At 35.0% G+C, this 126,066-nt stretch overlaps 3 protein-coding genes and 1 long non-coding RNA gene across 17 annotated transcripts; 3 read left to right on the top strand and 1 right to left on the bottom strand.

The window, feature by feature from the left end:
- The first annotated feature begins 22,420 nt into the window (after nucleotides 1-22,420).
- On the top strand, nucleotides 22,421-23,721 carry LOC127866834 (uncharacterized). Its single transcript, XR_008043125.1, has 3 exons — nucleotides 22,421-22,494; nucleotides 23,228-23,343; nucleotides 23,615-23,721. It is a non-coding gene; the product is annotated as an uncharacterized LOC127866834 (long non-coding RNA).
- Nucleotides 23,722-26,316: 2,595 nt separating this feature from the next.
- LOC127866823 (uncharacterized) lies at nucleotides 26,317-85,475 on the top strand. 13 transcript variants are annotated; one of them, XM_052407653.1, is made up of 15 exons: nucleotides 26,317-26,433; nucleotides 44,515-44,636; nucleotides 56,258-56,328; nucleotides 57,758-57,900; nucleotides 58,535-58,598; nucleotides 59,778-59,841; nucleotides 65,102-65,221; nucleotides 65,464-65,617; nucleotides 71,123-71,321; nucleotides 77,643-77,778; nucleotides 79,297-79,386; nucleotides 79,741-79,857; nucleotides 80,228-80,311; nucleotides 84,499-84,596; nucleotides 84,953-85,475. In XM_052407653.1, exons 2-15 carry the CDS (start codon nucleotides 44,522-44,524, stop codon nucleotides 84,989-84,991), a joined length of 1,494 nt encoding a protein of 497 aa, XP_052263613.1. In that variant the 5' UTR covers nucleotides 26,317-26,433; nucleotides 44,515-44,521; the 3' UTR covers nucleotides 84,992-85,475. The 13 variants fall into 13 exon arrangements, with proteins under 13 accessions (XP_052263613.1, XP_052263610.1, XP_052263611.1 ...); XM_052407650.1 differs by having other exon boundaries at nucleotides 57,746-57,900; XM_052407651.1 differs by lacking the exon at nucleotides 44,515-44,636 and adding an exon at nucleotides 52,078-52,199 and having other exon boundaries at nucleotides 26,325-26,433; nucleotides 57,746-57,900.
- Nucleotides 27,625-32,940, top strand: LOC127866827 (uncharacterized). 2 transcript variants are annotated; one of them, XM_052407664.1, is made up of 5 exons: nucleotides 27,625-27,889; nucleotides 29,421-29,573; nucleotides 29,971-30,089; nucleotides 30,681-30,756; nucleotides 31,437-32,940. In XM_052407664.1, the coding sequence occupies exons 2-5, from the start codon at nucleotides 29,555-29,557 to the stop codon at nucleotides 32,003-32,005; spliced, it is 783 nt and encodes a 260-aa protein (XP_052263624.1). In that variant the 5' UTR covers nucleotides 27,625-27,889; nucleotides 29,421-29,554; the 3' UTR covers nucleotides 32,006-32,940. The 2 variants fall into 2 exon arrangements, with proteins under 2 accessions (XP_052263624.1, XP_052263622.1); XM_052407662.1 differs by lacking the exon at nucleotides 27,625-27,889 and adding an exon at nucleotides 27,985-29,205.
- Nucleotides 85,476-112,371: 26,896 nt separating the features above from the next.
- Nucleotides 112,372-123,319, bottom strand: LOC127869693 (uncharacterized). Its single transcript, XM_052412350.1, has 6 exons — nucleotides 122,762-123,319; nucleotides 122,048-122,206; nucleotides 118,589-118,862; nucleotides 115,885-116,412; nucleotides 113,233-113,400; nucleotides 112,372-112,433 (listed from the first exon to the last, which is right to left on the bottom strand). The coding sequence occupies exons 1-6, from the start codon at nucleotides 123,317-123,319 to the stop codon at nucleotides 112,372-112,374; spliced, it is 1,749 nt and encodes a 582-aa protein (XP_052268310.1).
- Nucleotides 123,320-126,066: the final 2,747 nt, after the last annotated feature.

Below are 126,066 nucleotides of genomic sequence, written 5' to 3'. Positions count from 1 at the left end.
TTTGACATAATTATGGCCCCTTTAACACTTAGATAATTGAACATTTTGCTTAAATTGCCATAACTTCTTTATTTATGATCACATTTTATTATTACTTTGACAAAACAACACTTACCTGAATACCACAATGGATTCCACCCAAACAATACCCCACGCCCCTACCAGAATCCCTTCCCCCCCCAACCTCACCCCCCCCAATTTTTTTTAAATATCTAATTAATTACCACACCCCACATTATACCCCCCTTTCACCCCACCCCCCTACCTCCCCAACCCCACCCCCCCCCCAAAAAAAAAAAAAAAAAAAAATTTTTAACATCATCTAATAAATTACCACACCCCACATTATACCCCCCTCTCACTCCCCCCTATCCCCCCACCCCCCATTTTGTTTTAAACATCATCTAATAAATTACCACACCCCACATTATACCCCCCTCTCAACCCCCCCTACCCCCCCAAAAAAAATTAAAAAAAATCCTTTTTTTATTTTTGAAGCATCGTCTAATAAATTATTGAATATGAACAATTTCCACATGATGGCTTACGTTATACTGTCAAGCACTCGAATAGTCGAGCGCGCTGTCCTCTGACAGCTCTTGTTTGTTTTTATTATGCCCATGAAATATATGTGTGAGAGGGTGGGGGGAGGGTTCGTAAACACATTACAACTTTTACAGTGTTTTCATATCAATGAGTACTCAACCCCTATCGTAAATGAGCAACGTAAGAATAAGTTCAGAATCATCTCCCCTTGAAGTTGAGAAAAATATGAAATTACGCTTACAAGATGAAGCAGATTTTTTCGGCGTAAGCTGTATTAAGCCAGCTTTTCACCTTAGCCTGACCTTTGTTAGCGTCCAATAGAATTCAAATAAAACTTCCCGCGGCCATGTACACATGAATACACTTCATTGACTGCATTGGCTGATTTGAGAATACGACCAGAACATTGGAAACATGTCCGCTTCTTTGTAACACTGTTTTACTTCGTGTTCAGCATGAAACAATTTTATATCTAATGAAAAGGCTTAATAGATAGAACAGTTTTACACTCAATCTCGACATCAATACAGTTTGTGCGTCCACCTTTTATTTTCAGAAGATTTTCAGCGCGAGAACGTTTGCACTTAAAGGCTATTTTCTAATATTTATTACTAACTTCCATATTCCTGTCAACATGTTAAAGTATAGAGAGCAGTGGAAGCGAAGACTCACTTTAATGCATTGCATTTCAACTCGCGAGGTATATCGGGTCAATTTGCGGCCACTGTGTGTAAATGTCAGAGTTTACATACAGGTCATCGCTGCGTCTCTACCCTATGTGCTGATCGGAGTTCGCGGCCAGGAAAATAATCGTTACATAATAAAGACGCTATAGCGTGAACTAGGTGAACTGGAATTTTCTTTAGACCAGACAGATGTTAAATGAAGATATCCAGCGATATCATGTGGTATGTCTATAATAGATTCTTAATGTGTTTTACAACAATACCATGATAAATATTATTTTTAATTAATTTAACAAGAATTATGCCATCATATTGACTAATGAATTTAGCATGAGCGCAATGATTCTCGATACTGTTAAAAATCGAATCAAATAGCAACGCCAGACAAACCACTAAAACAGGTTTGTTCGAAGAACGCGCGTATAAATATTTAAAATATATTCGGATACTTCGCGTGTGGCCGGTTGACTCATATGTTTTAATTTCACTTCCATTCTTCTTTTGGTTTTCTGTTTTGTATCTATACGTTTATGACCAGCAATATGTAATAATGTAAAATAAGCCGCGAAAACTCCGCATATCATCCCGTACTGCGTTTGCTGCAGCTAGAACTGCACAGAAAAAGACATTCGCTATCTTTGATCTCATTCATTGAAGTCTTTACCTTTCATTAACTGCAACCACAATCAACGCCGTATATCTTTTTTAAATATATTTCTTGTTAAAACCTACACAGTTCTGTTCCATTAATGAAAACTGCACACGGATGCCAGTAAAATAAAGTGAGTGATACTGAAATTCCCGACGCCCTTTGATGCTTTGCATCTATCGTTATCTTGTAGTGTTAATGTAAAGTATTTTTACAATCCAGGTTGAATGATTATCTTTATTTCTTCCTGATTATTTACTATAAACAGCCTTTAAAACAACACCATCCATTTGTTGTTAATATAAGGAAAAACGCATTAAGGTATAACAACATAATGGTTTATGTATAATATGAGCTAGGTTCCTTAAGGATGGGGCAGATATTTTGAAAATTCCAATTCGTTTTATTGTTAACCTGTGTACATACAATAGGACTCTTTTTTAACGTCAAACAATATTTTTTATGAACATCAATCAGGATTTAAAAAATGATATTCTATCCGAGAGTTGTCATATTCAGCTTCTAGATTCTATTAAATTAAAAACCTCAAGAGGATTGTTTACTGGAATGATATGTTAGATCTACAAAAGGCCTTCGATACAGTTAATCACAATATTCATTTTGGAAAATTAGAACTTATGGGCATACGATCAATTCCCTGGTTTAAATCTTACCTATCAGATAGAAGTCAAATTGTTAGTATTGGTAAGTGTTCCTCTAATTCTAACCCTGTTTCGTGTGGTGTGCCACAAGGCAGTATTTTAGGGCCTCTTTCTTTGTTGCGTGAACGATATGATTATAGGCATAGACAAAGAATGCAAACTTATTTTATACACTGATGATAGTAAAATTTTATTTAGTCATAAAGATCCTGTTTTTATATCCCAAAAGCTTGGTCTTGTTTTAGAATGTTGTTCTGAATGGCTAGTGGATAACAAGTTGTCACTACATTTCGGCAAAACAGAGTATATTATGTGTGGGCCAATACAAAAAGTAAGCAAACTGAAAGTGTCTCCAATAAATTGTAATGGCCATACGATAAAAAATGTTAAGAAGGTTAAGTATTTGGGCCTTCAGATTGTTGATACTCTTTCTGGTGATAATATTGTAAATAACATCGTTTCTAAAGTAAATGCAAAAATTAAATTTTTATACAGACACAAAACTTGTTTAGATTTTAATTCTAGAAAACTTTTAAGTTCAGCTCTTTTACAATGTCATTTTGATTATTGTTTTCATCTTGGTTCCATAGTTTAAATAAAGCTCAAACGAAAAAAATACAAAATATGCAAACTAAAATTATCAGATTTATTAAAGATTACAAACCAAAAACCTCCATTACCAATGATGATTTTGTACAATTGAAAATGTTAAATGTGGAAAACAGAGTGAAACAAATTAAATTAAGTTATATGCATAAAATTTATTATAAAAAATGTCCTTCATATCTCAGCAAGAACTTTGAAAAATCATCAAGATCTGGCCAAAGTAATTTCATGATACCAACTGTGACAAATGCTTATTTAAAAAAAAAATCAAATGCTCTGGGTCTACAGACTGGTATTCCCTTCCAGAGGACATAAAAAAAAGTGGACAATTTTAAAAAATTTAAAAGGATAGTTAATAAACATCTACAAGACAAACAAACTGAGAGAAGCGAGAACATATATTTGTATTATTGATATAAGAATATGACTGTGATATAGAAACAATTGGAATCTGTGATATATACTATCTGAATTGAAATGTTTCCATATTAGCAATTATATTTGTTAACATTGGTTTAGTTGTCGGATTGAGACAAAACGCTAGGTAATTTACATGTTTTATCTCAATCAAACACCAAAGTGAATGTGTGTAAGTTAGATCATAAAACAACTTAATCTTTTTTTCTCGTACTTTTAATGGACCCCATTGGAAATAAGCTTTTAGCTTAATGGGTTGTCCATAGGTCAAATATAGCATTTCAATTGATAACTAATTTTTATAACTGTTGTAAGATATAGATTTGAATTTATTTAAATATTTATATATAATATGATAACTCCAACTAGCTGTCAGAATAACATTGGTGTAACTATGTTTTTATGCTTTTATGTATTGTGATACTGTTATATGCGTTTGACCTAGAATGTAAATAAATAAATAAATCATCATATACATGTTCTTACTTTGTACAGGCTATAGAATGCGTCCGCTTCTATATCCAGGAAGCTTTTCTATATAAAATCGAAAGGTTATTATTTGCATATATATTGCTTAATTCCTATCGCATACATGAGTTGAATAAATTCATTAATATTCCGAGAAAAATGAAGACTTTGATTGATGGGGCACAGTTGATTTACTCTAAAAAATTGACGATACTTAATGAAAGCATATAATTAATACAATTGTCATTATATATATATATATATATATATATATATATATATATGTATATAATTAATTTCTTCTTAATTTCAAAGGATAAAGGATCAAAAGCTGTTCACCTAAAACAAATGCTAAAGTTTTTTTTATCAAATGTGCTTTTCAACACAACATTTAGCTTAAGTTTTAGTTGGTATATAATAATGCAATCATTCATTTGTTATATGAAACTATTAATGTTGATACTTAGTGAGCCATACCTGTCCACACTGAGGCAAGTGAAAGGCCAGCAAGACCAGAAACTTTTACAAATCCTCAACGAAGATAAATAGAGAATACTAGGTTAGCGTTGAATAGAGAGAAGTTTATGTTGCGAGGCTTAGAACACCGGGAGCGCGATTTTTTTTCAACGTGACATTTAACATAAAAACATCTAATAACCTTAACAATAATTTTAATTCATTCTTAAAAGCGCTTAAAATCTATATCTAACGAATGTATCCATGCATATTGATATAGAATGTATTTGTTCTACTACGCAAAATAGTCTTAAAAATTCACACAAAAAGTGTAAAACGAGAAAAAATATCACCATATGCACCGATTCAATCTTACGCAGCATGCAAATTGTAACACATTACGACCGCGAAAAGAACGTTTGACTTTAATATAATTCATTTTATTTTCGAAAGAAAATGATCAAAATCCAATATGGCGGCGATTACTCCTGACAAAATGATGTCGATGTCAACATACATGTACATGTAGATTTACACACAGAGTCGTTCTAAACTTAAATTATCAAAAACTAAACTCGCCTAATTTTTCATGGACGCTGCAGATTTTGATGGCGTCTAGATCTAGCCTTCACATGCTGTGGTTTTTGACCCAAACACAAGATAATCCGTAATAATTATATTAAGCTTTTATACACATGTTGCAAACTGGTTATTCTTACTGAATAGACTTTCTTTGATATAATAACAAAGTTTATTCATCAAAGAAAATACCCGTACGTTTACTTACATCCAAAAGCAAATCAATTCGAATAGACGACTGAACCAAAATACACACCCATCAGTATGTTTTACACACACACAATGTCACATCCAAATAGGCACGCACATTCTGAAAATCAATAACACGAATAAGCTAGATCTACATGTAGATCTAAATCCTTCGTCTCACTTGGTTCCATCCGAGGTAAGTAGTCCATAGAATATGCACTTTTTCATAATTACATCCAGGATACATTAACACGAAAAAAATGCGCGTCTTCAATGTTATATTCCCAGACATCGCATACTAGTTTCGTGTACACCAAAAGATGACTTCACATATTATTGGAAAATGACGCAATAAGTATGTCATTTTATGACGCCGTCAATCAGCTGATTCATTATACGGATGGCGAAAAATTATGTCCCTTGACTTGATCCAAAGGTTGAAGGTCGTATAATGTTTAAGCTAAAGTTTTCTAGACTCTAGAGATTTCTTATGAAAAATCATTCAGTGGTAGAATAAATATAGGATCTAGCACGAGTTGTCATATAATACCATATTTTATTAAACGAGTTCAGGAATTTTGTAAGTAAGCGAGCCTTTGGCGAGCTTACTAACGAATGTCCTGGACGAGTTTAATAAAATATGGTATGAAATGACGAGTGTCAGATCTTTTTATATCACATGCTTTTAAATGAGCAAATTAAATAAATATTTACGCAAACAATGATAAATCCCGAATGCTGTTTGCATTTCGTGACGTCATTTGACGTTGCAACGTCATTTCAGTGAAATAACAAAATGCGATTGTTCAATCGAAAAAACAAATTGCAAATGAAAACGCTGAAAAAGAATATTACACATGTGTAAGATAAAAATATTCGTAATGGTTATATTACACGGGAAACAGGGTATGGCATGTGATAAAAAGTAGTCCGTGTACGCGACAGGTTTATTCAACAAGGTGGGATAAAGGTTTGTTTATTCTATGGGGTGTTTTACCGTCAATGTCCCAGTGAAGATGGTATAAACAGTAAGTTGTGTGCGCATGTGTTTCGTATTTATATTAGCAATAATGTTTATGATGCATTTTGTATTTTCGCATGTGTTTTGGTAAATGACGTGTTCTTCATTGAGATTTATTTTTAAAAAGGCTTTTATTAATAAATTTTTAACGAAGACACTCAGATTTGCACGTTAAGTCAAGGCCAGTATTCACAATGCTTTTTATGACAAATATAAGGGAAACCTAACTTAATTCCTTAAGTCTCTACTTCATGCTTATTTCTTGTGAATGTAAAATGTTTTAACAAATTTTTAGTTCTTACATGACTTATATTTTATACATTCAAAAGCAGAAAACAATGATTTTCACAAAGGAAAAGTAATCTTAAAATGTACCACTAGTTAAGACTTTTCTTTCTAGCTTTGTGAATACCGGCATATATTGTGTTTTTGCAGATCGATTCCATTAATGTTAAAAAAATCTTATTTTACATCACAAGTCTGGTGGGAGCCTACGTGGAACGCATGTCCTGGTACGCGAGGCTTTGGCAGCCATCTTAGTAGCCTTTACAGGGGACACCTATACTAATGCCAATGTTGAATGTTGCCCCGTTTTCCATCGTTCAGCGTCAAGAGCAATGCAAGCTGCCTGTGCGATTGGTACTTTTTTGGTTTATATTTTAAAACTGTCATATTCTAGTGAAAAAACAATTCTATCGAATCGATGAAAGTGCGTAACCGGTTGAACCAATTCTCCAGTTGAGTTTTTAGTGTCAGTTAACCTTAGAATCAAAAGTAAGTAAATCAAAATAAGCTTACAATAAAAATTGCGGCCCGTCATGTTTGTGTATCAAAAAAGGGGCGTTTTCATCGACCAGCGGCTTCTGCGGGAATATTTTTAAAGAAAGTCTGTTCATATCTTCATTTTAAATTCATTCTGTTTGCATTTAATAATATAAATAACAAATAATAATATTTCTAGATTAAACACGCATTTTACTTTGTCAGTTTTCTATAGAAATGGAAAATACCCCTAAATATTCCTAAATACCCTTTATGGCTGAAACAAAGGAGTAAAATACGCTTTAACAATAATATCAGGGGGTGAAATCCCTTTAGACTAAATCCTTATCTGGAGCTCTGGATACAAGAGGGTGCGAATATTAATCGAAATCTATATCATTGATAACGTTGCGTCAATACAAAAGTATGATTGTTTACTACGCGCTTAACGACAGAAGTAGAAAGATATGAACAAATGCTTAGATATATGCCTTAAATAAATTATTGTAACATATTAAGCATACCTCTACGGTATTGTAAATCATATTATGGAATACGAATACATAATCCATCACCATGCATGTATTGTAATGATAAAACCATTTGAGAAAACCAGATTTCGTATTTAATATATTTCTGTTAAATGTAACAGTATAATACATTAATAAATGCTTTGATGTTTTATTCTAGGTGCAGCAAAGAAGAATGACTTGTTCAACAGATATAACACCTTTCCGCGATATTTTAGGCGATGTGATATATATTTGTACATATTATACATTTTTAATATCGAGATGTGCGAGTTGAACCATAATGGTATGGTACTGGTTTGAAAAGATAAAAAAACACATTATTATGGTCACACATTTATTGTGCTTTTGATGTGTTTAACGATGTACACTTACCAATTTCAATAAATTTCTAAATAATGCCAAGTTGGTGTTTACATATACAATAATTCCTAAATTATTATATATTATGCTTTTTTTTAATGCGCGCGTTTTACATGTCACTTAAAAACATGTGAACATTGTATATTAATCTAATCGAAAAGGAAGTAATTTTGTAATTGAAAAAGGGAGACGACTCTTACTTGAGTCATACACATTATTTGACAGAGTTATACATCTCATTAAGCGAAATTAAAAAATGGTGTTATTATATTTTCATATATTAGTTTTCGCTCTAAGATGCTAAGGTCATAAATTGTTTTGTAAACGAAAAACGCGATGTAATTTTCCTTTATCATTTAGATTTGTTGTAAATAGTGAGCATATAACAATTCTGCTGTCTGATATTGATTTGCCTTTTGTGAATAGATTTGTACCGTCGTTTTTGGCAAAATGGACCGTTTCACGTTTTGGTTAATTGACGAAATTGATTTTTTTCAGATTTCCAAATTTTCGTTGTTTTTATTTTTGCGAGGAATCGGTGATACTGAACATTTACCAAGCTCTACAATATTACAGTATTTGCATCTTTTGACGATTTAAAAACCTGAAAATTGTTAAGCGTTACAAACGTGAAACAAAGGAATAATTTGGCGAGTTCTGTTGTTATCGTTATATTTTGTGACAGTACGAGGATTGCTTATTGGCGTCGCCCTGGAGGGCGGCGACTAGTATGTAATGCATTTTTTTTCGCGTATGAGAGGAGAAGTTATTTTACGGATCAATGTCTATGTTTTTTCTTTTAAGAATATCTTGCATAGTGGTGATTTTTTGTGTAAATTAGTGTAAATAATTACTGCATTTGTGCCTATTACATTTATTACAACATTTATTGCCAATAATGCAAAGCTAATTGTTTTAATTAATAACTGATCCACAACTGATCACAGGAGAAAGATCACATGGACTTGGCAAATACGCGAAACTTTCTGGTTTTGTATAAAAACAAATGATGTTTTGTATAAAAACAAAACATAATCAAAATATATTTATTTTTTGTGTTTTTTCTAATTTGCTTATTTAGTGGAGAATCAATGTAGTACGATATTTGACGACCTATCGCGCAAGCAAGTTTATTGGAAGGCGTAGTGGTACGAAAACGTACAATGTATTAGTTTATTAATAGACATATAATAACGATCGCTATACACAACTTCACCAAATAGCAGTACATAAGTGAATGTCAGCCGGAATAGCTCGGTTGGGAGAGCGTTAGACTGAAGTTGTTTACGCAACAGTCATCTAAAGGCCCCCCGGTTCAATCCCGGGTTCCGGCACGAACGGAACAGTTCGGCGGCTGCCAATTTTTTCACTCAGGTTTATAAATATAATAAAGCTTTATATGATGAAGACATTTTAAATCCATTTTACTACAATTGGACATTTTTATTAAAATTAATGGATGCAACGTGGTGACAACGTTAATTAAAATTTCTTACATCACTTAAATATCTTATAAAAAATGCACATGTTTTTATATTAACAAATAAATGCAAACAACACATCTATTGTCCATGTATTTTTATGGTTGTCTATCATAGGCCTATCCCTACCACATATAGAGCGCGAAGCGCGACACGTATTATTGACTGTAACAATGAGTTGCGATAAAGGAAGCAGCCACTTATCAAGGAGGAGCTGTGTCCCAGCAACCCGTTTCCCTAGAGTCAAGCACTCCTCGGAGTTTTTTTTAAGAACCATATATAGAGCGCGAAGCGCGACACGTATTACTATCCAGGTGGTATGGGCCCTTTAGCATTATCCGACCATTACGTCCATAGTTATCTTCCTTAGAATTTGAGAAATTTTGAAATCCTTGTTCGAAGTCCAAAATTTTCATCCGATTGTTCCCAAACTTTCACAGGGTTTTTTATCAATGAGGAACAAACCCAAACTCTATATGAGCAATAAGTCCAGAATGATGTCTCTTTGAATTTAAAAATAAAAGTGAAAAACTGCTTGGTTAGGTGATTATGTCAACATTTTTCATCAGATTCTTTCCAAACTTACAGTGTCTTCATATCAATGAGCATTTTTACCTCATTTAAAATGAGAAACATCGGGACAATAAGTCCAGAATTTTTGTTCTATTAAATTTTACAAAATATACAATTTCCACTTGTTTTAAAGATTTCACAACTTTCGTCTGAATCTTTCCAAACTAGTTAAGTGTTTTTATATCAGTATTACTCGAACCCTATTGAAAATGATGAATATCGGAGCAATAGATCTAATATGATCTTTTACTGAATTTCAAAGTTTTGTGAAATGCAGCTTCTTTATACAATTTACAGTTTTCATTCATTTGTTTTTCAAACTTTTACAGTGTTTTCATATCAATGAGTACTCAACCCCTATCGTAAATGAGCAACGTAAGAATAAGTTTAGAATCATCTCCCCATGAAGTTGAGAAAAATATTAAATTACGCTTACAAGATGAAGCAGATTTTTTAAAACCTACACAGTTCTGTTCCATTAATGAAAACTGCACAAGGATACCAGTAAAAAGAGGAAACCAATGTAAATAAAATGAACTATGAAATAGTTGGGGGTTACAACACAAAATCATAGATAATGGTTATTTGGGGGTTATAACACAACATCATAAATAATGGTTATTTGGGGGTTATAACACAAAATCATAGATAATGGTTATACCAGTATCTTTTTCTATTTTGTTTAAAATAATCGGCAAATATGTTAATATTTACAGTAGAAAAAAATCGTTCCATGTAACTTCATTGAGTGCCTTTAACACTGAAATTCCCGACGCCCTTTCATGCATTGCATCAATACTTATCATGTATAAAGTATAAAATACACCTATTACTATACGAGCACGGATGGTCGAGTGGTTTAATGTCTAGTCTTTTACTCCAATGGTCAGTTGTTTGAGTCCAGTTAAGGATTACTTTTTTATCTTTTTAATTTTATTAACCAGGTTTTTCGAAGGAAACAACTGGTTATTAGATTGGCGAATGTCGGCGGGCTGGCGGACTGGCGGGCTGGCGGGCGGAACAAGCTTGTCCGGGCCATAACTTTGTCGTTCATTGTGAGATGTTAAAATCTTTTGGCACATTTGTTCACCATCATTAGACGGTGTGTCGCGCAAAAGAATTATCTATCGATATCTCCAAGGTCAAGGTCACAATTTTAGTTCAAAAGTCAAAAATGACTATAAATGAGCTTGTTCGGGCCATAACTTTGTCGTTCATTGTCAGATTTTAAAATCATTTGGCACATTTGTTCACCATCATTGGACGGTGTGTCGCGCGAAATAATTACGTCGATATCTCCAAGGTCAAGGTCACACATTGAGTTCAAAGGTCAAAAATGGCCATAAATGAGCTTGTTCGGGCCATATCTATGTCATTCATTGTAAGATTTTAAAATCATTTAGCACATTTGTTCAACATCATTGGACGGTGTGTGGCACGAAAGAATTACGTCAATAATTCCAAGGTCAAGGACTAAAAAAATATTTATTTTGATACAAATGGGGTTAATTATAAACAATTATCAGATAAAGGGAGACAACTAAAACTGAACTGATTAAATCAGTTCAGTTTTAGTTGTCTCCCTTTATTTGCCTTTTTTTCACATTGAAAACCTCGTTTTGTGACAATTGTGTCCCTTGTTCTCGTTTAATTATGGAGCTATTTAATTCCCATGTTAACATTTATCTATTAAAATTATTGAATTTATTTGATCATTTTTATTTTTAAAACTTCAAAACATGCCAAAATCAGTGAAAATATCCATATACAGGTATGCCTCTATAATTGTTGGCATCATTAACATAAATTTCTTTAAACTATGACTTTTGTCATATCGCAACAAGACAATAATATGAATTGGTTAAACCAATGAGATTATTGTTTGCTGTTGAATGGCGTACTATCGAACATTTGATAATCTCATCCAGAGGTCGGTACTTTCCTGAGATTTTATTATTTTGTTAATTGAATAATTTTCTAATGTTTAGAAATGTAATGTTTTGCTAACATTTAGAAATGTATTTCTACTTTTATTCGCACTTTGTTCGTAGTAATTTCCACTTTGGCTTTCTTTCACATCAAACGAGTGTTTATTTTTTTATAAATATCATCTACGGTTAAGTGGTTCGATTTTACTTCTTTAATTTAAGATGCGTTCTGTAGAATACACCAAAAAAAAACACATCGGGTTTGATGAACCTACTTTATTTAATTGTGTGCCTTTCCTTTATTAATACGCTCTCCTTTTTAGCTTATCTATTTTTTGAAAAAAAAGAGCTATTGTCATCACCTGAGCGTCGGCGTCCGGTTAAGTTTTGTGTTTAGGTCCTTTTTTCTCATAAAGTATCGAAGCTATTGCATTCAAACTTGGTACACTTACTAACTATCATGAGGGGACTGGACAGGCAAAGTAAGATAACTCTGGCTGGCATTTTGACAGAATTATGTGCCCTTTTTATACTTAGACAGTTGAAAATTTGGTCAAGTTTTGTGTTTAGGTCCACTTTATTCCAAAAGTATCAAAGCTATTGCTTTCATACTTGCAACACTTACTAACTATCATAAGGGGACTGTGCAGGCAAAGTTATGTAACTCTGACAGGCATTTTGACAGAATTATGGCCCCTTTATACTTACAAAATTGAACAATTTGTTAAGTTTTGTGTTTTGGTCTACTTTACTCCTTAAGTATCATAGCTATTGCTTTCAGACGTGGAACACTCGCTAACTATCATAAGGGGACTGTACAGGAGAAGTTGCATAACTCTGGTTGGCATTTTGACGGAATTATGGCCCTTTGTTTTGACTTAGTAACTTTGGATATTTGGCTAAATTTTGTGTTTAGATCCACTTTACTTAAAAAATATCAAGGCTATAGCGTTAAAACTTCAAATACTTTCATACTATCATGAGGGTACTGTACCTGGCAAGTTGAATTTGACCTTGACCTTTGAATGACATTGACTCTCAAGGTCAAATTATTAAATTTTGCTTAAATTGCCATAACTTCTTAATTTATGATCAGATTTGATTCATGCTTTACTAAAACAATTCTTACCTTACATATCACAATAGACTCAACCCAAGCCATCCCCCACGCCCCACCCCAGAACTCCCCCCCCTCATTTTTTTTCTTATTTTTGAAAGATCATCTAATAAATGACCACACCCCCACACTATACCCCCCTCTCAACCCCTTACCCCCGACCAGACTCCCCCTTAACATTTTTTTTTTAAACATGGTTAAAAAACACAAATATTTATTTTTATTATTTTGTTTTTGAAAGTCTTTGAAGTATTGAGATAGGTCCCTTCACCTTTAAAACAATGAGCGGTCTGCATCCGCTAGGTGGTGCTCTTGTCTATATTTTGTAATTCTTCCGCAAAACAAAAGCGTTCATATTTTCGTCCCTTTTATTGCTAATTTATATTTTACGTTTTTATTAAAATTCGATGCATTTGTTTAGCATTTGCGTATTACCATAGTTAATTCGATGTTTTGGTATGATTTTCTTGAAACGAGATAGTTTGCCACAGACGTGCATGGCAGAAATGTATAGATTGTGTGTAAACCATTTTACCATTTTTCCCATTTCACCTTGTATTGTTAATTATAAAAGATGAATTACGTGTAAATAATGCGTTGTAAAAACGGAAACTTTATCTGCATTTTAGGAGACGTATATATGAATCAGTATGGTATGATTGATTGATTGTTCAAACCTGTAATTAATGAGTTATCGTGATATTAACTGTATATAGTTGTGAAATTAACCATATTCGTCGCTTTCCCATTAGTTATGGCGACACACTTTAAAGATGATCTTACAATACTTTAATTTGTAATTATTTTATATTTTATTCTAGTCCGGGTTTTCGCAACAAATAAATTTAACCAAACATAGGACTGCACTCAACAGCACTTGTGGCTAAGGATGGTTAAATCTCATAGATGTGTGCTTATTTTGAAATACCATATAAAGTTGTATATATTTATGTATGCATGTATGTATGTTTGTCATGATATACATATTAGATATATTTAGTTTTATTCCGTAACAATTGATACATTTGCATCACGCACATTAACTCATTGAACATTTACCAATAAGGTGTATATTATTTTTATTTTTGTTCATTTTTATCATGTTAATGTCATTAATTAAAAAAAAAGAAAAATCAGTATCAATATGTTCCTCCCCATACTGCAAATTCTTCTAATCGTATGTCTTGTAAGTAAATTAGTACATTTTAGATATGAAGTTGCAATATTAGATGAAATCATTTATTACCTTCATAACCATACCATGTTAATCAGTTCATAACACTATCGTACAACCTCTATCTTCTACCATCACTTATAAATTGTATAATCCATATATAATGTAAGCTTTGAGCTTCTATAAGCTATTGCTGAATAAATGTTGTTATTGTTCTAAGTATGTTTTGTTTCTAAAAAAATTAAGATGATAATATATCATTAGTACATTTACTTTAAATCCGCAATATTTTTTTCGCAGCAATAGATGATTTTAATTGAAAAAAAAAGGAATCGACTTGTTAACGTTATTTGTATATTAATCTCATAAAAAGCTATTTAAAATACCTCAATACTTTAAACTTCGTTTTATGTTCGAGTATAATAATTATATAGAGCTCTATTTATACATCGTTTATTAAAAACAAACATGTTGACATTGGCAAAAACATTCTTAATAAATAAGTTCTCCTGCCGCGAAATAAGAATCGAGGTCACCTCGTGGTAAATGCGAGTGCATACATTTTATAAAACGGATGTACTGTATTTCGTGTATTGAGAATTCGTTTTGATTTAACCGAATGTTCATAGTTTTAACGCAAATACTGGGAAAACGCTCAAAATAACTAATGTGTTCGGCGTAAGACGAGATTTCACAAAGTTCATTTCATGATTACATCCTTAAATCCTTTAAAGCACTATAGACTCTTATTCTCTGTTGTTTGAAACATACAAGCGTTTACCATTGCCTGATAGAAAACTCACTGATTTTTAGAATAAGGTAAATAACTCCTCGTTTTATCCATAGTGGTGATACGGGGCAACCGTTTCTTCGGCTTTGACTTTTTCGTTTATTTAAGTATGTCTCGGGCGTATTCACTATCCTTTGGAACGATCTTATCTTGTCCAGTATTTCAGCACACAGACGCTTCCATACCGTTTTAAACAATGTACCCGCAAGGAAGTTGACGGTAAAGTGGGTGTACAGTATGAACATCAGTACAGTTTCCACGAGATCCCTCCGAGCACGTGCCAAGGGAGTCGTAACGTCTATGTTAACCTTTACAGACATAAATAGCGTGTAAGGCAAAGTAGTGCAAATAAAAAAACAAAATGACCAACAAAAGCATTTTGGCCAACGGTTTCATCCTCTTTTCGTGGTATGTACTTGTTGGTTCGGTGTTCACGTGTATCTTTCTGAGCCTCCGTTTCTGTGCGAAAATCGCCATTACTATACCTGCATTACTCACCAAAATCGTTATCATAGGCACAGCGTTCAGTATCAGCAGTACGAGAATATGCCATTCGTGCCTTCTGAATTGATCGAACGCTAGAGAAACGGGGATGCACACAGCCGAGCTCTCGTTTGTATAGTTTGTATTATTATATCGCACTGTGTGTTCATTGAGAAACACGTGATGGATTGGAAAGGCCACACAGAAGATGAAGATAACTACAGCTATAATAACAGAGTTTCTTGGTGTCAGTTTTGACTTTGAGAAAGCGATCGACGTTGTCATCATTAGTCGCTCTACTGTCATCATTGCTACCAACATAGCTGAGTAGCCGCCAAATGTGTAATTCATCCAGCTCAACGTTTGGCAAAAGAATGGTTACTTCTGCCATAGATCTATATAATATACCTGTTGAAGCATCATTGCAAATGCCGAAGTCCATAGAAAAAATATGTCCGACACTGCCAAACAAATTATATAAACGCTTGTTGAATATTTTCTCATCCGTTTCCTCGATGAAACAACGATATTTATCACATTTCCGCATGTTCAAACAATTATCTGAATCGCTGGAATGATTGCCCACAACCAGAAATTCACGTAACATTCCGTATATTTGTATGGCGCACACTTTGGATTTAATTTCATTTTTTTACCGCAAGAATGTTCAAAAAGCAGGATCGATATTTTAAGAATATGCTACTAGTACCGTAGTGTCTGCACAAACAAGCCTCTGTGTTTATATAAAATATGCTGACCTTCTGGTTTCTAATTAAGAAGGTGTCGTTTGAATATCATCGAAACGCATGAAAAAACACACAAGCTGCAATCAGAATAAATGTTCATCTAGATCTTCGTTGTTACTGATTGTTCACAGCTTCTCACAAAATAAATGGTTTTCCTATTCCTCTGGGATAGGACATCAATACAATCGAGTTGGTCGTAACGGAGTCTCATTTCCCTATAACAATTATAATTTCTAATGTTCGCGATAAATTAAATGAATATTGATTTACAATAAACATAACGAGTATTTTGTACTGGTATTTGAATAAAATTTCAATGACAAAGAAAATGTCAGGTAATATTTAGTATGAACAGTTGATATTAAGTACCTGCTATAAACGACGAATATGACAAATATCTATATTTTGGTATTATATTCTCTCAATGAACATGTTATGTTGCAATGTGTATTCTTTTTGTTTATATCCTTGAAAATGTGTTAGTTACAAAATATTTATTAATTATGTTGTTATGGGTACGTCTAACTCCAATGAAATGTTATTATAATAACATACTTATCGCATAAAGACTATATATATATATATATATATATATATATATATATATATATATATATATATATATATATATATATACATATATATATATATATATATATATATATATATATATATATATATATATGCATACTTCTACAATATTGCTTAGCAATACATTCAACAATATACGGACGATAATATTCAATTGAATACAAAATACATGTATATTTTACTTCTAAAACAATACATGGAATTATTATTATCAAAGTAAATATATTTAATAAACAAGACTTCTAATATTTTTCGCAAGGTCTTAAAAGATAAACAAACCTGAAAGTCTTGTTAATGCATTTTTTTTTGCTGCACGTGTCTGTACTTATCTATGAACTGAAGTATCATCTTATATATCTTGTATATATTAAATCATGATCAGAACAAAACATGTAACAACAGCAATTCAGTACCACATACCTTTCGTTTGGGGTTTTAAAACAAATAAATAAACAATGAACACAAATTAAAAAACATCATATAGTAAAGGAGACCACAAACACTATAGCATGTGGCCATGTATGTAGGGCAACAGATCAACAGAATCAGATAGAAAATGAAATGAAGCACTAGACAAAGCGCAAAAATACACAACATACATAAAACATGTATAAAACCGCGATCGCTGCATTGGAACGGCCAATACTTTGTCTTGGGAGGGCCTATACATGATATTATGGGTAATTTTAACTAATTTTGGAATATACCGCAATGTGAATGTTGTAAGTTGATTCAGGAAAATTAATGATAACTTACGCAAGATATTTGCAAATGTGTTAATGGCGATGAGTATAATACAATTTGGTAAACGACACTGACTAATAACACAAAAAGTAAATCTGATATAATAATGAATTGATCACCACAAGCTCACGCGCGGGAACAATCAATTAATTTATAAGAAGGACATAAATTGACATCGCTAAAAATATCGTTTTTTACAATAATGTTTTGTAATTGTAGGTGTAGAAGAAAACCGGAACGTTTAAGCAATCCAAATATAAATTATAACTGTGTGTAATACTATTAAACAATCTCTTTTATTCGGCATACACCTGTCGTTCCTTTTTAAATCTTTACGATGAATGCATAATATATGCATTACGCATATTCATTAATAAAACAACACGTTTATTACTTTTTAGGCAACTCAATAGCATGCATGTTATATATATTATTCATAGCATTATTTGTTGCAGATAAAGAACACTTCGTAAGTAATAATACAAAAAAGTCATGTGACAATTTAGCCTTATTATAAATATTGCAAAGTTCTAAGTGAGTTAGGAATCTGTAACGTCTCGTCCTCTGCCAGACGCCATTGGAAAACTTTTATATTAGTCTATGTCATATTTCATTGTTGGATGTTGACAATTATTCTGTTTCTGTGTTGATGTTATTTTTCATAAATATATTTATGATTGTGTAGTGCGGATGTCTTCTACCATATAACAATTACAAGTGTAACACGTATACAAATATTTTATTTCCATTTTATTACTTTAGTGTCTAAGGAAGAGTGGAGTTTTAAACTGTTGGACTAAAGGTCGTTAGAAATAACTAAATCAGCGAAAGCTTTTTGAACTATATATCGGCATTACAATCTCAATTATTCTTTATAGTTTTGGAAAAACCTTTGCCTGTAAAATGGTGTAATAATTGTGTTTTCATATATTGGTCTGACTTTTCATGCATTATTCCCGTACCAATTATTGTTTTAATTGGAATTATTTTGGCTATTCAATATCAGTTGTTTGTTTTCATTAATGGGATCAAATAATATTAAAACTACACATAAAGTCACAACTTGTGTATAACATCTGTCAACCAACATCAATTATACATAACTTTATATTTATATGTATATCTACTAGTAAAACAACATCAATTCATATATTTGTATTTATATCTATATCTGCCTTAATGTGTAATAAATAAGGATAAAAGTAGTTTCACGGCAACTATGTAATTGTATATTGCTTGTGAATATTGTGTATTTTTTCGCCGTTTTATTCTCTTTAGTACTTTTGAAAGTAATAAAGGTTATAAAACGGCAAAAAATACTTGTATCGGCACGAACGTCACCATCTTGTTTGTCACGCAATTACCCCTCTGTTCTTGCCAGCAACATGGTTAAACTTCAAATTAAACTCACGTAAACTTAGATTTCTACACTTCCAGGTCAGGCGACTGCTGATACAACTGTTTATTTTTGTCAAGAAATGCCACCCCTAAATAAACAAAACGAAGTGCCCGTCCGAACCCGTAGAGTAATATACATAATACAAGATCATCTAATATTTGCGAAACAATAAGCTAAGAAATGAATAGAAATGTAACTTACCGGTATACCGGTATACTTAAACCTTTGCACTGGTTGACAGCTATGTTCTTTATTGTAATAAAAACCAACATTATTTTATAATGTAAAAAAACAACACTTCAATGGAATTTTCAATACTGTGTTTATGAGTGTAATTTAGTTTTTTGCAACATAGCTATGTTTCCCATATTGAGCCCCATCATAAGCTGCTCGTTCTTTTCTGGTGAATTTTTTTTCTTGTTTTACTAAAATTGTATAGTGAATATATTAATGAATACGACTCATGCATGTTGAAGATATTGCTGGTAGTATAAAAATGAACGTTTTGTTGCGCGGTCAGCTGCTCATTCAGTCGGTAACAATTGGGGCGCTCCAAATCGAAAAAAGACAAAAATAAACACTGAAACTTTAAAGAAAATCCTCTACATCTTAAGCACTCGACGCTAAACAATACATGCAACATTCTTCCACAGGGTCGTCCGCAAACCGTAATCATTCGTGATCATGAAGTAGCCACACTAATCGGATCGAATTAACCTTAAAAACGCAAACGATGGGTCAACAGCCGGACTCTTGCTGAAAGATTAGCATGTGAATGAGTATTAAATTGGTTATAAACGCGATTTTATACTTGTTCGTGTAATAATACTTTATCGTTGGATTCTGTGCTACATTCTTATTTCGAATCAACCCTGTGTACGTCTTTCTAACTTTATGGCGCCCAACAAAACTTCTACGTCTGTTTGTACCAAACAAATTTAAGCGATTTTAGTTAAATGTTAAAAGATCTTAAATCGCATGCATATTATAACGTAAGTATTCCATATTACAGAAAAAAAACAACGACACCGAACGCATACTTCGTCAACAAACATTCATGTTTTCATACAAAAGACATCACTCGCATTAATTTTAACACAGTCATGAATGTTGTTACATCGATATCGTCCTTGAAGAACTGTTTTGATTCGGTGGAAACTGTTAACCGTATTTAACTTACCAATGAAAAAGATCAATATATCGAACTTACCACATAATTTGAACAGTTCATTTGTTTTGAGAAAATCGTTGTATATTTTTCAGATGTAATCCATAAAATAATGTTAACAATTTTTCAGCCTAAAAGCGTGATTAAGTAAATGATCAGTGGTAAATAATAAATAGCTGCTTGTATCGCTTATGACACCTAATCATGCCCTATCACAATCTCCAAAAGATGAAACTAGAACCTAAAGTGTTAAACATGCCCTCGAGTAAACTATGATATTTTTTTCGGCACAGCTGTTTAACGTCACTTTTGACCTTGCCTGACCTGTGTAAGTGTCGCTCGAGTGGTCATTGTCGGCTCGGGTACTACTCACATGTACCCCGGGTACACTTAAGTATACTTACATGTACCCCGGGTACGGTAAATACACTAAAACGTACCCGGGAATTATAACGCTAAATCAGTCGTTGTCGGCTTAAAAAATCATGTTTATATTTATGTCAATTGTCTATTTAATTGCCTCTATATGATCGAAACTCATATTCAAAAAGCATGTTGGTGAAGTTTTTTTTTAAATAGAAGTTTGTTTCGTAATGACAGTTATCGGTAGCGCGTTTTACGACATCGGATTTTGGGCGGGAATTAAACTCGGGAACAGTCTAATATCGGCCGGGTACGTTTTAGTATATTTACCGTACCCGGGGTACATGTAAGTATACTTAAATGTACCCGGGGTACATGTTAGTAGTACCCGAGCCGACAAATGACCAATCATTAAATTAAATTAAATAGCAATGCCAGACAAATCACTAAAACAGGTTTGTTCGAAGAACGCGCGTGTAAATATTTAAAATATGTACGGATACTTCGCGTGTGGCCGGTTGACTCATATGTTTTAATTTCACTTTCATTCTTCTTTTGGTTTTCTGTTTTGTATCTATAGACGAGTTAACGCGTGACGTCACACGCACCTGCAAAGTTTAGACTCCGCCCACTAGTTGGCAAAAAGAGGTGGAATTCATATAAGCGCATATAAAGAAGTTGACATAATCATCGTTTTTATTGATAATCATGAACTGTATCAAATATAATTTTACTATTTATGTCTGAATAAAACATAAGCATGCGCGGAAATTCATTTTTGGAACGATTATATTGTTGTGATCATTTGTTTTTACTAAAAACGAGCTCTGGAGTGGAACACTATAGATTCGAGCTCGGTATGTGGTTACCACAAAAATCTCTACTAAACGCATCTTCGCGTCCATTTTAGATACAAAATTTCAGAAATGGAAATTCTTTTAGAATAAATTAAATTTAATGAAAGAACACAAATAAGGATGAAAACAAACAACAAATATGATACCTCCATGCCATCTCTTGGCATATTGAGTAGTCATATTGAGCAAGCCAAATATTAAAGCCAAAATACGTAACATTTGCTTAAATAAATAATATAACATATTAAAAAAGAAGATATTTGTCCGAAACGGATTAACAGGAACATGTGTATTTATATGTTAGCCAGTTTAATCATGTGCTTTATAACTTTAAATTTAAAATATTGTGCAATATTACTGCTACACAATTGGTGTATTTGGCGCGGGTACCGGCAAATGAGGTAGTTTTAAATAATATTTACTTTTAGTTTGTATTTACACTACAATTTGTTAACAAAACAAGCCAGAATAATCTGAAATACCGGGAAATGTCATTCTGAATTTGAAAACATTTGAGCACATGGTATGTTACTAAAAATAGAAATAACGTCATATGACCGTGAAATCTCGGAAGATTCGCATTTCAAGAAAGTATGTCACATCGCTGTTTTTCTCGATATACAGAGCAGAATAGATAAATGTTTAATGTTTAAGATAGTATTTTGTTAAAAATATATGAGTTAAATGTGAAAAATGTCAGACCCTTCAATCTATTAAATCTGCCACCGAAATTCGGCGGCAGTCCCCCACCTGAAAAGTATACTTTTTTCCCCTTTTGAGGGGAAAAATTTCCCCTATTTTTTTTTTTTAATAGAACGATGTGTCTCATGATGATTATATCTCAATTCTATTTCAATTTAATATTTGCAAACATACTAAATTATGAAAAATGCAATGAATATGGTGCAAACATGTACAAATGTAATAATGAGAGAGTAAGTAAAAAAATCCCCCAAAAAGGGAAATGCCGCGAAAATTCCCCCTCCTAAGGGCTGCGGACCCCTTCCCCCAAAGTAGTGTGAGGGCGCTGGTCAATCTTTCCGATCAAGTGGTTGATTTAGGCCAATAACTGCATCACGGTGCCTATACCACGTGACTTTTTAAGATCTGTGTGGGGAGTAAAATATCAACAAAAGCGCGACGAAGGTAAGATTTTTAAGGATAACTTTTTTAATATGTCACCATTTTTAATGGGATAAAGTGGAGAGCCCGCTAATTCATGAGAGTTTTCTATAGGTATCATGATTTTATAAAACAAATAAGTATTTTTTCAGTAAAGTGCAACCGCGCGTTTGAACGGTTAGAAAAGGGTAGGATCAGTGTGGGGACATTATTTTTTTTACACAAAAACATTGCCTCTGGTGAAATTAAGAAATAAATTTTATGGGCGGAGCTTACACTATATCATTTTGCATCCATTTTCAGGTTTCTTTTATTTATTTACGAAACAAAATTCAAGAAAACTATTCTTACAGTAATATGATCTGTGTGGTATACGTTTTTCAACGGATCTGTGTGGTATACTGTTTTTAAGTTTTTCAGTTCTATTTAGTTGTTTAAGAAAATGCTTGTCAACAATGTATTTGAAACGGGATTTTTAAATGCGCTAGCATGTAAAACACATAATGGCTATACACTACGCTTGCACCGCTTGTTAAACTAATACATAATTATGATTTACAGGCATGCTGTACAATCCCCATTATAATATTAAAATCTTACGCTGGAGCATCTTAATCGATGACAAGTCCATGCTTACCTTAAATAAGTGTATACTTTATGTTATTGTATCAAATTCCATTTTTATTTTGGCGCCAAACACTACTGTCAGGTGAAGAAATGTATCGTATATTATTTTTGATATTATATTTGCTTTAAGGTATGGCTCAATGCTCCGAACGCGGAAAAATGTCGAAGACCAGAGCTGGATTATTGCGCCACATTAGGGGACACGCTAACTCTGGAAACTATAACTGCTGTGGGAAAGCATTTCAGGTAAGATTAAATACCTTAAAAATAGTTACATTTTTTATACAGTTATGCTAACAAACAGATGAACGGATTTTCTTGAAACAACACAAATATACAATATATCTCATCTCTCAGGTTATCATATACATGTTGTATTTTGAAATAACTTAATAATCGTCAAATCGTTTGTAATTTAAAACTAACGAACGCGTGTCCTCAGATACTAACATTTTTTGAAATAGCGTGTTTACGCATTGAAATGTCACGTGAATAAAATATGTTGTTTTTTTCTCAGGATGCCTACAATCTTAGAAGGCTTCAACGAACAAAGGACCCCAATATCACGTGTGTGTACAGTGCGGCAGGAGCTTTGCGGGCAAGTACCTACTCGTGGCTAGAGAGAAAAGTGCAAAAAAAGAGGGATTGGTGAAATGTTACCAGTGTGGGTTGGCAGTTAGGAGTGAGAATGACCTCAGAGAGCACGCCAATACCCACATGCATGACAAGTGTTACAGTAGTGAGGAGTGTTTCAAAACGTACACACGCAAAACAAACTTTTCTCGATACGTGAGGACTTCACATAAATCCGTGAATACTGATTAAAAATCATAATAGTTTACAGTTTGTCTGTGTAACTTCATTATCGTTTTTCGTTATTTTATTCGTTGTTTTACTTTTACTTTACTTTTCAAAATGATTCTAAAGTTATCCGAATTTGATTAATTTTTAGGTTTCGTTTAGTTCGTTTGTGTGTTTGAAATCATCTCAAATAATTGTGCAATAATTTGGATTTACGTTATTCATTAATATATCGCATCTGTGATTTGTATTATCGAATCTGTGATTCTTTTTTAATTATAACTTGATTAAAGTTTTGCGATGTTTTTTCGTTGGTTTCAATTTTAAATACCGCTGTCACGAGCTAGTTCGATAATCATAAGCAGCCAGGGTTTCTAATACTAAGGATTTTCACGATTGCTTTACATAATTAACTGCCTGCTTATAATTACTCTAGGCCGTGGTAATTGACAGTAAACAATGTATGCAATGTGGTTGTGTATACAAAACAATACTCCTCAATTCGAAATACGTCTTGACATTCTTCAGAGCTGCATCCCTCACAACACAAGAGGAGAATCGTACATATATAATCATATTATATAATATTTATTCATTTACATTTTATATTCTCTTCAAAATAATTAACGCTAAAGATAAGCATACATTTGTTACACCGAATACAACGACATAATTTATAACATGAAATTATCACCAACACATGGCGAATGATTGTCAATATCTATACTATGTAATAAACTAATGCAGCAATATGAATTCCATATATGAAATAAAACACACAAACACACAAATATATATATGTTTCTACTATGACCAGTATTTTGTTTTTAATAAACATACCTTTTACCTTAAACTTTAAATAACAACAAAATGACAAGCCAATACGTCTGGTGGATTCTGTTTTATCAGTTTGTATTCCAAATTTGATTTTAAAACATACGTATTACTCCGGAAAGAACATGCCTTTGCTTTTTGTCAACCTGTGTAATATTTGACACAATTTCTATTGCAGAATTTGTGTCAGAATTAAAATCTCCATTGTGTGCGTCTATCCGCATTCTTATTGTTGGCAACAGTTTGCTATCGTTTCGTCTCGCCCGCTCCCACCTTACTCCTAGTGTCCCCTTCTGTATAGCATTCCTGTCTCGTGAAACTGTTTCCTCTGTTTTTTCTTCCCTTAACCCTTGTCCGCTCACTAGGGCCAAATAGGTGATTACTGAAATGAATTAATTTTTAAATAATAATAATAGATCTACTACTACTACTATTACTACTACTACTAGTAGTAGTAATAGTTGTAGTAGTAGTAGTAGTAGCAGTAGTAGTAGTAGTAGCAGTAGTAGTAGTAGTAGTAGTAGTAGTAGTAGTAGTAGTAGTAGTAGTAGTAGTAGTAGTAGTAGTAGTAGCAGTAGTATTAGTAGTAGTAGTAGTAGTAGCAGAAGTAGTAGTAATAGTAGTATTGGTAGTAGTAATTGTTGTATTGAAATAATTGAAATTAATCAAAAAATATATATATTGTCGTTATTATCTCAATTTATCCGTAAATTGTAGAAACATGGATACCACACAGATCCTTCTAAACACGTATACCACACAGATCAGATTACTGTTAGAATATTTTTCTTGATTTTGTTTTCATAAATATATGAAAGAAACCTGAAAAAAGAATGCAAAATGATATAGTGTAAGCTCCGCCCATAAAGTTTATTGCTTTATTTCACGAGAGGTGATGTTTCTGTGTCATAATAAAATAATGTCCCCACACTGATCCTACCTTTTTCTAACCGTTCAAACGCGCGGTTGCACTTTACTGAAAAAATATTCATTTGTTTTACAAAATCATGATACCTATAGAAAACTCTCATGAATGAGCGGGCTCTCCACTTTATCCCATTGAAAATGATGACATATTAAAAAAGTTATCCTTAAAAATCTTACCTTCGTCGTGCTTTTGTTGACATTTAACTCCCCACACAGATCTTAAAAAGTCACGTGGTATAGGCACCGTGTGCATTTGAAAGCTGTTTTGGACCGGTCTTTGTTAACTGTCAACTTTTCGGGAATTTCTGGTTGACTTTCCTAATGGGGTTGGTCCATAACTATAAAGTCGCGCCAGTCAAAAATCATAAAAAGCGACATTTAAAGTTATGTAGTCTCATTTATAAGACGCGCAAAGAATTTAGAGATACTTTTTATATGGGCTAAATTCTTTGGAAAGTAGCTTAATATTTAAGAGCGTCAAAAATTTGGACTAAAAGTTATGGTAACCAGAACTAATTCATTGAACTCTTTACCTTTCACAAACTCCAACCACAATCAACGCCGTATATCTTTTTTAAAGATATTTCTTGTTAAAGAATACAGCCCTTCATGACTCGATTATTTAGTATATTGTAACCACACAAAAAACTCGTGTTCCGGTTAAACTGAGGGACCAAAGAGGAAGAAGTAAAACCACGGAGCATATATTGTCATCTAGAGTCCGTGGAAAAAAACAAGCATTCATTCCGTATCCACACCAGCATATCTACACGGGTAAGTCATAAAGTGATAAAAGCACTACACTTACTTTTCTAGTGTATAGGTAACAACAACTTTATTTTAATTAAAATTAAATGGCTCATACCGGCAATTTCCATTGAACATTACTTAGACTTGTTATGCCACTAAGGCCTACTCGTACCATTAGGGCTAAGCAATACATGGTCTATATCCATCAGGAAATAGGCCTAGTGTGCAATCTAGTGAAAAGTAATGACCAGTGCTTCCAGACCATTCCAGCAATACCTGTCATCTTTAACAACTGTTAAAACTATCATGTTAATGGTGGTTAGCTCTGAGTGAGTTTGACTACAGCTACCAGAAATGACCCTTAATATTGGCATCAACTTGAATCCTCATCAGGATGGCACAAAGCGTTCTTGAGGGAAACCTATGTCTTCACTCTTCTGCAACAAGTCACAGAATTTCACAAATTATACAGTCGAGCGGGTAGTTCTGGATCTCGGGTATTTCCGAATCAACTCTATGATTAAATTAAAATATTAGTCTAAAAGATATTGACATAAACATATAACTGTGATTTTTGGAAAATGTGATCAATTTCAGGCAATATCAAAGTTTTGCATCTTATTTCAACTGTGTTTTCATTGAAAATCACGCTTTGGTAACTATCACATTCATGTCACTTTACCCTCGCACCGTCTATCTAGAACACGTGTCAACAATTGAAAGACGATTTAGAAGCACATTTCCTTGGTAAATGCTTGTACATTTGGTGTGAATTTGTTTATTAATTATTTTTTTTAATTCCTGTTAGTAATTTTAGTACAGTCGATTGGTGTATAACGGATAGCTAAGGACTTCGAGTCTCATTTCAACGTAAACATTATGCATTCAGTAATTAAACCATTAAACCTAGATAGACACATGTCTTTCCTATTGAAACATGCCATTGGTTTTAAATTTCCGAAAAAATATTATTTGTTTACAGCGCGAATTTCATGGTACACTGAGTTTAATAAGACCAAGTTCATGGAAATCGCTGCACAATTGATGAAGTAATGGCCGTTCAAAGCGATGCACCCTATACATTTTGAGTTAAATACCTTGTTATATATGTGAGAGGGAACGCGATTTTGACTATTCCGGCGCTAACGTCACAACGCGAAAAAACGCGTGACAAAAACATGTTTGAAATTACACTCATTTTTTCGTTCGTTTGCGTGCACAAAATAGACGAAAAACCTACATGAGAAACCTACATTGTTTCGAATATTGACAAATGAATCAAGAAAATCGTTTTTCTTCCGTTATATAGTATAAATTAACCGTAGATGTCTGCGGATTTTACATAAAGAGAGTTTTATCTGACTGGTTGCTACGATGTAAAATTTCCGGTTTTGTAATTGACACATTTGTTTGGTAAAACGCTTTTATTTCTGCTATTAAGTAAGCAACTGAGTGTTAATTGGATCGTTATTTGTACGAGGTAAGTGTTATCTATTGCTTTACATGTCTACCTAATTTTGATAATAAACTATTCGTTTGAATAGCTTTAATTTAATTGACCCGGAAGTAATTGTGGGTTGACAGTTTAACTTAGCAACTGAAAATGTCGGCAGGTTAATACAAATGTTTTTATGAAAATCATTAAAAATGAGCCAGTTTACATCATCCCAGGCATCAACTATTCCCTACATGCTAGATTCATCACAGAATGACCCTGAATTTATTAATGAACTAAAGGAAGTTGATCAACTGTATTTCCAGGAAAATGTTTCTTCACATTCCCCTCCCATTGTTGAAAGGTCCCTTCAAGCCACTCTTATTAATACTAAATAGTGATGAGTGTGACAGCTTTGATGGTGTATTTGATAACAATGAAATTGTTGGTGATGAATGTCCAACTAATTCTTTTGTTGAATGCATGCCCACACATGGAAGAAATGAGGACAATGAAGAGTTAGAAATTATCAATAGAATGCGCCAAGACTCTTGTCAATGTATGTCAATTAATCGCAAACCTTGTTCGATGGTGGTAGACTTTGACAGTTTAGTTTCTTACAGAAATTCATGTTTAGAAATGAGTAGAAGTGAGCGGGAATTAGTGATCAAGAGCAGCTTATTTGCACACCGGGTTAATACTTCACAGACCTTAACAAACAGAAAAAAGGAAAAACTACGTAAAAAGCCATCACAAACATATTTCTTTATGGGGCAGAAAATTTGCAAGAAAACGTTTGTGTTTGCACATGCCATTTCATGCAGTACATTGCAAAAAATTGCTATTTCTCTTGATAAAGATGGTATTTTGCCCAGGGTGCACGGAAACACTGAAAAACTTCCAGCAAATGCCTTATGCTTTGAAGATAGGCAAAATGTTAAAGATTTTATTCATGAATACGCTACTGAAAATGCACTCCCTCTACCAGGACGCCTGCCCAACTGCCCAGATCGCACAATGCTGCTCTTGCCTTCTGATAAATCAATTGCACAAGTGCATGATTTGTATAACCAAAGTGCTGAACTGTCCCATTACAGACAGATTTCATTAAAGACATTTAGATCACTTTGGAATGACCTATGTCCACAAATTGCGCTGGCAAAGCCAATGACTGACTTGTGTGACATGTCAAACATTTGGGTCTAAGTTAAGTCAAACAGGCCAATTTACTGATGAACAAAAAAAAGAAATTGTCATTAGTTATAAGTCCCACTTGGATCTGGCTCACAAGCAAAGAGAACAGTACAGAGAGATGACAGCGAGTAGCAAGCAATTTTTCTTAAATGAAAACTTACATGAAGGTGTGCATTACCATACAAAAATATGTTGGAGTAGCATATGGATAATAATAATAATAATACACTTTCACAAAATGCTGTTATAAAATAAATATGCCTTCTAACCTTATGAGCTTCAGATGTGCCAACAAATGCTTATTCAATTCTTGTAAAATATTTCTCCTGAAATTTATTGTCTCCTTTTTAAGTTTTCAAAACTCAGTTTTGTTTGTTTGCAGGGGCCGAGCCTTGTAGCAGAGACATCTGCTACCACTATTCATGGGACTTTGCACAGAATGTGCATTACCCCCATCATGCACAGCAAGTGGGCCCAATATACTTCTGCAGCCCCAGAAAATGCCATGTCTTTGGCATGTGTGCAGAAGGGTCAGGTAAAGGCATAATGTTATCTCATCTTCTCAGCAGAATTGACAAATTAACACCCCTTGGGATGAACTGAGTTATATTCCACATATTTGAATATAGCAAACACACACACTAAAATGCCATTATTTTTTATCCAGTTATTAATTTTTTAGTCACAGTAATTGTGTTAATTTGACTGAAAGCCTGAAAGGTTGAACCGGTTCCACTTCTGGTGTGAAATAATAAGAGAGTAAAATGCAATAGTTAAACAATAATAATTTATTAATTTATTGCTTATAAATATCATGATTTAATTGTTCTTTTGTTGCAGTACCATATTGATGTTTTTACAATCTTTTGTTGCAGTACCATATAAATTTTGTTACAACATCATTTCATTCTGTTTTTTTTTTTCTTTCACAGGAAAACAAGTGTTCTATCTAATCGATGAAGCAGATCTGCCAGAGAAGGGTGCTGAAAGTGTTGTCAGCTTGGCTCACCATCATTTCCAACACTTTGGTGTTGGAGAAAAGCATGCAGAGGTAATAATATAATAATAATAACCTATTTGATTTAAATACATGCCTTATGTTGCCTGCAGTATTTTGTTATTTCTTATTGTGTTTATGTTAGATATTTTATCTGTTGTCAAATTTAATTAATTTTGTTGGAACATATCATTCATTAGAGTTAACACGGTGTCTGGAGCCTACTTTTTATGCATCCTTCTTCGAAGAAGATGGGGTATATTGTTTTTGGCCTGTCTGTCCGTCATTGTTTCTTTCTGTGTGTATGTCTTAAAACTTTTACCTCTAGGGTAAAGTTTTGTCATAACTTTTGCATTATTGATGACAGCATCTTGATACTTGGCATGCATGTGTATCTCATGGAGCTGCACATTTTTAGTGGTGAAAGGTCAAGGTCATCCTTCTAGGTCAAAGGTCTAAGGTCAACAACAACAAAAATTCAAATTGGCGCATTTGGGTGCATTGTGTTTCTGACAAACACATCTCTTGTTCATTACTCTTTATACAATAAATATATCTCCTTTTGCATTGTGATAAATTTCCACAGATTTATGTTTTCTGGTTAAATATTTACTTCTATTTTGCTTAAGCAATTTGCAATTTCAGATCCACTTTGATAATGCAGTTGGACAAAACAAGAACCACACAGTGATTTGGTATGCCATGTGGCGGACTCTGACAGGTATGCGTTTTGAATTTTCTTACTGATGAGTTTGTTTAAGTATCCATAAACTCAAGAGTTTGGTGATTTTTATGTTTAATCTTTTGTATGCCCCCTTCTTCGAAGAAGAGGGGGTATATTGTTTTTGGCCTGTCTGTCTGTCATTCTGTCTGTCCCAAAAATTTAAGGTCAAAATATGGAACTTTAAGGTCAAAATATGGAACTTTAAGTCAAAATATGGACATTTTATTTCAAAGCGGTGCAGTAGGGGGCATTGTGTTTCTGACAAACACATCTCTTGTTTGTTTTTGTTTTATGCCCCCGGTAGGGGTGCATTTAGCAGTTGAACTGTCCGTCAGTCTGTCTGTCCGTCCGAAAACTAACATTGGTCATAACTTTTGCATTATTGAAGATAGAAACTTCATATTTGGCATGCATGTGTATCTCACAGAGCTGTACATTTTGAGTTGTGAAAGGTCAAGGTCATCCTTAAAGGTCAGAGGTAAAAAAAAAAAAAAAATCAAAGCGGCGCAGTAGGGGGCATTGTGTTTCTGACAAACACATCTCTTGTTTTAAGATTTTTTATAAGAAAGATAACATGATAAATTGTGATGACCTGTCAGAACCATATAAACATATCATTAAAAATGTGCATTAAATATCAGATTCATTGTTATGACAATGTCACCTTGCATTTGCAGGACTCCAGGAAACCATGAGCCTGAACTGCATGATTACTGGACACACCAAGTTTGCCCCAGACTACCACTTTGGCATCTGGAAGCTTAAGTGGAGGTCATCCAATGCAGAGACCATGGAGGAGATTGCTGGTAGTGTTACAGCTTCATCAAAGTCAGGCCACAATGTTCCACAGCTGGTCCAAGATGACAACAAACCGGTTGTCTTCTTCGCTTGGAAAACTTACCTGGAACAGTTTTTCAAGCCATTGAAAAACATAACCAAGTACCACCATTTTACTATGGATCGGTCGAAACCAGGTATTGTTACCTGTAAGGAGAACATGGATTCGGAAGAAATGTGTTTCAATATATTGAAGCCTTTGAGTCCGGCAGCTGGAGAACTCCCACCCACCAAACCAGCCCCGGGCCTTGACCTGCGCAGACAGTGGTATTTGTATGACTCAATTAGCCCATTCTTCAGAGCATACAATGCCAGGGATACTGTGTGTCCAAAACCATCAAAGCCAAAAGTTAAAAACCAAGGAATGGACAGTGACAGCCTACCTAGAAAAAGGAAGCACAGCCTTTAACCGTTATCTTAACACCATGGCAACTAAAGTGTTCCTTCAGCCTTGTAGTAATACATCAAGATTTATCAATGTATTTCATCCATTTAATGTGAGGTTTTACACATGTATGTATGACAGAGATAATATTAATTTAAATATCGGTAGTGTTACAGATGAAACACAAACATTGCTGTTATGTTCAATATAAAACTTGCTATGACATATTTTTGACAAAGTGCCATTAGGTTTGTGGTCTCATCTTTTTCTAAATGTAAATATTGTTTTAAATTTTCGTTTTAAAGATGTGCATACCAACCTATTTGAATGTGTGATCATACATGTGTTTATAATGTTTGCCATTTATTTGTTGAAAAGAGATAATGCCACCTTTATTCGATTATATAAGGCGGAAAGAATAACAATTCAAGTAGTGTTTCCATAGCAACAGGAAAATTATTAAGGTTATTTATTAATAGGTCCAGTTTACAACAACAAATAAAAAGTATATTTATATATATATTATACAGTTATAGGCTTTCACTCCATGGAATCTTTAAAAAGACTCATCTTAATTTGTATGTTATGGTGAAAAAAACTTAATATTTAACACATTATAACATACTTTAAAATGTCCAAATAATGCAACCCGGTTCAGTATTGTTACTCTATGTATCAAAATTAAGGCTTTTAAAGCAGGTTCAATGTATTTCTCTCCTAACATATTTGTTTAAATACTACAAAATGTTTAATTTTATCATTTCAACCATTTAAGGTATATTTTTACCACGGTTGCCATGGCAACCGTTTTAAGAGTTAATTTGAGATTGTTATGGAATCATCTTAAAGGAATAATATGTTCTGGGTTGCAGTAGATTTATTCCATTACTTGTTTGTTGGTTTGAAGTTGTTAACATTGAATGTTTACATTAACTTGTAAATAAATTATTTAAAAGTAACAGCTTGATGTTTCTCAGGTTTCCCATTTCTTCAGTTGCACCTTATGTAGGAAAGTCGTCATAACTTTTTTATTTTTTGGATTTGTACGCTCAAATTTTAGATTTAGGTTATTGAATAGTCCTTTTGTTTGAAACAATAAAAATCTCATTTTGTGATTCTTGAGCCAGAATAGTCATTTTCCCATTCCCTCTCACATATAGAGATTTGATAGTGAAAAATATGTTTTCAGAGAAATCGATTTTTCGTTATAATTTGATTATTTTTCATTTAAAAGGATGTTTTCACTAATTAATATCATAGCCACACGCTAACCATATGTGTATTGGACAGCTTCAATTGAGTTTATATTTATTTTGAGACAATCCCCACATTCCTGAATATGGGTCACTACATGTCCGTTATTCACTAAATCCCGAGTTGCAGCTTTCATGCTTATTTCATATGGTAAGCATCAATTTGGTTTCTGAGCATTCTTACTTTTGTAAAGGACACATAATACTAAAATATTACATCAATGAACATTATGTTTACCAAACAAAATCTGCAAAATTCAAGAAACCATTCGTATGCACTTTTCCTGTCGTCACAAAAACGGTGCGTACATAACGTGACTTTGGTTTTTTTTCTTTCGAAAAAAAGAAACAGTTGTAAACATTGACACACGTCAACAAAAACATGAATCGCTTAACAATGATAGGCTTTTTGTATTCAATTCATAGAAAACTATAAATCTTAACATAAATAAAAGTATTTTGCAAAAAACGTTTAACCTATCCGTTACTCACTAAAATCCGCTATACACCAATCGACTGTATAAAAGCATGAGAATTGCATCTCGTGCACATGTCAGTTCCGGATCAGCTGATTGGGGAAAATCTCAAAACAGTTTTTATGTCCCCCACCACTATAGTGGGGGACATATTGTTTTTTCCCTGTCTGTTGGTTGGTACATGTGTAGGTTGGTCTGTTGGTTTGCGCCAACTTTAACATTTGCAATAACTTATGCAATATTGAAGATAGCAACTTGATATTTGGCATGCATATGTATCTCATGGAGCTGCACATTTTGAGTGGGGAAAGGTCAAGGTCATCCTTCAAGGTCAAAGGTCAAATATATAGCTTCAAAGCGGCGCAAAAGGGGACATAGTGTTTCTGACAAACACATATCTTGTTTATTGTTTAAATACTGTGTTGCAATATTTTAAAGCTCTAGCTACCATAAAAAGTTTGTGTATATATATGAAATGAAAAGTGCATAGTTTCTCATAAATTTGATATATTGTTTCATTGGAATTATTTAATTATAATACTATTTTGTGACTTCAATGTCGAGAAATACAGAGAATAAGATTAAATTTTGTTTATTCTGTCTGTCTGTCTGCCCCAAAACTTTAGACTTGCTCATAAAATGAAACTTTATGGACCTGGTTCTCCAAACTGTACATGTTCATGCATCTGATTGAGATCTATTATGCAAACCAGTTATGAGGCATTAGGTCTAAGTCACAAGGGCGAGGCTAACACATACAGTAAGCATTTGTTACATGCATCTTGGTTTGTTTTATGTTTTTGTGTGCAGTAATAAGTTATAATATTTAAAGGTATAATAGCGGAGTAATACAAAACCAGCAGAGTTCTAAAAACTGTTCTATAGATAAATATATGGATAATTTAATAATGGTAAGATGTAGTGCGGGAAGGAGATTGGTAATACTTTAAATATTTATCCTTCGGGTCCTATTTAAATGTGTATTTATGCTGTGATTTTGCATTTCAGATAATTGTCAAGTTGGACTGATGGGTCCTAAAAAACACTGGTGCTCTGCACAGTCAATGGCAAAGAGGCTGAAGCGGATACTTTTATATATTTTTACATTATTGTGATCCTATTATTGTTAAATGTTGTCATAATAAGTTATTAACCAAAAATTAAATTGATATCTAATATTGTTTTCCATTTCTTTACCATTTTTAGCTCATCTATTTTTATTTTTTTTTTAAATGAGCTATTGTCATCACCTTGGCGTCGGCGTCCGGTTAAGTTTTGCATTTAGGTCCACTTTTCTCAGAAAGTATCAATGCTATTGCATTAAAACTTGGTACACTTACTTACTGTCATGAGGGGACTGGGCAGCCAAAGTTAGATAACTCTGGCGTGCATTTTGACAGAATTATGTGCCCTTTTTATACTTAGAAAATTGAAAATTTTGGTTAAGTTTTGTGTTTAGGTCCATTTTATTCCTTAAGTATCAAAGCTATTGCTTTCATACTTGCAACACTTACTAACTATCATAAGGGACTGTGCAGGCAAAGTTATGTAACTCTGACTGGCATTTTGACAGAATTATGTGCCCTTTTTATACTTAGAAAATTGAAAATTTGGTTAAGTTTTGTGTTTAGGTCCACTTTATTCCTACAGTATCAAAGCTATTGCTTTCATACTTGCAACACTTATTAACTATCATAAGGGGACTGTGCAGGCAAAGTTATGTAACTCTGACTGGCATTTGGATGGAATTATGGGCCCTTTATACTTAGAAAATTGAAAATTTGGTTAAGTTAGTATCTATGATACTTTAGGGGTAAAGTGGACCAAAACACAAAACTTAGTTTTGTGTTTTAGTCCACTTTACCCCTAAAGTATCATAGATACTGCTTTCATACTTGGAACACTCGCAAACTATCTTAAGGACAAGTTGCATAACTCTGGTTGTCATTTTTACGGAATTATGGCCCTTTTTTACTTAGTTACTTTGAATATATGGTTAAATTTTGTGTTTCGATCCACTTTACTTCTAAAGTATCAAGGCTATTGCTTTCAAACTTCAAATACTTTCATGCTTTCATGAGGTTACTGTACCTGGCAAGTTGAATTTTACCTTGACCTTTGAATGACCTTGACTCTCAAGGTCAAATTATAAAATTTTGCTAAAATTGCCATAACTTCTTTATTTATGATTAGATTTGATTGATACTTTGACAAAACTACTCTTACCTGACATACCACAATAGACGCCAACCAAACCATCCCCGGTGCCCTCCCCCCCCCCTCCCCCCGAATCTCCCCCCCCCCCCTATTTTTTTTTTTTTTAAAGATCATCTCACAAATGACCACCACACTCTCACACTATACCCCCCACCCAATTTTGTTTTTTTAAACGGTTAAAAACACAACTATTTATTTTTATCATTTTATGTTTGAAATACCGTTCAACCATCGTACCCAAGAATCACCCCCACCCCCCCTCCCCCCACCTGAATCCCACCCCCCCCTAATTTTTTTTTTTTTAAGATCATCTCACAAATTACCACCACACCCTCACACTATACCCCCCCCCCACCCCAATTTTTTTTTTGAAACGGTTAAAAACAAATATTTATTTTTATTATTTTATGTTTGAAATACCGTCCAACCATCGCACCCAAGAATCCCCCCCCCCCCCCGATTTTTTTTGCATTTTTGGAAGATAATGTAATAAATGTCCACACCCCCACACTATAATACACCCCTCTTCACTCCACCCCTCCCTCCTTTGTGATTGAAAATGAGAGTCCCTTCACCTTTAAAAAGAAAATAGATGAGCGGTCTGCACCCGCAAGGCGGTACTCTTGTTTACATTATTGTGATTCTATTGTTGTTAAATGTTATCATACAAATTAGTATGTTATTTCGCAAGAAGGTATCTTAAGTCTATCAATAAATTGCTTGTATTTAGTATTTGTGTTTGTTTTATATAAACAATAATACAGAGGAAACCATTTCAAATCAAAACATAAATACTTTCCAACAGATTTATTTGTCTTGTGTACAGACACACATCATATAATGTTTTTAAATTGTCAGACAGTTGTTAAACTGAAACGAACGAACCTATCTGATGTTCATTTCATACAGTGCCCCAGATAAGCTGCGTATCTGCGTTTTTCACCCTATTTAAATGTTTAAAAACGCAAAGAAATGCAATATCATGCGTATTGAAAACGCAACTAATTTGACTTTTACGCAAATTCATCAAATATGATGCGTACCATACAATAGCTTCAATAAAATCATTTGCTCATTTTCAGTATTTTTTCTTTGGAATTATTATCGTATCGCGGCAACACTTTCATTTAGCAAGCGCCCGGATGACAGAGCAGGAAAACAAAGTTATTCAAACGCTTTGCGGACTAGATTTCATAGTTTAATAAAGCGTCTGACCAAATTATTTACGGCGACATACATCATTTTCAATCTAACTGAATCCGTTGTTCATTGTGTATGTATTTGTAAAGCGTCTGTACTTTAAGTTTCTATTACGATGCCTAATAATAATGTCAAAGAGTGATCGAAAGACGTGCGCGATTGTTGCAACAAAATATCAGTCGATCGCAAACTTTTTCAAACCAAGATAGCAAGAGCCAATAAGTGCTGAATCATTCATGTTATCGATTTTTTTTTTAAGTTTTAAGTTTATATTATGGAAAGTTTCAATGTTTAAAGATATTATGAAACATCCGTTTATTAAAGTAAATTATAATAGTTTACAGTTTTACTGAATCAATGCAAGTGTGCAGCTTATACAGAAGTAAAGCAGAATTAATTTTAAGGTATGCATTTTGATAACTCGTTTCACCCTATTTCAAGAATGAAATCACCCTATTTTTCAAAATCAATGGGTGAAAACCCTATTTTCGAAATAATTATCTGGGGCACTGTCATACATGCATAATTTGTTTTGACAGTCAAAATAATTGTTGACAGTCAAAATAAGTTTTGAGATGCTCCCTGACCTACATCTTCCAAATGATCCGAAATTACCGCACTCGATTCAGAACTAGCCGACTTTATGCAAGTGAATAAGTTCAACAATCCAAGTATTTTGAAAGCAATTGCTTTGGTGTAAAAATATTAACACCATTATTTACGCTAATGATCCCGAACTACCCGACCGACTATATTCATGGGGAAACGCGTCCACACACACTAGTCCATATAAACATACTACCAGAGCCTTTGATAATTTTTGCTATGACCGCTCTGGGGTCCATTTGCACCCCATCATAAACACAATCGCAGTGATTTTATGTACATGCATCACTAAACAGACGTCGTTCTTACCATTTAAGGACAGTGATTAATAAACTTCAAAATCACATTAAATTTACCTGAATGGCAGTTTACAGACGTATCCTTTGCATGCAACGTAAAAAAACACGAAAGAATAATGGATAAAGTGTTTAATTATTGCAACTTCCACACACACAGGCTAATCCTTCAGGGCAACACATCCATCCACGTTCGCAAGCAGGACCGCAGCCAGTGCAAGAAGAGGTCAAGATAAGATACATAAGATTTATTTTGAGTCGGCAAGACATAAATAGACAACATAAGCCATTAAGGCTTTTGAACCGACTATATAAACATGTGAATAAATGTAACAAGTATAAAACAGCTACAATATGGAAATAAAATATAGCAAAATTAAGTTAATAGATATGATTTGCATGCTGAAAAGTTAAAGAAATCATAGTATTACATTCTACAAGTTTTCATACTATTTAAAGAAATATTGTGCAGGAGGCCGCTGATCTTGATCTATAAGTAGATCTCAAAAAACTGCCATAAAAATTTGCGAGCTTATAAACTAAGAAAACACAAAATGAGCTAAGAAAATGGGTAAAAGCAAAGTATCAGATCGAATCAGATTCGAAGTGAACTGGTCAGCAGCTTCCTCACAAATAAAAGGTTGCATGTACACATAAGCACTGCACATATAAAACTGATAAGCACAGCAAGTACACATAAGCACATATAAAACTGACAAGCAAAGCAAGTAAACATAAGCACATATAAAACTGACAAGCAAAGCAAGTACACATAAGCACATATAAAACTGACAAGCAAAGCAAGTAAACATAAGCACCCCTTGTCAAAAAATAACTCACTTTCATACCAAAACACACTTAAACCAACATAAAACTATGTTTTTTCTGAGTTTTTCTTGGTTTTTGATATTAAAAGCGAGTTTTATGTGCGCTTAACTGTGCTTAACTGAGTTTAAAGTTGGTTATTTTAAGATGTGTGTTTAAGCGAGTTTTTTTTCTGTAAGAAGTCGGTTTTTTGTGTGTCAAAAGTGAGCCTTTTTATTTATGAGTTGGTTTATGTGTGTTTAAGTGTGTCTTTTTGTTTTATAAGCGAGTCTTTTACAACAGAAGTTGGTCTTTTTTTAAACAGAAGTGGGTTTAAGCAAGTTTAAATTGGTCTTTTTGTAAATAAGATGAGAGCTGCAACGAGGCTTAAAGACTCACTTTAACACACTTTTCAATAAGTTGGTCTTTAAGTTGGTCTTTTTTTTATTAATATAACTCATCAATGAAACAATAATTCTTCAACTAGGTCTTTGTTTGATGTTTATAGCCATAAATAATACAAGTCAATTGTAAAGGGGCTTTTTTACAGCTTGTTTGCCATTGTCCCTATTGTACATTTGTGTGCTCCCCATAATTTTTAGGGAATATTGGATGAAAATGGCTCTTTCAAAACATCACAGGTTCACAGATGGACAACAAGTATCACTGACAGAAACTATAACAATGGTCAAGCTTAGTTTTATACATAATACATGAAAGAGTTTGTGTTTCACTTTGATTTTTTTCTTTATGTTTGTTTTTTATTATAAACAATATCTTATGACTGTTTAATGTCTTAAAATTATTTTATTTTTTAAAATTTTAAAATAATCTTATATGACTGTTTATATTTGTTTAAAAAAGTATTTACTTGTTAAATCTGCATATTTAAATAATTATGGTATTGGAAACATTATTTTGGAAATGATCTATTTATTTGTGTATATAAGTTATGCAAGATTTTGATATTTTCATATGACACCATCATGTCCATTTTCTTAATTTGCTATAAAATAATAAAATGCCAAACATGACCTGTGTTACATCAACTGTCATCAAAATAACAAGACAACACCTAAAAACACCCTTATTTCACACCACTAACAATAAACAGATAACAATCTGTCAGGCATTCAGAGCTAATCAGGGTACTGATTATCTAGGGGTAGATAAGGCTACTGATGGGGTTTGCTTAGAGATAAGGCTGTGTGGAATGAGATATAAGGCTTTTGATTGGCTATTGCACAAGGAGTTATCTTTTTGAAAACAACAACTTTTGAAAAACAAGCTGGTGTCAGCAATTGAATATTGAGCTAAATTTATTTCTGCAACATTAATATAAAGAAGTGAAATTCTTATAATGGTAGTGTAAAATGTCTTGAAATTCTGTCAGCATTAAGTATTGTGTGATGAAAACAATGTGTTTTTTACTACAATGTGGAAATCAACAATAAGTTGGTTGGAAAGGAGGTTGAACTGCCTGTTTTTTTTTTTTGGAATACTGAAGAACAGTTTTAACAGGTTTGTATTGTCATTTCTTCATCCCTTTTTTTTATTAAGTTTATTGAATTAATTATGATCATTATCATATTTATGTATTGTCACTGGGAAATGTAAATGGATAAGTTATTGTATTGCAATTTAAAGGAAAAACAACACAATTTGAAGCAAAAATAGATAACTTACACATGAAAAAGTGTAAATATTGTGTACAGTGAATAATTTTGATTGTGTTTCATGGTTATTGTCATCTTAAATTTTATTTATAGCTATTTCTGGTATTACTGAACGGATTCCTTTCCCTCATACTTAATTAGAACTTATATATTTTAATTTTGAAGGTTAAACTCTTTCCACGAGGCAAAATTTACATTGATGGGAAGATCCTTTGGAAAGAATGTGCATCATCGCCTGCCTGATGTATGGACTTTTATACCTGGTTTTTACCCTGCACGAGCTGGCAAACTTGAGGGGAACAAGAGTGGGAAAACCTCGCCCTGTCCTTGACCAAGAAAGCTGGATTTGTTGAGAGGTAAACTATACAGGTTATTGCATTTAAAATGCAACCAGTCCACACAGCAAAATGAGACCACGCATCTTGGTACATTTTCAAACTGCATTTTCTACCAAACGCAATTTCTTTTAATAATTGATGAAAAGTGCTAAGTCACATGTGATCACGGGATTAAAATTTCAAAAATAAACAAACAAAAACAACAAGCAAATAACTTGAATGTATTATTATGAAAGCAACAAGATTAGCATAACAGCAATATTTCATAGTTAAGTGGAACGAAAACATAACCAATTAACATGTTTGAAGAATGCCTTGCCCTTTTGAAAGTGTTTTGGTATTAATCCTTTGCAGATCAACTGGCGTAAGAGATCCTCAAGAGGAGAAGGACACAAGCAGCATCAATGGAACATGTCGCTCCAGCACCTGCTTTCCAGGTCTCTCTACCAGCTGCTTTCCAGGTCCCTCCACCCGCCAAGATCAGGTCTAGGTCCCTGCACTGGCTGCCGTCCAGGTCCCCTAGCGGTCAAGGTCTCTCCAGTGGCTGCTGTGCAGGTCCCTCCATACGCTGAAATCCAGGTTCCTCATTCCGCTGCGGTTCAGGTACCTCCAACAGCTGAGATCCAGGTCTCTGCAGCAGCTGCGGTCTAAATACTCCCCCCGCAGTGGTCCACTGCGGTTAACCTTTTGCTTTAAAATCTTCCATAAATGTCTATTATTGTATAATGTACTGTAAAAATAATATGTTTGTATTATTTTGCGGTGTACTATTTTTGTCATATAAACATAATATCGTACACATTGTCTTTTTTTTCTTTTAAACCACACGGGGCTTATAATGAACTGTTGTAATTGCTTCACAAAAACCATTTTTTCTAGAACATATCAGTCCAAAATTATTTTTTTTCACACTGCAAAATCCCACAAAAGGCTCACAAAAAACCTACTTTCTTAAAAAAAATCACTGTAAAAACCCACAAAAAACCAACTTACCCAAACCTACTAATGTTTTCTTCACAGATAAAATACTGTTAATAACTAGGTTTAAAGCGAGTTAAAAGCATGTTTTCACTGTGAAAAAAACTAAGAAAGGCTTGCTTTTAGCTCACTTTTTGCTCACTTTTTGCTCACTTAAAAACCGTGTTAAGCCTGCTTATAGCTCACATTTAAAACACACTATTTACCCACTTAAAACTTAAGATGGTTAAAAACCCACTATGTTGGTTTAAAGCGAGTTAAACCAAGATTTAACTCAGAAAAAACCAAGTCGGTAAGCTAAAAAACCAAGTCGGTAAGTAAAAAACCCAGTCGGTAAGCTAAAAGCGTGTCTGAAAAAACCCACTTTTAGCACAGTGCAAATACCACAGAGTTAATAACAGCTGAAGAAAACTCACTTTAAACCCACTTAAGACGGTTTAAAAACCCACTATGTTGGCTTTAAGCGAGTTAAACCAAGATTTAACTCAGATAAAACCAAGTTGGTAAGCAAAAAGTGTGTTTAAAAGACTCGCTTTTAGCTCGGTGCCAATACCGCAGGGTTAAACCCAGTTTAAAACTGGGTTTTAACCGGATTTTGCTCACTTTTTTGACAAGGGACATATAAAACTGACAAGCACAGCAAGTAAACATAAGTATATAAAACTGATAAGCACAGCAAGTACACATAAGCACATACATGTATAAAACTGACAAGCACAGCAAGTACACATAAGCACATATAAAACTGACAAGCACAGCACACAGAAGGTAGTTATAGATTTAAGGTTAAAGCAGATTACATGACAAACAAAATAATAGTGAAGAATGTTCATGGACTTGCATCAAGCACATAAAAACTGACAAGCAAGGCAAACTTCGGGTAGTACTAGAATTCAGGTAAACAGATAACATAACAAATAACATAGTAATGAATAATGAATAACGTTCATTTGACTGGCGTCATGCAACTAGCTCTAAAAATAAAACATTAATGCATACATGTATACACATAGACGTGTACACAAAAAAACAATACATATATGCATTTCAGCACAAACAACAAGCAGTACAAAATACTAGTATTTAGACAATAGAACTCAGCAGGGTAATGTTGACATGCAATGCAAAAGCACAAAAAAGTTTAAAGAGTGCAAAAAGCATTTAAAGCACAATAAGCATGAAAAAGAAGGGCACAAAAAACTAGAAACTAATTATTTTGCAGTATACTGTACCTGTGCTGTGGCCCTGTCCCAGGAACAAGAAGAACATTTACAAACATTTCCATTCCATGACTGAATAAGGTTTTTAAATTGGTTATAATTTATGTTGGCTCTAAATTCTTCTGGGAGGGGATTCCACATCACAGGGGCAGCATACCTGAAAGACTGATTACCATAGGTTGAAGTTTTTACTCTAGGAATCTGTAAAATATTTGAATACCTAAAATTATTGAAGAATTTCTTTTAACAACTAAGTCAGAACCACAGGCACAAGCCCGTTAAGAATTTTGTAGGTTTCAATAGCCATAGTACGCATTCTTCTAATATAAAGAGATGGAATTTTAACTATGGTCACAGGCATAGTTGCAATAATTCAACTCTCAGCTTTATAATCCAAAGGGTTGCTGTGAGTTGCAATGCGCAGCTATTGTCCAAAGGTGCAAAATTTGATCACCACTGCAAGGGCTCAGGAACACTGATACTGCAAAAACTTATGAATGTTTACCTGTCTAAAGCACAAGCTCATGCAAATGGCAGTGTTTTTTTCCTTCTTTGGGCGGGTCCGGGAAACGGTCCCATTCCCAATGACCTACAGACCCGTTCCCAAAATGGACCGGACCCGGAAATTATTATTTATTTATTTTTTTTTAATCCTCAATTGTGAATTTTTGAGTCCCATTTGGGAAAAAATATATACTTTTTTCCATTGGGAATGGGGCCGTATACCGGCCCTGATTTTTAACGAAAAAACACTGTAAGCACTTTCATGTACACTTGAATGCCGTAAGAGGGTTGTTTATTGTGTTGTTTTCTATAATACTTGATTGTTGATTTAATTTACAATAAAGAGAATTGAATCAGCAGGATTCATAATGCACATCTTGTATTCAGCAATTTAAAAGGGCAAAATAATGCAACTAATTACAACACCATCTGTGTTTCAATAACATGTTTTTTGTGCAAGACTGTGAATAAAAGTTTATGTTGTTTTCCTGTGTCATTTAAAGCTGACAAAAGGTAAACAAAGTCATTAAAATACCATTCTTCAATTGGTACAATTCACAACTTGATTATTCCCAAATGGAAGATTTCGCGACTCGTTTTTTCCCAATTTGGTGATTTCATGACGCGAAAAATTCCCAATGGCATGGGTATATACCGGACCCGTTTCCAATTGGGTGAAAAAAATCACTGCAAATGGTACCATAAAATCAAGAGATAATTGCTTTTTATTTACTTTGGTATTCTTTTGTACTCTAAATCCAAACACAATGATTCATATTGAGAGCTACAAAAATGTTAAGAGCTTTCAAAGGAAAAAGGAAAATGATCTTAAATTTACAATGAATATGTTTTTTTTTACAAAAGAAGATTGAACATTATATCATGCATTAGGTTAAAAAAACAATTTAGTACGCTGCCTGCCTTTTGTTACCTGCATTAACTTTTTAGATATATTACAATTTCAGTTTAGAAATGTGTGAGGGAAGACCAGACATTTGTGGGATCAAGGTGCCTGATTTTAAACGTTTGTTGGATGGATATCAGAAGGATGGTAGAGACACTGCGGTCACTTTGAACACGAAATCAGGTAAGAATTTCTACATAACCCATTTTAAAGACAGTAACTTGTAGATTTGACACAATGTATGGCAAAATTGTTAGCACCAATGGAACTGAAATGTAAAAACAAAATGATATTTCAGAATTTAAACACATAATGTAAGCGATAGCAGTAATTAAGAAAATTAAAGAAAATTGAGACAGTGTATATCCTCAATGCTCTTGCTTCTGTATTATTATGCCCCCCTTCGAAGAAGAGGGGGTATATTGCTTTGCTCATGTCGGTAGGTCGGTCAGTCGGTCCGTCCACCAGGTGGTTGTCGTATGATAAGGCAAGAACGCATACGCCTAGGATCATGAAACTTCATAGGTAGATTGATCATGACTCGCAGATGACCCCTATTGATTTTGAGGTCACTAGGTCAAAGGTCAAGGTCACGGTGACCCGAAATAGTAAAATGGTTTTCGGATGATAACTCAAGAACGCATACGCCTAGGATCATGAAACTTCATGGGTAGATTGATCATGACTTGCAGATGACCCCTATTGATTTTGAGGTCACTAGGTCAAAGGTCAAGGTCACGGTGACCCGCAATAGTAAAATGGTTTCCGGATGATAACTCAAGAATGCATACGCCTAGGATCATGAAACTTCATGGGTAGATTGATCATGACTCGCAGATGACCCCTATTGATTTTGAGGTCACTAGGTCAAAGGTCAAGGTCACGGTGACCTGAAATAGTAAAATGGTTTTTGGATGATAACTCAAGAACGCATATGCCTAGGATCATGAAACTTCATAGGTAGATTGATCATGACTCGCAGATGACCCCTATTGATTTTGAGGTCACAAGGTCAAAGGTCAAGGTCACGGTGACCCGAAATAGTAAAATGATTTTTGGATGATAACTCAAAAACGCTTTTGCCTAGGATCATGACACTTCATAGGTACATTGATCGTGACTCGCAGATGACCCTTATTGATTTTCAGGTCACTAGTTTATTCTGTTTTCACACTGTCCAGTAAAGAGACTTACAAATTGAATTTTTGACACATGTTAATTCATAATGATGTATAAGACTTTGTTTCTGTGCCAGTAAATACTATGTTTATGGAAATGACGTGAGAATTCAACATTTAAAAAACCAATGTAATATGATATGTAATATTATATGGCAACAGGACAGTTGTGATTTGCTGGGTCAATTCTATTTAGCTTGACCATCCAAGCGGTTGATAGCTTTGACAAACTGGTGGTCTGAAACATTGAGAAAATGTCACGATTCACTGACAATAAATCAAACATGTAATTCTTGCTACGCAACTTGCATTTAATTTTGTCAATTCAAATTATACATAAAAATATAATTAATTTTTAATCTGCTTGTTAATTGAAAAACAGCAACACAGTTTGTATGTATAAAACAATGTTAATACATAAATAGGATCAAGCATATTAAAATATCAACTTAGATTTAGTTTCCTTTACTGTACAGGATTTGTAAAGTTAGGTTAATATTTGTGTATTGAACAAAAATAACAACAGTGTAAAGAAAAGTTAATTTGGGGATGTTCTATCCAAACCCTGAGAGTTCAGATTTCCTCAAATGCCAAGTAAAGATTGTAAATTTCAACCCACTCATCTGGTTAGTTTTCAGAGGCACATATAATTAACTTTTAGGCTTAGTGTCTCATTTGTACATGCATTACTGTATTAACTTCAAATCAACTAGTACAAGTGGTAGGCCAGTATTACATGGACTGGTGTTCACTGTTTACACAGTTTCACAACCCCATCTGATACTGGTCAGTATCTTGGCAAGTGGCCAAAGTTGGGAGTGGAATTAATGGTCTATTACATAACTGACTTCTGTGTGTGGTAAACACATGATACTGGTCATGTGGTCAAGTTGCACTTATATACATTTGCCCAATACACAACACTAGCCTTGGCTATTTTTAATCAGATTGCATTGCTATCTATGGTGGTCATTGACTAGGGGAGTTAACTGCTATAAATAACATGTTTCATTTCCATAAATAAATAAAACATAACAAATTGTGTGCACGTTTCACATATTGTCAAATAAGTCAAAATGTGTGAAAGGAATCCAAAAAATCAAAGACTCAATCATATAATGGATATAATTGATTAGTATAGGTCCTGATTGGTTTTTGCACTATTAATTGGATACATTTCACAGGTCATTGACATACAGTGACAAAAAACATATTCACACAATGGCTGTCACTACAACGGAGAGCCCATATGGGGGGCATGCATGTTTTACAAACAGCCCTTGTTGCATTAACTATCTAAAAAGCCCTCTGGCGGAGGTGCAGTAACTTGGCAAAAGGAGGTCTTGAACGGGAGAAATCATGTATTAACAAGGCGATTCACGTGCCGTTCAAGCCCTGTTATGTGTTTTTCATATCCATAAACTGGTCCACGCGCAGTTACCTCTCTTAGTAATGGCTAATAACTACAGCCTTCGATCCGTCAAGACCAGTAAATTCCAAAATAATTCCTCGTTTCTTACTTTGCGCGGCTGCATTTCAAATCTGCATTAATCCACTGTTAAACACATTTTAAAATAGAAAACTGCCTATCCGAAGGTAAAGCCTCGTCATTTCTGATGATGACCGAGTGAGGCATATGTAAAGCACAACATTGAACTGTATGACATCATATGAAATAATCGAAATATTTTGGAAATGATCTATTTATTTGTGTATATAAGTTATGCAAGATTTTGATATTTTCATATGACACCATCATATCCATTTTCTTAATTTGCTATAAAATAATAAAATGCCAAACATGACCTGTGTTACATCAACTGTCATCAAAATAACAAGACAACACCTAAAAACACCCTTATTTCACACCACTAACAATAAACAGATAACAATCTGTCAGGCATTCAGAGCTAATCAGGGTACTGATTATCTAGGGGTAGATAAGGCTACTGATGGGGTTTGCTTAGAGATAAGGCTGTGTGGAATGAGATATAAGGCTTTTGATTGGCTATTGCACAAGGAGTTATCTTTTTGAAAACAACAACTTTTGAAAAACAAGCTGGTGTCAGCAATTGAATATTGAGCTAAATTTATTTCTGCAACATTAATATAAAGAAGTGAAATTCTTATAATGGTAGTGTAAAATGTCTTGAAATTCTGTCAGCATTAAGTATTGTGTGATGAAAACAATGTGTTTTTTACTACAATGTGGAAATCAACAATAAGTTGGTTGGAAAGGAGGTTGAACTGCCTGTTTTTTTTTTGGAATACTGAAGAACAGTTTTAACAGGTTTGTATTGTCATTTCTTCATCCCTTTTTTTTATTAAGTTTATTGAATTAATTATGATCATTATCATATTTATGTATTGTCACTGGGAAATGTAAATGGATAAGTTATTGTATTGCAATTTAAAGGAAAAACAACACAATTTGAAGCAAAAATAGATAACTTACACATGAAAAAGTGTAAATATTGTGTACAGTGAATAATTTTGATTGTGTTTCATGGTTATTGTCATCTTAAATTTTATTTATAGCTATTTCTGGTATTACTGAACGGATTCCTTTCCCTCATACTTAATTAGAACTTATATATTTTAATTTTGAAGGTTAAACTCTTTCCACGAGGCAAAATTTACATTGATGGGAAGATCCTTTGGAAAGAATGTGCATCATCGCCTGCCTGATGTATGGACTTTTATACCTGGTTTTTACCCTGCACGAGCTGGCAAACTTGAGGGGAACAAGAGTGGGAAAACCTCGCCCTGTCCTTGACCAAGAAAGCTGGATTTGTTGAGAGGTAAACTATACAGGTTATTGCATTTAAAATGCAACCAGTCCACACAGCAAAATGAGACCACGCATCTTGGTACATTTTCAAACTGCATTTTCTACCAAACGCAATTTCTTTTAATAATTGATGAAAAGTGCTAAGTCACATGTGATCACGGGATTAAAATTTCAAAAATAAACAAACAAAAACAACAAGCAAATAACTTGAATGTATTATTATGAAAGCAACAAGATTAGCATAACAGCAATATTTCATAGTTAAGTGGAACGAAAACATAACCAATTAACATGTTTGAAGAATGCCTTGCCCTTTTGAAAGTGTTTTGGTATTAATCCTTTGCAGATCAACTGGCGTAAGAGATCCTCAAGAGAAGGACACAAGCAGCATCAATGGAACATGTCGCTCCAGCACCTGCTTTCCAGGTCTCTCTACCAGCTGCTTTCCAGGTCCCTCCACCCGCCAAGATCAGGTCTAGGTCCCTGCACTGGCTGCCGTCCAGGTCCCCTAGCGGTCAAGGTCTCTCCAGTGGCTGCTGTGCAGGTCCCTCCATACGCTGAAATCCAGGTTCCTCATTCCGCTGCGGTTCAGGTACCTCCAACAGCTGAGATCCAGGTCTCTGCAGCAGCTGCGGTCTAAATACTCCCCCCGCAGTGGTCCACTGCGGTTAACCTTTTGCTTTAAAATCTTCCATAAATGTCTATTATTGTATAATGTACTGTAAAAATAATATGTTTGTATTATTTTGCGGTGTACTATTTTTGTCATATAAACATAATATCGTACACATTGTCTTTTTTTTCTTTTAAACCACACGGGGCTTATAATGAACTGTTGTAATTGCTTCACAAAAACCATTTTTTCTAGAACATATCAGTCCAAAATTATTTTTTTTCACACTGCAAAATCCCACAAAAGGCTCACAAAAAACCTACTTTCTTAAAAAAAATCACTGTAAAAACCCACAAAAAACCAACTTACCCAAACCTACAAATGTTTTCTTCACAGATAAAATACTGTTAATAACTAGGTTTAAAGCGAGTTAAAAGCATGTTTTCACTGTGAAAAAAACTAAGAAAGGCTTGCTTTTAGCTCACTTTTTGCTCACTTTTTGCTCACTTAAAAACCGTGTTAAGCCTGCTTATAGCTCACATTTAAAACACACTATTTACCCACTTAAAACTTAAGATGGTTAAAAACCCACTATGTTGGTTTAAAGCGAGTTAAACCAAGATTTAACTCAGAAAAAACCAAGTCGGTAAGCTAAAAAACCAAGTCGGTAAGTAAAAAACCCAGTCGGTAAGCTAAAAGCGTGTCTGAAAAAACCCACTTTTAGCACAGTGCAAATACCACAGAGTTAATAACAGCTGAAGAAAACTCACTTTAAACCCACTTAAGACGGTTTAAAAACCCACTATGTTGGCTTTAAGCGAGTTAAACCAAGATTTAACTCAGATAAAACCAAGTTGGTAAGCAAAAAGTGTGTTTAAAAGACTCGCTTTTAGCTCGGTGCCAATACCGCAGGGTTAAACCCAGTTTAAAACTGGGTTTTAACCGGATTTTGCTCACTTTTTTGACAAGGGACATATAAAACTGACAAGCACAGCAAGTAAACATAAGTATATAAAACTGATAAGCACAGCAAGTACACATAAGCACATACATGTATAAAACTGACAAGCACAGCAAGTACACATAAGCACATATAAAACTGACAAGCACAGCACACAGAAGGTAGTTATAGATTTAAGGTTAAAGCAGATTACATGACAAACAAAATAATAGTGAAGAATGTTCATGGACTTGCATCAAGCACATAAAAACTGACAAGCAAGGCAAACTTCGGGTAGTACTAGAATTCAGGTAAACAGATAACATAACAAATAACATAGTAATGAATAATGAATAACGTTCATTTGACTGGCGTCATGCAACTAGCTCTAAAAATAAAACATTAATGCATACATGTATACACATAGACGTGTACACAAAAAAACAATACATATATGCATTTCAGCACAAACAACAAGCAGTACAAAATACTAGTATTTAGACAATAGAACTCAGCAGGGTAATGTTGACATGCAATGCAAAAGCACAAAAAAGTTTAAAGAGTGCAAAAAGCATTTAAAGCACAATAAGCATGAAAAAGAAGGGCACAAAAAACTAGAAACTAATTATTTTGCAGTATACTGTACCTGTGCTGTGGCCCTGTCCCAGGAACAAGAAGAACATTTACAAACATTTCCATTCCATGACTGAATAAGGTTTTTAAATTGGTTATAATTTATGTTGGCTCTAAATTCTTCTGGGAGGGGATTCCACATCACAGGGGCAGCATACCTGAAAGACTGATTACCATAGGTTGAAGTTTTTACTCTAGGAATCTGTAAAATATTTGAATACCTAAAATTATTGAAGAATTTCTTTTAACAACTAAGTCAGAACCACAGGCACAAGCCCGTTAAGAATTTTGTAGGTTTCAATAGCCATAGTACGCATTCTTCTAATATAAAGAGATGGAATTTTAACTATGGTCACAGGCATAGTTGCAATAATTCAACTCTCAGCTTTATAATCCAAAGGGTTGCTGTGAGTTGCAATGCGCAGCTATTGTCCAAAGGTGCAAAATTTGATCACCACTGCAAGGGCTCAGGAACACTGATACTGCAAAAACTTATGAATGTTTACCTGTCTAAAGCACAAGCTCATGCAAATGGCAGTGTTTTTTTCCTTCTTTGGGCGGGTCCGGGAAACGGTCCCATTCCCAATGACCTACAGACCCGTTCCCAAAATGGACCGGACCCGGAAATTATTATTATTATTTTTTTTTTAATCCTCAATTGTGAATTTTTGAGTCCCATTTGGGAAAAAATATATACTTTTTTCCATTGGGAATGGGGCCGGATACCGGCCCTGATTTTTAACGAAAAAACACTGTAAGCACTTTCATGTACACTTGAATGCCGTAAGAGGGTTGTTTATTGTGTTGTTTTCTATAATACTTGATTGTTGATTTAATTTACAATAAAGAGAATTGAATCAGCAGGATTCATAATGCACATCTTGTATTCAGCAATTTAAAAGGGCAAAATAATGCAACTAATTACAACACCATCTGTGTTTCAATAACATGTTTTTTGTGCAAGACTGTGAATACAAGTTTATGTTGTTTTCCTGTGTCATTTAAAGCTGACAAAAGGTAAACAAAGTCATTAAAATACCATTCTTCAATTGGTACAATTCACAACTTGATTATTCCCAAATGGAAGATTTCGCGACTCGTTTTTTCCCAATTTGGTGATTTCATGACGCGAAAAATTCCCAATGGCATGGGTATATACCGGACCCGTTTCCAATTGGGTGAAAAAAATCACTGCAAATGGTACCATAAAAGCAAGAGATAATTGCTTTTTATTTACTTTGGTATTCTTTTGTACTCTAAATCCAAACACAATGATTCATATTGAGAGCTACAAAAATGTTAAGAGCTTTCAAAGGAAAAAGGAAAATGATCTTAAATTTACAATGAATATGTTTTTTTTTACAAAAGAAGATTGAACATTATATCATGCATTAGGTTAAAAAAACAATTTAGTACGCTGCCTGCCTTTTGTTACCTGCATTAACTTTTTAGATATATTACAATTTCAGTTTAGAAATGTGTGAGGGAAGACCAGACATTTGTGGGATCAAGGTGCCTGATTTTAAACGTTTGTTGGATGGATATCAGAAGGATGGTAGAGACACTGCGGTCACTTTGAACACGAAATCAGGTAAGAATTTCTACATAACCCATTTTAAAGACAGTAACTTGTAGATTTGACACAATGTATGGCAAAATTGTTAGCACCAATGGAACTGAAATGTAAAAACAAAATGATATTTCAGAATTCAAACACATAATGTAAGCGATAGCAGTAATTAAGAAAATTAAAGAAAATTGAGACAGTGTATATCCTCAATGCTCTTGCTTCTGTATTATTATGCCCCCCTTCGAAGAAGAGGGGGTATATTGCTTTGCTCATGTCGGTAGGTCGGTCAGTCGGTCCGTCCACCAGGTGGTTGTCGTATGATAAGGCAAGAACGCATACGCCTAGGATCATGAAACTTCATAGGTAGATTGATCATGACTCGCAGATGACCCCTATTGATTTTGAGGTCACTAGGTCAAAGGTCAAGGTCACGGTGACCCGAAATAGTAAAATGGTTTTCGGATGATAACTCAAGAACGCATACGCCTAGGATCATGAAACTTCATGGGTAGATTGATCATGACTTGCAGATGACCCCTATTGATTTTGAGGTCACTAGGTCAAAGGTCAAGGTCACGGTGACCCGCAATAGTAAAATGGTTTCCGGATGATAACTCAAGAATGCATACGCCTAGGATCATGAAACTTCATGGGTAGATTGATCATGACTCGCAGATGACCCCTATTGATTTTGAGGTCACTAGGTCAAAGGTCAAGGTCACGGTGACCTGAAATAGTAAAATGGTTTTTGGATGATAACTCAAGAACGCATATGCCTAGGATCATGAAACTTCATAGGTAGATTGATCATGACTCGCAGATGACCCCTATTGATTTTGAGGTCACAAGGTCAAAGGTCAAGGTCACGGTGACCCGAAATAGTAAAATGATTTTTGGATGATAACTCAAAAACGCTTTTGCCTAGGATCATGACACTTCATAGGTACATTGATCGTGACTCGCAGATGACCCTTATTGATTTTCAGGTCACTAGTTTATTCTGTTTTCACACTGTCCAGTAAAGAGACTTACAAATTGAATTTTTGACACATGTTAATTCATAATGATGTATAAGCCTTTGTTTCTGTGCCAGTAAATACTATGTTTATGGAAATGACGTGAGAATTCAACATTTAAAAAACCAATGTAATATGATATGTAATATTATATGGCAACAGGACAGTTGTGATTTGCTGGGTCAATTCTATTTAGCTTGACCATCCAAGCGGTTGATAGCTTTGACAAACTGGTGGTCTGAAACATTGAGAAAATGTCACGATTCACTGACAATAAATCAAACATGTAATTCTTGCTACGCAACTTGCATTTAATTTTGTCAATTCAAATTATACATAAAAATATAATTAATTTTTAATCTGCTTGTTAATTGAAAAACAGCAACACAGTTTGTATGTATAAAACAATGTTAATACATAAATAGGATCAAGCATATTAAAATATCAACTTAGATTTAGTTTCCTTTACTGTACAGGATTTGTAAAGTTAGGTTAATATTTGTGTATTGAACAAAAATAACAACAGTGTAAAGAAAAGTTAATTTGGGGATGTTCTATCCAAACCCTGAGAGTTCAGATTTCCTCAAATGCCAAGTAAAGATTGTAAATTTCAACCCACTCATCTGGTTAGTTTTCAGAGGCACATATAATTAACTTTTAGGCTTAGTGTCTCATTTGTACATGCATTACTGTATTAACTTCAAATCAACTAGTACAAGTGGTAGGCCAGTATTACATGGACTGGTGTTCACTGTTTACACAGTTTCACAACCCCATCTGATACTGGTCAGTATCTTGGCAAGTGGCCAAAGTTGGGAGTGGAATTAATGGTCTATTACATAACTGACTTCTGTGTGTGGTAAACACATGATACTGGTCATGTGGTCAAGTTGCACTTATATACATTTGCCCAATACACAACACTAGCCTTGGCTATTTTTAATCAGATTGCATTGCTATCTATGGTGGTCATTGACTAGGGGAGTTAACTGCTATAAATAACATGTTTCATTACCATAAATAAATGAAACATAACAAATTGTGTGCACGTTTCACATATTGTCAAATAAGTCAAAATGTGTGAAAGGAATCCAAAAAATCAAAGACTCAATCATATAATGGATATAATTGATTAGTATAGGTCCTGATTGGTTTTTGCACTATTAATTGGATACATTTCACAGGTCATTGACATACAGTGACAAAAAACATATTCACACAATGGCTGTCACTACAACGGAGAGCCCATATGGGGGGCATGCATGTTTTACAAACAGCCCTTGTTGCATTAACTATCTAAAAAGCCCTCTGGCGGAGGTGCAGTAACTTGGCAAAAGGAGGTCTTGAACGGGAGAAATCATGTATTAACAAGGCGATTCACGTGCCGTTCAAGCCCTGTTATGTGTTTTTCATATCCATAAACTGGTCCACGCGCAGTTACCTCTCTTAGTAATGGCTAATAACTACAGCCTTCGATCCGTCAAGACCAGTAAATTCCAAAATAATTCCTCGTTTCTTACTTTGCGCGGCTGCATTTCAAATCTGCATTAATCCACTGTTAAACACATTTTAAAATAGAAAACTGCCTATCCGAAGGTAAAGCCTCGTCATTTCTGATGATGACCGAGTGAGGCATATGTAAAGCACAACATTGAACTGTATGACATCATATGAAATAATCGAAATATTTTGTCGATGTCGAATGAACAAGAGATTTTGTTTTCAATGTTATTTTAATTTATTTTTGTATGTGTGATTTGTTTATGCAATAATAGCGAAAATACATATTTTCTCGGACATGATCATCTGCGGGCGCATTAGTGTACAAATGATGTTTCTGGGAAAGTCAAAACTGGGCTTTATATGTTTTATAGTAATTTAAGTACAGTCGAAACTCCATGGCTCAAACTCCTCGAAACCGGCAACAATAGTTCGAGCCATCCGGAATTCAAGCCATCCGATTTCTAATATTTTTTTGTTTACGAACAAGTCTGCAGTACATTTTCACCTCCAGTTGAAGAGTACACATATTGCTTAAACTCAGTACTACTTTACACTACTTACTGCTTTTGAATTAATAAGTTAATAAGAAACATATATATACTTTATACTTTAATGTACGAATATTTAACAGTTACAAATACATTTAACAAATATCATTTAGTAAATATCAGCACGTTTTAGCGTAGCACATTTTAAGGTAACACAGAACACTAAAGAACAAAACATGCATCAGCCCTATATACACATCATTTACATATGAGAAAGCACTACATTTATTGATTTATTTATATTTATTTGAAGAATGACATTATGTCCGTCTGTATTGCGTTCCGTAGCTGTCGTGCTCAGCAAGAAGCGATTTAGCCATTGCAGCCATTATGATACAGCATCTACAAACACGCCAGCTTTTATACAAAATGTCATCTTTTGCTCGACTCAATTAAAGATTGAGTCGATGACATGTTTGCAAATCGGTGTTAAATCAATTATTGTGTGCCTTTTATCAAGCGGTCCTAATCGATTAACAGTTTATGCAACCGGTGTTAAATCACGTATTGCTTGCATTTAATCAAGCGGTCCTTATCAATTAACACTTTATGAGACCCGAAGCGTGTTCCAGCCATCCGAACAAAATTTTATATGAATATATAGGAGTAAAAAATCGGTGCTTTTATGCGAGTTTGAGCCAAACGGAAATTCGAGCCAAGCGAGTTGGAGCCATCGGGTTTCGACTGTACCTAAATATTCTTATCAAGAACTCCCAAGGTCCATAGGATTTTTATATGGAATGTAATTGTGAAAATATTCAAATTATGGGCTTTTGGGGGAAATAAGTTGCGCATTTAGGGTGCACATTCCGTTGAATATATTTGAACATATTTGAATAAAACATGATTTGGATGTTTCCACCAATACACTAAACCAAAATTAGGGGTTCGATACATGCTTAAGTTTTGTTGAAATTACACCTTATTTCATAAAGAGAAGTACATTGTTTATAAATTGTTTCATCTTTATGTATATTAAGGTATGATTCACTTTTCATATGCTGTTTAACAGTGACATGTGTACCAGCATCCACATATGATAGTGCTTCTGGTTCAGCCATGGAGATTGAGTACCCTTACAAGGTATGTCCATCTTTACACGCTTTCTCCATTGATTAATACAAAAATGTATAACACAAATATATTAATCAAGTTGTAAGTCAGTGTTAGTCTTTATTAGTTTATTATTTTTAAGTTTTAATCCGAACATAATAGATGAACGGAATTAAGTATCAAGATATTCAAATATTTGACAATAGACAGAATATAATAATCCAATAAAAAATGAAAATGAATTGAGATTGTTATAATTTTGTCACAAAAGTAAATAGTAAAAATTATTTTAGTACACTAGCCAGTATAATATTTGAAAGTATCAAAATATTTACTGTGCAGCGTGTGGTTATGGATTATACTTATCATCGCACAAGTCAGTAAATTCATATTGATGTTTAAACAACTGTCAATCAAATTGTAATTAATATGCAATGATCTTAATGTGCAGTAGTTTCAAGTAATTCTGATTGGATGTCACATTTTAAGCTGTCCAATTATTATATATGAACAACATTTCCTTTGTGATTTGCAAACAAGCACCTTACACCTTATTGTTTATGGTTTCAATTGTAAACTTGTTTGAATATAGACCATGCCAGGCAAAGCCAAGACTGGTGTAAAATCAAGATGTTTGAGTGATTGTTATGAATCACCACTTTTTAATTATTTGCCATATGCTCAAGCCTTTTTCTTCTTTTTAGCGAGGCTGTTTTCGGAGAAATCCCTAGCTATTGTCATAGCCAGCTCGTCCGTCGTCCGCCGTAGGCGTCGTGCTAAAACCTTAACATTGGCTCTAAAATCAAAGTGCTTCCACCTACAACTTTGAAACTTCATATGTAGATGCACCTTGACGAGTTCTACATGCCACACCCATTTTTGGGTCACAAGGTCAAAGGTCAAGGTCACTGTGACCTCTAATATCAAACTTTAACATAGGCTCTAAAATCAAAGTGCTTCCACCTACAACTTTGAAACTTCATATGTAGTTGCACCTTGATGAGTTCTACATGCCACACCCATTTTTGGGTCACTAGGTCAAAGGTCAAGGTCACTGTGACCTCTAATATAAAACTTTAACAAAAACCTTAACATTGCCTTTAAAATCAAAGTGCTTCCACCTACAACTTTGAAACTTCATATGTAGATGCACCTTGATGAGTTCTACATGCCACAACCATTTTGGGTCACTAGGTCAAAGGTCAAGGTCACTGTGACCTCTAAAAAAAAAAAAAAAATATGACAAGCTTTCGCAGCCGAGCGTGGCACCCGTTATGCGGTGCTCTTGTTATCATCTTATAATATTAAAAAGAATTAAGGCATCCAATTATACTTGGAAACTCATATTGTTAAAACTGCAAAATGCTTCAATTATTTAATACCTCAACCATGATTTTCAAGATCTTTTTCATAAAACTTCTATAAGCATACATGCATGTTTCACTAGTTAATATTTCAGTCCCAGTCCAGATTCCACAAGACACTTCCCGACTCTCCTGAATCATGGGCCACAGATGATTTAGTTGTGTCATCAAATCATAACTTGGAAACACCTTCTGTACTAGGTAGACAATATGAGTCGACCTCAGCTAATGTAGAAAGGTACGAAAAGATATTGAGATCGTACAGTCTTTATAACTGTATGTGTATGAATATGATGAATGATATTCGCTCAAATGTTGAGTCTATACAGATGTTTAGAATTGTCTCACAGTTTTGCTGGAATATTCTGTACAAGGGGTCATTTTTATAAGCTCGGCGTTTTCGGAGAAAATCCAAGGTATTGTCATAGCAAGCTCGCCGTCCGAAGTCTGCGTCGTACTAAAACCTTAACATTTTGTTAAGATTTTGAACATTAGCTCTAAAATCAAATTGCTTCCATCTACAACTTTGAAACTTCATATGTGGATGCAACTTGATGAGTTCTACACGCCAAACCCATTTTTGGGTCACTAGGTCAAAGGTCAAGGTCACTGTGACCTTAAAAAAAAAAAAAAAAAATTCTGACAAGCTTTCATTTATTCAAAACTGCACCCGTAGCCGAGCGTTGGCTCCCGTTATGCGGTGCTTTTGTTACATATTATAAACATTCATGATTATTTTTGTTTTAGCGTAGATCGTTTAATAAACAATACAACTTAATAACTTTAAAACTTATTCCGATTTCAAGACCTCAACCTTTTTTCAGCATTAAATTATTGAATTATTTAAAAGGCTTTGTCTGATCTTTGTTTAGCTTGGACAACTTTGAAACCGCAGCAGGAGAGTGCAGTGATAAAACCAACAGCACATTTACTCAGGTATCAAAGATTGTTTTGTATAAGTACAAGTATGACAGTAATTATTGTCCCCTACCGGTGAAACCGGAGGGGACTTATGGTTTGCGATCTGTGTGTCCGTCAGTATGTCAGTCAGTCAGTCTGTCACACTTTTCTGGATCCTGCGTTAACTTTAAAAGTTCTTAATATTTTTTCATGAAACTTGAAACATGGATAGATGGCAATATGGAGACTATGCACGGCATTTCATTTTGTTCCTACGTAAAAAATTCTGGTTGCTACAAATATTTATATAAAAAAATCTGACAATGGTGGAGTTTCACTGGTAGGGGACCATATTGCTTGACAATAGTCTTGTTTATGGTGGCATGCATGTAGAACGATATTCACAAAAGTTTCAAGTTTACTTCTAAGCACTGGTAAAAGTGTTTATTACTAGTAATTTTTCATGATGTCAGTCTTTTCAGTTACTGTTTACAAATATATTCATGTGAGATTTAAAAAAATGCCATTCAATGGCATAGCAGTGCATAGAATTCAAGTGACATAACAACTACATAGATCTTTATAATATAAATATCCATGTTCCCACTGGATATTTGCTGGAATTTTAAGCAGAATCGGAAAACCACAAATTTTATCATGATATAAACCTGAGATCATCCGTAAAACAAAACAGGATGACAACGTGAAATGATTTTTAGATGCAAAAAAGTTGCAGAATGATTGTATTTTATTTTTTACACCAATGTTACTTGTTTTAGGGGTCTGCTTAGTGTAAATAACTCTTGTGTGGCACTTTGTGTTGTTTGAAATTTGTATATAGCATACTAGGATTGGGCAGTGTTAACGGATGTTTAAATACTTTGGTAGAATGTTTGGTACATGTATTGTTGTGGTGTGCACAATAAGCAGATACCTTAAAGGGTAGTGCGAGGTCAAGTATAAATAAAGCACACGTTATTTTATTTTTAGAGCTTGCACAAGCTCTTACTTCTCCTTGAATTGAACTTACAAAATTATAAATAAAATCATAACCTCTATTAGACATTGTGTTTTAATATATACTAATATATTGTTTTACTTGTTTGTACTGGTAAATATATTTGTGATTGGGATGTATTTAATGTTAATTGATTGTCTATTATTCTGACCATCAATATTTATAAAAGTTTTTGTCACATTGATTCCTGTTGACAGATACACCAACAGACTCCTTACGTCAGAGTGATAGATTCGCAGCACATGCAAGTATCTGTGGGAGGTATGATTTAGTTCATGCAGTAGCACAGTCTTTGATCACCCCTTCCCATAGTTTGATGTGCCAACTCAGAGTTGTTAGCATCTGTAAGAGGCCCCATTTATTTTGCACTCGTCATCAATATTTTAAAGCATGACCTCCAGTTGGTGGGCAAGTTTTCTTAATATGGCTATAGTGATACCCTGTGATCCCTCTACAAATCACATTTGCATCTTTATAAAAAATATGTAAGAACATATTTCCAATTGATGTATCTGTGCACATACAAAATTTGGCATGTGGGGTCAAAAATGAGGTCACTAGTTAAAATGTTAGAAAAAGCTTGTGAACTCTTTAGTTGCTACATATATTGCCCAGTCTTTATGAAACTTGGTCAGAACATTTTTCATTTTGATATCTTGGCCTGGCTCAAAACTGGGTAACTTTGGGGAAAAATGTGTTCACATGGTCTAATAAAATAAATCTTGTCGATCCTCCAAAAGCAATATTTATTTCCCGATCTTGAATAAACCTGGTGATGACATTTGTTCAAATGCTATCTCGGCCGAATTTGGCACTTAATCAGGTTGGGTTAAATACTAGGAAACTGGTTCAGATTTAAAAAAAAAAAAATTGTGAATACTCTTGAGGCCTTATGTATTGTCATATAATATAATAAATATTAATATGTATTGCATGAACTTGGTAAGAACTTTTTTCCTGAGTATTTCTCGACTACGTTTGAATCGGGGTCATGTGAGGCCAAAGACTATGGCCATGAGGCGTAGCAGTTTTTCTTATGTGGCTTAAGAAAAACTATTTGAACACTGGAAGTCATACTTTACTTAACATCATGATACGTTCTCAGAACGTTAGAAAAGTTGTCTTATTATGTTACGAAGGTTGAGTTTGAAAATGATTGTGGTTTGTTCAAAAGTGTTTTTAGCTCCACTGGCCAGAGGCCAGCGGGGCTTATGTCATGGTCCTGTGTCCGTCGTGCGTGCGTCCGTGCGTTAACTTTTCCTTTAAACATCTTCTTCTCCTAAACTACAGGTCCAATTCTGATGAAATTTCTCAGGAATGTTCCTGGGGCAAACCTTGTTCAAATTATACCCCTGGGGTCAAATTTGATCCTGCCCCGGGGGTCACAAAATTAAAAATTTGCTTATATAAGGCCTATTTTGTGAAAACTTTCAAAATCTCCCGTCCATAACCATTGGGCCTAGGGCTATCAAATTTGGTATGTAGAGACATCTAATAGTTCTCTACCAAATTTGTTCAAATTATGCCCCTCGGGTCAAATTTGACCCTGCCCAGCGGGTCACAAAATTGAACATATGCTTTTTAGGGTCTATTTTGTGAAAACTTTACAAATCTTTTCGTCCATAATCATTGGACCTAGGGCTACCAAATTTGGTATGTAGTGGCATCTTATAGTCCTCTACCAAGTTTGTTCAAATTATGCCCCTGGGGTCAAGTTTGACCCTGCCCCGTGAGACCAAAAAATTGAACATATGCTTATATAAGGCCTTTTTTGTGAAAACTTTAAAAATCTGCTTGTCCATAACTGTATAGCATATGGCTACCAAATTTGATATGTAGTGACGTGTAATAGTTCTCTTCTTAGTTTGTTCAAATTATGCCCCTGGAATCAAATTTGAAACTTCCCCGGGGATCACAAAATTGAAAATATGCTTATAAAGTGCTTATTTTGTGAAAACTTTAAAAGTATTCTTGTCTATAACCATTGGGCCTAGGGCTACCAAATTTGGTATGTAGTGACATCTTTTAGTCCTCTACCAAGTTTGTTCAAATTATGCCCCTGGGGTCAAGTTTGACCCTGCCCCGAGGGTCACAAAATTGAACATATGCTTATATAAGGCCTATTTTGTGAAAACTTAAAAAAAAATATTGTTCTTAACCATCCGGCCTAGGGCTATCAAATTTGGTATGTAGTGACATCTAATAGTCCTCTACCAAATTTGTTCAAATTTTATCCCTGGGGTCAAATTTGACCCTGCCCCGGGGGTCACAAAATTGAACATATGCTTATATAATGCCTACACTACGTCTTGCGCGATTTCTGCCATCCACCACACTCCCACCATGGACAATTTTTCGTGAGCGTGGAAAATCACCGCGATCTGAAGGTGTTTCCATCATGATAGTTCGCATTGACAGTTGCTGAACACCGTGGGCGTTATCGGGAAATCGATCTCACGGTGGACCACCGCGGCCTCGGTGGTTCGCGGTGAAATACAGATAAATGTGAATGAACATGTATATTTCGATATTGCAGACCGTATAATTTTTTCAAAGTTCTAGAATGTTTTGTTACATTTGTATACATTGTTACTTGATTGTTAACAATCGTCATTATTTTCTATTGTTTACCCTCGTTCCAGAATCATTTGACATGTCGTACATTGAGCGTGATGTACTTTATGTTTTGTTTCTACAGTTTCTGCGTGAAGATTTACTTGTTGTTTATTTAAAGAATTGTTTGTTTTGTTAAAATTTCCGACAGAAGTGAGAAGATGCGTTCAAATACCGTCTGTTCTGTTATGTGTAAATGGATGTACACAACAAATTCTCCATTTAATTCGATATAGTAAATTCATGTAGACATAAAATTCTCCATTTTATTATATGTAGTAAATGGATGTAGACATCACATTCTCCATCATTATTTCGTAAGAAAACAAGCGTTTTATTCGTATTGTAATACGGCACATGTACAAAAAATAGATATACATATACATGTATAACAAAATCATATTTATAACATAATCAGTATTTAAATGCATGTTTATAATATTAAGAATAAAAAAAACTCATCAGCGTTGTTGCTATGTTCATTATTTTTCGAAAACCATATTATCAGTCGTATCTGAAATAAAAGAGTAAAACTGTTTAAAAAAAGCTAAATGTGAAATTATGACTTGTTAAATTCACCGCGATTTCTTAACAACACTTCTTATCGATACTTTATAAATTTGATATACATTGTATTTGCTCAACATTATTGTAACACAATAAGTAAATCAATATTGACCATAATATTACGATTTCTTTTTTTACGTTATTTTACATACAGTGTATGTTTTAAAATGAACTTGTTATTGAACAAAGAACAGGTATACAAATAGTCACTCACCAACATGACAACTGATCTTTTCACATGACTATGATATTAAAATATAGCGGAATTTTTAATACTTACTGCGGATTTCTCAAATTTGTACATGTACATTTATTTGATCCAATACATGTAACAAAAGAAACAGGAAATCACAAAAATAGTCTGATATCAAATTACATCTACATCTAACATGTTTGCATGTAATTGTTGGCGAGCTATATATGTACACAAACCAGCATTGGTTTTCGAAAGGTTAACAAAAAACAAATCTTTAATTAAGAACAACAAGGGAAACTTCATGCAGAAACAATTAAAACAAAACCTGAAGCATGAAACGCAAACTATACTCACGCTTGATGTAAGACATGTCAATGATTCTTAAAGAGAGCAAACACGAGAGAAAAGAGTTGAACATTCGGTGATTTTATTAAGAAGTGCATGTTATACATGTACATACAAAGTTTAAAAAAACAACATTATACGATCTGCAATTTGAATGAACATGTACATTTCGATATTGCAGACCGTACATTTGTATAATGTTGTTATTGCACATGTGTTTCACCGCGACTCACCAAGACCATGGTGGTCCACCGCGATCATGGTGGTCCAGAGCGATCGAAGTGGTCCACCGTGAGATCAATTTCCAGATAACGTCAAGACCTACACCGCAATACGCCAGGGCGAAATCATTGTGTTCAACGGTGTATCGAGGTGAGATAGTAATTGTCCACAAATCGCGCTAGACGTAGTGTATTTTGTGAAAACTTAAAAAAAAATCTTGTCCATAACCATTAGGCCTAGGGCTACACAATTTGGTATGTAGTGACATTGTATAGTCCTCTACTTAGTTTGTTCAAATTATGCCCCAGGGGTAAAATTTGACCCTGCCCTGGGGGCCACACAATCGATTATATGCTTACAAAGTGCCTATTTTGTGAAAACTTTAAAAAATCTTCTTGTAATTAACCATAAGGCATAGGGCTACCAAATTTGGTATGTAGTCACATCTAATAATTCTCTACCAAGTTTGTTCAAATTATGCCCCTTGGGTCAAATTTGACCCTGCCCGGGGGGTCACAAAACTCAACATACACTTATATGGGGCCTATTTTGTGAAAACTTAAAAAATCTTCTTGTCCATAACCATTGGGCCTAGGGCAACCAAATTTATTATGTAGTGACATCTAATAAACCTCTTCCAAATTTGTTCAAATAATGCCTCTGGGGTCAACTTTGACCCTGCCCCGGGTGGTCACAAAATTGAATAAACGCTTATAAAGCGCCTATTTTGTGAAATCTTTAAAAATCTTCTTGTCGAAAACCATTCAGACTATGGCTACCAAATTTGGTATGCAGTAACATTTTATAGTCCTCTACCAAGTTTGTCTAAATTATGCCCTTTGGGTCAAATTTGACCCTGACCCGCGGGTCAAAAAATTGAACATTGTATACACTTACATCTTGCTTATTTTGTGAAAACTTTAAAAGTATTCTTGTCCTTAACTCTAGGACTTAGGGCTACCACTTTTTGTATGTAGTGAGATATAGTAGTCCTCTAAAAAGTTTGCTCAAATTATGCCCCTGGGGTTAAATTTGACCCAGCCAAGGGGGTCACAAAAGTCTACATGTGCTTAAATAGGGCGTATATTTAAGTATTTGCACATGCTGAGAATATTTGTTTCAGCCTTTTTTTCAGCAGTGGAGCGAAACAGGGCCATCATGGCCCTCTTGTTTTATATTAGCTTCTATCAGTTGTAGATAATATTTAAATTGAGTGTGAAGGCTGACATTGTTTCACTGGTCAAAAAATGTTTTCAGTGTGTTCAGACTCTAGAGATACATGACATATTATTACTTCACTTTTAATTTACTTCAGTCATCAAACCTAAAATGTTTTTTACAAAGGGACAGGAGAAACTAATTATATAATATAGCTTTTCAGTCTATCACAATATATGCATTTATTATCATTTAAACATGTTCAATTAAAAAAAATAAGAATCAGTGGATGCTATGACTACAGTATAAATCTTTCTGTTTGGTGCATGCTATGTTTTGTTGCATGGATATCCTGTTATGTTCGCCCTAATATGCAAGGCTTTATTGCAATTTTGTATAGCAATTTTTTATGTTTAATAGAACTGTTACACTCCCAATCCCGTGAACCTCTCGACGACTCTACCATCCGGACGTTTTGTATGGAGGGGCTAAAGTGCCTTGCTGATTTAGAAGATTTAGGGATTGGTTATCAGGACAGTAGTAAGATATATGTGTTTTAAAAGTCCGAAACCAGTCAGTGCGAACATATAAGATATAATATCATGTAATGGACGTTTCATATATTTAAATATTCTGCAGGACATATTCAGTTATTGACATACTTTTTAACTTGTTTAATGAATATCAATTTGTATTACTATACAAAGTATGAAATATTGATATATCCAAGGGAAACATGTCTAATTAAACTTTGGTTTAATTTAAATAAGATGTGCTTTCAGATGGAGATGTGTTTATGAAGCTTGAGAATATCCTTCATTTGACCATTAAAGGATTTTCTTATCTGGATAGAGCCGATCAACCAAATATATTTGCTGGTCTTCAGCCAGAACTAATGGCACCAGAAGTGGCCAAGTTTATTATGCAGGATGAAATGTAAGCTCAAAAATAAAAAAAATATTACTCTCAAAGGAAGATCATATATATGTAGTTAATGGTTAGAATAAATGCAGCCAACAATCTTGAGCATTCATGAACTAACATGCTGCTAATGTACATGATAAGGTGACTTGTAATAATTTGCATTGAAATAGACATTTAACAAGACTAGGTGATAGATCAGGTTATCTAAAGGGATTTCCTTTATATAAATTTTCATAGAAAGCATGTTTTATGTTCAGTATTATTTTCTCTATGAAGTTTAAGACCCTTCATTTTGAACACGAAATAGTATTATGAAAAGAACTTTGTTTGGTCGACCATCTAGACATGCAACGAGCTGATTGCATGTTGTTATTTGTGTGTTAGTTTGTATGTGTTTGTCTTGTATAGTGCATATGTTTTGTGCCTAATAGACAATCCCAGAAATCTATAACTCCCGTATTAATACCCGTGAATACTCGAATGCGCTGCCATTACAGTAGAGAGTAACAATACAGGGACCTATATAGGTACCTGAACAATAAAAGGAAGTGAAGCGATAGTATTTAATATATTTGAATATTTCAATAGTTTCTGATATCAATTGTAGCATCACATAATAGTTAGTCTTTTAAAATAAATATTTTTATCAGTTATTTGGTGATTAATAAAAACACAGTTCATATGCATTTTTAAAGAGTCGTAAAACTCGGCATGAATTAAACCCTGATTGTCATTTTACATGTTATTTGAAAATAATGCATGGTATTTTATCTTAATAATTGCATCTACAGATGTGCAGAATGTGGTGCCTTGATCAGTTCTACACACCACACCCATTTTTGGGTCACTAGGTCAAGTGTTAAGGTCACTGTGACCTTAAAAAAAATAATTCTGACAAGCTTTCATTTATTCAAAACTGCACCCGTAGCCTAACTTGGCACCTGTTATGCGGTGCTCTTGTTTTAAAGAAATAATAGTGTTTTAAACAAAGACAGATACATGTGTATCTGATTTTGAATGAAATTGTGTACATGTACCTTGGCCATAAAACTAATTAATATCTCTGGAAATATTTACGCTTAAGAAAGTTTACTTCAGACTTTAGATGCTGATATAACCTTTAACACTTTATTCGAATAAATAAATTCAATAAAGAAATTATTGTGTTTTAATCAAAAATAGAACTGAAATGAGTACTCTAAACCCCAGCTATTTCGGCCTTAAACATTATGTGTTGTCTCTTAATATTGTTGCAGAGACAGATATGTTGGAAATTGTGCATGTATTATTTTTAGTTCACCTTTATTTGTTGTTAAGCTGTTAAATATCATTAATTAATGTTTCCAATCTGTGTTTATTGTGAGATCTTTGAACGCTGTAGTCTACAAGATTCTTCAGTACCGTAATGGCAGCTCGTCACGTGATAGCCGATATGGCGGCAGTCAATTTATCCATTCTGGGATTGTCTATTGTTTGGCAGGTTCTTCTCCTGCTGATGCAGCTGAAGCTTATCTTTATGCATTTTTAGCTCCACTGGCCAGAAGCCAGCGGGGCTTATGTCATGGTCCTGTGTCCGTCGTCCGTGCGTCCGTGCATTAACTTTTTCTTTAAACATCTTCTTCTCCTAAACTACAAGTCCAATTCTGATAAAACTTCTCACAAATGTCATGGGGTGAACCTCTTTCAAATTTGTTCAAATTATGCCCCTGGGGTCAAATTTGACCCCGCCCCGGGGGTCAATAAATTGAACATATGCTTATTTAAAGCCTATTTTGTGCAAACTTTAAAATCTTCCTGTCCATAACCATTGGGCCTAGTGCTACCACATTTGGTATGTAGTGACATCTTATAGTCCTCTACCAAATGTGTTCAAATTATGCCCCTGGGGTCAAATTTAACCCTGCCCCGGGGGTCACAAAAATGAACATATGCTTATATAAAGCCTATTTTGTGCAAACTTAAAAAATCTTTTTGTCCATTACCGTAGGGCCTAGGGCTACCAAATTCAGTGTGTAGTGACATCTAATAGTTCTCTACTTAGTTTGTTCAAATGATGCCCCTGGGGTCAAATTTGACCCTGCCCCGGGGGTCACAAAAATGAACATACGCTTAAATAAGGCCTATTTTGTGCAAACTTTAAAAATCTGCTTGTCCATAACCGTATTGCATAGGGCTACAAAATTTGTTATGTAGTGACATCAAATAGTCCTCTACCAAATTTGATCAAATTATGCCCCTGGGGTCAAATTTAACCCTGCCCCAGGGGTCACAAAAATGAACATATGCTTATATAAGGCCTATTTTGTGCAAACTTTAAAAATCTATTTGTCCATAACCGTAGGGCCTAGGGCTACCAAATTTGGTTAGTAGTGACATCGAATAGTTCTCTACTAAGTTTGTTCAAAATATGCCCCTGGGGTCAAATTTGACCCTGCCCTGGGGGTCACAAAAATGAACATATGCTTAAATAAGGCCTATTTTGTGCAAACTTTAAAAATCTGCTCGTCCATAACCGTATGGCATAGGGCTACCAAATTTGGTATGAATTGACATCTAATAGTCCTCTACCAAAATTTGTTCAAATTATGCCCCTGGGGTCAAATTTGACCCTGCCCCGGGGGTCACAAAATGAACATATGCTTATATAAAGCCTATTTTGTGCAAACTTTAAAAATCTTTTTGTCCATAACCGTAGGGCCTAGGGCTACCAAATTCGGTATGTAGTGACATCTTATAGTTCTCTACTTAGTTTGTTCAAATTATGCCCTTGGGGTCAAATTTGACCCTGCCTTGGGGGCGTTCATACGCTTAAACAAGGCCTATTTTGTGCAAACTTTAAAAATCTGCTTGTCCAAAACTGTATGGCATAGGGCTACCAAATTTGGTATGTAGTGACATCTAATAGTCCTCTACCAAATTTTGTTCAAATTATGCCCCTGGGGTCAAATTTGACCATGCCTTGGAGGTCACAAAAATGAACATATGCTTATATAAAGCCTATTTTGTGCAAACTTAAAAAATCTTTTTGTCCATAACCGTAGGGCCTAGGGCTACCAAATTCGGTATTGAGTGACATCTAATAGTTCTCTACTTAGTTTGTTCAAATTATGCCCCTAGGGTCAAATTTGACCCTGCCCCGGGGGTCACAAAAATGAACATACGTTTAAATAAGGCCTATTTTGTGCAAACTTTAAAAATCTGCTTGTCCATAACCGTATGGCATAGGGCTACCAAATTTGGTATGTAGTGACATCTAATAGTCCTCTACCAAATTTGTTCAAATTATGCCCCTGGGGTCAAATTTGACCCTGCCCCGGGGGTCACAAAAATGAACATATGCTTGTATAAAGCCTATTTTGTGCAAACTTAAAAAAAACTTTTTGTCCATAACTGTAGGGCCTAGGGCTACCAAATTCGGTATGTAGTGACATCTTATAGTTCTCTACTAAGTTTGTTCAAATTATGCCCCTGGGGTCAAACTTGACCCTGCCCTGGGGGTCACAAAAATGAACATACGCTTAAATAAGGCCTATTTTGTGCAAACTTTAAAAATCTGCTTGTCCATAACCGTATGACATAGGGCTACCAAATTTGGTATGTAGTGACATCTAATAGTCCTCTACCAAGTTTGTTCAAATTAAGCCCCTGGGATCAAATTTGACCGTTCCCCAGGGGTCACAAAATTGAACCTATGCTTATATAAGGCCTATTTTGTGCAAACTTTAAAAATCTTTTTGTCCATAACCATTGGGCCTATTTCTACCAAATGTGGTATGTATTAAAATCTTAAAGTTCTCTACCAAGTTTTTTCAAATTATGCCCCTGGGGTCAAATTTGACCCTGTCCCTGGGGTCACAAAAATGAACATATACTTAAATAAGGCCTATTTTGTGCAAACTTTAAAAATCTTCTTGTTCATAATTATAGAGCCTAGGGCTACTAAATTTGGTATGTAGTGACATCTAATAGCCCTCTACCAAATTTGTTCAAATTATTTCCCTGGGCTCATATTTGACCCTGCCCAAGGGGCATAATTTGAACTTATGCTTATATAAAGCCTCTTTTGTGCAAACTTTAAAAGTCTTCCTGTCAATAACCATTGGGCCTAGGGCTACCAAATTTGGTATGTAGTGACATTTTATAATTCTCTACCAAGTTTGTTCAAATTATGCCCCTGGGGCCAAATTTACATAAAAAAAAATGCTCACCCTTCCAACAAGCGCCCAGTGGGACGAGGGATAGAAAGAGAAAGTCACATGCTTGAGTACAATATAACCCATGTGCATTGCACGCTTTTTTCGCATAAAAAACAGTGGAGCGATACAGGGCCATCATGGCCCTCTTGTTTGTATTTGAACAGTACGTATTTATTCAATGATATACATGAAATAGTAAATGACATTTTATTTTAACGCTTATTTCATGAAAGTTTCATAATAGTCAATTGTTTGTGTTTTTGTTTTGTCCATATGTTTGGTTGGATTTGTCGTTTTAAAAAAATAATTTAAACCATGCTATGTGACATTAAATAATATTTAGTAGGGCTCAAATGGGGGGAAAAAACAATCTTTGGGTCAGGTCGGCCTTGCTAAATTTAGATACCAGAGACAATTTGTCAGGTCAGGTTTTGAATAAGTTAATTAAATTATAGCTATATTAATTTTCATTACATGTTTTAGCGTATAAAATATTGAACTTTTTGTCAAATTAGGTTATATAGTATTATAATATTTCTATTTTTAGATTTATTTAATTATGAATAAAATACTGAACAACAACATAACTATTTATTTGGTAAACACAATGTTGTTGAACATAATCAACAAATAATAGTATTGCATGTAAAGAATGTCCTTATTTAAGGACTTTACTAGGATTAACGATAAAAGGTCTAAAAAAAAATAACTTGTTAAGCAAAAATAAATCTCTTAATTGTAGGAGAGAAGCCATAATAACTCCTACTGTAAGCTCTAATTGCTGTTTCAACTTTGAAGTCGATCTTTTTTAATATATGCAAGTTTCGTTTTTAAAATGTGGCCATTTTTGCATTGAAACAACAAATTTTACTTGACTTTATAACTTATTTCTTTTGGTTTGTCACATCAATTTATTTATGTTTGTTTGGGATGGAAACATGCTTAAAATGATAAAGAAGATAATTGTACAGCACTTGTTTAATATATCTTCACTTTAAATAAACTATTATCTTCTACTTTGTAACTAGCTATCTGAACTGTTATTTATTGCAGAAACTTTTGCCGTTTTTTTTCGGGGGTGGGTGCGTGGGTACATGTTGTAGCACTAATGTTGAATTAACTGTAAGTCTGTGGTCACATTCATTCCCGGGACGTAGATGTAATGCTAGCTTTATAACAAATATCCATCAATAATTGACACATTAATTGATATGTGTCTGTTAATGTTTTACATTTTCTAACATGTATTTCGTTTGTGTATGTTTGTTTTGCATTTTAACTGCACAATTTATAAAGCAAATTCTTATGATAATTTTCGCAGACCTGATTGGTACCAGTTTGGAGTGAATGATAGGGATATCACTATCCAAGCAGACATCTTCTCCCTGGCTAGGATAGTTATGGAACTCTACCCCAGCACCTATTGTATCCTCCAAAGGATCTTTAGGAATGGTCGTCGTTCTTATGACGGAATGACGGATGATGATCGCAGAGAGCTTCGCTTACGCATTGTAGAGCAGGTCTGATACCAACTTTATATCAAATAATGTGTGTACACTTATTTAGTAATTATGTTATGGCACAACACAAGTTATTTCATTTTTTATATTAATGCTATCTAAATAAGCAAACCATTTCTCTTAAAAAGCTCTCACTTTGGTCTGAAATGAGGTTATCACAGTAATGAACAAGATAAGTATTGATGCAAAGCATCAAAGGGCGTCGGGAATTTCAGTGTAAAAGGCACTTAATGAAGTTACATGGAACAAATTTTTTTCTACTGTAAATATTAATATATCGGCCGATTATTTTAAACAAAATAGAAAAAGATTCTAGTATAACCATTATCTATGATTTTGTGTTATAACCCCCAAATAACAATTATCTATGATTTTGTGTTGTAACTCCTAAATATTTCATAGTTCATTTTATTTACATTGGTTTCCTTTTTTTTTTACTGGCATCCGTGTGCAGTTTTCATTAATGGAACAGAACTGTGTAGGTTTTAAAAAATCTGCTTCATCTTGTAAGCGTAATTTCATATTTTTCTCAACTTCAAGGGGAGATTATTCTGAACTTATTCTTACGTTGCTCATTTATGATAGGGGTTGAGTACTCATTGATATGAAAACACTGTACAAGTTTTAATGTGTTTACAACCCCCCCACCCTCTCACACATATATTTCATGGGCATAATAAAAACAAAAAGTGGTTACAATAAAACAGCATATTTATTTAAACTAAAATGTCTACATCAAAACAAAAAGCTAACATAGAACACAAATAAAATAATTTGATTCTACTGGGGCTTGAACCTTGGGCCTCTCACATGTGAAACGAGTGTGTAACCAGTACACTACGGAACCGCTTGAAAAATCGCCTTCTAACTAAGATATTAATAAGCTATTAGTAGTCGGTTTAAATGTTTACCCGGAAGTTTAAACTCTGGATAGTGAGCGGGGTTAAAGGTCCATACCAAAGTGTCGATTCCACTGGCAAGATACGGGTCAGGCCTGCGGCCTTCTATATGTGGTTCTTAAAAAACAAACCCTGTAGGAGGACTTGATAGTAATGAGACTGGGGTGCTGTGATGGTGCTTCTCATTGATAAGCAGCTGCTTCCTTTATCAAGACTCATTATTACAATTAATAATAATGGTCGCGCTTCATGCTCTATAGCGCCTTTATTAGTAACTAAGTGGTTGCTAGGATAGTGGAACAAAGAAGTTTGGTTTTTATACAAAACCAGAAAGTTTCACCGGTTTGCGCATTTGCCCAGTCCCTGTGATCTTTTATTATTGCCCAGTCCCTGTGATCAGTTATTAATTAAAAGAATTAGCTTTGCATTATTGGCAATAAATGTTGTAGTAAATGTAATAGGCACAAATGCAGTACATATTTAACCTAATATACACAAAAAAATTCTGGCAACAAAAATATATACATTGATCCGTAAAATAGCCCTCTCCCATAAGCGAAAAAAACAAACTTACATACTAGTCGCCACACTTCAGTGCGACGCCAATAATAAGGCCTTATAACTTTTCAAACTCAACCATATTATGTTATGTTTTATGCATTTCTTTAAATCAAGAATTACATTTTTAGCTTGACTATTTTATATGAAATATATATAGTAGAGCTATCATACTCACCCCGGCGTTCCCGTTCCATTGAGCGTTGGAATGTTTAAGTTTGCGTACCACCTCAAATATTTTCTATGTCCCTTGACACATTGCTTTTATATTTTGCATACTTCTTAGCCAACATGACCCCAACCTATTAACAAGAGCAGACAACTGTATCAAGCATTTTGTAAGAATTATGGCCCTTTTTTCACTAAGAATATGCATATTATTGATAAATCTATGTTAAAGTTTGCGTACCACCTCAAATATTTTCTATGTACCCTGTCATATTGCTTTTATATTTTGCATACTTTTTTACCAACATGACCACAATCTATAAACAAGAGCAGACAACTGTATCAAGCATTTTGTAAGAATTATGTACTCTTTTTATACTTAGAAAATTGACAATTTGGTTAAGTTTTGTGTTTAGGTTCACTTTATTCCTTAAGTATCGAAGCTATTGCTTTCATACTTGCAACACTTTCTAACTATCGTAATGGGACTGTACAGGGCAAGTTGCATAACTCTGGTTGGCATTTTAACAGAATTATGGCCCTTTTTATGCTCCCCCAAATTTTTTTAGGGGAGCATATAGTCGCCGCTTCGTATGTCCGTGCGTGTGTCCGTCCGTGCAAATTTTTTGTCCGGGCTATTTCTCAGCAATTAATGACCGGAATTCAATTAAACTTTATTGGAAGCTTCACTACCAACAGGAGATGTGCATATTATCAGCCGGTTCTGGTCGGATGATTTTTCACAGAGTTATGGCCCTTTGAGATTTTCCATTAACTGTACATATAGTGCAATTTTTGTCCGGGCAATTTCTCAGCACCTAATGACCGGAATTCAATGAAACTTTATGGGAAGCTTCACTACCAAGAGGACATGTGCATATTATCAGCGGGTTCTAGTCAGATGATTTTTAGCGAGGCCGTTTTCGGAGAAAACCCGAGCTATTGTCATAGCCAGTTCGTCCGCCGTAGGCATCGTGCTAAAACCTTAACATTGGCTCTAAAATCAAAGTGCTTCCACCTACAACTTTGAAACTTCATATGTAGATGCACCTTGATGAGTTCTACACGCTACACCCATTTTTGGGTCACTAGGTCAAAGATCAAGGTCACTGTGACCCCTAATATCAAACTTTAAATAGGCTCTAAAATCAAAGTGCTTCCACCCACAACTTTGAAACTTATATGTAGTTGCACCTTGATGAGTTCTACATGCCACACCCATTTTTGGGTCACTAGGTCAAAGGTCAAGGTCACTGTGACCTCTAATATAAAACTTTAACAAAAACCTTAACATTGCCTCTAAAATAAAAGTGCTTCCACATAAAACTTTGAAACTTCATATGTAGATGCACCTTGATGAGTTCTACACGCCACACCAATTTGGGTCACTAGGTCAAAGATCAAGGTCACTGTGACCTCTAAAAAAAATAAAAAATCTGACAAGCTTTCGCAGCCGAGCGAGGCAATGTTATACTGTGCTCTTGTTACACAGAGTTATGACCCTTTGAAATTTTCCATTAACTGTACATATAGTGCAATTCTTGTCCGGGCGATTTCTCAGCAACTAATGACTGGAATTCAATGAAACTTTATGGGAAGCTTTACTACCAAGAGGAGATGGGCATATTATCAGCCGGTTCTGGTCGGATGATTTTTCACATACTTATGGCCCTTTGAAATTTTCCATTGTGAATATAGTGCAATTCTTGTCTGAGCTATTTCTCAGCAACTAATGACTGGAATTCAATGAAACTTTATGGAAAGAAGCTTCACTACCAAGAGGAAATGTGCATACATGTATTATCAGCCGGTTCTCATCGAATGATTTTTCACAGAGTAATGGCCCCTTGAAATTTTACATTGTACATATAGTGCAATTCTTTTCCGAGCTATTTCTCAGCAAATTATTACGGGAATTCAATGAAACTTTATGGGAAGCTTCACTACCAACGGGAGATGTGCATATTATCAGCCGGTTATGGTCAGATGATTTTTCACAGAGTTATGGCCCTTTGAAATTTTCTATAAACTGTACTTATAGTGCAATTCTTGTCCGGGTTATTTCTCCCCAACTACTGACTGGAATTCAATGAAGCTTTATGGGAAGCTTGACTACCTTGAGGAGATGCGCATGTTATTTGTGGGTTCTGGTTAGATGATTTATTAAGAGAGTTATGGCCCTTAGAAATTTTAAAGTTGCTAAACCATCCATCGTTTTATTTTGTCCAAAGTTATACCCCTCAAGATGTTTCCTTTTATCTGAATATATAGTAGTGCAATATTGTGACCAAAAAAAACTTTGGGGAGCATCATTCGTCTCCGATGGTTTTTTGTTTGTCTTAGTAACTTTGAATATTTTGTTAAATTTTGTGTTTAGATCCCATTTACTTCTTAAGTATCAAGGATCCCATTTACTTCTTAAGTAACAAGGCTATTGCTTTCAAATTTCAAATTCTTTCTTACTATCATGAGGGTACTGTACCTGGAAAGTTGAATTTGACCTTTGAATGACCTTGACTGTCAAGGTCAAATTAATGCAGTTTTAATTAAATTGCCATAACTTCTTTATTTATGATCAGATTTGATTCATACTTTGACATAACAACACTCACCTGACATATCACAATGGACTCCACCCAAACCATCCCCCACGCCCCACCCCAGAATCCCCCCCCCCCCCCACAAAAAAAAAATTAGAAAATAATTTATTTTTCCTTTTTTTTAATTTTTGAAAGATCATCTAATAAATGACCACACCCAAACATTATACCCCGTAACCCCCCTCTCTCCCACCCCCACCCCACCCCCACCCCCCCAAAAAAGAATTGTTTTCTTTGAAACATGGTAAAAAAATCCACAAATATTTATTTACTTTATTTTTCAAGGATCGTCAAACCATCCCACCCAACTGTTGCTATCAAACTTGAAATAAAATTGTATTAGTTTGTTTTATGTCTTTACAAATGTTCAAGAGATTGTGGAAAATATACCTGAACTCAGAATCATCTATAAAGTACAAATTCTTTAAAACATAAGCGATCAATATGTTTCAATTATGGTCCTCTTCCTCTTAGAATATGACTATTTTACCTTGACCTTAATAAATATGAAAAATTCTCCCAAGATGGCTTATGTTATACTATGAAGCACTGGAATAGTCGAGCGCGGTGTCCTCTGACAGCTCTTGTTGATGCTGTTTCTGACATTTCATTATTGGCGTCACACTGAAGTGCGGCTACTAGTATGTAATACTTTTTTTTTCGCTTATGGAAGGAGAAGTTATTTTACGGATCAATGTATATATTTTTGTTGTCAGAATATCTAGCATAGTGGTAATTTTTTGTGTAAATTAATGTAAATAATTACTGCATTTGTGCCTATTACATATACTACAACATTTATTGCCAATAATGCAAAGCTAATTCTTTAAATTAATAACTGATCACAGGGACTGGGCAATAATAAAAGATCACAGGGACTGGGCAAATACGCGAACCGGTGAAACTTTCTGGTTTTGTATAGAAACAAAACTTCTTTGTTCCACTATCATAGCAACCACCTAGTTACTAATAAAGGCGCTATAGAGCGCGACGCGTATTATTAATTGTAATAATGAGTCTTGATAAAGGAAGCAGCCGCTTATCAATGAGGAGCACCATCACAGCACCCCAGTCTCATTACTATCAAGTCCTCCTACAGGGTTGTTTTTTTAAGAACCACATATAGAAGGCCGCAGGCCTGACCCGTATCTTGCCAGTGGTATTGACCCTTTGGTATGGACTTTTAACCCCGCTTACAATCCAGCGTTTAAACTTCCGGGTTTACATTTATAACGACTATTAATAGCTTATTAATATCTTAGTTAGAAGGCGATTTTTCAAGTGGTTCCGTAGTGTAGTGGTTACACGCTGGCTTCACATGTGAGAGGCCCAAGGTTCGAGCCCCAGTAGAATCAAATTATTTTATTTGTGTTCTATGTTAACTTTTTGTTTTGATGTAGACATTTTAGTTTAAGTAATAATATGCTGTTTTATTGTATCCATTTTTTGTTTTTATTATGTTCATGAAATATATGTGTGAGAGGGTGAGAGGGTGGGGGGGGGATTGTAAACACATTAAAACTTTTACAGTGTTTTCATATCAATGAGTACTCAATCCCTATCGTAAATGAGCAACATAAGAATAAGTTCAGAATCATCTCCCCTTGAAGTTGAGAAAAATATGAAATTACGCTTACAAGATGAAGCAGATTTTTTTAAACCTACACAGTTCTGTTCCATTAATGAAAACTGCACATGGATGCCAGTAAAAAAAAAGGAAACCAATGTAAATAAAATGAACTATGAAATATTTAGGAGTTACAACACAAAATCATAGATAATTGTTATTTGGGGGCTATAACACAACATCATAGATAATGGTTATTTGGGGTTATAACACAAAAATCATAGATAATGGTTATACCAGTATCTTTTTCTATTTTGTTTAAAATAATCGGCCAATATATTATTTACACTAGAAAAAAAATCGTTCCATGCTACTTCATTGAGTGCCTTTTACACTGAAATTCCCGACGCCCTTTGATGCTTTGCATCAATACTTATCTTGTTACTATATTGAACGATGGTTGAGCAATGGCAAAGCTGTATTCTGTAAACTGTGCATTACCTTACCAACTATATTATGCTTTTTCAAGATTGCATCAGTCGATTGCATGCAATTGCTGGTACCTGATGAAAGTTCCACTGTCATGAAGGATCTGCTATGTATGATGCTAGAGCAGGATCCTCGAATACGAATAACAGCCAGACAAGCCTTGAAGTTTATTGACAGTGAGTCCATAAATCTTTGTATGCCCCCTTTCGAAGAAAAGCGGGTTTATAGTTTTCGCACTGTCCGTCTGTCTGTCACACTTTTCGTGTCCGCTCTCTATTTCAAATACTTTTCATCCGATCTTTGCCAAACTTGGTCAGAAGTTGTATCAAGACAATATCTAGGTCAAGTTCGAATATGGGTCATGCCGGGTCAAAAACTAGGTCACCGGGTCTCTTAGTGCATTTCAAGGATTTAGCATGGTAAAATGCTCATAACTTCTATCAAAGCGTTTATAGGGGGCATTTGTCATTCTATGGTGACAGCTCTTGTTTTTTATATAACCATTTTGAGATAGTTTATTATTGCAGTGTGTACAGTCCTTAAAAAAAATCAAATGAAGTTGAAAGTGGTTATCAAATGTCGATAAACAATTCTTAAGGTTTCATTAAAATGATAATGATAATTAAGTTTAACTAGTATTTGCTTAATTTTTGGGTTTGTCAGTCCTTCCATCTGACCTTCATCAATCTAAGTTGTTTTTTTCTTTATTTAGTTTTCATGGGATATTGTAACAGTAAGGCATATCTCCTAGGATCAGAACAATATGAGATGTCACACGCCAAAATTGGGCTCTTTATAGCTCATACAAGTTATATCACAATTTCATTGTGAGCACTCCAAAGCAGTCCAAACAAGGTTATTAGGTCATGTGGGCAACACGCCAGGTTCAAATTATTGTTCCTGTTTTTTTGTTGAACTTTGTCAGAATAGTTATCCCAATCATATCTTAGCTGAATTTGAAACTAGGTCATGTGCAGTGAAAGAATAGGTCACAAGGTCATATTGCAGAAAGAGCTGGTGAACACTTGTGATTTCAGATTGGGTCATTACAGGTCAAACATGTTTTTATTAAACTTACAAAACTATACTGTTTCATTCCCATAGAATGTATCAATCATTTTTTAAAATTTATGTTTAATTGTTATTAAAACGCAAAATATTTTATAATTATGTACATAATTGATGTTATACATCTTTCCCTACATCATGGAACTCATGATTGTCACTCAAACATTTAGATCAATATCTAAACTCATGGTTAGTTCATTTCATAACTTTTTACTGTAACAAACCACCAATACAAAATAAGAGCCACATCCTGTAACAAGAATTAATAATGTTAAACTTGTGTTATGTTTCCATTGTGAAATTAGTTTTGTTATCAAACCGCCATAGGCGGAGGGATATTGTTTTGGCGTTGTCCGTCTGTCCGTCTTGCCGTCCGTCCGGCACTTTTGTGTCTGGAGCCATATCTTGGAAGTGCTTTGGTGGGTTTCATTGAAACTTGGTATGAGTATATAAATGGATAAGAGGATGATGCATGCCAAATGGCATTGTACACCATCTGTTAATAATGGAGTTATGGCCCTTTGTATCTTAAAAGAATGCTTTTTTAGCTGAGTGTCAAATATAACACTTTTGTGTCCAGAAGCATATTGGCAGGGGATATCAATTCAACGAATTGCTTCTTTCAGACAATGATGATGCGGGACACGGTACACGGCTAGACAGCAAGAGTAATATCAAGATTGAGCCAATCACTTCTGACAATACTAACATTCCGGGTACAACATTCAATTGTAAATTCGTATTATGGATGAACATCTTTTTAAGTTATAATTTGTCATGTTTTTTTGTCTTGTTTAATGCAGGCAATTCCAAAATATAATATAACTGTCTATGAAAGAAAATAATAAAAGTAAATATATAAATAAAACCTTGAAAATACGACGTTAAGAATGCATTAAAGTGTTCAATGAAGACATTTTAATATTTGTTTGTGTAATTAGAAGTTGATAAGGAACTTCTATAAGGATGTGTCCCATTACAGCTTCCTTCTTTGCTATCCACTCATCGAACTTGTGTCAGGAATGTGAATAAGAGCTGTCATACTTTCAACTTTATTTCTCAATATTTAGGAAGGCAATTTGTTAGTGGTGGTTTCCCATATGCAGAGACGAAATCTCCTCCATCTAGTACAACCAGCGACCAAACATCTATGCATAAGACCCATGAAGTGAACCCTAACAACAGTGGTGAGAATTGAGTTTTTGCACTAGCTTGTCAGTCAAGTCTTTTAAATGATGTATAAATACTTCTATTTTCTAATTAATTGATGATCTACAAGATTTTACGATGGATAAATACTTCTATTTTCTAATTAATTGATGATCTACAAGATTTTACTTAAAACTGACAAGACCTGATATGAGATTACTTTTTGCTACCAACACTTAATTTCATTGATGTTTTTACTATTCTTTCACTTATGTTGATTACTGCATTGCCAGGAAACTTAGTGGACTTTTGGTTAAATAGGTGCAAGAGTTATTTAACTGTAGATCCAATAAACCGCCCTGGTGGCATGTTCAGCATGTTTGATAATAGGGCTTAAACTATTTACAGGTAATGAGGCTTTCAGAGAAAGAAGCAAAGTATCGATGAAGATAAAAAAGTCAGCAACTGTTCCTGTTCCAAGATTTGTGAAAGGTAAACATTGCACTGGCATCCAGCACACTTCCAAGGTCTTTTCCCTAGTAACTCAAAGAAATTTTAGCTGCAACCGAGTACTTAGAAGATTTTTTAGCTCACCTGATTGCTCAGGTGAGCTTTTGTGATCGGTCTTTGTCCGTCGTCCGTCCGTCCACATATGTTCGTAAACACTCTAGAGGCCACATTTCTTGTCCAATCTTCATGAAACTCGGTCACAAGCTTTATCCCAATGATATCTCGGTCGACTTCGAAACTGGGTCATGCCGGTGCAAAAATTAGGTCACTAGGTCAAAAAAAAGAAAAACCTTGTAAACACTGTAGAAGTCACATTTCATGCCCAATCTTCATGTTACTTTGTCAAAATGTTTGTCTTGTTGGTTGAGTTCAAAAGTGTATCCGGTCCATTGAAAAACAGGGCAGTTTTCCTTATTTGGCTATAGAGGAACCTTGTTAACACTCTAGAGGCCATATTTCTTGTCCAATCTTCATGAAACTTGGTCAGAAGCTTTGTTATAATGATACCTCGGTCGAAATCAAAACTGGGTCATGCCGGGTCAAAAACTAGGTCAAAAAAAAGAAAAACCTTGTCAACACTGTAGAAGTCACATTTCATGCCCAATCTTCATGTTACTTTGTCAAAAAATTTGTCTTAATGATATGTTGGTTGAGTTCAAAAGTGGTTCCGGTCCGTTGAAAAACATGGCCGCCGGTGGGCGTGGCAGTTTTCCTTATTTGGCTATAGAGAAACCTTGTGAACACTCTAGAAGTCACAATGATATTTGGTCAGAACATTTGTTTTCTAGATAAGAGAGTTGAGTTTGAAAATGGTTCCGGTCCGTTGAAAAACATGGCTTCTAGGGGGGGGGGGCGCATTTTCCTTATATTTATATAGTAAAATAAGCTTGTTAGCACTCTAGAAGTCGCATCTTTAGCCCAATCATCATAAAACTTGGTGAAAACATTGGTTTTATTTATGTCTCAGATGAGTTCGAAAATGGTCCCGATCGGTCTAAAAACATGGCGGCCAGGGGGGGTTGGGCAGTTTTCCTTATATGACTATAGAGAAACCTTGTGAACACTCTAGAAGTCACATTTTTATGCCTCTGAAGGAGGGCATATAGTGATCGCACTGTCGGTCTGTCTGTCTGTTGGTCTGTCCGTCACACTTTTGCGTTTAGGTTTCGAAAAATGCTCATTACTTCTATGTCGCTTCAGATGTAACCTACATATTTGGTATGCATGTGTATATGGACAAGGCCTTTCCATACGCACAAATTTTGACCCCTTTGACCTTGAACTTAGGGTCCGCTTTTAGGTTTTAAAATCTGCGTTTAGGTTTAAAAAAAGCGTTTTTCGGGGGCATAATTATGTCTTCCCATGGAGACAGCTCTTGTTTGCCTAATCATCATTAAACTTGGTCTTAGTCAAAGTTAAACTTAGTCAAGACATTGGTTTTATTGATATCTTGGACAAGTTGGAAGATGGCTCAGATCAGTGAAAAAAACACGGACGACGGAAAAAGACAGATCCTAAAACCTCACCTGAGCAATCAGGTGAGGTTTTAGGATCTGTCTTTGTCCGTAGTCCGTCCGTGCACATTTGGTTTGTAAACACTCTAGCATTCTCATTTCTCAAGCATTCTTTATTAAAGTTGCTGAGAAGCTTTATGGCCACAAGATCTCAGTCAAGTTTGATAATGAGCAAAATTGCAATATAAATGCCAGAATTGTTGCCCTTATATTGTCAAAATTATATAAAATCCTTGTAAACACTAGAGGTCACAATTTTGTTGCAGATTTTATGAATCTTGGTCATAATATTTATTTCTGTAAGCAAAGTTTGATGTTTGGTCATGAGGGATCAAAATATAGGTCACCAGATCAAATCTTACAAAAACCTCATAAACACTCCATACGCCAGAGTTTTGGTTCAATACTGATGAAACTTGAACAGGATGTTTGTCTGGACAATATCTAGGTCAACGTTTGTCATTTGGTAATGTGGGGACAAAATCTAGGTCATGTGGTCTAATCTTACAAAAACCTTGTAAACAGACTAGAGGCCATAGTTTTGGTCCAATAATGATGATGCTTGAGCAGGATGTTTTTCTTGATGATATCTAGGCAAAGTTTGACATTGGGTCATGTGGGGTCAAAATCTTGGTCACGAGGTCCAAATCTTACAAAACCCTTGTAAACACATGTAGAATTAGAATTACTTGCAAATGTTTGCATGCAAAAAAAAACATGCAAATGGACAGTACTCAATCAGAATTAATCATATGTTCACACTGCAAAAGTAAACAGCAGAGAACCAATCTAATATGCTCTGAAGAGTACTGAATTTTCAACTAAGCAATGAGCAAGGCCTTGTAAAAAAAGGTGAGCGAACTAGGGCCATCTTGGCCCTGTTGTTTATACAATATTTCTTAAAATATATTTAAAAATAGTTAAAAGGAAGAAACGGGTATTTGTGGATTTATTTCGGTCCGAGTGGAAAAAGCGCGGAAGGGCATACAATGTGTACCCTGTATGTGAGGGGGGAGGGGGGAACACAGCTTGTAATTTTGTCGTGCAAGAAGGGATTTCGAAATGAAATGATACAAATGCTCACCACATCAAGACAATAATGACTTATCACATGAAATAACCTGGTTGCTAGCTTTAATTTCGATGATGCAATAGACTTTGGACATTTGTGCAAATTTCCTTATATGGATAAAGTAGAAGGACATGCCGGGACATGCTCGTGTATGCCCCATATTTATCTTGTACTTCATTGAGTTTCAAAATCATTTGTTTCAATTAATCATAACAGTACAACATTTCGCTTGAAAAAGCCATGTCTAAGGTCAAGATCACGGTGGGCTTTGAAAAGTTGTGCGTATTCTACATATTGCTTAAGTTCAATACTATCATTGCATTATTGCATTATGGAAGTTACTTAATTGTGTATGATAGTATTTAGAAATAAATTAGCATTAATAATCCTCATATCAAGACGATGTTAAGGATTCAGAAACCATATCGCTTACTGATGACCAATCAGCCAATGAGGATCAAGCCTTGCAGTTTGGTATTTAGTACTACAATGTATTCCTTAACTTAAAAATGATCCGAAAAAAACGTGATGTTTAGACTGAATAATGTGTATGACTTATGTTTCACATCAGACTAGGCTTCTTAAATGGGACTTTCATGTCCTATTTACTAATTACGTGTTTAATCCAACAAGAAACAACCCATAAAATAATCAATGCTAAATTGGGAATTGTAAAATGTGAATTGATGACGATGTTGTCAATATCTTATGGCAAAAGACACATGTATTAAAATCAGCCAAATGAGCTTTTCATAAATCTTAATCTTCTTTTAGTGTATATTATCTGGAATTGTATTTAAGACAACTATACGAATTCAATGTAGTATTGTCGACGCACAAGCTAAATATGCATGTATGCAGTCAATATTTGCTTATGTGTTGAACTTGGTTATGTGTTCAGGGGTGTCAATTTTCCGGATTATTCCGGAAATCCGGATTTGAGCCGTCCAGGGTTGATTTTGAGGTGAATGTAAATCCGATGAGTTTGTTTAAGGCGGGTGGGGTTAGGGACAAAATTCTTTTAGTGCGGGATCATTTCAGAACGAATATTGTTATAGCATCGTCGGCATTCCGGACATTTGCGCTTGGTACCGATTTTATTTATTGATTTCTGATTGGTAAGCGGCTGGCACTGACATGAGCAGGCACTGGCAAAGTAAAGCACTGCAATATCATATTTTAAAACAATATGTTAATCAAATTATATATTGACTGCGTATTTGCTAGGTTACTGGTTACTGGTTTTCATTTTCTGCAGTCAAACGATATGCATATTTAATTTCATTTGCAAATGATGTATCGCGACATGTTTTCGGACAGTCGTTTTCGGATACGCTGGTTTGTTTATTACATTTCGAAGTTCTTAATATCATTTGTTTAGAATGACAAATACACCTGCGGTGTTACGGATGGTTTGGCTTATAATATTTCGCATTGTACTCACCAGAAATTGCACCTAGAAAGACTATAAAAAAAGAACAATAAGCTAGGGCTCGGGGGGTTGGGCCCTCTCTTCCCTTTATCCTACTGCTTAATTTTCCGGATTTCAAATTTGGGCCAATTGACACCCCTGTGTGTTGTAGATACGTTCAAAGTTGATCAGCCTTGCAATCCATCTACCTTGATGTTGTTGAAGAAACGAATCCATGATGCAGGGAACGAAAGCGATGCTGTTGAGCAGGTATGAGAAATGAAACGAAATGTATGATTAAGGGGGTTTGTTTGGTGCATCCAAAGACTTGGGAAGTGCATATGCAGTAATACCTAGCTTAGGGGATTAATCATATGACATAACAGGAAGGTTTCAGCAAAAATCATGCTGCCTCCAAGCCACTTATGCAAATCAAAATGAGGATGATGCACACAATTAATAACTTTTTGAAAAATGGAAGCAGACTTCTTATTTAAGTCAGTTACGTTCGCTTTTTGTTGAATATTTATAAACAGCATGATTTGATATATGTTTTATTGTATTAGTAGATTAATGAAAAACGTGCAGGGCACTTTTTTTTATATAATATCAACAAAATATTTCAGGCTAAACTGCCACGATTGGACACGTTTGATGTCGACTGACACAATATTGGAGGAGGACAAAATGTCTGAGATTATGCTGGCATGAACAAAATATTTTTTTAAATATGAGTTATTGACAAATGAGTGCAGAAATAATATTAAGGGTTTAAAAAAGCATTTTCTGTTTGCTTTTATATATTACTCTGAAAAATTATATTGTTCATGATTTTTTGGGCAACAAGGGGTTATGAACTTTAAAAAAAATGTTATTGGATTTTTTACCCAAACCTGGTACTATGATAATACTGGATGAAATTCACAAATTCTCCCAAACATGTATAATGAAATTGTTTATTCTTGAAAATGTATCACCTCAGTTAACCACAAATACCACTTTTGATCAGAGAATTCATACAGAATGATGTTTACATTGTACTTTTATGAAAGGGTATAGCCTCTTTTCCTGTTTATTAAACCACAAGTTCTTCTCAGCCACTTAAGTGTTAAATTGACTTTTGACTGAATAAAAACATTTTCAACACTTTGAGACATTTTATTGAACATTATAATTTTTTACAAAAAATAAGGGCAAAAACATTTAGATATCATGTTCTTCCTTACGAACATGACCATTCTAGGCGGACATCCTAGCAACCATGATTTTTATACCTCCGGATTGAATGATGGGGGGTATATTGTTTTTGGCCTGTCTGTCATTGTATGTGTGTGTGTCTGTGTGTGTGTGTGTGCGTGCGTGTGTCTGCATGTGTTCTTATGCGTGCATACATGTGGGCGAACATGCACATCGGTCTATGTTGCAAGCAAAAACAAGAGATGTGTTTGTCAGAAACACAATGGCCCCTAATGCACCGCTTTATTTTTACCTTTGACCTTGAAGGATGACCATGACCTTTCACCACTCAAAATGTGCAGCTCCATGAGATACACATGCATGCCAAATATCAAGTTGCTATGTTCAATATTTCAAAAGTTATTGCAAAACTTTACTATATTAAAGTTTAAAATTTTCAACCTTTGACCTTGAAGGATGACCTTGACCTTCCACCACTCAAAATGTGCAGCTTCATGAGATACACATGCATGCCAAATATCAAGTTGCTATGTTCAATATTTCAAAAGTTATTTCAAAACTTTAATATATATTAAAGTTTACATTTTTTGACCTTTGACCTTGATGGATGACCTTGACTTTTCACCACTCAAAATGTGCAGCTCCATGAGATACACATGCATGCCAAATATCAAGTTGCTATGTTCAATATTTCAAAAGTTATTGCAAAACTTTACTGTAACCTTAAAGTTTTGGGACAGAATGACAGACAGGCCAAAAACAATATACCCCCGATCTATCGATCCGAGAGCATAAAAACATTATGATACTACAATATTTATTTACTTTAATGACAATGCATATAAAACAAACATAGAAAACAATTGTTCGTATAATTTATATAATAAATCATAATGTATGCATACACGCTCGGATAAATAATCTAATTATGAACAACTTTATATATTACCAGTCAGACACACATCAAAGATAATTATATTTGTGAATTCAATAGACAATGTGGATATTATACAAAGTAAACATTATACATTAATAAATATTTAAACAAAGAAACCTCTTTCAAATTATGCTTAAACATAGATCTGCATCGTATGAATTGTAAATAAAAATAATAATATAGCAAACAATAACACTCCAGTAACTCTATGATGCGAGTAAATTCTTGTTTTTATTCAGAAGTTTTACAACAGAACATTTGATATAACATGAAACAAATAAAAAATATGATAAAATGAAACGTAATTGTTTTTGAAACAGCAGAATTACGATTTGTTATTGTTTTTGCATTTAACAGACATATGACCTATGGTGAAAAAACCTTGTGCATGAGCGTCAAATTGATGTTTAAACACACTTTAATGATCTGACATTTGACCTCCGTTCAAAAATGAAAAGTAGTGCATTATCTTTACATTTTCCTTGTTTAATTGTACAAGTTTTTCAAGATTTATTTATACTATTCATTTATTAAACACATTTCAATCTGCAATAATAATAATAATGAAAATAATAATAACAATAATAATAATAATGATAATAATAATAAGGAGCAGTTTGCCTTTTTGGTTAAGTTTGATGATTCATACATACCTAAGAAATTCAACATTATTATTGACCTCTAACTGTAAATGTTAGCAACCGTAAATATCACAAAAATGATGCATGTCGGCGAAATATCATGTCGATTGTCTATAAACCTTGTAATTCTTTTACAAGTTCAACCACATACATGTTTGACGATTTGTCTTAAGTGTGAACTTAACCTTACCCAATGGCAAATGGTGGACCTCGGTGGTTATTTATTATATTTAATTCGATGATGAATGCTCAGATTGTAGTTTAGAAAAGCTGTTTTATGGCAACATTTATATTGAAAATTTAAGTGTAAGCTTGACTTTTGAGGTAGGGAAAAAGCTGTTACATTTAAAATCCATTGTTACTGTTATATCGATTTGTCCGCCATCGGGTTCGCTTAGGGCAACACCAAATAATTATCAAACATAATCCAACCTAATACGTTTAGATAAAAAACATCTACAATTTGAAAAACTTGTTATTCACTTCCTAGATTTAAAAAAATAAAGAAACAAGAGCTCCGCGGTCGGAGACAGATGCACCCAAAACAGTGCCTTGACACCCATCCCTCAATTTAATACTTAATGCCGCTGTGACCTTAACCTTTGAACTTGTGATTCCAATTTATATAGGGGCCATCTTCTTTCCAATGCAAATGCACATGTGAAGTATCAACCCAATCGGTTGATTCGCTGACGAGTTATTTATCGGAAACGATTTTACACTTATTGCGACAGTGACCTTGACCTTTGACCTTGTGATCCCAATTTCAATAGATGTCATCTACTTTCCTATGTCTGTGCACATGTGGAGTATCAAGCCAATCGGTCAATTCGTTGAGTTATTGATCGGAAACGATTTTCACACTTATTTTGACAGTGATCTATACTTGTGACCTGATGACCCCAATTTCAATAGGGTCATCTGATGTCCAAGACCAATGCACATGTGAAGTATCCAGCCAATCGGTTATTTCGTTGAAAAGTTATTGATCAGAAACAATGTTCAAACTTATTGTGACAGTGGCCTTGCTTTTTGACCTAGTGACTCCAATTTCAGTAAGGGTAATCTACTGTCCAAGGCCAATGCACGTTTTACTTATCAAGCCAATCGGTCAATTCTTGAATGAGTTATTGATCGGTAGCGATGTTCACACTTATAGTGTCGATGACCTTGATCTTTGCCCTAGTGACCCCAATTTTATTAGAGGTCATCCACTGCCCAAGGCCTATGCACATGTGAAGTATCAAGCCAATCGATTAATCCGTTGAAGAGTTTTTGATCGGAAACGAACTCGTCTATGGAATGACTGACCGAAAAACAGACCGACCGACATCCAACAAATCATTGAAATAATATACCCCCTCTTCCTCTGGGGGGGGGGGGGGGCATTATGAAATATATACTTATATTTATGGCTAAATTTTGAGTGGAAACTGTTTTCATAAATCAAGGGACATTTCTTTGCAGTTCAAAGAAAAACAAGTTCAAATATGAAACTTAGCGTAACATTATATCCTTACATCCTTTTATCTTTACATTTGCTCTGAGACTGCTAAAAATATTAATTCAAAATAAATTGAAGGACATAACTTGTCAATCAATATGGCAATTTGACTTTAACATTGTATGGAATTTATGCGAACAATTACATCACGTTTGGAGCGGATTAGATAACAACAGCATGACTTTCACAGTGAAAATTCAGTAGACTTGTTACGTTGCTTATCATGTTGGAGAATTTGAAAGTCAATATGAATTTGCCATTCAATACAAATGTGAAACTGGAGTAAGATTTGCTGACATCGCGCAAAAATATATGGCACGTGCGTAACCACCAACAAATTACTATAATACTATTTAAAATAAATGTATAATATTAGTGTAGTATTTTCCATTTGCACTTAATTGTTCAGTAATTAGACATAATTATCTATGCATCATAACTGTGTCACTTTCATGGTGGCATGGTGGTAAATGACCTCAGTTTAGACAGTGATGCATCGATTTCCTTCAAAATTACTGTTATCGGCGTTACGATTGTTACACCTGCTCCAGACACACCACCTTCAATTAGTCCGATACAAGCTATATCCTTATCCTCATCGTAAACGAACACAGGGCCACCAGAATCACCTTCTCTAGCAAACCGGTTGTTGTTCAGGTTTTGAACTTGTATTTGATTACACAAATTTATCCGTGCACGGCGTTTGTTAATACGTAATGCTACGACATGTGGTAAAGCATCACGGATTTGTCCTTCAGTGAAATCTGATTCACTGCCAAATTTGAAACACTTCTTGCCTTTGTATTTTGCGTAATCAGCAATCTTTCCGGAATTAAATTCCAAATCTAAAACATGCATGCATATGCGGATAAGAAGTAGTCCATATAAACGGACTCCCAGAGCCTTTAATAATTTTTGCTATGGCGGCTCTGGGAGTCCATATGCACCCCTTCATAAACAAGGGTGCAGTTCAGCGCATGGAATCCGTGCGCTACACTAAACAGGCGTCGTTCGAGACAACTTGAAGAAAAGAATGAATAAACTTCATTAAGATGTTAAATTTACCTAAATGGCAACCTACGGATGTTATCCTTTGCATTCACCCTATAAAAACACGACGATGTTTCAACACACTTTTCTCGCTGACATTTTTATGTTTAAATTTGAAACAGTGTATTCTGTATCGAATACCATTTCGTTATAGACTTTAATAGGCTCCATCACATAACCCGACGTGCAAAATATTGGTGTACTGCGACCTAACCAATATTGGGTCAATTTTCCAATATGGCGGATACAGCGTACGAAAGAACAACTAAGTCAATAAAAAGCAATTATTCTTGCTTTAATGGTACCATTTGGATGAGTTTGTGGTTAAGATAGGTAAACTTTATTAAGTTCTTGCAGTTTCAGTGTTCCTTAACCCTTGCATTGTTGATAACATTTTGCACCCATGGACAAGAGAGAGCGCATTGCAACTCTCAGCAACCCATAAAGCTGAGAGTTTCATTGTTGCAACTAGATAAGATAATCTATTTATGCGTTTTCACCATCTCTATTTGTTTGAATAATCATACTAATATACGAAAACGAAAAACAGCACAATCATAAAATACAATAAGAAAAATCGGAGCAATAAATGTACGTTAGTATAATGTTATAATTTTAATTAATACAATCGACAATGGTAGCATGCAGAGCTAACCTTATTAACAGTCATGTTTAATTAAAGGGATCTTTTCACGTTTTGGTAAATTGACAAAATTGAAAAAAGTTGTGTCAGATTCGCAAATTTTCGTTTTAATTATGATATTTGTGAGGAAACAGTAATACTGAACATTTACAATGGTCTTATATTGACATTATATGCATCTTTTGACGATTTAAAAACCTGAAAATTATAAAGCGTTGCAACGCGAAACGATTGAATAATTTGGAGAGTTCTGTTGTTGTCGTTTAATTTTGTTAAACTACGAAGATTGCTTACCGGTATATAAGTATAAAATACGTCTCTTTTACATACTTGGCAGGATGGCCGAGCGGTCTTATTGGTTTTTACTCCAGGACTCCGGGGGTCACTGGTTCGAGCCCTACTTAGATCTAATCTTTACATTTATCAATATAAAGCATTTAATGATGAAATTCAAAACATGCCAAAATCTGTCAAAAGGCCCCTTTAATGACAAGCTTGCATTGAAAATATTAACTTATTTACACTAAGTTTAACCAATTTTTAACTATATACCGGACACATTAACGTCAATTTTTAACTATATAACGGACACATTAACGTGTGACAGAACAGATACTTTGAAATAACGAAATACATGGGTTGGGTGGGAGGGGATAAACTTTGCAACCTTTTGCTTGTGTAGATAACGGTGAGAAAGAAATTGTATTTTTTTGAATTCGCTACTTTAACTTACGGTTACAAAACACCAACAATAAGGAAACTGACCAAACCAGCCCAGCAGAGTGGCCCAACAATACATAGGTCTATTATTTATTATTTTTTCGCATTAAATATAAGACTCAACTAAATGTTTACTCTTTATTATAGGACCTTATAACATATACATAAAACCAAGAGATGTGTTTGTCAGAAATACAATCCCTCCAACTGCGCCGCTTTGAATAATTTTTAATTTTATTGTATCCCTTTAAAAACATATAACTTCCCTTGTGAAAATGATCTGTGCCTGCCAAATGATATAAAATAGAAATAAATTATCTCCCTTTAAAGCGTGTTACTTCCTTTGATTTTGTTTTTTTTACCTTTGACCTTGAAGGATGATCTTGACCTTGACCTTTCACCACTCAAAACGTGCAGCTCCATGAGATACACATGCATGTCAAATCTCAAGTTGCTATCTTCAATATTGCAAAAGTTATGGCCAATATTAAAGTTTTCGGACGGAAGCACAGACAGACAGACAGACGGACAGTTCAACTGCTATATGCCACCCTACCGGGGGCATAAAAAATGGTTCTGGCATATAATGTCTCGATTCCAAGCAGCACAGGCCACCTGCGAACATGGCAAGCCCAAACTAATTGCAAATAACTAACTGCACAAATAAATTGTATATGAGTGCTGACTCCGGATGACGGCCATAAGCACTCCCAACAAAATCATATTTCCCCCAAAAAATGTGCCAGATAAAAAGCGTCCATTCGACACTGATTGCCATATGGCCACCCAACAACGCTGACCCAGCGGCCCATATATGCCCTCCACTCGAAACCGTCTGGGCCAGCGACGACGGGTGGCCACTTCCAACTAACTTTGGCAGCAAGGCCGATGGACACATGCTTGGAATCGGCAGCAATAAACTGTAAGCACAAGGCAAAGATATGCATACAAACTAACTGCAAATAACTAAATTTTGACTCAATAGCCACACCAACATACATAATGATTTGGATTTAAATTTGTAAGAAACCCCTTCATTTGTCCATCTGGAACTTCAGTAATGGATTGTTTTATTATGCATTCTAAATTTGTTCAAGCCCTGCAGACACAATAGTAAAAAAAAATCTGTTCCCAGAGTTTACAAGTGGACTCCGTCCTTCTCAAAAAATTGGTCATCAAATTTTCCTAAGTCAGAGTTGGTTAAGTAATGCCCTCTACATGCCAAAGCCCTAGTTGATCCATAACTATTAAGGCATTTCCTTGCTTTGTCCATAGCGACTTTATTATCAGAATATCTCCAATTTGACCTTGGAAGCACTGCAGACCATACAATGTTAGCACTTGGAAAATTTGCCAGTATAGCCATGAATAGCTCGTCAACCAATTTATGAAGGTAAATCAGTGACCGACGACCAAGATAATTACCGCATAAATGTAACACGATATAGTCGCGAGTGTGTTCCACATTGGCAAGCAAAGGAATGTTTGTTTTTTTTATTCTGCTCGTTTTAAGTTTTAACCCACTGTACCCTTGCCACCAGATGATGTTGGGTTCAATGCAGAGGTTGGCCCCTTCCGGTCGTAATCTTGCTGCTATGAAGGCTTTCTTGATTATTGATGAGCCCAGTATCCAGATGGTTTTCCCTAAATACAACTTGTTTTTTGTTAGTTACACTAATCTATCTATATGAACAGTACCTTTTTAATGGGAGTTATTTATTAAGCTGGGCATGAAACGAACAGGACGAACATATGATTGGTATGTATTGGAAGCCCATCTGCCTGCCTTTTTAATAATCTTCACTGAATAGCCTAGCTGGGAGCTTCAGTTGCTGCTCCAATACTATAGGAGTGGGATTTCTAAGAACCAAAATTCAGACCCAAATGAGAAACCGTTTTCTCAAGAATAGCATAAAATTGGTAACGAGTAATTTGTTGTTTGTTAAAGTGAAAAAACAAGGGGCCAGGCACTTGAGTACGAACATGAAGATACTGGTTAAGACACACCACTGGGCAAAATTCTCTGTTTGACATAGTCGTTTAAAGCGTTACCCCTTTGCCCAATTGATCAGTTTTTAATGCCGGATCAATACAAATCTCCCATTGTGATCAAATTGTAAATCTTCTATTGCCAACACCGCTGCCTGTAATAATCACCATTTTAAGAAACAGCTATCTCGCCAACTCTTAGAAAACCGAAAAACGCTAGCATAAAAGCTACCGTGAACAGTTTTGCTACGTAGACACTGGAGCACACAATATTAAGTTTGCTTACTATCTATTGCAGTAAAGAGAGGGTAATTGGTAGCCTATTATCGTGTGTTTTCTTATCTTTTTGCATTCATTCCACCATTTGTAAAACAATAAACTTTTTGGAAGGGTCGTCAATATCAAGCAGCTTGCAATTAAAAGCTATAGAGCTTAAGTATGATTTTGCTGTTTTGTGGGATAGGTTCTGTAGGAATAACCATGCTACAAATTGAACCACTTGTTCAACTGAAGGCGGCCAGGCATCTGACAAGCCATATTGCCTTTTGAACTCAGAGAATCTCTCTAACCCAACGATTTATGACTTTCTTGTATTAGCAGAAAGGGAATTGGCTAGCAATCTATTAGCCTCATGTTGTAGATCATCAATAAGAACTCTGGCGGGACTGATTATGGACTCGCTTGTGCCTCTGGTGCTAACTGTTGTAACCTGTGAAACTGTTTACGAGAAATCGCATCAGCAATGTAATTGGACTTTGATGAAATATGTACTGCTTTAAACACCACAGAGTATTTCATAACTAACAACACAAATTTTCTAACCAGAAACATCAAACGTTTCGACTTGGAAGACTGTTTGTTTATCACTTCTACCAAACCTAGATTATCAATATAAACTTAAATCTTACTGTCCTTCAAAAAGACCCCCCATAGCCATATTGCCAACAAAACAGGGACTATGTATAAAAATGTTATATCTGATAAAATCTGTTGGCCTTTCCATTGAACAGGCCATGGGCAATAGGCCAAATAACCTCCAAAATAACAACCACAGCCAAGAGTAGCACCATCTGCACTATCAGTGTAAAGATAAAAGACAGAGTTATCAAACCATACATTATTTGAAATATGTACAACCCCATTACAAACTTCAATACATTGAATCCACATAAGGACGTCTTCCCTCATTACAACATTAACCGTTATCTTATGATATGACTGTTTTAAGCCACACATAACATCATACAAGAATATCAGTGAAACTGATGGATGCTCCCCGATGATTCGCTTTGTAAATCTATGCGTTAATAACCACCTAAAAATCTTTTTTTAGCCTCGGTGACCTTGACCTTGACCCTAGTGACGTCAAATCTCATCAAAAGGGTAGAGGTCAATGCAAGGTTTCTTCATGACAAATATGTAAGAGATCGGTAAAATATTGAAGGCGCTATGAGAAACTGTAACAAATTTTGACGGAAAAATCTTTGCTTAGCCTCGGTGACCTTGGCCTTGACCCCAGTGACCTCAAACCTCATCAAAAGGTAGAGGTCCATGCAAGGTACATACATGCCAAATATGTAAGAGAACGGCGCTATGAGAAACTGTAACACAATTGTGACAGAAAAATCTATTATTATCCTCGGTGACCTTGACCTTGACCCCAGTGATCTAAAACCTCATAAAAATGTAGAGGTTCATGAAAGGTACCTACATGCCAAATATGTATGAGATCGGAAAAAATTTGAAGGCGCTATGAGAAACTGTAACAAAATTTGAGGGAAAAATCTATTATGAGCCTCGGTGACCTTGACATTGAACCCAGTGACCTCAAACATCATCAAAAGGTAGAGGTCCATGCAAGGTACCTACATGCCAAATATTTAGATCGGTAAAATATTGAAGGCGTTATGAGAAACTGTAACAAAAGTGTGACGGAAGGAAGGAAGTATGGAAGTATGGAAGTAAGTAAGAAACTTCAAACTGGTAACTATATGCCCCCTACCCCCGAACATTTTCGGGGAACATAAAAATCTACGCAAGAATGCCCTGCTTGCTCTTACTGCTTTACTACCAAAAACTCAACTTCCCAATCAAAGACTGCAATTATTTTAACGTTAGTCTATTTTTACCTAGACAATCGTGCAAAAGCTTCAAAAGTTCTTCCACTTTTTCAGCAGGTACTTGAACAGTCATTTTGCCAGTATCCAATTCCAGGCCTTAACATGTCAGTACTGTTGTGGGACCGACAGACTTTTCCAGCGCAACTGGGACTCCCATTTCACTACATACTTCCTCAAAAGTAGAGACTATGATGTTACAATACTTCGACTCAGCTGTACTTTCAAAGATAAGGTCGTCACAACAATAATCTAAAGTTTGAATTCCAGTTTTGAAACTCACCAGCCAATGTTTAAAAGTGGAGAATGATTCGAACAATGCCGGAGCAATAGATAAACCCATTGGTAAGCATTTGTCAACATAATAATGGTTGTTGAACTAAGGACCCATTAAGTGAAAGTCCCCTGGGTTTATAGGCAATAATCGAAAAGCCGATTTAATATCTCTTTTTGCCTTAAGTGCGGACGTACCTAAACTAAATAACATGTCAGCCACTTTGTCAAATGATGTGTAATTAACAGAAATGTCCTCCACACTAAAACCATCATTGACACTTGAACCATTGGGGTACGACAGGTGTGTGATTAACCACCAGCCCCCTTCTGGCTTCTCTAAAATGCCAAATGGACTTACTTTTAAATTGGAAATTGGTGGGACTTCGAAAGGACCTGAAATTCTACCTAAGGAAATTTCTCAAGTTTCTTTTGGACTTCTGACAAATGCACTTTTGTTGAAACCAAATTATTCGGTGAAGAACCAAGATTTGAAACCTTATAACCCAGCCTTGAACCTTGCTTGAAGACATTACTGAGCACAGAAGCTACTTTTTATTTGAATATAACTGAAGATATGTAGAAATCTTAACAACATTGATTGGCGACTTGCCAAGAGACCAAACTGAAGTATTAGTATCTGCTAGATGGGCCCCGGAGCCCCTGAATCGGGCCTCTAGGTCGGAACGTGTAGTCCCTAGGCCTGTACGAGGTCTGGGTGACAGCCCCCTGACAGACCCTCCTCCAAAGGAACTGGTGATGCGAGGCCTGAGCTGACATACCCTGGGAGCATGGTCTGAACCACAAATCAGAAAAGCATGTCTGTAATTGCAAACTGATCGTAAGCGTCTGCTAAAATTGAAATCGTAGCATTTTCTTACAAAATGTCCTGTATTAACTGGCTGCCTTGGGGGCCCCATACACAACAGCCAAAGCTCCATATCACGAGTTCACTGGGTTATTACCCATTCTCAGCCTAAACTGTTGATCGTAAGATCTCCAACCATCGGTGTGTCTTGCTGCCCCCAGCCTTATAGTATGCATATACTTGAAGAGATTTTGCATTTTTACAGGTTGAACTCTTAAATAGATGCTTAAGAAAACAAGAGCTGGTTGTAAAACATGCATGCCCCCCATATGGGCTGTCAGTTGTAGTGGTAGCCATTGTGTGAATACGTTTTTTGTCACTGTGACCTTGACCTTTGACCTAGTGACCTAAAAACCAATAGGGGTCATCTACCAGTCATGATCAATGTACCTATGAAGTTTCATGATCCTATGCCTAATTATTCTTGAGATATCACCAGGAAACCATTTAACTGTTTTGAGTCACTGTGACCTTGACCTTTGACCTGAAAATTAATAGGGGTCATCTGCCAGTCATGATCAATTTACCTATGAAGTTTCATGATCCTAGGCGTAAGCATTCTTGAGTTATCATCCGGAAACCATTTTACTATTTCGAGTCACTGTGACCTTGACATTTGACCTAGTGACAAGAAAATCAATAGGGGTCATCTGCCAGTCATGATCAATGCAGTTTCATGATCCTAGGCTTAGCATTCTTGAGTTATCATCCGAAAACCATTTTACTATTTTGAGTCACTGTGGCCTTGACCTTTGACCTAGTGACCTGAAAATCAATATGGGTTATCTGCCAGTCATGATCAATGTACCTATGAAGTTTCATGATCCTAGGCCTAAGCGTTCTTGAGTAATCATCCGGAAACCATCTTGTGGACGAACCAACCGACGGACCGACATGTGCAAAACAATATACCCCATCTTCTTCGAAGGGGGGCATAATAAGAAATACATCAGACAATTTGGCTATATCAACAATCTTTTGTTTCATATTTGGCTTTACCACCAATTCACCCGAATTGCTTAAAATCAAATGTTGTCCTATATTTTCTGGAACTACAGGGGCCTCTTACAAACTTGCCAGATCTACAAATTGGCCTGATATTATTTTTTCTTTAATTGACTGAGGAACATGATCCCCTAAAGCCGACTGAACACTAGAAAGCATGCATGGATAACAACTATGCTCGTTAAAACTATTACCCGATTGAACAGCCATATCTGGCTGGCTTGCTGCAGGCTGCTGTATAGGCTGCATCTGGTGGTCCGGTTGTTGGATTGGAGATAGCTGGCCGGGTTGATGGCTGGAGTTTGGGAGGCAGCTGGCCGGGCTGTTGGGTGGACTTCAGCTGGTCCGACATTTGCGTGAAATGCAGCTGGCGGGATTTTTTGCTGAGGCCAGGTAGGTTTTGGCTGGGCTGCTGGTGTGGTTCTCCCGATGAACGGCGCTTTTTCCGGTTGCCTGTGGTAGGCAGCTGGCCGGGCTGGTGGGTGGAGGGCAGCTGGTCCGACATTTGGGTGGAAGGCAGCTGGCGGGATTGTTGACTGGGTTTTACCGATGGACGGCGCTTTTTTCGGTTTCGCATTTCCATGTATGTAATAAAATAAACAATAAAGATAACAAGTAAATACGAAAAAAAGCCGTAACTGGCTTATAGGTAACACACTATAATACTGCAACAAAACCTTGTTGGGATTTACTACATATGAACTAATAGTTTTCTTATTAAATTGGCTTGGTAACAATAAAATAAATGCGCAATAAGACAACCTCTTAACTGCACCAAGTACCGACTATTTTTGCATTGTGTAAGTACCTTTTATCATTGATACATAAAAGACCAACATACATTTTAAGTGGAGTTTTTACCCTGATAAACCTGAACATAGTGTCCACCCTACTTGAAAAAGAAGCAACACACTCTCCAGAAATTGAATAATACAGCTAAATATATTTTGACATTTTTGTGCTAACCTAAAGGAAGAAGTATGTTTAACAACCTGTCAAGCCACGGGAATTTATTTATTTAGCTTGAAATATACATGTGTACCCTCTTACTATCACTAAGGCAAACATTAGACTATTTTCAGAAAACATTCTCAAATGATTATTTCACTGAATACATGAACACATGTAAACTACGTTTTCTCATAACGCTTGAATTGATTTTTGCTCTTAAGACTATTGCTTAGGTCAGACGCCATGTGACCGTTCCACTTTTTGCCCACCATCGAATCCACTCTACAGAAAATCCAATAAATAAAGCCCCGTAAATTCAGCATCCATCATAAAGATCACAAGTATTGCAAAGACAGACCCTTTAACTACCTGCTTCTAACTTTATTTTACATATTTAATTAACGTTTACTTGATAAGATTAGAAATAATTGAAAGAAGAAAATTTGCAATCGTTTGCTCGTGTAGAAAACGTTGAGAAAGAAATTTTATTTTGTTAATTCGCTACTTTAACTTACGGTTACAAAACACCAACAATAAGGAAACTGACCAAACCAGCCCAGCAGATTGGCCCAACAATTAATATAGGATCTGGCACGAGTTGTCATATCATACCATATTTTATTAAACCAGTTCAGGAATTTTGTTAATAAGCGAGCCTTTGGCGAGCTTACTATCGAATTTCCTGAGCAAGTTTAATAAAATATGGTATGATATGACTACGAGTGTCAGATCTTTTTTATCATATGCTTTTAAATGAGCAAATTAAATAAATATCTACGCAAACATAATGATAAATCACGAATTTTGTTTACATTTCGTGACGTCATTTGACGCATTGCAGCAAAATAACAAAATGCGATTGGTCAATAAACGAAAACTAAGCCAATGAAAACGCTTAAAAATGTTGTATTACACATGTGTTATAAAAAAAAAATATGTAATGCTTGTATTACATGGGAAACAGGGTATAGAATGTGATAAATAGGTCTATTATTTAGAAATATAACATAATGCTGTAAATGCTGATTCATCTCCCCTCCCCCCCTATACTAAACAGCTGAAATGTCGATCATGATGTTATAGGAAAATGTTTTGTTTCAATATCACAGGAACAATTAAACTTTGAAACTTATTTAACAATAATATAATTACTATATTTGATCTAAGGTATTGTTCGCCTCTTTGTAAATTTCGCAGACAACGTTTACTTTATTCTTGGTGAATAACAAAATGCAACAACACATTATATACAGGTTGATAATAAAGGATTACCTTCGATGTGTGCTTCTCTGGGTTCTGGAAATTGCCCATTATGTGGAGTTCTGTTCAATAATTGAATAATTGCTATTTCAAGACCTGAATAATGTCCGCTTCCTTCTTTTATTATCACTCCCCTTATTTTCCCTATATCGTGTGGACTAGAAGGTTGGAACACAACGTAGTTTGTAATATCGTCTTTAAGGTTTATATTACCGTGATGATCTGTAACTGACTTCATTTCGTCATCGTCTAGCAAAACATGGGCACAGGTAAGTCCGCAAATTTCAAACAATGGATGGTCCAAAAATACACCGAGTGTGCCAGCAAGTTCACATTCATCAAGTTCACGTTTGATTCTGCACCCCATACGAACTGGATTTAATGCATCAAGGGCACGTTGACCAAAAGGTACAAACACTCCTTCTTGAACGGTTACAGAGATGTCTTCATATGATTCATCAAAAGGTTCTTCATCAATAGGTATATAACCCTTTGCAGGGACATATAATACCAAAAGTGGTTTGCTTTCGTTGTTTTCGTTCGTTTTAAAAGATGCACATTGGATGAAAGTTAGAAATTGGTGCTTGGAAAACAAGCTTTTGGACTTTCCGTTCCTCATCCTGTTTTAGCAAATCTACTGTTTCTGTTTTGAAATATGTACTGCTTTCAAAACAATCAATCGATTTGAGAAGGTAATCAATTTTGTTATCTTCATAAAACGTTGAATCCAAAACGTTGTTCACACAGTCACCACTGTGCGTTATGACAAATACAACTTTTGTTTGGTCATCAGCGTGAATAGCCGGGTACACATCATCCACATTTTCAAATGCACGGATTGTCTTACAAATAGTTTCACATGAAGACATCAGTTGTTGTGATTTACGTCCTCACCTTTGGCATATATTTCGAAGGTGATCACGTGTGTTCTTCCATTTTAATGGCACTGACACAAGAGAATGATATTGTTTTAAAGTAAAAGGCATTTAATATATAAATTAGCTTTTGCAGTATACATTTGCAACAAAACCGGTTGAGTTGTTGGTAAAACAGTTTTGGTTGGAAAATAAACAACAACAAGAGGGCCATCATGGCCCTTAAGCGCTAACCTGAGTTCATGGGCACCACTTTTTCAAGACTTGATGTAATGTTATGCATAAACTTATTTGATAGACCTAAATGAACAGACGATATGTCCACAGGGCATGAATGTCCCTACTTTCCAGTATTGTCCAGTTTTGTCCACAACTTTTCTTACCTTAAAGGAGCTGTCAACCAGATTGACGAAGAAAAGAAAAGTTCTTAAATACCGTATTTTTTTTACAATTATTAGTATATATTGATTAAAATATTACGACTGGTATATTACATTACTTGAAAAAAGTTGTTTTCATATTTTCAGTATATTCGGTAACAAGGGACAAAATTGTCACAAAACCAGGTTTTCATTGTGAAAAAAATCTGATAAAGGGAGACAACTCAAACTGAACTTTTGAAATGAACAAACAAAATTAACCCCCTGTGTAAGTTTGTTTTAAAATAAATCTATTTAAGTCGTGGCGACCTTGACATTGGAGATATTGACGTGATTCTTTCGTGCGACACACCGTCCCATGATGGTGAACAAATGTGCCAAATGATTTTAAAATCTCATAATGAATGACATAGTTATAGCCCAGACAAGCTCATTTATGGCTATTTTTTACCTTTGAACTCAAAGTGTGACCTTGACCTTGGAGATATTGACGTAATTTTTTCGCGCGACACACCGTCTAATGATGGTTAACAAATGTGCCAAATGATTTTAAAATCTCACAATGAACGCCAAAGTTATGGCCCGGACAAGCTTGTTCCGCCCGCCCGCCAGCCTGCCAGCCCGCCAGCCAGCCAGCCAGCCAGCCCGCCCGCATTCGCCAATCTAATAACCAGTTTTTTCCTTCGGAAAACCTGGTTAATAAAATTTAACGATATGAAATCGAAAGTACAACGCGAAAATAGGTGACATAACGATAAACACACTATAAATAACGCAAGTAGATTGATCATTTTGTATTTATTCCACTGTTACAGCGAATTCGGTTGATTAAAGCCGTGTTTATTAAATTTCGGCTATAATCAACGGCACGGCTATAATCAACGGCACGAAATGACGTCATCAACTGCCGAACCTGAACTACTTTTTCCCACGCACCTCGTCAGCTGTATTTGCCAAGTGCATCAATAATAAAAACAAATGTTTGTCAATCTTAATGACCTTTAAACAAAGAAAAGTAGTAAAAAACGTGTTTGTTGTCATTTATTGTCATTAAAACTTCTAGTATTAGGCAAATTTTTACACTATGTTGCAAATAGGTTCTGTAGTTGTTGCTCCCCTTTGAAGAAGTCAGTTCGAGTTGCTCCCCTTTGACCGTAGAAAACAATCGTCTGGACCAAGAAATCCTGCGTTAATTTAAAAGCTGTACTCGGATATACGTCCATCTGATTTTTCTTCAAGTTAGCACCCTTTCTACCTGGCAATACGCACAAATGACACTGCATCCCAGTGGTTCATGCGTCAACAATTGGGTGTCAACAAGCTAGGTCAGATGCTGAAGGCCATGGCAAAAGACGCCGGCTTTCCCGAGCACAAGATAATAACGAACCACTCAGTTCGCAAATTCCTGGTTCAAAAACTTCGAAATGCAAACATTCCACCCATTGAAACCATGGCCATAATAGGGCACAAAAATATCCAGTCCATAACCAATTATTCCAACATATCTGTTGAACAGCAGCAAAAGTGTTCAAACATTCTTGCTCAGTCCAGTAAATGTAACAATCCAACAGCTTCCTCTTGTTCACCTTCATGCACTGAAACTATGGCCGAAATGCAGCCTAGACAACCACTGTCTTCCGTCGAACAAGTTGATCTTGATGTTCGCACCACCCAGTCACTTCATCAGCAAATGTCTTTCTCTAGTTCGAACAACTTTGCCTCACAATTCTTTGGTGCCACGTTCCACATTTAAAATGTTAATGTATATAATTAGCTTAAATCCAAGTTATCTTTGTTATTTCGTCATGAAAACCACATATTATAACAAAGAAGCAAATATTGTGCGCAATTTGCATTCCTGGGTTTACCACGTGACGATGATGATCAATCTACTTCCGTTATTTATAGTTCACTGGTAGTTACCTGGTTCACATACCCAGTAAAATTTTAATACCGAATATACTGAATATACTAAAAATATGAAAACTTCACACCTTTTTTAAGTAAGGTTATATACCAGTCGTGATATTTTAATCAATATAAACTAAAAATTATAAAAAAATACGGTATTTTAGAACTTGTCTTTTCTTCGTCAATCTGGTTGACAGCTCCTTTAATGGCCAACTTTTACTTTTACTTTTTACTACTAAGTGTGACCATGACATTTAAAGTAATAAGACAATTGATACCTACGACATTCAGTCTCAGTATTTTAGAGATTTGAGGTAAGTTGTCTTACAAGTCAATGATGAATGAGAAAAGTACAGCATCGACAGCTGTTTTATACTGATATTTGTCTTTTGACATCTAATTATGGCCCTAACCCCTAAGGTAGGGATACTCAAAGTTCCTACTCCTCATGGCTGTCATTAGAAGTAAGTTGTTAGACGTAAAGATTGTCAGGCGTATATTGCGCATGCTATATGTCCCCTATTTCAATGGGGGGGGGGGGGGTGCATTACAATCATCGAAAATTGAATCACAATAACAAACAAATTATTCGCACTAGGAGACTAAATTTTCATAAATGATATTGCAGTAAAAGAGGAGCCAATGCGACAATCCAATATTTCTAAAATGTTTCATAATCTTAATTTATAATAAGGGTGTTCTAAGATTTGAGCTTGTGACATAGACGTTGGACGCAAGTGAACCAGAATCGATGAAGGCCTATTTATTGCTCAGATAAAAAATCTTGAACAAGTTTCATCGAGATTGGATGGAAACCATTTGGCATCTAAAATGGAAACAAGCCAACAATTGACGACGTAACTCACACACAACACACCAGATACTGCATGATAATAGGAGCATGGCATATATGGTGATTACAATAGCTCATCTAAGTAATTTGTGCTAATGTGAGCTGAGAAAATACAACTCTTAAAAAATGCCATGATACCGTTTGTATTATATAGTGCAGGAGCGTTTCAAATACATTAAGGTAATATTATATATTCTTTATTTAATTAACGTAATCAGATATTTTTTTATCCGGTCATAAGTCGACTACATGGTACAATATAAAACCTTATTGTTTACATAATTTATTGCAATCGTTATTTTGTAAAACACATTTTCAATATTAACGGAATTAAATATTGTTTTGTCTCTGAATGCGCTTAATGAAACATTAATTGTATATTTAACAAGAATATATTATGTTATTGTAAGTTATAGTTATAACGTGTAATCCGTTTCACAGTAATGCATGCATATGTTGGCAAACTTATGCGCAGAACATAAAAAGCAAAAAAGTTATTGCTATTGTTTATCCTAGCCTATAGATGTATTTGTCACAGCGCTAACGTTTAAATTTGCTTCGTTCACAGAAGACGGAATCGATCATAAAAGATTAAGAATTGCTGAGAAATCAACAACCTGCGGTGAATTACCTATTTTTTTGTTGGTGACCATACATGAAATGTAGTAATAAGTCTTGATAAGTTCATGTCTGAGCTATACTCGACTAAATTTTGAGAGTACGTCATGATCTAGTAGTGACCGTTCTTCAGTTACCAAAATCAAACTCTGTATATTCGTTTTGATAAAATGATAAATGAAAAATGTATTGTTTTGATTAATTAATTTGTTGTTGTATAATTTATATAAAGTAAATAAATGCGCAGTAAAATATAAGAAATAGTAAACACAACTTCGAACGCCCAGTCAAACCCTTCAGAAAATAATCGATTTTGATCAAAAACGGCCATCCCACGGCATCAAAAGTTATAATCATGAAATGTCTGGTACAGATTTTATAATATATAAATACATCTTTCATTCATTTAAGAGAATCGTCCCATCGTCTCGTAATTGTGTGTTATTTTATTTTGAATTTCGGATATAGCTTAATAACAATAATCATATATGTATGGATGTGATGTACCCATTTCACAGTATAGATGCTCTTACTAAACAAAGTAAAATAAGCAACTTGTTCGGGGCTTTCAGTTTTGATTATTAAACGTATAAAAAGACTATAACGCATTGTCAGACAAAAACCAAACATGTGTTTTATATATCAAACATTTGAAAAATTCATATAAATTTTATTTTGATTGACAATGTATTACCCCACAAGTAAAGGTCATTCCTATTTGCACCTTATGTAAATTAGCGTAAACCATAACTATCTTCAAATGAAATTCGGCGTCTCTTTAAATTATAATTAATTTAAGGCTGGTAAATTAATTACAATCATACGTTTTGACAGACATACTATAATACGTTTGACTGGATAAGCATATGCTACTCAAAGTACTAAATAAAAGTTCATATCATACTCCTGATGTACCATTTAATAACGGTTTTTTTTCGAAGCATAAAAAGTTATATACCGTTGTCTATAACTACAAGAGTCATAACATTTATTAAGCATTCCCATAACCAGTAATGAGATTTAACTGACTTTAACTGCTTGTCTTGCCTTAGTTTATAGATAAATGAAAAATGGTTAATAACTTTAAATGCAAACAACTTCAAAGAACATAAATTCTTTTCACAGCTGTCAAAACCTTATATAAAGTTTAGAGATAGTCATGATATTCAAATGGTTTCCCATTCTTATCGAAAAACAAACACACCTAGAAGGCCATGATGGCCCTTAAGCGCTCAACTCACGGACCCCAACAGTGTAAGACTTAACCCGGTGATCTAGTATTTGATCAAACATGACCCAGATTCTAACATGGCCTTCAAATTTCAAGATCCTCATTCAGACCAAGTTTCATCAAGACTGAGTCACGAGTGTAGCCCTAGATTGGTAAAACGTGTTTTGATCAGATTTGTACCTATATATTAATCGCATCTGGTATTGGCCTACATATTGTCAAGTTGAATGTTCTGATCAAGTTTCATCAAGCTTGGGTCACAACTGTTGTCCCTAGAGTAGTTAAGATTTTTGTTAATTTACCTGGTGACCTAGTTTGTTTTTGCACGTGGCCAAAATTACAACCTGGTCTAATTTATGTAAAAAACACATACTCACCAAGTTCTAACAATAAGGATTGAGTCATAAATGCAGGAAGCTTGTTTTAAGATTTGACCTGATGTTCTAGTTTTCATGCACGTCACCCAGATCCAATACGGCCTATGTAGTGCTAAACTTAACATTCTGACCAAGCTTCATCTAGATTGAATCATTAATGTGGCCTCTAGAGTGGTAACAAGGTTTTTCTAAGATTTGACCTGGATTATTTTTAACTGGTGGCCTAAGGTTTGGAAGCACGTAAATCATATTCAAACTCATCATTCCACACAATTTCATCAAAATGAATTAATACTTGTTATACTTGAGTGGTAACACGATTAAAAAAAGATTTACATAGTGACCTAGTTTTTGAACGCACATGACCTCCAGATTCGAATTTGGTATAGATATTGTCAAGATAAACATTATGATACCGTTTTATTGATCCATGCTACAATACACACTGCAACATTAGGATTAACCCATTCAGGTCTACTTGAGGTAAATTTCTAAATAATTCCAATTGGTAATGAGACAGATAAAAAAAATCGGTAAGACAATTAAGCCGAAAAAAAGAGATGCGATTAAAAGCCATTGCACGATGAGTGGGTGCGATTTGCAAGTAAAATGTGGTTTACGCTGTAACTTATTTTATAGTTAAATGCTGTCAGTTAGCAGTGCAACTAACAAGTCTCAATTTTCTAGTTGTATTGATAAAAATTAGGACATTCAATTGATTAAAATAAGAATGAAATATACCTAAAACCTATTATATTATATCATTTTTAAGGAATTTGTTCCCAGATAATCTGACTATTTTCCACAATTTGCGTTGTATTAGCCTTAAAATGTTACGGTATTTTAAGATATTTCGCACAATATTTGTTCGTGTTAGTTACTTTACTGAGACAGACAACTAAAAGGCAGGTTGATGCTGACTAAGAAGCACACAAGCCACGCAGACTCATCTCCAAATTATACCCACTTACCACTAAGAGACAGGTTCTTGATATTTAGACCGAGCAGATCCTTCCACGCACCGCAGATTTCATCGTGCATTTCAATACGAAGCGTTTCCAGTTTTGTGAGAGATGATAATGAATGTAATAACGCCGATACATGGTTCACTTTCAACCCGTCACGCGTACCGACCAGGCTTAGGCTTTTGATATTCAGACCATTTAGAGCATTCCACATGCCAAGGCTGTCTCTTTTCACACTTAATGTAAGCGTTTCCAGCTGCGAGAACTCTGATAAAGACTGAGACATCGACTCGACATAATTCACTATCAATTCTACATAACTATCACCCAGACTCAGACTCTTAATATTCAGACCACGGACAGCCTCCCACAGGCCGGGACTGTCTTCATCTACGCTAATACTAAGTGTTTCTAGCTGTTTTAGTGATGATAGAGACTGCGACAACGACTCTACATAATTCACTTTCAAACCTTTATTCAGACTCAAACTCTTGATATTCAGACCATTGATAGCCTCCCACATATCGGGGCTGCCTTCACGAACTCTTATACTAAGTGTTTCCAGCTGTGAGAGCGAAGATATAAACTGTGAAAATAATTCTTTATGATTCACTTGCAAACATCGAAGCTTCAGACTCTTGATATCCAGGCCATGGAGAGCATTCCACAGACTGGAACTGTCTCTTGCCATACTAATAATTAGCTGTTCCAACTGCGTGAGCGATGATAAAGACTGCGACAACGACTCTAAATGATTTACTATCACTTCTTCATAACTATCACCCAGGCTCAGACTTTTGATATTCAGACCACGGAAAACCTTCCACAGACCGTCGCTGTTTTTATGAACTCTTATACTAAGCGTATCTAGGTGAGTGAACGATGATAGAGACTGCGACAACAATTCTTTATGATTCACTTCCAAACATCGTAGCCTCAGCCTCTTGATATGAAGACCCTGGAGAGCATTCCACAGATCTGGACTGTCTCGATCCACATTTATAATAAGCGTGTTCAGCTGCGAGAGCGATGATAGAGACTGCGACAACTCTGCATTATTCACTATCAATTCTTCATGACTATCACCCAGAATCAGACTCTTACTATTCAGACCACGGACAGCCTCCCACAGGCCGGGACTGTCTTCATCCACGCTAATTCTAAGTGTTTCCAGCTGTGTAAGTGATAGTAGAGACTGCGACAACGACTCGACAAAATGCACTCGAAAACTTCCATTCAGACTCAAGTTCTTGATATTCAGACCATGGAGAGTCTCCCAAAGACCGGGACTGTCTTCATCCACCCTAAGACTTAGCGTTTCCATACATACGAGCGATGATAGAGACTGCGACAAAGACTCTACATGTTTCACTCTCAAACTTCTCCTAATATCACCCAGATCAAGAGTCTTGATATTCAGACCACGAAGAGCCTCCCACAGACCGGGGATGACTTCATCCACGCTAATACTAAGTGTTTCCAGCTGTGTTAGTGATAGGAGAGACTGCGACAACGACTCGACATAATGCACTCCCAAACCTCCATTCAGACTCAAGCTCTTGATATTCAGACCACGGAGAGCCTCCCAAAGACCGGGATTGTCTTCATATACACTAAGACTTAGCGTTTCCATAAATACGAGCGATGATAGAGACTGCGACATAGACTCTACATGTTTCACTCTCAAACTTCTCCTAATATCACCCAGATCAAGAGTCTTGATATTCAGACCACGAAGAGCCTCCCACAGACCGGGGATGACTTCATCCACGCTTATACTAAGTGTTTCCAGCTGTGTTAGTGATAGTAGAGACTGCGACAACGACTCGACATAATGCACTCGCAAACCTCCATTCAGACTCAATCTCTTGATATTCAGACCACGGAGAGCCTCCCAAAGACCGGGACTGTCTTCATCCACACTAAGACTTAGCGTTTCCTTCAATACGAGCGATGATAGAGACTGCGACATAGACTCTACATGTTTCACTCTCAAACTTCTCCTAATATCACCCAGATCAAGAGTCTTGATATCCAGACCATGAAGAGCCTCCCAAAGACCGAGACTGTCATTCATTAAAGACTGCTTGTTAAATTCATGGTCGGAATACTCATTCGTCCATATTATTGCTTTTGTACATGTATCTGATCCCTCTACACACGATGCTTTGACACACTCTAGCGTACACACCACGTCATGATCGAGTGTCAACAGCGTACGGAACAGATTGTGTAGACAGGTTGAGGAACATGTGACACTTTTCAGGAAAATTTCTTGTATTGACGGCAGTATTATGGGAGTGTCTGCACATTGGGCTGGAACTGCGTTGTTAAGTAAAATGCAGACCGGAAATTCCGATCTGACCGGGCTTGCTGTATCTGCAAATTGACACAATCTTTTTCAATGTATAACGGTAACGAAATATTGAACGGGATTTGTTCACCGTCTGGCAAAATGACTTTTTGTTTCGAAAATAACGACATAATAAAACAAATATTCATGTATCATATTTAAACAGGCAAAATGAAAAAGATTCAAAAACCTGCGTGGTGCAGTCAGCTTTTGCATGTAGAGGTCCGGGATCGATTCCCAGAGCAGACACATTTTTGTGTAATTTTTTTTGCTTTGTTATTATAATTATTATTAAAACTACTCTACATATTTCGTTTTTCTGGCAATTTATATCATGATTGATTTGAAAATCTCGAACATCTGTTAACAAGTGCCTTTAATAAAAGTCTAATTGGTAGTCCGAGGCACATGTTTATATTTAAACCTACCATACTATTAGTATGTTTGATCGAATAATCAAAAGATATTTATTAATATAACACCGAAAGGCTGCAACTTTTGTAATACATACATGTATATTCGATTGTATTATGTACAATTTTGCATATTACCAACATTCATGCATGCATGATTGTCTCATTTTGGAAAATGTTGCACAGAGTTACACTTCCTTACTCATCAAAACGGGTAGTTCCCATTTAAACTACCTCAAGAATTTCATAACAAATGATCAGATATCTGAAAGTTTTTCTAATTTGTAACTTTATTGTGGCGCTAATGAACGGTGGTAATAGTTAAGTATCACAACACATGTAACTGTACAACTAAGCAGACGATTATCAGACATTTAAAAGTAACAAATATTCAATTATATTCTTTATAATTAAACTTTTATTAATAATTTCCAAAAATGTATGTATTCTATTATTAATAATTGTCGATGAAAGATTGATAAATAATTTCAAATTTATATTTAATGATATTCATCACGTTGCATTATGGTTAGAGATGTATTTAAGTTATATTGCTGTAGCCTACATATTTGTTCATAAACATAATATGCCGAAAATGCCCTTTTAACTGTTATTTAGTACTAATTTGTAACACAAATAATAATATAATGAAAACATATTTTCAGCAAAAGGAAAACTGTTTGGTACACATCGATACGAGTGAAAAAAGCCCTGGAAGATTCGAGCATTCATTTGAATTTCTTACATCAAATTTATTTTACGATGCAACTTTGTAGTTTTGATAAACATGCGTAACATGACATATTTATCGATTTTGAAAACCCTTTACACGCCACAGTTAGAATTGTTTTACGAATGAAATTTAATTTGTCAAAATAAACATGAAAGGCTCGTATGCTTATAATGGCATTTGCAGTGAAATTTGAGTGAGTGCAATTATGAATAAAACGCTCTTAGTACTATACGGTAGTGATGTTGATATCGAGGGTGAGATGGTGACCTGACCTAATACAAATGTATAATTAGCGTGTGATAGATACCGGATATTAATAAAATGGCAGAGTTAGATGAACAACTCATAACGAATAATAACATTTCTTAATGCAATGAGCATTCGTTTGGGCTTTGTATAATATAATATATCATGTATTGCTAAGTTTGAGGAATGGATGTCGGTAGTAAAACAAATAAATCAACGTCTATGTTTAGCAAGTGAAATAAAAAGTAATGAGAAAAGGACGTCGAACATACGTGATGCTAAGCAAGCCGCCAAAATTAATATAGTTCAGATGATGAGTCGAGCGAAACAGTTTGAGAAGTAGCGTGCAGACTTCAGGGAAGATTTCTCCTACCTCAAATCCCAGTCCATAAGATAAAAATCACATTTTTAAAGTCTTACCGAAAGGAAAAACGGGCCGGGACCCTAGGCATTTGATGCTGAATTGCGTGTGACACCTTTTACATAGATGCACGACCAGTGCACAATGAGGAGAATGACGATGGAGAACTGAGACTGATTTCATGGCCTGTCAAGTATCAAACAAGTAGCAATAAAAGCAATCCTTGTTTTAAAATATTCTCGCAAGTTCGACATTGATTTTATGTAAACGCACCATTAACTTCTATTGCAAGCAACATTCGCTTAAAGTGTTACATTTCTCACATTCTTTGAAATCAAATTTCAAAATACAAATCATTATCAGTGTAGGAACGGCATTACCGTTTATTATGAAAAATATAGCAAAAATTGTATCGGCATTATTAAAAATCATCATCATTCTATAACTTAGATAGAACTTGGTCGTATTTTTCTTTGGTAGTCAAGAAATTTTTTATGTTGCTGCAACATAAATTTTCAAATCTGCATTGCTGATAACGTTTTTTAAGCAGATATATAAGCAAACGAGTTGTAGCTGTATACTGAATAAAATAATTTGTGTTCATTTAGGAACCAAATAGAATCTTATTATAAAGGGGTTATTAAGTTCGCCGTTCCCAGAACACCGACTAGAGAGCTTTTCAAATAAGCATGTGGCTTTCTATGCAATCGAGCTAAAATGAATAGGGTTAAACTTATCTTATTACGCATGTTGCTATAAATTAATCGACTGATGGCATTAATTATAACACCGATTTAGACATGTCCGGGTCATCGTTGAGAAGTCATACAATGATCACATAATACATTTTCTTAACCAATGTAAATACATGCGTTGCGTTGTGAATGGAAGAAGAGGCAATACTTGTAAATAGTTTGTACGTTTCGGCTTATCTACAATGTACAATTTGCTCTCCATTAAACGGTACATTGTATTTTATTGATAAAAGTTTAAATGAGAATGAGTTTAACCTTTTCAATGATCTTACAATCTTTTCTTTTTCGACCCATTCTTAAAACAATTCAACCAATGCACTTTCTTATGAGGAACATTCATTTTAAAAGCACGAGTCGTTACGAATTTATATTACGCTCAGGTATGTTTTAAACTGTGGTCTTGTGATTTAATGCTATTCTATTAACGGAACGTACAAATGCCTAAGATCAGTATAAGTCAATCATCTACATCAATTTATAAGACTGAAATCGATGTCAGTAACTGTTGTTAAAATAACCTATCACGTGCAACGATACCGTAGACATTTACTGTCATTAAATGACATTTATGGTATATCGTATAGATTTGTGAATTTTATCTCTCAACAATATGCCGCTGCCCGATAGAGTCGATTTCCTCAAAGTGTGGCACGATGACAGGTAAACTCAAAATGAGATGTAGACGCGCCACGGTCAGGCGAACTCAGGAAGTCATTCCCGGTTAGACGTACATATAAGACTTGGACATTGCATGTGTTTGTATGCCAATTGTGATGTAATTCTCTTATGTTGCTTTCATCAATATAAAGGTGACTTAGTTTAAGCTGTATGCCTTCCTGCTTGTTGGCTACTGCCTCTCTGATTCCAGACTAAATGATACGCTGAAATGTACATGGATCCGAGAACTCACACTCATAATACTGGTTATCACATTCAACGCAGTGGATAACGTCATATTGATTCATCAAAGCCGACAATTTATTCGCAGCAGGGGTGTTAATTCCACACAAAAATATGAGAACTTGCGATATTTCGAGATATGATGTAATGTTAAGTTTAAGGTACCTGGATATGACGTCATCTATGATGTATGCATTGCAGGCGATATGATATGCTGCGAAAAGTTTCTGCACAGTTTTGTGAACAAATGAGTTAGAGTTTCCTGTCCGACTTTTATCTTTTCTGTTTGTTAATATCCCTGCCGCGAGAGCAAACGTCTTGCAAACTGCAAATTCGTCCGGAGAAAAATAGTTGGACAATGTTATGTCACTGAAAACAATAGATGATTCTCTCTCAGAAGAAAAGAGCAATTTACAAGCTGCTTCAGCTAGCTTATCTATGTGTTTAATGTTTGGCTGAATGTAAGTTGTGCTAGAAAAACAGTGAACTGGTGGCGGGTTTGAATCGTTAAAATAACCAGTGATAAGGTTGGCGTTTTTACAAAGACTTTCAAGTAGAATAGTGTACAGTCCACACAATGACGATTTTTTCAAATGTTTATCCTTCTCAATCGTGTTTACCCAGGTATATATGACAAGCGTGTACAACACTGGTGAAGAAGATAATGATTCGAGCTTACGATCTTCAACGAATGACTCGAATTGAATCGCGGTTTCTCTAGATCCTTCGAGCGGTCAATTAGGCATCGAATTATATTTTTACTAAATGCATACGGATTACTAATCCCCTCGATTTCTAAAAGAATGTCGATTTGCGAATTCTTGATACGTTCATCAGCCAGTTTCCATGGTCTAGATGTCGTTAGTACCGTGCACGTGTCGTTCTGAAATTCAGCCATGGAAGGTTCAGCTAGATTACTACCATCAGGAGACACCCATTCATCTAGACCTTCCCGTATTACGAGACAGATTTCATTGTTCATTATTTGTACGAAAAGTTTGTACGCATCGGCTCGTTCGTCTTCAGAAAATGTTGTATCAATTAGTTGTTTCTTTATCATCTCCGTAATATCTGCCTGTTCTCTCGCATCTCTCAATGTGACGAAAAATAGGAATTTGAATTGTTGAATTGTTAAAACGTCATCAAATTCTGTAGTGCCAGAAGAATGAGATGCCGAAGAAACCTTATCTATATGGGACCAGTCATGAACTAGCCTAGCTGAAAATGTAGATTTTACGCTGCCGGGTTCACCTTTTAGGTATATACGTCGATTGGACTCATCGTCTGTGTAAAATATTTCTGTGTATGTCAGTACTTGCTCATGTTTTATGCGTTTTCCATCTTTGATCGTATTTTTGTTTCAAAGTTTAGTGTCAAATCTCCATAGCCGATAACGTGTTTAAAGCAGATATTTAAGCATACAATATGTAGCTGTATACTTAAGAAATTATGTGTTTTTCATTTTGGAACCAAATAGAATAGTATTATGCAGTGGTGATTTAGGTCCCGTTCTCAGAACAAGGACTATAGAGCTTTTCAAATAAGCTTTAGGCTTCTATGCAACAGAGCCAAACTAAATAGGTTTAAACTGAAAATCTGACGCACGTTGCTATAAATGAAACGACTGATGTCATTCATTACAACCCCAATTTAGACTAAGTCCAGGTCTTCGTTGATAGGTCATACAATGATCACATGATTAATCTTCTTAATCTATGTTAATACTTGCGTTTCGTTGTGAATGGAAGGACAGGCAATACTTGTACATAATTTGTACGTATCGGCTTATCTTAAATGTTCTATTTGCTTTTCAAAAAACGATATTTTATTGAAAAAAGTTTCACTGAGACAGATTTTAACGAGCTCAATGATCACACAATATTTTCATTTTTGGTCCATTCTTACAACAATTCAACCAATGTACTTTATTATTAGGAACATACAGTTTAAAGGCACGAATCGTTACGAAATTATTTCCGCTCATGAACGTTTTCAACTGTGGTCTTGTGATTTAATGCTATTTAGTTAACGGAAAGAACGCGTACCTAAGATCAGTCTTAATCTAGCATCTACAACAAATTTATAAAACTGAAATCGATGTCAGTATCTGTTGTTAAAAATAACATATCACGGACAGCATTACCGTAGTCTTTAAATGTCATTTAGTTGCATGTATTGTATATCGTATAGATTTGTGTATTTTACCTCTCAGCAATATGCCGCTGCCCCAAAGATACAATTGCCTCAAAGTTTGGCACGATTACAGGTTAAACTCAAAATGAGTTGTAGACTCGCCAAGTGCAGGTGAACTCAGAAAGTCATCCATGGTAAGCATGACAATTAAGACCTCGACGTTGCACGTGTCTGTCGGCCATATGTCATGTAATTCTCTTATGTTGCTTTCATCAAGATAAAAGTGACTAAGTTTCAGCTGTATGCTTTCCTGCTTGTTGGCTACTGCCTCACTGATTCCAGACTCAATGATACGCTGAAACTCACAGGGATCCCAATCCAGACACCCTTCAGCATCAAAATCCTTATATTTATCGCAATGTGTAAGGTCATATTGATTCATCAAAGCTGACAATTTATTCGCAGCAGAGATGTTCATTCCACACAGAAATATGAGAACTTGCGATATTTCGAGATATGATGTATTTTTGAGTTTAAGGTATCTTGATATGACGTCATCAATGACGTATGCATTGCAGGCGATATGATATGCTGCGAGAAGTTCCTGCACAGATTTGTTGACAAATGAGTTGGATCTTCCTGTTCGACTTTTATGTTTCCTATTTGTTAATATCCCTGCCCTGAGAGCAAACTTCTTGCGAACTTCGAACTCATCCGGAGAAAAATAGTTGGATAATGTTATGTCACTGAAAACAATAGACGATTCTCTCTCAGAAGAGAAAAGCAATTTACAAGCTACTTCTGCTAGCTTATCTAAGTGTTCAATGTTTGGCTGAAGGTAACTTGTGCTAGAAAAACAGTGCACTGGTGGCGGGTTTGAATCGTTAAAATAACCAGTCGTACTGTTGGCTTTTTTACAAAGACTTTCAAGCAGAGTAGTGACGATTCCAAAAAATGTTCCTCCTCCTCCTCAAATGTGTTTACCCAGGTATATATGACAAGCTTGTACAACATTGGTGAAGAAAATAATGATACGAGCTCACGATATCCCACGAACGACTGCAATTTAATCGCAGTTTCTTGAAGATCTTTCGAGGGGTCAATTAGGCATCGAATTATATTTTTACTAAATGCATACGGATTACTAATCCCCTCGATTTCAAAAAGATTTTCGATATCCGAATTCTTGATACGTTCATCAGCCAGTTTCCATGGTCGAGATGTCGTTAGTACAGTGCACTTGTCGTTCTGAAATCCAGCCATGATTTCTACCATCAGGAGGCACCCATTCATCTAGACCTTCCCGTATTACGAGGCAGATTTCAGTGTTCATTATTTGTACGAAAAGTTTGTACACATCGGCTCGTTCGTCTTCGGAAAATGTTGTATCAATAAGTTGCTTCTTTATCATCTGCGTCACATCTGCCTGACCTCTCGAATCTCTCAATGTGACGAAAAATAAGAACTTGAATTTTTGAATTGTTGAAACGTCATCGAATGCAGTAGTTTTACTGGGGGTTGCCGACGTTAGCTGGATTCCATGGGACCAGTTATGAACTAAATTAGCTGAAAATGTAGATTTTCCGCTGCCGGGTTCACCTTGTAGGTATATACGTCGATTGGGCTCACCATCTGTGTAAAATATATCTGTGTATGTCAGTACTTGCTCCTGTTTAATGCGTTTTCCATCTTTTTGAATTTGAATTCGGTGTATATTCGGCGTTGCGTATATATCTTCTATACGCTTATCAAGACTCTGATCCAAGTTCGAAAGAGGAATATTGCTAGAAGTGTCATCGTAATGTGCCATCAACCGTCTGCGAAAATCTGAAGAGAGAAGACAGAATGTATTTATATACTGAGGTTGCTTAGATAATTTTCTAAAACAAATCATTAAGGTAAGATTAATAAATTATCTGATCATAAGCAGTGTTCATCATAAAATGATCATTTGTATGGTAGGTTCTTGTGGAACCGGGGGTTGTTTTTGAGCTGTGATCATAGAGCTCGCTTGAAATCACGTGATATAACAATCCAAAATTATGCGAGCGTTAAGGGAAAAAAACATGACCTGGTCATCATCGTTTGCTGATAAAAAATGCAGCAAAATCAGGTCAATATTGTAATTCATTAGAACTCTCATAATATGTTTCCAGTTTTATAAATTGTTTACATAGTGTCAGTAAGTAACACAAAACCGTTCGTTATGAGTATGTTCCATACTACATCACCTGTTGACATTTTTCCACAAGAAATTAACCACCTCTGCAATGTCAATGTGAAGGCTATTTATAGTATGCAAATCTTGAAATTGGAAAAGCCGCACGACTCCACACGAACCTATTTTCAAGATGGCGGCTTGACACATCAACACAATCGAGTATTTAGTATTATTGTGGATGATTAACATTTGCATACACGCGACAACTAGAGCTTTGTCACAGACGCGACGAATACACCCACATGCCGCATTGACACAGAATATTTTGCATGTGGTCTTCGCAAAAAAGTGGACTCGATGCTTAATGTGTAAAACGTATTGAGTGACCCCGTAACCTAGTTTTTTACCCGGCATGGCCCATGTTCGAACTTGACCTACACATCATCTAAATACAACTTCTGACTAAGTGCGATGAAGATCGGATGAAAACTACTTGCATTAGAGGGCGGACACCATGCTGAATGTGTAAAACGTACTAAGTGACCCCGTGACCTAGTTTTTAATCTGGCATGACCCATGTTCGAACTTGATCTTAATATCATCTAGATAAAACTTCTGACCACGTTCAGTGAATATCGGATGAAAAGAACTTGAATTATAGAGCGGTCACCATGCGTATGTTAAAAAAACGAGCTTAGTGACCCCGTGACATTGTTTTGGGCCCGGCGTGGCCCATGTTTAAACATGGCGTAGAGATCGTGTTGATAAAACTTCTGACCAAGTTTGGTGAAGATATTGGATAAAAACTACTTGAATTAGAGAGCGGAAAACTTGCTGAATGTTTACAACGCACTAACGGACCCCGTGACCTAGTTTTTGACCCGGCATGACCCATATTCAAATTTGACCTAGACATCATCTTGATTCAACTTCTGCCCATGTTTGGTGAAGATCGGATGAAAACTTCTTGCATTAGAGAGCGGTCTCCATGCTCAATTTTTTAAAAGCACTAAATGACCTCGTGACCTAGTTTCTTTACCTACCATGACCCATGTTCGAACTTGGCCTAGACATCATCTAGCTACAACGTCTGACCAATATTGGTAAAGCTCGGATGAAAAATAAGAGAGAATACACCCGTAAAAAGTGACCCGGTAACCAAGAGTTTGACTCAGCATGACCCATATTCAAACTTGACCTAGATATCATCTAGATACAATATCTGACTCAGTTTGGTGAAGATCGGGTGAAAACAACTTGAATAATAGAGCGGACATTTAATACGGACCGACCGACAGACAGACAGACCGACAGACAGGTTCACTCCTATATACCCCCCTAAACTTCGTATGTGGGGGTTTAAATATAAAGCCAATTATTTATTATTATGATTATAAATATTTATAGTCATATATTTATAGAATATTTGTGATATAACAACTTTATGAAAATTACGCACGACTCAACAAGCATACATGTATATCATATAGTCATATCACAAAGTAGTATTTCATTTTTTATAAACTGCACAATTAAAAATATTGAACTTCAATTGTGTGAAGTAATCGTGGAATGTTCTTCACTTTGCTACATAAACTTTACATGGGGATATCGTTTAAATCCTGCGCACATGATCAAAACATTGTTTGCAGTTGGCAAACGTTTTAGCATTTACATAAATGGTTTGATGTTCAAAAATGCAACTAAATAATAGCGAATATTTTGAAAGTTAATCACGTTTCACACAAACGTTGAGTGTTCAGAATTATAAGCTTGATGATATTGTTCGTTGAATTACATTGCCATGCAATCGGAAGTATACCTTTACAAGACTCTACATACCTTTACAAGATTCATCGTAGTCTGTTTCTGCAGACATTTGACGATGTCCATCCAGTTGTTTTTTACATTTGCTGATGTGTTCATCAAGTTCCATCTTACATTTGTCTGTGTGTGCATTGAGATCTTTTCTACAGTTTTCAATGTATATACGCATCTCATCCATAGCTTTAGTTATATTTTCAGTTATATGGTCTACTTTCTTTAGTTTATTTCGTGCAGATTCTAACAAATTAATAATTTCCTCCGTTGTTAGCTTCAGAACGTCGGTTTGTAGCTATACAGACAAAGACTGTATTTAAACACATGTTCATAACAAACACGATTTTACATTTAAAATGTTATATAAATATTGATACATATTGAAGAGTATATAGATCGCGTTGTTAGGTTTACCGTTTACCCTTCAGTAATACATTTGGGCCGCGTAGTGAAAAAAACCGGCCTTAATGACAAAGTTTTTCATTTTCAGTATTTTATTAAATTTAATAGTATATTTTATGTGTAGAATATTGATGCAAACATATTTGAAATCGGGAAAAAGATGCCGAAGATATGCGCGATGACGTAAGGTCACTAAAGCTCTCCATTTTTATGTTAACGTCGATATCATTTTAGACGCGCTCAGAAGCGAGCCAACGTTATATAAATATGTTTCAGGCGGTAATAAATAATTAACGTCGTTTACGATCATTACGTTTATAAACATATTTTAATAAATAGTAAAATAAAAAAATAAAAGTACAATAATTAAATACCGTTGTCTAGCAACGGTCGAACAGCATGGATAGGAAGATTAAGCTTGACAACATTACAATGAAACACACGAGTTTTTATCATACAACGCTGTTAAACATAGTGTTTGTCAAATACATTTTCCTGAAGTTATTCTTCTTGTGGCTCAGGACACAAACAGTTCTGAAACGCAGGACGAACGTGAGTTCGAACAGTTTTATGCAGGTCGTGTTGTCTGGCGTTGCTCAATCCGGCAGCGTGAACGATACCAGGTCTACCAGCAACCCCGAACCGGAATGCAGGATCCTTCAATATGCATACTCTCATGGCCGTCGCGTCTCTAGAGGCTCTTACAATAGAAGATATGACACACCACGTTGAACGTCGTCGAAGCATTGTGCAACCTAATAACGTCTGCCCATGTTTCCGTGGTTTCTTGGCACGACAACATGTTCTGACATGTGCGACATAATACCTTTCCGTGCACTTATTACTATATCATAGCACACACAAAATGTTGTTCGCAACACTACTTTTCCACTGAACTGTAATGTGTATCTACTACGCTGCCTTTTCATTCCTCTTTTGGTGACACCAGAACTTCTGTCGTCCTGCAATATGCCCATCAGATAAAGATCTTTATCATTTTTCTCCATTTCTCTGACGTTCAGAATGTGTTCGAACTTTTTCAGCACTAAGTGCTTTAGCGCGTTCACGGTTGCAACCAAACCCTTCAGAGCAAAATTTCTGTATTTTCGAAAATTCTGCATCGTTACCAGGTTCGAAATCCTCTATATCATCAACATCATCACTCCCTTTATCTTCTTCACTGTTTCTTGATGAGAAAGGTAATCGCGAACACGCCCTTCCAATAATACAATGATTTCATGTGGACCATCGTCTGTCTCGATCTCATCATTTCCGTTCGGCGAATCACAGAGCTCTTGTGAAGCAAATGGTGTCGAAACGGGTGTTAATTAAAAATGTTGCGAGAGAACACTCTCCAAAACCTGTAATAATATGAAATGGCAATCTCATAAATTCTTCTGAATCCTTAATACATAATATCTTTTTGAAAGGGATGTACTGTAATAAGAGATCTAACATAAATGTTAACTTTAAATTGACATCGCATGGTCTTAAGTCACTTAAAAATCATTTAAAAAATAATCATTTAAACATGTTGCACTCTGCTTATAGGTGATATTGAAGCGCTTAATTTGTTATTAAATCGCATTAAATCTAGGCAAGGTAACGGGATTAAAATTCAATATTATTTAAATAAGAAATAACTTGCATGTAACTATCTGCAAATGACAAATATTACGAGTTAATAAAAATGTTCCGAAGACAGGAATTGAACTACTGACCATCAATTCCATAGCGCTTCAAAGCATTATAAAGAAGTGAAACTCCAGCTGCTGGAGCAGTATTGAATTTTCATTAAAACAATTAGTTGGTCCTTTATTTAAGGCAAGTGACCGATTGCCCAAACAGTACAAAACAGCACAATACAGCACAATACAAACCAACATAAACACAAAATATGAATAAAGCTGGGGTCACCGCCTTGGAACGGTCAATGCAAAGCATTGGGGGTTTAAACCTGGTTATAGAGCGCTCAACCTCACACTTGGCCCAGCAATATTCATAATACATTTAAGTGTAAATAAAATTTAACGTCATAGCATTGTAACTCAAATTAAACAATAATAAAAGGGAATTAAAACGCATTTAATTTAATTACTATTTAATTACTCAATTGCATTGAAGATACAAGAGTAACAGAGTTACAACTTTTTGACGAACGATCAAATAAAACTATTAACAATTGTTAACTACATTCCTTCTTTATAGAAAAAGATTTGAGAATATAGCGTCATACATTACACACACCTGGTAGGACAATAAGGGTCATATATAAACAATAATTATTAAATGACAACAAAGAAACGATCATTTTGAAATGTCAAAACTCAAATGATAATCATATTTTTCTAATAACAACGTGCACCACTTTTCGTTGCTCGTTTAAGCAATGTTAGTATTTATTCAACTATCCACGATAAATACATGCTTGCAAACTACAAATGTACAGAAAGAAAACAGTTTTATAACGCATTTCATACCTATCACGGCTTTCGATTTGGATTGAGAAAAATTTACTACATTTCTTATTGCTATTGAGCAAATCTGCAACATTTTATTTTGCTTTCACTTCAGACGGTTCATGTTATAAGACCAATAGAAATTAACATTTTTCAAACAGAAACGTTCATAACACTACAATCATGAACAACCAAATACTTACATCCATTTCTTCGTCCATCATGTTATTCAAAAATTCACAATTCCGCAAATAGCTATTTTTACACCAAACACTAAAATACTTCTTGGGTAAAATTATGACGTCGGTTAAAGCTGGTTTTCCCAATAACGTTATCAATTTCATTTAGGTCGGTTTTGTCGCGACGCGGCCCATTATATTATAATTGGCTTTCAACGAATGATACGATAATTGTAAAATAAGTCATTAAAAATATATCATATCTATATGGTCATATATCAGGAATCATATTGTACAATACATTTTCCTATGCGAACCTATTATTTAATAATAATCACAAAAATCAACAACGCTGTATGTTTCACATCTACGGGTACTTTATGCCATGTTTGATAAACGCACATATATAGGCTGATTCGCCATTATTGATTATAAAATACCTTTGCTAGCTTCCTAACAGCCTCCTGCGCAGCAACGTCGTTTGCTAGACATATTTGGTCAGTCAACAGGCTAGTCAGTGTTATGAACATGCCCTGAAGATCTGTGTCTGTGACTTTGCACGTAGACGAATGACGTACAGTTCTTCCTATGTCTCGCGCCTAAAATCATATGCGAGGTAAGTATTGCCTTATGAAATTATGCTAGTTTGTGACTTTTACCGCTAACAGTACCCTATTCCAAACTTTGCGTGAACATTCCAAAATAGCCGATTATATTATATTCATAGTGTTCATGAACACATTTGTGAGATAAAATACACTTTTAAGACAATAAAGTATGTTTGAAACAAAACATTAATAAAAATGCATATGTTTTATAACTTCATTCTAAAGAAACGTGTTTTCCACAGTAGAACAAAGAAAGACATAAAGCGGTCTTAGTTTATCCACTTATGCTTATTCATAAAAAAACAACATTTGATTGGTAAGAAGTGTTACAAACATATATGTCCAAGATTGCAAAGTAAAAGCCACATTGACATAACAATGCACAACAATAGCATGTGTTGCTTTCTCAGTGAAAAGAAACAACCGTTGATTTCAGTGAACTCGACTTCGCAGACCAACGCAGGGACGGAATGTTACATTTTTATTGTGGTATTTTTGAAGGATTTAATCAAAAAGATAGATTAAATATGAATCAAATATATTAACCTTTGTTAAAAGGCATGGTGGATGTGTTTTTCCTGGAGCTATGGGGAACGAAAACTTGTTATCGAAGTGTTTACAGTTCATCAAAAAACTGATGATGCCGTTGAAGTCAGTATCTTGAGCCGACGCCTTTTCCGCGTAACCGTCTGGAGGAAAATAAGCCTTGGCAATTTCCCATGGATTTGATGCCCAGTGGATCGCTACTGTAATTTTCCACGAAGGATTGTGATATTTATGTTGCTTTGCAATTTCGTTAAGGACTTTAATGCAAACATTAGCAGGTGTTTTGGACGCGGTGTCATGCATAGATGTGCATAGCCCTTGCGCTCCACGTTTTTTGCATATCCCTGACGAAGGGCATTTCAGCAAGTTTGCTGTTTGACAGCCAGTACACGCGACTGCGCCACTTGTCAAAATTGCGTTGTATATATTGCCTTGTAGAGTTCTAGCCTCGTTCTCCGCGAACTGCTCTGGGCCAGACTTTGCAATATTAATTGCCAACCATGCCTTCAGCCAGTTAGTTCTTTCCGACTCAGTGAACACATCGGCTAGATTCGCCATGATGTTTTATTTAGCTACATCGTCGAAGGAAATCAACGTTCGGAAGAAACACGTTGTGGCTCTATCATCATCTTTAAAACACAAATATCGATAAGTATAAGCAGTTTAAGATTACACAAAAACAATTTCAATTATTCGATGTGTTTTGGTATCTATTTTAAAGTATGCATGCTGTTTTTGAGGAAATACATACTACAAATAATTGGAAAGAGCGAACAAGGTAGACGCCGGCTTTTGATCGTTAAAATGTAAGAAACAATAAATACGGATTCAAAATGAAGCAACATGAAAACAATTATAACATCAATTTACCAATAACTTTTAATCAATGCAAAAAGCACATTCCAACTGACTTGTTTTTTTATTTAAGAGTACTGTCAGTAGCCTACGGGTTGTCTATTGGTAAACTAATCCAGGGTATGTCGCTGTTGTTTCATTTATAGCGCATGTCAAACCCTCCGTAATTGATAAATATAACAGGAATTGTATATCTATGTTGCGTAGATATGTGTCGGGTATTAAATGCAATACATTTTTAAATACGATTACTGTTAAGATTTACTAAACGACAGACTTAACGTTATTAAAAATAACATTATTAAGATAAGAACTACGTTACTACCACTGATAGTTCAAACTGGACGATATATTGGCAATACTACTCTGTTGTTCTAAAGGATACGGCATTGCAGTCGAATCTCACTGTGTGTGTTAATGTTCATCGTATGCTGCGATTCTTTCTACATTTCGTCAATTGTTAAATGCAACCTAGAGATGTAAACGTATAAAGATAACAGCATTTGTGAAAGAAGAAGGATTTAAAAGACTTAACCTGTCTTAATGTTGTTAAAACTTAGTTACCCGCCATAGAATGTATGATGAGTACAAGGTTTCGTACAATTATACGATTTCTTATATAACCGCTTATATGACTGCATTGATCATCGCTTCATATTTGATTGAATTCAATATACTTTTAAGTACATGTATACGTTTCGTTCATATTTCAAATTGCTTATATATAATCCGAATACAAAAATCAATATTAAACACACTCCAGGCGTCTTAGCGACTGCGTATCCTTAACTATAAACGTTCGTTTCAAGTGTCGAACAGATCATCCAAGCATAGAATAAACAAGGTTGTCACTGGGATATGTTTTTACATACTCGATATATTTACCCATAATATCAACCATGCAGAACGAAATGTGCATGTAGAAAAGTGAATAATCTCCATAAAGTAATAAATTAGAACATATGCTACATAATCTAACACCTATGGGCACAGAGTTGTTTTCCTCTTTATATTACATGTTTTGTTTATGTTTTCATTATTGAATGCCATTTTGGGCTGTGATAAAAACACCGGCAACAGCATTTAAAATCTAGGTATCAAATAAAATGCACACAGTTTTACTACTCGCATTTATGAATCTGTCTTAATGAATCTTGTAAAGACGGACTTAGTATATAAATTTTTCATACCAGTTCGAATCTAAATAAAAAGTCTAAAGCAAGACAGCCATTACACCTTAAAACAGCTTGTTATTTTTTTAGATTCCAATTGTATGTCTATATCGAAATGCAAAAGAAAACATTTATAAATCGCTATTGATGAAACTTTATCAGACTGATACGTGTTTCCGTAGATAAGGTGACAAGGTAAATCATATATATATATATATATATATATATATATATATATATATATATATATATATATATATATATATATATAGCCAATGTTGTAGGCCTATGTATTAATCAGAATTGATCAAGCTTAAATATCACGGCCATGTTTGAATCTGAGAACGTTGGGGTTAAACAATGTAAATGTATTTGATAATTGTTGTATCTTGAAGTATGATAAGCATTTCAGGGCCATCACGTTTTTCTTGTTTCGACTCTATGAATCAACCGTACGCATTTGCAGCCCAAGGGCGAACCTTTCATCACACAGCCCTATACATTTTCCACTGCTTCTCTCCACTAAGTACTCTCCGGTAATCAACGAAGGTAATGTGTTTTTAAGCTTTTACTTAAAAGATAAATGATTTTAAGGTTTACTTTAAATAACTCAACACTTGTAGAATTTCAGATCAAGTTTGTATAACTATATGTCAACATTCCTAAAATTGGCTACTGGGTCAGTATTGGTTTTTGGTTCAGTCCGTTTTACGTTTTATTAAGCGCAGTAAACGCCATACTGATACCAATGGCTAAAAGAGCATGCGATGCATGTAGGGCGGTCTCCAAGGGATGTGAAGTATTGAATGGTAATATTTATATCCTCTTACATGAAAATGATACCGAAGGGAACACTACTTAATCTTCAAGTTGACTATGTAAATAAAAAAACGGAACCAAATTTATAGCTACCATCTCAAATAAGCTTGAATATATTGCCCGATATATTTTGTTTATTTATGTCGTGATTTATCTATTCTTAAAATTTGTTTTTGGGCAATGAGGCCTGATTTATTGATGCTTATATTTCCTTATGCAAACTATTTTACTATGTGTTTAGTGGTCCCATACCGCTTCGAAGACATAAGTTTTTTATTAAACCATTGATTTATTGCATTTAAGTGATATTATCGCAAAATGTCAATATTAAGACATGTGCCTGATTGTTAAATGTTCACTCCATTTCAGTTAAAGTGTTTGTCATCGACAATATACAATTTTGAAGGTTATATCTCTCTGTTTTGATCACCAGAAAACCTAATGTCCAACTAATATCCT

The sequence above is a fragment of the Dreissena polymorpha genome, chromosome 2, assembly GCF_020536995.1.
Source record: "Dreissena polymorpha isolate Duluth1 chromosome 2, UMN_Dpol_1.0, whole genome shotgun sequence".
NCBI lineage: Eukaryota > Metazoa > Mollusca > Bivalvia > Myida > Dreissenidae > Dreissena > Dreissena polymorpha.
The sequence above is the reverse complement of the archived record's forward strand: the minus strand, read 5'-3'. Positions and strand labels throughout refer to the sequence as shown.

Bases quoted from the DNA above. Each gene is read 5' to 3' on its own strand.
- LOC127866827 (XM_052407662.1), top strand. From the start codon at position 29,157: ATGACAGCGAGTAGCAAGCAATTTTTCTTAAATGAAAACTTACATGAA. The intron at 29,574-29,970 runs GTAAAGGCATAA...TTTCTTTCACAG, and splicing joins CATGTGTGCAGAAGGGTCAG to GAAAACAAGTGTTCTATCTA. The intron at 30,757-31,436 runs GTATGCGTTTTG...TTGCATTTGCAG, and splicing joins CATGTGGCGGACTCTGACAG to GACTCCAGGAAACCATGAGC.
- LOC127866823 (XM_052407646.1), top strand. From the start codon at position 55,795: ATGAGACCCGAAGCGTGTTCCAGCCATCCGAACAAAATTTTATATGAA. The intron at 59,842-65,101 runs GTATGATTTAGT...TATGTTTAATAG, and splicing joins CATGCAAGTATCTGTGGGAG to AACTGTTACACTCCCAATCC. The intron at 71,322-77,642 runs GTCTGATACCAA...TGCTTTTTCAAG, and splicing joins GCTTACGCATTGTAGAGCAG to ATTGCATCAGTCGATTGCAT.
- LOC127869693 (XM_052412350.1), bottom strand. From the start codon at position 123,319: ATGGCGAATCTAGCCGATGTGTTCACTGAGTCGGAAAGAACTAACTGG. The intron at 118,863-122,047 runs GTATTTTATAAT...TTGTCTGTATAG, and splicing joins CTGTTAGGAAGCTAGCAAAG to CTACAAACCGACGTTCTGAA. The intron at 112,434-113,232 runs GTAATCCGTATG...TGTACATTTCAG, and splicing joins TTTAGAAATCGAGGGGATTA to CGTATCATTTAGTCTGGAAT.